Raw genomic sequence first — 144,179 nt, 5'->3', positions numbered from 1 at the left:
ATGAAAAATGGGGGCAAAAACAAAAGTGTTGCGTTTATAATTTTGTTCAGTGTAGTTTGCAAATTAGATGCATCATCTAAAGTCAGCGAATGTGAAAATATCAGGCAGACTGATGCCTCTCACAGTTCATTTGTTTGTCACAGATTAACTGCTGTTAATCACTGTCTCTACAAACACACACACATAAACACACATACACATTACACATACACTTGCACAAGCTGCACTACTCTAAACAAACATAGACTCAAACATGTCCACTCTCATTGTCCGGTTCGAGAGAAGATCCAGCAGGGCCTTAATTCAATCACAAGCTGACATGCTGAGTTCCCACTACCTGAAAGGCCAAAGTAACCAGCCCAAGCATTAGTTAAACAGCGAGCATCTTTTGACGGGCTGAGGAGGAGGAATAGAGAAGGAAATGGCAAGGTTATCAAATAAAATTTGGAAAAAGAGAAGCAGGAGAAGGAATGCCAGCCAAACACAGTCGCATTAACCGTGGCACGAGTCCCAGTAACCTGCTCTGTGGAGGCCAATCAAATATTCTATTACATTACACCCCAATTTTTGCCCGGCGCACCATCTTGTGCCAATTTGGAGGGGCTCAGCGGACCGAAAGGGTTGTGTATACGTTGCCTCGTGGAGGAAGTATTTACCCTCTCGCCATCTGTCCGCGTAGTCAGACATATTGGAAATCAAAGTGGACAGAAGGGGACCGGGCCCCAGGGTGCTAAGGGCTTTGGCTCAGACTGGCGCCGTTAAGAAGCTCATGGGTCTACTAGACATGCAGTCAGTGGATGCAGAGTGTGTGTCTAACAGGTAAAAAGATGACAGAGGCCTCCACCTGTGTCTGATGTAGAGACATACGGTGTTACGTGTTGATGTGGACCTACACCCAAAGACTGAAGGCCAACAGAAAAGTACAGCAGGTTCTTATCAGCAAGACATTTGGGAGTGATCCCAGACATATATGGGTTGATGAAGGAATCATATTTACAAAAAAACTAGAAGACAATCCGGAATTAATATTTAATTGATATTAGATCTGAAAAACATTGTTTTTCACACTATTTTTATTCTTGTTTATCATTATTGGAAGGTTTAGAAGCCGTGGAGCTAAATGGAAAAGTTTCATCAAGTCATCAGAATTTTCACCAACATTTTCAACTTGAAGTCAACAACACAAAACTTCCCATTTTTAGTTTTGACATAGTCAGTAAGACAGACAGATGAACAATCGGTAGATGAATGAACTAATGATAAATAGTAGGGCTGTCACTAATAATTATTTTGGGTCTTAATCTAGTACTGGGATAAATTATAATAATTAATCAATTTAAGGGAACAGTAGCCTCTAAAATTATTTAAAATACAGATAATAACAATGAGGCAGTAATAGTTCAAATAAAGTATCAAAAGCAACGAATTGATGGCCTGACAATTTCACATTACTACGGAAGTTCTAAGCGGCCATGCATTATTATAATTTTTCTGTCTTGTTTTCTCGTGATCACGACTTAATTTTCTCGTGATCACGACATAACGAGTTGTTTTATCGTTATCACGACTTAATTTTCTCGTGATCTCGACATAACGAAAGTTGTTTTGTCGTTATCACGACTTAATTTTCTCGTGATCTTGACATAACGAAAGTTGTTTTGTCGTTATCACGACTTAATTTTCTCGTGATCTCGACATAACGAAATTTGTTTTGTGGTTATCTGGACATAACGAAAGTTGTTGATCTCAACCTAAAAACCGTTTTCTCACGACGTAATTGTAGCTATCGTGAGAAAATCAGGGTCGCTATATTGTCTTCGACGATAAAGTTGCAGACCCGACAGCCTCCTTCTCAAGTGTCGAACACTTATGTGTAAGTCGTCAATCACTGACAGACACAGAGCTAAAATGTCCGAGTATGAATATGCATGCATGACAAGTATTCTATCATGGATCAATGTAGTCGGTCACACACACAACACCTTCAATATTTGGGATGGTACTTATACCATATTTTTTTTTTATTATTTCAGTTTGAGTGAGTCCCTGATCAAAGTAAAAGCGAATACGATCATCCATGATGCTGCGATGATGCTGCTTCTATAGCATTTTCTCATGCCGAATACACAGAGAAAATTAAGTCGTGATAACGACCAAAACAACTTTCGTTATGTCAAGATCACGAGAAAATTAAGTTGTGATCACGAGAAAACAAGACAGAAAAATTATAATAATGCATGGCCGCTTAGAACTTCCGTACATTACAGCGTAATCCTTGTTTAAAATGGACTAAACAACATACAAATCCACTACCTCTTTAATATTTTGCATTTCTTTACAAGATAATGCTACAGCCACTGTAATTTCTTGAATATGGTTTTATCAAAAGATGTAAAGTCAAGGGTTCAAACGTTTATTTTGAAATCGCGATTAACAGTTTGCATATTGAGATATTGATGATATTGATGTATTCTCCTGTGTTTGCGTAGGTTTATAAATGATTAAAGTGCATGTATTTATTTAATTGCATCATAGCGTTTGTGAATTCACAATAGCATTATGTGTTATTATTATTTTCTAAATGGGCTAATATGCAAACTTGGAAAACAGTCTTGCATTTCATGGATTCTCCTCCACGGAATGCGCCACTTCCGGTATCGACACAAGAAAAATACAATCAAGGATTGTTTTTTTTTTTGTTTTTTTTGATCAAATACTCTAATTGAATCGAGGAATCCTGACAGGCCTAATAAATAGATAGAGAGAATAGAATAGAATAGAATTATAGAACAGTAGACAAATAGAATGACAGACAGACGATGAAATGAACGAACAAACAATAAAAAGTACAATGATAAGAGAACAATAATGAAACATGGCAGCTGCTCCATCTTCTTTGGAAATACTTACTGTTTTTGTAAAGATTTGAAGGTGCTGACAATGAGATAACAGAACAATAGATAGAATGTTAGAACAACAGACAGACAAAAATAAATAGAACAATAGATATAATAGAACTATAGATATAATGACAGAATGATAGACAGAATCATAGAACGACAGAATGACAAACAAACAAACCAACGATAAATAGAATGATAAAGGTAATAGAATGATGGAGAAAGGAATGATAGTGTGATAGAACGGTGTGTATGTCAAGACTGCAGTGAGAACTTACACAAGCATGCACTTCAAATGATCATGAAACATTTGGTGAATAATAATTTTCGAAACAATCTACTTTGTCTGGGTGATAGCATGTGAGATCAGCATGTCTCTCTCACTAACATTCACATTAGTGACAGTGTGTAACCCTCAAAAATTCAGAAATGTCTTCCACGTAAAAAATGATGAAAAATATCAAACTATATGAAATGAGCTATATGAAACTATTTCCTCTTTGCTTTTCATCACCTGCTCCCTCCTCCTGGCACAGCCAGGTGTCCAAGCAAACATCCATCAGGGCTTCAGACTGATTCAGGTACAGGCGACATGCTAAGCCCGGATCCCCAGCGGATGGTACTAATTGCCCAGTGCTGGTCTGAATCCACTAGGCAGGCTGCCAGGGGAGGTTGGGAGCAGTATGGAGAGGGAGAAAGAGGGAAACAAGACACATCCTGATAGGAAAGATAAAGAGTATGTGAAAAAGAAGGAAGAGACATGAGGATAGCCCTGGAAACCAATACTGAGGAATGAAACTTGATGAATCTTCTAATTTCTTAATTAAGACCCATTTCCCTTTCCTACTCTAACAGTTGGGGCGACTAATTAGGCACGGCCCATGCTCGATGTGGAGGGCTCATACTGTTATATTGACTGGCATATGCTGCAGTGACTGTGGGCAGATTGTGCATGGATGGGTCTATTAGAGAAGTCAAGCTACAGGAGCGACTGCAGAGCCCACTGAAGCTGGAACGGTGCGATGAGATGGAGAGGAGATAATTGGGAAGTAAAGTCACAGATCCAGCCATCCCATGAAGACCCTTTAGGCAGCAGCAAATGAGCAATGAGCTTCCAAACTGGCCACTCTGTGGTGCCATTCTGCCACAGGCCTATAAGAAAATACTGTTGGAAAACTAGTAAATTACAGTGAATCTCTAAACTGACAGTCAACTCAGAACTTTTGCTTTGTAGGGAAAATTACTGGTTTGTTTGTTCCTTGATACATGTTAATTTGAATATTAATATAGTACTTTATTTTATTATTATTTTTAAATAAAAATATTTGTTAGTGTGATTATTTTGATGTTAGTTTGATAATAAATATAGTATCTTATCAATTCTATTTATTTTATTCTATGATTTTTAAATATTCTATTCCAATTAAAATATATTGGTTAATATTTTTTTTATTGTTAGTTTGATTATAAATATAGGGTTTTTTATTTGATTTATTTTATTCTAATTAATAAATTGGTTAGTTTGTTCATTGTTTATATGTTAGTTTCATTATAAATTAATAATTTAATACTATTAATTTTAATTTATGTTATTATTTTACTCTAATAAAAATACTGGTTAGTTTGTTCATTGTTTATGTTTGAATACAAATAAAGTTTTATAAAATTTATTATTTTATTCTAATAAAGCAATATGAGTTAGTGTTAGTATGTTTTGTTTTGTTTTGTTTTATTTTATTATTCTATTTTAAGACTTTCCCAATAGACATCAAAATTAAGATATCCAAATAAATAAATAAATAAAATAATGTTGACTGTTTTTTATTTTTAAAATGACAAATAGCTAAAATGCCACTCTCTCGTGGATGCACATACAACAGTGAGAGATTAAAGTTTATAAAGTTTTAAATATGGATATTTTTCTTACACAAACGCTTCGCTTCAGAAGGCCTTTAGTAACACCCTGGAGCCATGTGGTGTACTTTTATGATGGATAGATGCACTTTTTTTGGGCTTCAAAATCTTGACCCCATTCACTGCCATTATAAGGCTTGGAAGAGCCAGGACATTGTTTCATATAGCTCTGATGATATTCGTCTAAATGAAGAATGTCATTTACAACTAGGCTGTAATGACTTGAGGGTGAGTAAATAATGGGGCAATTTTCATTTTTGGATGAACTATCCCTTTAATATGTGTGTAAATTTAACTTTACAGCACTTTTGTTCTTCTGAGCTGAATATTTTTCAGCTGAAGGCCCAGCCTACCCATCAGTCAGTCATCTGCTCAGGACCACCACACATGAGGTTCGGACCCAATCCTGTCCCACTGTGCCTGACATGTTAGTGTAAATGCGAGTGACAGAACAAGAGCTTCTGCATCTGACAGCAAGAAAAATGAGCCTGTCTTGTTTACAGACAGGTACAGCTCAGCTCCACGACATGAACAGCAATAAGAAACATTTCATTTAAACAGCCTAATACTAAACCAGTATCATATAACCAGTATTCCTCATGTTGCAATAAAACACTTTACATTTAATAAAACCCCCACTTGCTTTTCATGTCACAGTGAACAGCTCTCTTCCAAAACATCTTAGCATTTTAAGGTATCACATGTGCGCTTCCAACATGAAGGCTGGTTCAAATGGTAGGTATTATGTTTGTGCTGCATACTAAAAAAAAACTGACATTGGCATGTTTCTTTCTTAATCTAAAATGGTGAATAAAGCCATAAATATACACTATAATTTGAAAGTTGGAGGTCGGTAAGATTTGCTTTTGAAGTCTCTTCTCAACGATGCTGCATATATTTGATAAAAAATACAGTAAAAATTATATATCATATAGTATATATTTGTGATAGCAAAGTTGAATTTTACTCCAGTAAATATATAATGCTTAGTATTGTAAAACAATATATATGTTACATGTTGACCTAGTTTTCCTTAGTTACCTTAATTACCTGATATGACCAAGATGGCGGCACGTGAACAACGCGAGGCTCAGCATCTCGCCAGTTTCATCTAATCTAATCTAATCTAATCTAATCTAATCTAATCTAATCTAATCTAATCTAATCTAATTAATTTGTTTCCACCTGTGTCTGACTGATTATCTCGTTTGTCTCCAGTAGTGTGTTCTCCCTTAGTCTTCGTCTATTCTCATCTATGTTATGTTGATATTATTGCCTGTCTCTTGGATTTACTTATTAAAATACCTTTTTATTGATCTCCATCATCTTCCTGAGTTTCTGCCTCATCAAGCCCTGACAGAAGAACGGACCAAAGCAGTTTTTTTTGTGGCGTTTTTTTTGTTTATTTTTTTTCCCCACTCCCTGTCACCATAGACAATCCCAATGTTGCCCTGCTATGCCTGCAACAGAGCGACCGCTCCCTAGAGTCTCCAGGGATTTTTTGGAATTGGCGTGCCTAACGCACTATCCAGACCGCTCGCTTTGTGTGTTCTACATCTCTAGCCTCAGCGAGTGGTCTAAGGCACGCCTCCCCGGGAGCCGTCCTTGGGACAATTTCGCCGCATGTGTGGAGTGGGTGCTGGAGAATAATGGACTTTACTTCTCCATCTGCCCCGCTGATGAGGACATCTCCAGCCCCACTCCCAAACTAGAGACCAGTCAGCTGTCATCCCACTGCACGGAGCTACTGCCTGAGCCCACTGCAGATGGAGAGCCTGAGCCTGAGCCAGCTGCGACTGAGCCGACCATCGCCACGGAGCCTGAGCCTCTCTCATCGTCTGACCAAGTGCGTGAGCCGGCAACATCGTCCGTCCCTGAGGGAGTTTTGGTGTCAATCGAGGGCTTGGAGGGAAGCCCTGTCCACACTCCCGCGACTGAGGGTGAGCTGCAACTGGTTTCTGGGAGCTATACTGAGGAACTAATGGACATCTGTGATATGGACATGATAGACTGGTTTGGAGAAGTATTACCCTGTATCTCTGAATCTCCTGTGTCCCCGCTGGTTCCGTCCAGCCCTGAATCTCCTGCGTATCCGCTGGTTCCGCCCAGTGTTCCTCCTGTGTTCCCTCCCAACCGCCCTCTCCCGCCTCCTCTCAAACCAGAAAGTCCCTCACCTCCATCTCCGCTGATGCCTGTCATTCCCTCAGCTCACCCTCAGTCAGCGCTTGTCATGTGCTCTGATCCGCCTCCTTGGGACTTCCAGTCTACAGTCCAGTCATGCGGATCCCCTGTCTCCACCTCCAACCTCTGAGCCTTGGACTACATTTCGGTCCTCCGACCCATCGGCTACGCTTTGGCTCCTAGCGCCCTCATCTCCACCGTGGCCGTCATCCCACTAACTCCACCGGGCTCCCTCGACCCTCCGGCTCTGCCTTGGTCAGTCGTCGACCATCTGCCAACTCGGGACTCCACTCCTCTGGCTTCGCCTCGTCATTCTGTCCCTCTGGCTCTGGCAGGCTCCACCTTCATCCTCAGTCGCACCGGCTCCAACGCGGTCTTCCAGATCCTCGCCTCAGTCGCATGAGCCTTCAGCTCCGCCTAGGCCCTCCAGATCCTCAGTTTCGCCCCGGCACTCCGTCTGCTCGATTCCACCTCCAGCAGCATAGTCTCCGTCATTTGGCTCTCTGGTGTTGTCGGTTCCTTCTCCACCATGGCTCCTCCCATCGTCAACTCCACCGTGGACTGGCATCCTGGCTGGCCTCTGGATTGCCACCTGGTTCCTCCTGCTCCGGGCTCCTCCCTGGCTCCTCCCACACTCAACTCCCCCATGGACTTATTTTTTGGACTGTTTTGTTTTCTGCCCCTTTCCCATGGCCTGCCTCCCTCTTCTGTTGGACCTTTGTCGACGCGAGGACTCGCCGTTCCAGGAGGGGGCGAAATGTTACGTGTTGACCTAGTTTTCCTTAGTTACCTTAATTAGTTAATTCGTTTGCACCTGTGTCTGATATTATTGCCTGTCTCTTGGATTTACTTATTAAAATTTAATAAGTAAATCCTTTTTATTGATCTCCATCGTCTTCCTGAGTTTGTGCCTCATCAACCCCTGACAATATAATATATGTAATAATAGAAGTGAGTAATGCTCTCTGATTACGAGGTCATATGTGAAGGAACATTTAAGTGACGTGAAACATTTTCATGTGTGGCATTTTTTTTTCAGAAAATGTAATGTCTTTCATTACTGTACGAAAAATTAACATATGTGGGCCGTGAGCGAGGCAATCGAGAGAAAAGTAAGTCAGCAGACTGAAGATGATTTATGCTGTCATGCTTAAAATGTGAAATACAGTAGAAATGTCCGCAGGGACAGAGAGAGATCTGCTCTTCGCTTCAGGGGTTTAGATACCTTACTTTCCCCCATGAGAATGTTCACTATGCCCTCTTCCTCTTCCTCTTCCTCTCTCTGTCTCTCACGAGAGTCACTCTTTTCCTTCTCAGAAACATTGGTGGCCCACCAGAGACGAGCCCTAACTAATATTTATTAAGTTATTAATTTTATCTTTCTCCATTTGTCTCTGTATTTCTTTCACTCTCAGAGAAAGTGAGAGCTGATGCCTGTAATGAGCTTAAAATACAGCCGCGACCGACAGGCTCCTCAATAACCTCAAAGCTGCTTCAACCTACCATGTCGACTCTAATTTAGCACAGCATCAACCACCAGATATTTTAAAACCATAAGACTTGATGAGCATGACAGTGTATGAAATACAACACTGCACAGAGCCACACAAACACACACAAACTTGTTATCGGTGAGATGGGAAATTAACACTGTAACACATTCAAAGATCAAGTAAATACTGCAGAAAACAACCTTTTTTTTCTTTTGTTGTATGTTTTTAAATATTTCTTCAACGGCAAAGCTGAATTTGTTATCAGTGTTAAAAACATGCCTAATGCTTAATATTTTTGTGTAAACTGAAACATTTTTTTCAAGATTCTGATAGAAAGTTAAAAAGAACAGCATTTATTTGATATAGTAATCTTCTGTAATATTATCCTTTGCAATGATAATCCATCATTCTGTAGGATATCACAGACCGAATCAGACAAAGTTAAGATTCGATCAGAACATCGAAACATGAGAAGCTGATATTCCACAGAGAGGCCCAAGAAAACAGGACAACGTCGTAAATCAGATTCCTAGCTCCAACTAGTCTGAAGCAAGCAAACTAACCAGCAAGCCTCTTTCACAGAACAGCTTACAACCTTGAGACAAAAGAACACTTATTGATAATTCCAATTCAGGAAGGAGACTGTCAAATTTGGGGCAAATAATCAAGACTGATGGTCAAAGAGATGGCCATCACATGTTTCACGATGCAAGTCACGCGCTTGCTTAGACTGACTTCTCCCCCACATAGAAGACATACTAAACCAAAATTCCTTTGTCTAAAGAACATGCCTTCGTTCTCCATAGAACTACACAAAGACTTTCTTTTCCATATGCACATAAAATCATCCTAAAAGGACATTTCTGTGCAGAACCCCATATTATGTTTGTAACCCACATATTAGATTATCATGTTTTAATCAAATATTATGTATGTTTTTTTTTAAATCACTATTGAATAACTGAAGGATTCAGAATGCGTGTTTGGTATGTATGAGTTTAAAAATTCATGCTTTAAATGTTTCTTCCAATCAATTCTTTGTCAAATGTATCATATTCTGGTTATAGAAATCACATCCAAAAGTATACTTTGCAAGAGTATGTAAAATTCGGACCATGTGACTGATAACATGCTGATTTATGATGGAAGGAACACACCTAGCTAAGATAATAGCCTATCTAATTGGTCAAGACACCAGAGGGGATGTGTCCAGAAGCCGAGTTTAAAAACTCAGGACACCATCAAACTCTTACTCACCCTTCTCCTCTTCTTCTTAAAAATGCTCTCTTGGTCACCCTTCTCCTTTTCTTCTCTTTTGCCACCACGTTTTGACGCTGCTCTTTGAGCGTGCTCTGGCCCACGTGCCAGCTGCTACCACAATGAGAAGAAAACCAACCTATAGTCTCTTTAAATCCTTTTATTCTTTTACTTTAATTTATTTTCTTTTCCGTTGTGAGTTTCGTGTACTCAGTTAAGTTTTGCCGCCACGCCTTGTCTCCGAGTTCAACTGGAGTCTGTGACCGCCTCAAAACTTCTACCAGCCACAACTCCATTGGCTTCCCAAGACGTCACTTCACAACTACTGAACTCTCAACTATTCAGACACTTCAGGGAAACCCCGTCTGCATGTGGGGTGTGGGAACTACGACAACAAAAGGGATTCCCTTAGCAAAGCAAGCAAGTAACACCTCCAGGTTCTAACTGAATCAGGTGCAGTTAATATAAATTTTAGCCTCATTGAGAAACTCAAAGCGAGGGTTAAATAAGTGATTGATGGTTTTTAAGGTCTATACAATTGAACATATTGCTATAAACTTATATTGCTATAAACTCACATTTCCATTCTCTTAAACTCATCCTTTCCTTATCAGTTCAGGCACAACATTTACAATCTTAACGTAAATAATTAAACTAAACTAAAAAAGCCATCTACACTCCATTCTTGAGCTCTATTTTTCTTTTCTTTTCTTTTTTTTATACAGTGCAATGTAAGACAAAAGATCAATAGTTGTGTGTGTGAAGCATCCCAAGAGGACCAGGTAGAGAGCCACTCCTGGAAGGCCAAGGTCCCCCATCATTTTTTTCTGTCCCTGCTCTCTCTCTCTAACTTCCAATCCGTTTACTCCTGAATGAAGGTTAAATTCACAGCAAAGGCACAGAAGAAAAACCCTGTTCTTCAGGCTGTGGGTTTTGACACGGAGCAGATAAAATCTTTAGTGTGGATCGTGTCATGTTCAAGCTGCTAGTGTATAGTTGAACTCATGCTATGAATACTAAATGACAGAGCCTGGGCCAAAAACATTACACATTTCAGACTACACCTGACAGGTGAGTGAAATTGCAGCTTCATGCCAGTGTGGTAACAAGCAAATGCACTTAAAATTGAGCATACTCTACTGTGAGATAGAAGAACTGTGTATTTGGTTGTTAAAGAATTACAAAGCTTTTTGTATGTGTGCATTAAAGGTCTTAAGAGTCAGTAAAAGTAAGGAAAAGTGTGAGGAGGCTCATGTACCTTTGTATCTTTTCAGGTTTTCTTGGAACAAGTTTGTGCATTGTTGTGATTCATCAGGCTATGGAGAAAACTAGCAGGAAATATTAATTACTGTGGCTTTGCAGTGTGAGTTTAGCTATTTGAGAAAGACCCTAAGCTCTAGAAACACTGTTTTATCACCTGTACTCTGCCTTGTCTGCAAATTAGTTGCTAACCTGGCATCATTTCTGCTCTCTTTGCTTTGGTGAACCCGGCTTGATGGCTTGTCATCCCGACCACTGTTTACTGAATGTTAATTAGCTTGGAATCATTTGAATAATTTATGCTTCTCAATTATTGCGACATCCACCTTGATTTAGCTGACAGAATATTTCCTGTCACACCAACACCAATCGTCTCATTACATTCAACGGGAATGCTTCACTAATCTTGCATTTCCTTAAGCTGCCGAAAACGCTGCAACTTGACGAAAACCAGCTTGGCGTAACGACAACGGAGACTTAACAAACTTAAGACAAATTGCTGTTTGGCTCACCAGATGCATACTTTACAGTTGAATGCTCACATTTTTCCTACTTTAATTAAACTGACCAAGTTCAGTTAAAGTAGGTATCATGAACATATGCAAAATGCTGCCCAATGCGACTCAATCCAGTTGGCTGCTAATATGCTGGGTTATTAGCGCGCACTACAGGTGTGCTAGCTAGCTGAGGGGAAGTGTGCAGCGCTTGGCTTCATTCTTCTCCAGGTCTACCCACTTATTACACTGTGCTAGTCAGGGCTGTTCATTCACTCCAGCAACATCCATCTGCTCCGGCATTAGTGGCTAAATTAGCCGCTTAATGTTGCGTATTTGTTTAAGTAATTAGCTAGTAATTAATAACCTGAAATGCTGCGGGCTTCACAGTTTGAGAAGTTTTAGCTGCCTCTTCTGAGACGATGGCATTTAGACGTGATCTCATTAGTATTTGTAAGCAATTGAAAGCAAAATGTAGTGCTAGCACACACATGTTAACGCTTACAGCATTTACAATACTGATCAAAGGTTTGGGATAATTGAGATTTTTCAACTTAGAATGATTTCTGAAGGATCATGTGATGCCAAAAACTGGAGTAATGGCTGCTGAGAATTCAGCTTTTTTTTTTGTTACAGGAATTAATTACATTTGAAACTATATTAAAACAGAAATCAGGTGTTTTAAAAGGTAATAGTATTTCACAATAAATGTATTTCACAAAATATGTATCTTTCAAAAACATTAATTATTCCAAAATTGTATTAATGTAAAATTAATTTAAGAAACATTTAGGTGTTTACAATAATTAATGTCAATGCACATGAACACACATATACTTTCAGTATGAATACAAATGAGATCACCCTAAGTACAGAGATTCTTTAAGGTAACTAACTTTTTCGCTTGTCAGTTCAAGCTGTGAAGGGTTTAACATTTTACAGACTTAAAAAATTGGATCATCACATCAAACAGACTTGGCAGAAGGAAAGAGAGGGGTAGAAATCCAAACGTTTTTGTGCAAGGTAGGGTGTGTGGCATGTAATTTGTTTGCTCTGCCCTTAGCAGTCAGGGTTTGGAAAGTAGATCTCGCTGGCATACTTCCTTCTGCTACTTTGGAAAGATCTGCAAGTGAGGAGGGAATTGCTGAATTAGCGCCATATTAAATCTTGACACTAATGACTGTATTCAGAGGTTGTTTTTTATGAATATTTGATGTATCGTCATCTATGGAATAGTGGGGTATGAAAAAGTGAGGGAATGAGCCAGAGATGTTGGGGGAGAGGGAGTGAGAGAACAAGATGATAGGGATAAGTATTAAAACAGCATCGCACCAGAGTTAGCACTGCAGCTGCTGTTATGAGTATTTCTGGAGTCATAATTAGGGAAAATTCAGAGTATTCATATTTGTTTGTTTTTGATAGTTTCTTATGCCTATAAAGGCTGCGTTTAATTTGATCAGAAATGTAATATAGTGAAATACGGTTACAATTTAAAACAAATTTTTATTCTAATATATTTAAAAAAAATAATTTATTCTTATGGTGGCAAGGCTGAATTTTCAACAGCCATTACTCCAGTCTTTAGTGAAACATGATTCTTCATAAATCAGTCTAATATGCTCATTTGATGGCAGTTGTTCTGTTTAAAGGTTTTGTCAAGTCAAGTCAAGTCAAATCAAGTCACTATTATTTGTATTGCACTTTTAACAATGCAAATTGTGTCAAAGCAGCTTTACATCAGCTTGATATAAAGCTGGGTGGCTTTTTATTAGCTTTACAGTAATTATACAGGGAAATAGTGTGTTGAAATAGTGTCATTCTCCACTGGCCAGAGAAAATCAGCAGTTTAAATCTAGGCTTAAATCTAGTCAGATTGTGAAAAGGAATCATCTGGTTCCTGTGGTCTTGTCCCGTTGGCCGTCTAGGAGACAGGGTCTTCACTGGGGATCAGTCTCTGGGGCTCATCTAGTCTCTGCTGACATTCAGGGCTGTAGAGGTCCACCATCTGATCTGGTTTTGTGGAAACCGGGACATTTTTGATTCTTTGAAAGCAACTCAAAAGAACAGTAGCCTACTTACTTAAACTAAAAAAAACTAAAAAAACTAATGTCTTTACTGTCATTTTTGATCAATTTAATGCATCCTTGATGAATAAAAGTATTAATTTCTTTCACGAAATCTTACTGGCCCCACATTTTTTGAATGGAGTACATAGTAGTAATAATAATAGTAGTATACATGTATTCACCCAGAAATGACAGCACCACCATGTATCCAGAAAGTTGTCAAAAGCTTTTCTGAAGGTTGCCTGCTGGTACAGCACAAGTCAACCCAAAAAATATTTAAGAGAAAAGAGTGGTAGAGCCTTCGGCATCTTTAATAGCCCAGGGGTGCAGCACATATGCAGAGCTACTTTCTTTAAAACATGCAGAGGGATACCTGGTTTTTACACTGTGACTCACAGTACATCCCTCAGTATTTCCTTTGACTCCACTAACTGGGCTAAACACAACTTTTTCATTTGAGAAATAGAATAAGGTGAGACGACAGAAGTTTGGTCTTCAAAAGTGACACTTTTCAAATTTGCCATTGAAAGATAAACAGACAATAGATTGTACAACAGAATCGCCATTAACGAAAAACAATAGCCAGGTCACCTTTTCCAGCTCTTTGAACACGTCAATTTGACTGGTAATAACCCAAGTTGCAATGTTACTGTTATCTCATTTTAAATCTGACAAAAATACAATAAGCACACATGCAGAGCGTAATGAATACCGCTCTCGAAAAAATAATCCTGGCAGGTTTTACCCTTGTAAATTACCGAGGGAGACATCCGATTCTGTGCGAAATTCGAATCCATATTGATCCAGTCAAGTCACCGATAAGAACGGAGATAAATATTCTTAGTTATTAAAAGAAAAGCCCCAGGCAAATACTAGCATGATGTCTTCAGTTATTAATTGGAGTTGAGTTATCAATGGTCGGAAGCGAGAGGGGAAATAATCAGTTCATATAACCTTGCAAGCATGACAGTGACCTGTGAATATTGTTATAATAAAGACCAAACTGTGCATTTCACAAACTGCACCTCTGTGGCACGGATCCAGCGCAGCAGACTCATTAAAAGTGAGAAACTCACAGAATGCAGCTTTAAATAGAAAAACAGACACGACCCTCGGAGATCAAGTCTAACTTGAAAGGACTTTTCCTCACCCGTTTTAAAAGAGAAGAAAGCGACTTTTCATGATGGGTAGTTTGAACTGTATTAGCTTGCATAATTTAAGGTTAATGAGACAACAACCCAGCATGAATATAGAATCTCATCTCGTCTCTCATCTCTGCTATACTCCACGACTGTGGGCGTTCATTAAAAAGGGATCGGGTGGAATGTTTTAATGATTTGTGAAACCATTAGAATTTCAGAGAGCTATTACGTCACATTCGCATACATTCCCCAGTGTTTGCCTCTCAAAGAGAAGCTGCAGACTCATTTAACATCCTCTCAAACGTTGGAGGAGATAATTTGCTCTAACTGGGCAAGTAACCTCCCTGAAAACTAAATCATCACTGACTCAGGATCAGCTCCTTGCATTCGTAAAACGAACCTCACAGAATAGCGAGAGAAGTCTGGACTTAAGAGACTATGCTATTCCAAGATGTCGGCTTGTCTGGTTCCAAATGTCAGTGCGTAAGTGGATGTGAGGAAATACCCTTAATGATTAAACAGGGGATTCAAAAAGCATTACTGCAATTGCAATTTGCAGCTTTGACCAGGAAAGGGCTGGGATGACCAAAACTTAGAAACCCAAGTTAGCATTTTAGCACTTCCGGTTCTGTCATCCTGAAGTCAACAGGTTTTTCTGAGATTAACACTTTTTTTTTTTTTTTATCAGGGTGATGCTAACTTCCGTCTTGGCCTACAAAAAGAAGTCATTATTGCAGCACACCATGGAATGAACATTCACAATCAAGCAGTATCTGTTCAACCGCTTCTTTATTAAAGCAATGTTTAAGAAAATAAAATACTGCATAAAAAGTGTATCTTTTCTAAAAATGTATAATGATATGACGAAACGTTTGCTAAACGTGTGTGTAAGTGACCCTCTGCAGGTATATATGTTTATTCAGCAAAACAGTGAAATTGGCAGGGCAGGATAAAATTTGTGGTATGCGCAAACAGATTCCTGAATTTTTCATATGTAAGAGTACATCATCAGCATAATGTGATATGGATCTGCTTGCTGAGGACTGTCAGACGGGAAAATAACTGTGCCTTCTCTAAACAGCAACTAAGACTGTTAATTAATTAATAATGCATTTAAAAGCATTTAAAATTTCAAATAACTAAGAATTTGTGTCACCATGTTTGATCTTAATTCAAATTAGTATGTTTTGTAAATATTCACACTTTTCTTTTTCGTTCAATAGAAGTGGACGGTGACCACAAATACTGTAAAAGAAGCCAAATAAAAACTTGATAGCTGTGGTCACCATTTACTTTCACTGAAAAGAGCAGCTTGGACACTGCTAAACATCTCCTTTTGTGTTTCATAAAAGTAAATAACGTCATGCAGTCGTGATGACAAAAAGTACAATTTTGTTATGAACTAGCCTTTCAAAATTTGCTAAATTACTGTAATTATATTTGTACACTAAGCTTAATGTTGTAAGTAAGTATATCCCTTAAGCTTTTGTCGTGGAATTATAATGAATGTGTCTCCAGTGTCTAGTGTGTGGATGTGTTTCCTGCTTTACTCTTCATTAAATCTTGAGTGAAAGAGGATGGCACAGGCACAGACAGGACGGAAGACACAGAGACGACAATCATGTAATTCCTCCACTCGCATTAGAGCCTGTATTCTTCTTAATGACATGGGCGTGCAGACGGGACGTCATCCAATGCTACAGGCAGCCGTAATTGGACAGGGGGGGACAAAGTGTCCTAACCCCTCTACTGTTCCACCAGCCCGACACGACAACTAATCACCTCGCAATTTGCATGGAGAGCTTCGCAAATCAGCCTAAATAACACCACACCGGTCTGAGAGATGAGTTTTTAATCTCTGCGAGATGAGATACTGACCCGAGTATTTTCTTCCCCCTTCATTTTTCTTCTTTCAGGTTTTCATTTGCGCTCTCTTCTCATTTTTGCAATGGACTGCTGAATGAATGTGCAGAGGCAGGAGTCTCATCCCCCTCAGACAGCGACCCCCCCAAAAAAAACAGGCCTCTTAAAAAAAAAAAATTGAAAAAGAAGAAGCTGCCCTTGTCCCTGTGAATAAGTCTCTTCTAAATCACAATCAAAGCGATGACAGATATTTTATCAGGAGGGAAATATTCTAGTAGAGCCTTTTCAGATGATCAGACAGTTTCTCATCTCTCATTGCCCCTGCTTGACCTGTGTAATGGAGAATTTTACAACTGGAAGTGTCTGAAATATCTAGTGGATGTAAGTAATGAGAACATTTAGGGGAAATGGCTGCTGTGAGATCTGTCTGAGGGCCATGGATCAGGCCTAAAAGGCAGGGTTATGAGAAGCACCTGTTTGACACGGGTGTTGGATTACAGTGGGAAAGTTTTCAATGTAAAGATTTCTCGAGGCACTTCATATACTTTATTATAAGGACAGCATTTCATTTGCAAGCTCAAGTCCAGATTGAATGGCAGTGTAATCTCAAAGTCCGCTTTTTTAATTTTTGAGAGCATTTTTGAACCTGCTTGTTTCTTTTATTACAAATTTGCATTACTGAGTGAAAAAATAGAAAATAAACACATTTTCTTAGTTTTAAACCTATGTCTGATGTTTTGAATGTTTGCATGCATTTGTTTGTTTATGTTCTAGTATCTGCATGCATATTTACTGATTCTGTTTTATTGGTTTATTTTTTTTAATTATGCATAATTTATTATTATTAAGTAAATCAATAAATAAATAATAAATAAATACCTGGTTACCTGTAACTTGGGTTGTAAAAGCTGGTATATTATAAAAATGGGTGTCATGTTACAATATGATTTAATTTGTTAACATGAATTAAAAATGAACAATAATTCATCAGAATTTATTATTCTTAGATAATATCTACTAATACATTTTTAAATTGAAAAGTTGTATCTGTGACTGTCAAACAAATAATTAAAATTTTTATTTTTATTAACAAAGATCAATAAATGCTGTTAAAAATGTATTGCTCATAGTTCATGTTAGCCTGCATCAGCTAATTCTAACAAACGTGACCTTATTAAATGGTGCTGTCAATAAATGTTTATTAATTTTATTGCAGAAAGTTACCTGCCTTAAAATATCGCAGCAATGAATTTTGGCAAAGCAAAGTTCTTTACATTTGTCTGTAGTTGTTGTCCTTCAAACAGCATGCCTCATCATTGGATAAAGCTGCAGTGCTGTGACTAGGCAGAATTGCCCAATGCTGCACTGTTTCATTGTGTGCACCAGGTGCTAGCAAGAGTGTGAGTAGCTTAAAACAACATTCATTCTGTTAGTGCAAACCCTCTAGATTAAACAAAACAAACAAATTCACAAATGCGTTCCTTCTCTTCACAGTGCATACACATACATCAAAGTGCAAAGCAGCAGGGAGTTCTCATCATGGGTGAGGATGCCAGCCCTCATCACCTTCAGAATTTGTGGAGTGGTGCCACGCTGTATATGTAGCCTTCATCAGCTCATTACAAACCTGCTTTTTCAGACAGCCTAAACTACTGCTGACAGCCCACTCTTCCTCCGTTCGCACCCAACACACTCGCTACACCGTGCCACACGCTCAGAGTTATTTTATCTCAACTACATTTGACATGCACAAGCTTTATATATTCACCTTGAGCAGAAGGGCAGGGAGGAGGAGATTAAAGAAACTGTGGGGAAATAGAGAAAGTCACCTCTGTCCTTTGATTCCACCTGACTGTGTATGTTTGTGACATCTGGGTTTATGCACCACATCTATGATTATAGAATTCAATTTGTATAGAATTAAAAAAAAGATAGATTATACAGTATATATAAAAAAATGGATTACAATATATAGAAAATGTATTTAAATTTAAGAAAACCCTTGTGTAAATTATACATAATAGACAATACAAATATTAAAAATTATAAAATATTATGAGGTGCAGAAATTGATATATACAGTGGTGTGAAAAAGTGTTGGCCCCCTTCCTGATTTTTTTATTTTTTTTTGCGTGTTTGTCACACTTTAATGTTTCAGATCATCAAACAAATTTAAATATTAATCAAAGATATCACAAGTAAACACAACATGCAGTTTTTAAATGAAGGGTTTTTTTTTATGAAGGAAAAACAAAATACAAACCTACATGGCTGAGATATGGCTGTATATTGGCACACTCATATGCTGTGGTTAACCACATAAACATACTTTAATCTTAAAAATAAATAAATAAACAAAATAAAAATCTGCAATAAAAACATAAAAACCAGCCTTTAAGGCAGTGGTTCTCAACTGGTTTGGCCATGGGACCCATCAAGTCACAAAGACCGTTCTGAGTGGGTCACGGAGTGTACTGTCAAAGAAACAACATCAGCACAAAAAAAAAAAAAAAACTAAATTTAAATGTTTTTCTGATGTTCTTCTATTTTAAAAGACCTGCGTTAAAACTGTTAACATTTAAGATGCAGTTAATTAAAGAGTGCCTGAGAAAAACGCGTTGTCCCAATTCAGTATCTGCGGTCAGATGAGATGTTGTCTATTATTCTATCGTTATTTTCGTAACTTATAAAATAAAAGTCTCTCACCTCAGAAAAACAAACTATCCTGTCCTGTCAGACGTAAGTGAACCGAAGACCACCCCTCTCGGGCACCGTACTATAGAGGCACCTGAGCCAGCAGCAAATTCCAGAAGATCTGGCCAAAGTGAGGCACTCTCAGCCAGTTCATGAGCGCTGAACGGACGCTGATGCCCTGGAGCTCATATCTCTGAAAACGAAGCTAATTTTCAAATAGATGTCATCTTTATTAAACAAACCACATATTTGAAGTCTACATAACTACATTCTAAAAACAGTATTATTTCTTTTAAATTTTAGTGGATTTGGGCATCCGCCATATGACATCGTGAGAATTACTGCAAGTGGAGTGATACAAACAGCGAAACAGTTGGAGTTATGCTGGAGTTATGGTATCGGAATTATGGTAAATACGAGTTTCCTAATCGGAAATTGGACGTCAACGGCCTCTCAAGTCGTATTTACTACTGGGAAATTCGGAAATTATTTTTATACCAGAGTTTCCGAGTTGGGCAGGTCAAACTTTAAACATGGTGGAGGGGACAACCATTGCTGCTGTCAATGATGTTCTCACAACAACTACATCAATTTGTCTTGTTGCTAAAGTAGTGTATTTATAGGCTAGATGTGAAAGATCATTCGAAGCATATCGTATGTTTTAGAAGCAGTGAAATAAACATGCATTTGACTGAAATTCCAGAATTGTTAGCAAACTGCATGTATAGTGCAGTGAATGTTTATATGATTGATACCAATGGGATACGACAAGCTCGTAATCATGACTTCATAAGTGGGAAATAGGACATTTCCGATAACACGTGAATTCTGACTTTTTCTTCCCATGTGGCACAGACCGAATATGACAACATATAAACAGGAATAAAGCACATTGATTCCAATATTGTCAGATTATTCATTTTGGGTAAACAAACGCCTGTATTATGTTATTTCTTTTGGGCCTAAGCTTTTCCAGCTGGTCATCTAAAACACTGGATTTAGTCAAAAAATCTGAATTGAAATGATCCTCAATGCTAATGGATAGCGTTCGTAAAGTATTAGATCAACCTCATTTTAACTATTTCTATTTTAACCCCAAACATTTCAATTGAACAAATATTGAGCCGATTAATATAACAGACTTTAACAGTTTGATTAAATTGGTTAAACCACTGAATTTTGTTCTGAATGCATCAGCAGCGTGTCGGCTGTTTTTCCAGTGTGTTTTTGTGTTGCGTGTGTGTTCATGTCATCCTCGCACCTGCTCCAAACTCCACCAGGACGCTACATCTCATTATCAGGCTGTTTTAAACCAAACGCTCCTGCTTTCACTTCTGCTTTAATTAGAGAGGCTTTTTCAGAGGTCACATGAAATGAGATTTTAATTAGTGTCAGCCATCATTTGATTTCCTCTTTATTGAAGCCGTCTCTCTGGATACCTCTTTGTAGTTAATTGGATCAGAGAAGCACTCACAAATACACATACAAATCACTGTCAAAAGTTTGCAGCGGAAGAAAGTTTGTCAAACAAAAAGAAACTAACAAATATTTGAAAAGACGGCACGCTTGACTGCCAGCAGTGTATTCAGTCAGCACCTTTGTTGCATCCTCGTTTAATTAATAAAGGGCCATTAAGCGCTCGTTAACAAAGGGGGATAATATACAGCCCCAGCTGGCGAGGGGGGAGCGAATAAAATGAGAGAATGAGAAAGGAGAGACGACCGATTGGTAGTTTTACAATATAAATGAGGATACATAAAAAGCACAATCATGAAACTGTAAGAGCAGGAGTAGCTGAAAAGACTGACTCTAACTCAGTAAGACACGGAAAGATGTTAGTCAAGCCTGAAGGTACTTCTCTGGAAGTTTTGCCATGGGTAACCTGACAAAATCATCCATAATAAGTTGAATATAGCATCACAGTGACCCTTATTTTTTTATTTACAGTTTGAATATGGCACCAGAATGTATTTTTGTTGTGGCTTATAAATGGTCACACTAGGCTTGGGAGCATAGATGGGAAATTACTTTAAATCTGGGCAATCTTTTATAATCTGGGCAATGCCACACACTAGAGCTTCTATTTTTAATAAATAATAAATTATAAATCACCATAATTATATTATACAATGATTTTTATTTGATGTCTATTCAATTAATTTGATCAAAGCTCATCAAACTTGAAATATTTCACTTCATGCTCAGTGAGTAATAGCTTTTCATCATTTATTATCTGTCTGTCTGTCCGTCCGTCCATCTATCTATCTTTGCGTGTGTGTGTATATAGGAGATGGAAAGCTATGTACTCACTGAGCATGAACTATACATAAAGGTTTTCTTATAGGTTTTTCTTATAAGTTCTCTCCACAATATTCTACATAAAATAATTTACATATTGTAAAAGTTTTGAAAGGAAGACAGCATGACCAAGTCACACAGATGATGAGCAAATAAAAGAAATAACTGCAGTAATGGCAACAATAAAAAGGCAGGATAAATTCAAGACTGTCAGGTCTATTAGTCCAGGTAGAAAAAGTTGATAAAACTACAACAACTGAAAATGAAAACAAAATATTAATACAAGGAATCAAGCGTCTAGGTTTTGTAACTTTATCCTTTTTCATCCTCCACCTTAAAACTCAACTCCTTGTTAAGGAGACAAAGAAAGTAATTTAAATCGATCTTAAAGTGCTGCAATTACAGAATCCCAGGCTGCAATTCTATAAGAGGGAAATGGATTTCTCTGCCCATCTGTGCTATATAGCCAAACCATGAGACTTGAATATAAAGCACAGACTAGATAACAAAATCAACCACCTGAGAGTGCTTTCGGCCAACATTTTCCCTTAAGCTTTGTTGTAAAATATATCCATCGTTGTCTTTTATGGCTCATCGCAATAATGCAGCGCAGACTCCACGAGACGAGCCTCTTTGTGAAGTTCTACAGTGACAGAAGGCAATCCTTTAGACGACAATACCTCCTAAAGCTCAAGGACAGCGAGAGGTCAGGAAACTGGCAGACTTATTTCTCAGGCAAGTTTTCAGGGAACTTCCACCTGACCTTGAGAAGTACTGAACGGTATTAAACTCAAACACAGAAGTCCATTTTAGACTCCCACCATAACGTACTGAACTGGCAGCACATAATGAGTGAATAGCCCATGCTTTCTGACAACCCAAATACAACAGTGACACGCCATCCACAAGCACATTGCTGGTTTACGAACTAATAAATTTGTGGCTGTTACCGCTAAACGACACAATAAATAACCAATATTCCTGAACGGATGACTTGACCTCACTGTCCAGGGAGAAAATTGCGCTTTTCACGAAGAGGCTGGCGATCAGTTTCACGCTAAACTCAAAAGACAGATTCCCAAAGTGGCAATTACCGTTTTGACATCCGTTCTGAGAGAAAAAAAGTGACTGGAATCCTTTCAAAACTCCAAGTGAACAATTACAAAGGTGTATAAAATAAGATAGCTTTTTAAAATGCAGTTTAGGCTACATAATGAGACCAGGATACAGAATAGCTTTCGAATCACTATATGACAGCTAGCTGACTTTACAGTCAGCATCATCTTAAGGGTTTTAAGCTCATCTATATTTATACAAGAAAGCGGCGCTAATTTTGGTCATTACATTTACTCTCTCCGACACTCGCCTTCGGTGACCTCTGAATTATACAATGATGACACAAGAGCATATTCTAAAACGACTCCAACTCCACAGTCTAATCCATCAACACACTTGTATTTGACACGGTGAAGGAAGAGCTTGAAATAGGCAATTATTGAACCATCGCCTCGATTTACACCCATTTGCACTTCACCTTCACATGTAACTTGGTGGATAGGCTACGTGCGGCACGACATGGCATCGCTTGGTCAAAATTCAGCAGGCTGCACAGGATGATTTCGGGATTCTAGTGGTTGTCGATTCATTTGACCACTAGGATGATGAGTGAGAAGTGAGGTACGTAAGTCAGAATGAGAAAGTGCAAGAAGACAAGGAGCAAGTGAGACAGAGGTCTGTCGCTCAAGGCACTTGATCCGATCCGGGTGTCCTCTCGGATCGCCTGACAGATAATCCATTAAATGTTCCAACCCGCTGACAGCGATGGATTTCAGAAAACGCCCGTGAACACACACTCACACACGCTCTAATGCTGTAATTATTACTAGTGGTTTAAAAACACATTTTTCTTATAGTACTGTATTGTGACGTTCAATCAAAAATAAAAATAAAGCAAAAGACAGAAGTAAAGAGAAAAGTTTTATTTTCAACATTGTTGGCTCATTTTTAAATATACATTAACTTTGAAAATATATTCAAGATTACAAAACGCTAATTACACTTATGGACTTTTCAAACATCTTCATGACAGGCACAGTATAAAACTATACCACTTTATGACTATTTAAAAAGAATAAACTATATGCAAGTGAATATACATTATGATGCATATCTTTTTTTTTTTTTACATGTAATAGGGAAACTTTTTTTTCAACAGTCTAATAACACATTTTCAGAAATAGACAAACAATAGTTAATCTCTAGTTTTAAATTTTATATCCATAAAAAAATCTCATCAAAATAAACCTTAATTTGGACTGGGATGGTGATATCATATGGAGATTAAGAAATCAATATCAGATTTGGGATGTATTTCATAGTTCAATCTTAACAAAATGAGGCTATTCCACCATATGACACTTAATATTTCATGGTTTACTTAAGGCGATAATGATTTACTATTGGGATTATGGAAGGCAATTAACTATATAAATTTAATTTGAAAATACAGTATTAATCCATACATATGATCAATAAAAGGAAACTTTCCATAAAAAGGCTTAGAGTAAGGCAATGAATATAACAGAGTTATTGATTGAGCTCTAGAAATGGCTGCTTTCAGACAACAAAAAGGTTAACTCTCCCAAGACTGCCTCACATTTAAGACCCTTTGAGAAGTTGGAGCCTGTGAAGAGGGTCTCAAATACAGTGTCGTCCCTGGAAAAACTGGACAAGATGCCCAGCGACTCTAGCAGGCTGGTACTGTGTGTTGCTGTGGTTCAGCAGGCAGATGAGAAAGGCATGTGTGTGTGAATGAAGTGTGTAAGGCTCTGTTTGTTTATGTCACGGTGATTCTGGCCACAGCTCTATTGGTTTGTGTATACTGTAATAATGGTGTATATGCATATATGCATTTATTTCTTGGCAATGGCGGCAACAGCTTTCCTGGCGGCGTCATCGAGGTCAATGGCAGAGGTGATGGGCAGCCCGCTCTCAGACAGGATACGCTTTGCCTCCTGAACATTGGTTCCTGAATATCAAAACATAAAACAATAGCAAAGATACTTTGGTTAATGGGAGTTTTTAAGCCTTCACTTTCATTCTGACACACACACACACACAACAGGGATGCATGATATACTCTACTGGCTATTTTTTATTTTTTACTGGCATGTTTTAATATTATAATATCCATTGTTGGATAATAAACTGTGGACTCACTTTCCATAATAGTTAAAGCTTGATTTTCACCATTGTGTCCACAATTATATTTATTTTAGCTTAACATCTGAAGTGTTAAAATTATTTTATGTTCATCGGAGGTTCACAAATAATAGTATTTATGCCTAATAATTTTTATCCGATCCAAAGACAAGCTTAAATAATTTTTATAATACCAAACTTAAAATCAGCTGCTTATATCTAGGCACACACTATATGAAATAATATTAACAAATAAAAACTTTGTGTGTGTGTGTGTGTGTGAGAGAGAGAGATACTGTTTTTAGAAAAACTGTGTTTAGCTCTAAAAATCACCTACAACATAAATTCTAAATATTTTAAAATAATACTAGCGAATAAAAAACATCGATTTTTTTGTATATATAAATAATTATTATAATAAACATCAGTTGGTCATATTTAAGCCTGCTTATGAAGAGTTTATTTGCAAAAACAGATTTTTTTGGTTTTTGCAAATTTTTTGGTTTTTTTTTTAAATGTTCAAAAATCAAGTTTTTTTATTATGCTATCATGTTTTTATTCTTTTTTTGTGTAGCTGTATTTCTTTATTATTTTTTAACCTAATCAAAATAACCCAACTGCAGCTTGATTGAGATTGCACAATGAAAAAACATGATTTTTGAAAATTGTTAACATTGGAGTTATCTGTTATTGCAAATGAACTTTTCAGATTTTAAATTAATATTTGCAGATAAAAATAGGTCTATTTAGGTCTTATAATGTATATAAAATACAAATAAATAATAAAACAAGTTAAATCTATAATAAAAACAAGTTTAGATCTATATCATCACACAAAAGTATAACTAATATTATATAAAACCAAATATATTGTATTATATAAAAAATAAAGGGTTATGTATTCGACGTAATGAGCGTTGTTTACATTCAGCAAGTGCGTGCTTTCTACTGAACGTAAACAACGCTGATTATGTTGATTACATTCTGGGGTACTCTCCAAAATGGAGGAAGACATGTTATTATTGTTTTCTTTGCGCACAAAACGTATTCTCGTAGCTTTTACAGCAATTACGGTTGAACCCCTGATGTCACATGGACTATTTACTGATGTCCTTGCTACATTTCTGTGCATTAATCGTGGTAATATCATTGCTGTCAGATTACATCAAAAATATCTTAATTTGTGTTCCGAAGGTGAACGAAGGTCTTACGGGTTTGGAACGACATGAGGGTGAGTAATTCATGACAGAATTTTAATTTTTGGGTGAACTACCCCTTTAAGCATAATTTAATAATCCATCCTTACGATAAGGCCTAAGAAGGAAATCTGGTTAGAGTTAAAAATCAGAAAAAGCCCTTGCTTTCTCAAAATGCTGTGAGTGGCAGGGCAGAGTTTGGGGAGTGTGTCTCTGGTGGTTTGTAGGAGCAGTAGTGTTGAAAATGCTTTGGGATCGCTCCATTGGCTGAAAAGGACAGGAAATGTTCCATTGGCTGAATGGCAATGGGGTTGTTCGTTCCATTGGCTGGAAACGCGAGTGCTGTGTTCACTGGCCGGGGGGACGTGTTGGTGCCAGCTGCAGGCGTCCCGACTGAGCACGCACTGTATTATTTTGCTTGGGCCGCCCTTGTGGTAACACAGTGACTCTGAATGTCACTGAACTCTGGCCCCCTGACACAGGGCCAGGGCCCGGGGCCAACACATTAAAACAAATCGGAAAACTACTCCACATGGGTCAAAAGGACAAAGAAAAATGTTTAACAATGATATGCAAACTACAACAGTGCACGGGATGTTTTCATTTGTTGTTAAATTTTTGAAATTTACTTTAAAACTAAAACATTGAAATTAAACATTTTACTTTATATTTTGAAGTTTACTTTTAAAATAAAAGGGGAATTTTTTTGTTTGTTTTTCCATTAAATTCATTGTATTAAATTTGACAACTTTCATATTTTAATTATTCATGTTTTCTAAACTATTATTTGATTTTGTTTTATTTAATAATCTATAATGCCATATATATATATAATATTTTAAAACTTATATTTATTTTCTAAACTAATATATTTTGTTTTAATTACTTAAACATTTATATTTATTTAACAATTATATATTTTTATCTAATAATGTATAATTTTATTTTCATAAACAAACTTATAGGACAACATTATATTACTCTTGCATTATTATCATAAACCTATTTTATTTAGTTTTTAGTAAGTTATTCAGACTTATTTAAACATTAACTAATAGACATTTTTTCATTATTTATTTTTAACTGTATAGATTATTTATACATTTAAATTTACATTATGCAGTCTAAATTTTAGAGTGTCTAGGAAATAAAATCTTTTATTTCCTAGACAAGAGATCAGAACATGATGCGAGTCAGGCTTGAACTTGCATCGCCCGCATGATGGATCTACATGCAAGCTTCTACGCCACGACTCCAAATCCTCACATTTTAATGATGACCCATGCGGCAGAAAATAAAAGTGTTTACCTAAATGCATCATCCTATTGGCCTGCATATAAATCTGAACGTTATCAGATTGGATCTGCAATTCAACAAGTGCAAAAATATGTCTTTTAATATGTCTGTACAGTATATCTGACTTACAGTATATACATTTAGGCAACATACATATAACTCTAAAATATCTCTATGCCCACGTACAAGTATCTGTATACATGTGTGTGTGTGTTGTTGTCCAGCAGTGTAATTATGATAATACTTGCTCTCTCAGGAGAGAGGATGTTCTAATCAATAGCAGTGTCATGAGGAATTCAATTACCAGCACCACTTAACTACTGATATTTCAGCGCTTTTGTCCGCTCGCATAATAACTCATTTCTAACACATCTCCCACATTTGGCAGCACAAAACAATCAATTGTATAATTTCATTAGCAGAGGACGAGGGCGAGCAGGCCGTGTGATGGGAGTATAGAATATCCGGGGTCCGCCGCTGCTTGACAATGCCAAGTCGTCTGAGGGCAACGAGAGCAAACTTCAACCAATGCCATGAAAAAGGCTACACATAGATAAAGGGATTTTTTTTTTCTTCGACTGCTTTGATTGGGGGCTCTTAGATTGCCTTGTGAGAGTCAAATCTCTGCATGTGTTATGTATGTGGTAATATCTCACACATTTATTGATCTCAGCAACTAAGAGCTGAGAGTCACACAGGTCTGTACTCACTCACTGCCACTAGGTGCTGCTAGAGACCAACTTAACACCAAAACCAAGCAGAATGATTCAGTATGAATGCCTTTGAACAAAGCTTACTTTAGAGTATCTAATGTTTAAACATGCATACTCATTATGGAACTGACAGAATATGATTATGAATAAGCATGCACAGATAATAATAATGAGTTTCGAAAGAAGTTCTATCAGAAAACTATTGACACGCGAGTTCTCATTTTAACATACACAGCATTATCTTGACACAACCATTCAAACTTTTGAGGTCAGGCAGTTCAAGCGGTGCAAATGCTTTCCACATTGATAAGAAGAAGAAATGTTGCATATCAGCATCTTAGATCAGCATATTAGAATGATTTCTGAAGGATCACGTGACACTGCAGACTGGAGTGATGATGCTGAAAATTCAGCTTTGATATTACAGGAATAAATTACATTTTTAAATATATTCAAATAAGAGTTCAATTGTAATAATATTTTACAGTATTACTGTTTTATGGTGTTTTAATCAAATAAATGCAGCTTTCAAAATAAAATAATTAAAATATAAAAAATTAAAAAACGCAATTAAAAAAAAAAAATACCAAAAACTTTTGAACAGCAATCTACATAAATATTTACTAAAATTCACAATATTGTGAAGAATAAATGCATCCAAACTCCTTTATATCTGCTATGCCATGGTAGGGATGAGGCCCTCTAATTTTTTTTTCTTCCTCTTTCTAGTCATATACACTTCACAAATCAGTGTACAGAATACTATTGCTGGTAACCAAAAGAGTGTTTTAGGTGTTCTAGTACTCGCAACTCCATTTAACACATTTTTACCAGATTTCAATTCTTACTGAAGTGTTTCACAGGCTTCGCCACTAAATTTGCACAGAAATCTGCAAAATATCAGGAGATTCTGATAATAGGACGCTAAAATAGAGAATATAAACTCTTTAAAAAAACATTATTCCAAAGATATGATTTGTCTTTGATTATTTTATAACTTATTTTATAACTTAGGATAGTGTCATACATAAATCATAATTTTACATATACTTTTCCCTTGCAACAGTAATTTTATGATATTTTTGGTGCAATCAAGCAAATTTACACTATTGAAAAAGAATATTTTTTTTATATCATATGTCTGATTACAATTTTAATATATCTTTATGCAGCTATAGGACATGTATAGCCTGCATATTTAAAAAGACGACAAAAAGAACACCAATATTAATTAAAATACTTGGATTTTTAAGATTTAAACTGACCCAGTGTTTTTGAGTGAACAACTTGGTTGTACTTTTGGTCTGAACTGAGTCCCACTGATCCAGTATGTTGAAGAACAAAATCTACAGTATACCCAAACAGGATGTTCTTTATGTGTTTTTGACAGTCTTAGGTATCTTTATGAGGGAGCTGATTGTGAAAAAGCTGGAAGAAGAGAGTATAGGTCCATACACACGCACACACTCATATGCATCTGAAGTCTTTCTTGGAAATGTGGGACTTATGGAGAGCCTGTGGTAAGAAATGGGCCTGAATCAATAGGCAGCTAATACAACTAAACTCTAAGCTGGGAACCATCTTATAGCGATCTGTCAGACATGATCAGCCACAGACAGAGAGACAGAATAGACGCTCAATCTGTAAGCAGCATGCTGCCTCTTACACCCATTACTGAGGGCTTTCAGGCCACTGTGTCTAATTCACTTTTCCAGAGAGGGCAGGCAAATCTGAGCCACTACTTACTTTTGCACTATGTATGATATAAAGGCTTTTAGCCATTTAATTTGCAGGGCTAGTTAAAAATAAAAATGACTGAATTATTTTTAATATGTAAATTTAAATGCATAAAAAAAAAATTAAGTTAATGAACATTAGGGATAGTTCACCCAAAAATGAAAATTCTGTTGTTAATTACTCATCCTCATGTCGTTCCAAACCTTTAAGACCTTCATTCATCTTAGGAACACAAATTAAGATATTTTTGATGAACTGCATAGACAGCAATGCAACTACCACATTCAAGGCCCAGAAAGGTAGTAAGGACATCATTAAAATAGTCCATGTGACATCAGTGGTTCAACTCTAATTTTAGGAAGCTACGAGAATACTTTTTGTGTGCAAAGAAAACGAAAATAATAAATTCATTCAACAATTCTTCTCTTCCGTGCCAGACTTTGACGCACATTCATGAGAGTACCATGATGCATATGTGTGGTGCTGCTGATGACGCATGAGCCAGCGTTCTGATGTAGTTGAACCTGTGGATTGTATGCTCTGTGGATTGTTTGCAAGCTTTGCAGCTTCATAAAATTAAAGTTGAACCACTGATGTCACAATGCCTAACGATGTCCTTACTACCTTTTCTGGGCCTTGAATGTGGTAGTTGCATTGCTGTCTATGCAGGGTCAGAAAGCTCTTGGATTTCATCAAAAATATCTTAATTTGTGTTCCAAAGATGAATGAAGGTCTTAAAGGTTTGAACGACATGAGGATGAGGGTAAATTTTGAAAGAATGATAATTTTGGGGTGAAATATCCCTTAATCATCTTGTTCTATATTAAGGCTGCCCTCAGAAGAACAGGGTATGGCATGGACAAACGAGGGGCAGAAACTAATGGAGTGGAGTATATGTCTCTTTTCAGGCAAAACGACTCAGCTGTTTTCTGCCAATTATCCTAATGGCCAGATGGGAGCAGGCTGAGGCTCAGTGTCACACGAGCGCGTAGCGTTAGCATACATAGGTGAGAGGTCGTGCAATCAAAGCCTGGTCCCTCTGCTCCTCTCACTGCCACCAACAAATGTTGCGGCGTGACACGCTTGCTAACCAACACCAACAATCTCTACACTTGACAGGCACAGGGTTGCTTACAGGTAAAAGTTTTACAGAACACATTTTAAAAATTAGAAGTTAAACTGGAACATTTTTTTTTTTTTTTTATGCCATTTTTGCCTTTATTATGATAGGACAGTTCAGCAAAGTGGGAGAGGGAGAGAGGGAAAGGTCCTGAAGTCGGGATTCGAACTCGGGACGCCCATAGCGCAACGGCACTGTATGTCGTGCGCTGCTCACAAGGTTATTGGTGCCAACATTAAACTGGAACATCTGATTCAGAAATTGCACATTTTGATTTAATTGACATTATTTGGTCACACCCACCTTCGAGCCTAACCACCAGGGGAACCTTGAGCTCCAGTTCTCTGCAGGCCTTGGTGATGCCGTTAGCAATGATGGCACAGTTAACAATCCCCCCAAAGATGTTTACCAAGATGGCCTCTACCTGAATGCAGAAAAAGAAGAGAAACTGGGTGAAAAAAGCTTTATTTAGATAAAAACATGACACTGCATTAGCAAATGCAATCTTTAAGAAGGTAGAAAGGCAAGAAAGCAAAACCTTCAGGGTTCTCACACATTTTAACCAGCAATTTTTTTAGTTTTTTTTAACTATTAAGGTGGTAACACTTTAGTATAGGGAACGATTCTCACTATGAACTAGTTGTTTATTAGCATGCCTATTATTGACATATTGGCTGTTAATTAGTACTTATAAAGCACATGTTCTGCATGACCATATTTTACATCCCTAATCCTACCCAATATACCTAAACTTAACAACTATCTTACTACTATTATTAGTTTACTGAGACAAAAGTCATAGTTAATGGTTTATTAATAGTGAGAATTGAACCTTAAAATAAAGTGTGACCATTAAAATCAGTCAATTTCAAAGCAATTAAACATTTTAGAGTTGAGGATAACTAGAACAGTTCATATTCTCGATGGACGATCAAGAAAATGTCTATTATTTAAAATGTTGTATAACAGTAATATTTTCAGGCTTTCCATGACCGGAGAAAACCCTGAACCTCGCGGGAAAAAAGACCAGCTGCCAAATAGGCTATTAGCATTAGCATGCTAAAAACCTTCATGGGGCTGGAAGAGATTCGAGGTTCTTAAATCCTGAAATGAGCAGCCCACCTGAGGAGAAACTAGATATTTGAGCCTAGCACGGTATTAGCTAAACAATGCTATATAATGACCATAATTCCTCAAAAGAAAAAAAAGCAGATTTTACTTTACACAATCCAATGATCATTTACATAAATGTATAGCAGCAATCAAAGGGACATTAATGTGTGCAAACAGGCATTGTTAACAGCTCATGAATGTGTTACTCTTACAAGGTAAGAATTTAAATTACTCAATGTCAATTCATTTCTGTCACATTAGCAAGTCAACAGATCAGATTAATTTGGCATGTTTACTCAATCTATGCTAATCTGTGGCAGTGACTGCTGGCTGCATTCGGTGGTAATGATGTTTACATGGTTAGAGAGGAAATCTGAGGATCAGAGAGATATTGGCAGTTTCACCCACAAATGCTGTTACTCGCTTTACCAGCTAGAAACTAGAGCTCCCTACTGTGTGAATATGTATAGCGTGAACATGAATTCAGACACTAGCAAGGTTTTCTAAACACTGGGATTTTGAGATCTCAATTATTATCTCAGTTTCATGAATAAGAGGTCACACATTACGTTGTATTTTGTAATTGCATCTTCGTTGTAGCCATTTAAAAAGCACATTATTGTTTGTTTATAACAACAATAATATTTTACTGACATTTTTGTTTAATGCAGAATATATGTACAGTTTAAAATGGCATAATTGCTTTTTATTTATCTATTTTATATATTATTATAACGAATTATTTAATATTATTTAATATTTATTCAACATTTCACGACTCTTTCACGTTAATAATAATGATTTGTTTTGTCTAAAAAACTGTTCATAATGGCATAAGTGCTTTTTTCATAATTTACATTTCTGTTTCTTATTAATTTTAGAAGCAACAACAATAAATGTAATAATAATAATTATAATTAATTTAATAAAACAACAACAACAACAATAATAATAATAATAATTATTATTATTACTACTACTATTGATTTTGTCGTAATGGTTGTTATTGGTGATGATAATATTATAAATATACAAAATACATCCAAATACAAAAATGCAATTATGAACGGTTTATCCTGCAAATTATCATCAAATTAAAACATCAAATAAATAATAATATAACAAATAATAATAATGCAAAAAACCCTAATTTGACAATGATACAGAAATAAAAAACAATTAGGTTCTGATGCCTTCACAAATAACATTTTCAATAAATAAATATAGTGACTAGCTGATGCTCACTAGTTTTTATAGTGTATTCTTGACATTTTTAGGCAGTTTCAGTGCAATGCATCCATCTTGACAGCCCTCACAATGGCTGACTCCCTAGACAGTGCACTTACTACTGACTGAGACACACCCAGGCACACAAGACAGAAAAAGAAAATCCATATAAGATTATTTACATAAAAAGGACACCAGAATCAAAGATAAATCCACAGGCTGACAGACAGTAGAGGTAAAAAGACTGAGATAGAAATAGATACAGGCTGAGACCCTTGCACAGACAGGCAAGACAATGCCTCCACCAACAGGTACATCCCCACCTGGCTGAGCTGCCAGATGGCAAATCCACATCTTTACATCCTGAGATATCGCGGACAGCTAGTGTTTCATTGTCAACTTTTGATATAAATAAATCCACACCAAAACAAATGAAGCAAAACACTTCTGGCTGTGGTGTTGCTGACAGAGTAAAGGGCGCCCAATGGCAGCATTTCCAGCATGTGACCCTGAAACAGCACACGGCAGATGAGTGTGGGGTCTGTTAGTGGATCTGACAGACTGGATGGAGACAGAAAAGGGAAAGTGTCTGTAATGTCCAGCTGCTGATGCTGGAACTGGCAGGCATCTACCATAACTGCAGAATGTCTACATCTGCTGCGTCTTCCCTATCAATTGTAACGTCTGAGTTACTGCAGTTTACACAATGCACAACTCCAGCAAGACACAGACAAGAAAAAGCATGATAAGTAGAGACAGTCACAGCTCATCCAAAACAAGTAAAACTTGACTCAGACCTTTCAATTCAGAGCTCTACTCAAACCGAGAAGCCTATCGTCGCAAATAAAACCACACTAAAGCATGTCACACTGCCCGTTTGTGACAAACTAAAACTAGCTCAGAATTCAAATCAAAAGGTTTAAAATGCCTAATATGTATTCAATATTTTTGAAAGGAAAGCCATGGCCTAATGGTTAGAGAGTCGGACTCATAATCCAAAGGTTGCGGGTTCGAGTCTCGGGCCGGCAGGGATTGTAGGTGGGGGGAGTGAATGTCCAGCACTCTCTCCACCCTCAATACCACGACTGAGGTGCCCTTGAGCAAGGCACCGAACCCCCAACTGCTCCCCGGGCGCCGCAGCATAAATGGCTGCCCACTGCTTAAAATTAACTATTTATTAGATTAGATTTTTAATCCCAGAATTTCAAAGTGGCCTTAGACCAATTCAAATCAGGTGATTATAATGTTAATATATATATATAAAAATGATAAAATATTTCATTCAAATGCAAGCAAATACAATTAAACCTCATTTGTGATGTAATTTCCTGTCACATAAGCTCTTTGCAGTTCCCAGCAGCTTTAGGCTTGCTCTGCTCCTTAGGTTTTCCCTACACTCCTTCCACTGACACTAGAGAGCAGCATAGATCCAGGAGCCTCATGCTCCACACAGCACTGTCTTCAGCTGCAGCACATTTTTCAAATCGGCCTTTATTGCGCAGTCATATTTCTTCCAGTCATGCGTTTCATATTGACATCTATGTATATTAATGATACAGTAGGCATGATTTATGCTTTCTCGTACATGAGTAAATGCTGCTTCGTAAAAATATAGTGCGCTTCGCTCAAACTGCCAGTGGGATTTAGAATGAAAAAGAACAAATGCGATAGAAACTGTCAGCGGAGCAGGATCTTGTTTTTCTATTTTTCGCAAACAAACTCGTTTTGCTGTTGGAATGTCGGACTGCACCTCCAGGCTTGAACATTCTGAAGCAAATTTCTACCATATTGCATTAATGGTGAAGTATAGAGCGTATGCAACGCTGAAAGCGGAGCCGGCTTTGCTTATGACAGTGACATGAAAAAGAGGACTGAACGCACTACAGGTAATGACACTACCACAAGACCACAAATTGATCTAGAAAATAACTTTTTGTGTACAGTACATGTTAAACATGAAGCTGTCTTACATTTTGTTTTATTAATGTCAGCTGTACACTTTTCATAGCTGCAGTAATCCAATTCTTCTACTCTTTGTTAAATGCAAGCTCAGTTTAGATTAATTTATAACTGCTTAAGATAGTTAATGCCGCTCTGAATCAATCAAATAATCAATCAATTAAAAATAAGCAGCACAAAGGATGCTTCACAGTCAGGGGCGGATCTAGAAAATAATTTTTAGGGTGGCAAAGGGGTGGCATGGGGTCTATGAGGGGTAGCAACACCAAAGCAAGCCCCCATGCATATTTTTGGGGTATTTATTGTCTGACATGCACAGTTGTATTCACAAATATTGCATTACCATTAAGTAATCATCTATACTGTTTAAAATGAAATATAAATAACAGCATTTCAATATTCATCATGGCACCAAGTCAATACACAATATAAAAAACTTCAACAAGGTTGTAAATGTTTCTGAGCTTGAATCAATAAAGACATGCGGTTCTATTAATATTACATAGGCTACTTAGATGGTATAAATCACGTTTTAGTGCAAGTTTAAGAGTAACACTTTTGGATTTCCTAAAATTACAAAGAAATACATTAATATCAAAGCATTGAAACTGGATCAGTTTTGAAAACAATGTTTGATTTTCTGTTATTACCAGCGGTGGGAATGTCTGTATCACCCAGAACACACTATCAATAGTCTAGCAACTCCCCAGCAACTGCATAGCAAGAGCCTAGCAACCACCCAGAATATCCTAGCAACCAACTAGCAACACTATAGCAACCCAGACAGCAACATAGTTTTGGCCCAAATCCGGCCCACATCTGGCCCGTGTGAAATCCATGCGGGCCAGATGTGGGCCGGATCTGGGCCGACTCTGCTTACTGTCTGGGAAACATATAGAACAGGGGTCACCAAGTTCGGTCCTGGAGGGCCGGTGTCCTGCAGAGTTTAGCTCCAACCCTAATCAAACACACCTGAAGCAGCTAATCAAGCTCTTACTAGGTATACTTGAAACTTCCAGGCAGGTGTGTTGAGGAGCTAAACTCTGCAGGACACCGGCCCTCCAGGATCAAGTTTGATGACCCCTGATCTAGAACATCTAACTGACCAAACTATTTATCTTTCTTAAACAAGACAAGCCATCATAAATGTGTCTTTCAAACTTTTCAATCTAGTTATTACAGGTATTCTTAAATGCTTACACACAATTCAAATACACAGATGATTTTCCTGCCCAGTGAACACTCATGAGATCAATAACACTTAACAAAAAACTCTTATTAGGATTCAGGAATTATTTTTGCAGCTCAATGTCTATTACAGTATACAACTTAAAGATAATAATAATAATTCAGCAATGAACTTTTGGGAACAGATAATTCATTTTACTACTGTAAAGTAGTAAAACACTAGAAATGCACCACAATACAGTACAGTAAAATAAAATAAATAAATTAAATTCAGCATCCTCTGCACATTTGGTCACATTTCATTACAGTATGCAGTACTATAGCAGTTTCCTGGTCTCCTGACACAAGACTAGCTATATCTCTAGGCAGTCATTTCTCAGTTCTGCAAACATGCAGTACACATGAAAAATGGTTACAAATAAAATTTGACAGTCAGATGTTTGAAGGTACACAACATGTACTACTGTTAACTGTACATAAAGAATAGTGAAATTTCCTAATCTAATGTAGGCTACTGGTACTGTAATTATACTGAATGTGTAAGTATAAAACCCATGTATATTATTCATTCAGCTCTCTCCTCTCTCCGTTGTTAGGATGCAGAGATTCTGATTTGTGTTATCAGTTCTGCTACCTAATGTTTAACTTCCTCATTGTTAAACGTTTTGATAAATGTGTCATTGTTTTGAGAACTGAATTAATGGTTTGTGAAAATGGGCCAACTAAAATCAATTACAATCGAGAAAACTGCAATACAAGATTCTTACTTATCTCTGCTATTAGTCTTCGTGATCGGCATCATCTTATTGATTTGATGTTATTGTTTAATCCGTTAGTGCAGAAAGGCCTTTATCCATGATGAAAGTGGAGCAAGTGGTCAGAGAATCGGATCACCAAACAATTACGGGATGAATCTCAGACATATCCGGACGGAGTTAGATTTCTCAGAGGACTTCTGAATAAACCGAGAAGCAGTATCTGATTCATGAACAAATGTAAAAACAATTCCTTAGTGAATGGGCTGCGCTTCGTGTTTTTGACTCAAAAAGAACCGGTTCAAAAGAGTTTTTGTTCATTTGTAAATAAATAGTAAATTTGTTAATGAAGCCGACTACACTGGGCGTGTGCGTGTAACCATCCATCGTACACAGTTTAGTGAAAGATGTGTTTTTTTGCCATCCTTTTCCGTTACGCTATGTCTGAATTGTGAGATAAAAAGTCACAGTTTCCCCTTTTTTTTCTTTTATCCAATGGCAGAAATAGGCTTTCTTAAGAAACACACCAAAAACCCTGCGCTACACATATTTTTGTCCACTCAAATACTCCCTAAGAATAACAAAGATACCAATAAGAATGTTCTTTCTCCAAAACAATCTGCAACATAATTAGGCTACAGGCCATTTTTATAAACATTTTTTAAAGTCATTCGATATGTTCCAGCCAAGCATCCTGTAGAGGAAGTATGTAAATACAGGAAAGAAAACAACGCAAGGGATCTTAAATGCCATTTTGAGGCATTCTCTGTATCTGCAAATAGTATCAAAGCCCTCTTAAGCAAAGTCTACCATCTCTCAAAGTTGCTGTTTGTCTGCATTAGTCGCCAGTGGGTCTAGTATCACATGCCTGTTCTAGTATCATGACTTCTAAGAAAGCTGTGAGTAACGGCATCAATATGTTGTCCCTGTTGGTTTTCACTTTTAAGTAAGCAGCCTACTTTTGACCAGGCCTTTTCATCTTTATTTGCTTTGGAGTATCTTTTGTTTCAGAGAACGTTCTCTGCGACATGATACTGCTCTGGCGTTGGTAGCGGCTCCGTGCCAATAGCTTTTACACTGCACCCACTGGTCAATCATTAGTTTCCTTTGTCCTCTGTGATGTGTTTTAAAACCTTGGAACAATAATCCCCAAAACAAGATGAAACAAAAGCTGTTTGATTTAAAAAAAAAAAATCTCCATTAACGGGCTGCTCATTAGAAATACAGTTGTGCTGCTATCAGCACCAGAACGCCTGTGGTGTGGTCGGGGAGCGCTGGCATTATCATCCAACCACACATTGGCAGCTGTGCTCCCAGAGAAAGGGGGGTCTACTCTGTTGACCAGTGCTAATCAATCTGCGGAAGTGCATCTGTCTTTTGTTAACGCCTAAAAGAGTGAAAACCTTCGTCTCGCCGTACCCTATTAGCACCATTGTTCTGGTTTATCTGTGCAACGCAGGCTTCGTACACTAGCTTCTGAATGCTGTCGCATCTTAGTTTCTTAGTTGATGTGGAATACGTCAATAAGCTGGAAGTCAAAGGTTAAAACCCAACATTTTCAAATGAAGAGGGGCGGCAGACAGCAGTCATCCATCTGAAAGGAGGAGCGACAGGGGAATTGTTTGTTTTGCACTTTAGAAAGGCGAAATAATGGCATTTCTGTAGGTGTGTAGATGGATATCAGGCGAATTGCATCCTTAGTTTTAAATATTAACAGTCAGAGCATGAAAACACGAGACGCTTTTGAGGAAATAAGGCACGCTATCAGAGCTGGGAAACACTTCTGATGGACAAAATGCTCTAACATGTGCCATTTGAACAGACTGGGCTTCACATCTCCTCGTATCAGTCACCCAAACTTGGCATAGTCATAGAGATATGAAAATAATATTCAAATATTTTGGCAAAGTGTAAGCTTAGTGACAGCAAAGCTAGCGCTGTCGATAAGAAAGTTAATATGCTTTTTCCTTTTTGATATCTCCGTCTTTTGGCTCTCTTCATTTGGCACAATCTTATCAAATCTAGAGGCTATTTTTCCCCTTCTGCTAATCCATTGCCAGTGGTTCTGCCGTTCCTCTGGAGCAAAGAGAAAGAAAAAAAGGGACGGGGAGAGAGAAAGACATGGTTTGGTCCCAGGCTGTTATTGAGGGCTCAGATTGGGCCTGGCACAGGGGATAAGAGAGAAATAATTATCCAGCCTGCTGAAGCATGACAGCTTCGCTCTTCACCCAGAGTGAAGGAGATGAAGCATTATGTCAAAAAATCAGCACGCAAAACACAGCGACATCTTGACACCGCCAATCCGAGTATCACTTCGTGTTAGGAGACACTTGAGAACTGCCGGTCGACTTTTCTTGATTGACAGTTTTGACGGGATCTTTCTTCCAGCTTGTGGCTGGAGTTGAATGTATCGAACACATCTTGGTCAACGTGAGCTTCAGGCAACCTGATCTCATGACGAAAACGAACCTGTGAGAACTTTTTTGCAAGACACGAAATACGTACTGGCATGTACGTTTCGTGCCATATTCGATGTGAATTGTCCACTGAGTTTCACTAAAAGTTTGTTTGTTGTTTTTTTCCCCCTGGAACAGATGACATTTTTTATTTCATAGGGTCCAACTGTATCCTGAAGGTCCCTCAATCTACCTTGTTCCAAGCATCTCTCTTCTCTGTAGAGATGTCAATGACTTGCTCTTGAAACGAAATTCATTATTTTTCCCTCTCAAAACCCATACCATTTTCTCCGTAAGATCCAGGTAAATCTAATTTCATATTGTGCTAATGTCTTTCATCCCTCCGTACTACGTGAAGTTTTGGTCAGACGTGCGTGCCTGCTCTCTCTATCTCCAGGAAAGAGAAGAAAGCAATCAAAGCAGAAATGGATTTGCAGCCAGACTACAGGCATTGACGGAAGGGTGTGCGGTGTGTCCTAGTGAATTGAAACCTGGCATCGGCCGAATGCGCTTCAAGGTCTGTCTCTCTTGTGCCTTAGTGGTAGGGTTGTGAACTGTGACAGTTTTCAGGTTGAAACAGGTATCAGAGATGAGCTAGAGCATCCTTTCAGACGGCACGTCATTCAATTCTCTCTCAACACACAGGACTCAATACTGTCAATAGAGAAAAGGACAGACTGAGCTTCATGAAAGCACCCACAAAAAACTTACAAACACACATGCATAAACACTTGAGACAATGTCAGCAGCAAGTTTCAACTCTTGGTAAAGAGATGAATAATGGAGATTTGAATCAATTTACTGGAAAATCAATATACTGCCCATCAGTATTGCAGGTTTTCCTCAAGCCTGTAATATTCCAGCTAAAGTTGCCCTCACCTGTTGATATAATTTTCTGGTGCATATGCATTTTTTTGGGTTATATGTAACCAATAGTTCACCCAAAAGAAAGACTTTTAATTAAAGAGATAGCTCACCAAAAAATGAAAATGCTGTCATCCTTTATCATGTTGTTGTCGCCCTAATGTCATTGCGAACATGTATGACTTTATGTGAAACACAAAACATGAAATTTTAAAGAATGTTTCAGTTGTTTTTGTGAAAAAGCGAAATTGAAAACAATTCAAGTCAGGTTTAGAACAATACGAGTAAATAAAAAAAAAAAGATTTGGGCGAAGTATCCTAAAATAACTTGGCATTTTAGAATTTTAACAGCATAGATATTTGCACTGGGTAGCTCTGTCCATTTTGAAATCTTATTGTTTTTTGCTCCAAGTAACTATATTAAACACCAAGTATGTTCTGCTGCTTTTCGCTTTCAGTGTGGACAGAAAGAAGACTAGAGAACCTGTCATGTCACACCTGGTTAGGACATCATGGCTTGTGCTGTCTGGCATAAAGGGGCTATAAAAGCACACTGCAATCTGTACGTGTGTGGGTGCATGCAAGTTTCTCTGTGCTTTGAAGTCTCTTTATGTTTCTTCCTGCATTTTCTAATCAGACCATCCAAAAAAAAAAAAAAAAAAGATGCAGGAAGCCATGTAAATGCCCAACACAGCTTTAAAATCTGAACTTGGATGCAGGCTCATTTATGAGAGAAATCTGGAGGTCTCAAAGGTCTTGGAAGACAATGTGCTGCAGACATGAAAGTGGAAATGGAAAAAATGGAAAACTGATTCAAAAATTATACACTACTGCTCTGTTCCAAAATCCAGTGAGCTGCCTAGTGAGAAGGCATCTTGACATATCAAGGGCATGACGCAGAAAAGGCTCTTAAGACTAGAGGTCTAGTCTTTTTTTCAAATATCGGCATCGGCCGATAAGTTTTTCTTTTTGGCCGATGCATTCGTGGTGGGGATTTTATTTTGACGGCGCTGAGAACGGTTTGAATGATTAATGAACATTTCACAAACCTTGTAGACTAGTCGAATCCAGCTGTGAGATCTTATAAAGTGTGCATTTGTATCCTGCATGATCGCGTGTTATCTGCGTGACAGTCGGTCCGTGTGAATTGAATGCAGACAGGAGGAGAGTTCAGCTTCACTGGAGACGTGTGATCGACAAACTTTAAACTCGTGATTTCAAATTAGGCTGCGCTTTATGCTTTTGCCCATTGTCATATTCATGTCATTTTCACTGTGTGCTGCATGTGAAATGAGTGTTACCTTGCCTTTATTTGAAAAAAATGTGATTCCCAACGCACACAAACATCCCAGAATACCGAGTGCCCTGTTGGTTACAGTGTTTACTTCCTATTTAATTATATATTTACTAAATATTTATTTATTTGTGTAATACTTTGTCATCTAAAGTATAATTATGTTTATTTTACACATTTATTTTTTAAAGTCATTTTCAAAAGATTTAATAGTTCTTTAATTAAAATGCATAAAATTACATCGGCTTTATATCGGCCCCCCTGCTTGCCGAGATATCGGCATCGGCTGTCAAAAAAATAACAATATCGGTCGCCCACTACTTAAGACACCTGATTTTGGTTCAATTTTAATACAAACAAGTATCCTTTGTGTTGAAGACAATCAAGCTCTTTGAAAAAAAAATATTTCATGAATTCAGTGAATTAGCTGGTGGACGTGCTAAAAACAAAAACTACTGAATATGAATCATAATTTATATATTTAAAAACACTTAAATGATCCTTTGTCACTTATAGGGTTCCATGAAAAGGCAGCTGCCTATGTAGTCACTAGGCCGCTCAACTTAGGACAGAACATCTTTCATACAAAAGCTCATATTCAATCAATGAAAAAATGAGACACTCAAAAACATACAGTGACACTTTAAAATATGCAGAAATGATAAAATGACGGGATAAAAAATGAGAGCGAGCAAGCAAGCATGGCAAGAATGCTGACACATGTCAGTCAAGACGGCAGATTTCATTTCCTCTCATGAAGCCTTTCGCTCATGCGTGCACACACACACACACACACACACAGAGCTGCTGTGTTGAGCGGCTGACATCAGCAGACAGCGGCGGGAACATTATTCATCCTGAAGAGAGATGTGTCGTCAGTGACAGACAGACATAAATATCCCATAACACCCTCAGAAGGGTTAATGTGTGTCGATCAGAGAGCACTGAGACAGGGGAACAGAGATGTTCAACAGACAGCAAATGTATCACACATGAACAAGAGCACAGGAATACATGCAACACACACAGCCGTCACTACACGCTGAATACAAGAGAGCGGAGAAGCACTGCGGAGCGGAAATCCTGCTAAATATAGGAAGACGCTCGACAGAATCAACTGACACATTCACAAATGTATGAAGTCCTACTTGCCTTGGGATTTTGCTAAATTTGAAATGACTTGAATTTGAATTCATATCAGAACAGCTATGGTATCTGACTCGCTGTCATTTCGTTAACATAAGAACTTGTTGATGGCATTATACAAATGCTGCTTTAGTGTTTTGGTGGATGAACACTAGAGTTTCACGGCACAACTACACAAAATGGATGGGTATTTCACCACATAGAGATATTTCAAGTGAACACTGAAATAAAGAATCAGCCAAATGACTTTCTTGATACGTATGACACAACTTTGCTTTTCGCCTGACATCACCTAGCCCAGTTATGACCAGAGATGGGAAATGTAAAGAATTTAACAGTTTTGAGTCCTTAATTGTTCCATTTACAATTATTTTAGTATTTTTACAGCTGATAATCTGAATGATAAATAAATGTTAAAAAAGCAGTTTAATGGCTTTTTAATGACATTTCACAGTCTTTTTTAAAGGAGGTATAAATGCAATCCAATAAGTGGCCTTAATTAATATATTAATTAATCGGCCTGATTACTGCCACACCTGTTCGCAATCAAGAAATCACAGAAATAGGACCTGCCTGACAAAGTGAAGTAGACCAAAAGATCCTCAAAAGCTACACATCATGTTGAGATCCAAAGAAATTCAGGAACAAATGAGAAAGAAAGTAATTGAGATCTATCAGTCTGGAAAAGGTTATAAAGCCATTTCTAAAGCTTTGGGACTCCAGCGAACCACAGTGAGAGCCATTATCCACAAATGGCGAAAACATGGAACAGTAGTGAAACTTCCCAGGAGTGGCCGGCTGACCAAAATTACCCCAAGAGCGCAGCGACGACTCATCCAAGAGGTCACAAAAGACCCCACAACAACATCTAAAGAACTGCAGGCCTCACTTGCCTCAGTTAAGGTCAGTGTTCATGACTCCACCATAAGAAAGAGACTGGGCAAAAATGGCCTGCATGGCAGAGTTCCAAGACGAAAACCGCTGCTGAGCAAAAAGAACATAAAGCCTCGTCTCAGTTTTGCCAGAAAACATCTTGATGATCCCCAAGACTTTTGGGAAAATACTCTGTGGACTGACGAGACAAAAGTTGAACATTTTGGAAGGTGTGTGTCCCATTACATCTGGCGTAAAAGTAACACAGCATTTCAGAAAAAGAACATCATACCAGCTGTAAAATATGGTGGTGGTAGTGTGATGGTCTGGGGCTGTTTTGCTGCTTCAGGACCTGGAAGACTTGCTGTGATAAATAGAACCATGAATTCAGCTGTCTACCAAAAAATCCTGAAGGACAATGTCCGGCCATCTGTTCGTGACCTCAAGCTGAAGCGAACTTGGGTTCTGCAGCAGGACAATGATCCAAAACACACCAGGAAATCCACCTCTGAATGGCTGAAGAAAAACAAAATGAAGACTTTGGAGTGGCCTAATCAAAGCCCTGACCTGAATCCTATTGAGATGCTGTGGCACGACCTTAAAAAGGCGGTTCATGCTCGAAAACCCTCCAATGTGGCTGAATTACAACAATTCTGCCAAGATGAGTGGGCCAAAATTCCTCCACAGCGCTATAACAGACTCATTGCAAGTTATCGCAAACGCTTGATTGCAGTTGTTGCTGCTAAGGGTGGCCCAACCAGTTATTAGGTTTAGGGGGCAAGTACTTTTTCACACAGGGCCATGTGGGTTTGGATTTTGTTTTCCCTTCATAATAAAAAACTTCATTCAAAAACTGCATGTTGTGTTTACTTGTGTTATCTTTGATTCATATTTAAATTTGTTTGACGATCTGAAACATTAAAGTGTGACAAACATGCAAAAAAATAAAAAAATCAGGAAGGGGGCCAACACTTTTTCACACCACTGCACTTGAAATAAACCTCTTACGCCCCATTCACACGGGGCGTCGGCGTCAACACTTGACGGAGGGCGTGTCTGAAGCTTGGTGCTGACGCGACCGTCACAGTGACAACAGCCAATCACATACGTTTCTGGTCTTGCATGAATGGGATAGGCTAGCGTCTGCACTAGGGTATTTGCATAAGGCGATCTGATTGGCTGACATCTGCGTTGGCGCTTGAAATGTTGAAAAGTTTTCAACTTCTGCCGTGAGCAACGCCAGTGAAGTGATGAGACGGACCCACAATTCAGTTCGGCAACGCTTGACGTCATTCCATTCAAAGTAAATGAGAGGCGTTTTACCCAAACCCCCCGTGTGAATGGGGCGTTAGGCTCACCAAGGCAGCATTCATTTGATCAAAAAATACAGTAAAAACAGTAATAATGTGAAATATTATTGCAATTTAAAATAACTATTTTAATATATTTTAAAATGCAATTTACTCCTGTGATTTCTAAGATAAATTTTTTTGAACAGTGGTTAGTGTCACATGATCCTTTAGAAATCATTCTATTAAGCTGATTTGCTGTTCAAGATACATTTCTTATAATTTATTACATTTATTAATGTTCAAGACAGTTGTCCTGATTAATGTTTTTGTGGAAACTATGATAATTCTTTTTCAGGATTCTTTGATGAATGGAAAAAAACAATTAAATAGAAATATTTGTAACATGTCTTCACTGTCACATTTGGATATTAAAGTAAAAATGAATAAAAGTAAACCTTACTGACCCCAAACCCATAAAAATAAATAAAAACCCATGAAAAGTTCAGTAAACCCAACTGAACTGGTGCCATTGGTCATAGCTAAAGTATTAAATTTAAAAACAAATAAATGTAGCTACTACTCACTAATCAATGACCTGCAACTGACTGCAAGCTCTATTATAGAACGCCTGCTGCATTCATTCCTGGTCGATAAAATGAAGTCACATTATGAAAGTAAAGTGATTCGCAAATGCTGTTGACATGGACATAAATGCACCTAAGTGAAATTTATCATCAACTACACCACGTGAAATCTTCACCAGCTCGTGATAAGGCAGAAGTATCAAACAACCAAATTCAATGCAGACAAACTTAACCGAGGCCATACAACCCTCGCACACAACGCACACTGCCGGCCTTGAGATCTGTTAGCTGTACTGGAGCTTACCTCCGGTAAGACTGTGCACGTATACAGTTTTTCCCTTGACAGGCCTGGGTAGAAAAATTTATAGCAGTGCATTTGTGCACAAGACGTTCCCAACATCTACTTCAATCATGGAGTTCTGCCACAAGTAGACTGTAGCGCTGTGCTTTGCTGCGAGCCAGAATTACTTTATTAAATTGAGGAAATGCATAATACACACAGAATGGCATACATAATCACCTCTGAGACTCGTTGCAACAAACCAACACTGCATATAAAAGACTGACCCTCCTACTTTGTTCGTTATGCTCCGTGGCCAATCAAAATTTATTTATTCTAATGTATTCATGTAGAAGGTCAATTATCCAAATGATTCAGATTCTGATTGCTCCGGACCTTAGAAGGCAATGAGGCATCTAAAGGGCAGCTGTGCACTTTTTTTTGCAAGGCAAATCATCCTCTTTTAGTTACAGTTTAGAGACATGTCTCAGCCTTTGTAAAAATGACACTTGCTAATGGCCGCAGAACCCGTCTTTAACAACAGCTGTAAAAGTAAGACTATTAAACATCAGCTGGCAGTGGTAACGATTGCCAGACAAAGACGGTGAGCGACGATACATTAAAAATGTATGAAAATACTTTAGATCATTTGTATTTATTAATTCTACATAGTTTTAATTATATTAATTCTACATAGTTCTTCTTATCTATAGTTATATATGGACCATATATTTTACAAGGTGCACAAAATAAAATTTTTCTCAGAAAAAAAAAAAAAGCAATTAATTATCATTATTTTTTTTACATTTGAATGGGACTTCAGGGGTGTTGACATATAGGCAACCACAGTACCACCCGAATGATACTTGATATATTATAATACATTTCCAGTTATTGGACATTTTGTTATAATAATATATGTAATTAATAATTAAATAATTAATAAATGAATAATTATTAAAAAACTTTGCATTATAACTGAAAACTTCTGCATTCAAAAAACGCAGCAAAGCAAAAAACGCAGCATAAATAAAAAAATTAGTGAATAAATTAATGCCATCAAATGATTAATTGTGATTAAATCGCATGCAAAATACAAGTTTTTGTTTACATAATGTGTGTGGACTGTGTATATTTATTATGTATATACAAATGCACACACATACAGTATATATTTAGAAAATATTTACATGTATATATTTACATTCATAAAATTATATTATATATAAATATATTTAATATATAAACAAGATATTTTTTCTTAAATATATACGTGCATGTGTGTGTATTTATATACATAATAAATATACACAGTACACACATATGCAAACAAAAACTTATTTTGGATGCGATTAATCACGATTAATCGTTTGACAGCACTAGAATAAATTAATAACTATAAACATTTGCCATCATAAAAAAAATGTTTGCATAAAAAGGTAAAACTAACTGTATAGGTTAAAATGAATGAATATTTATTAACATATTTGGCATCGTAACTGAAAACATTTGCATTTAAAAATACACTTTCCAAAATACATTACTGTAAATACATTTTTATTTACTTTTACAGTATCAAAGTTACTGAGTGTAAATGTAAATCATTCATTCCTATATTGCTTATATAAATGAAACTGAGAGCAAGTCAAAGGGCATTAACACACTTTTTTATATGTGTTTTTCATATATATACTGTATAAATTCATGTGTTTGTATTTGCCATATGCGTTTACAGCCACGATGATAAAGCAAAGAAAGTGTGCACAAGGACCGGCTAATTCGCTTTTCTGTCACTGTTTAGCGTGCAAGGCAATTTAGCCAGGATGAAATAACCCCAGAGCGTTTTAATCCAGATAGATGGAATACTATTTTGATATGGCGCTTTGGCCTTCAGAAGAGCCCACTCTAAAAATAGGGCCTTTTAAGACCGCTAATTTGTTATTCATCTGTGTGAATCACTGTATCACTGCACTTATTGAAATGCAATGACTGGTTTCTGCTGCCTCTCCACACAAACTAAATGAGTAATTTAAAAACTGATAGAATTTTCTCTCTTTCGCTCTCCATTCCCCCTCTCTTTTCCTTCCTACCCCTTTCCTCATCTCTCCCTTATTCTCAGGCTCCTCAAGGCCGTCTACAGGATCCATCAACATCAAACCTGTAAAATAATGGACACACTGATTGCATGTGAACACTTTCGGTGCATTAAACAAAATCGTGTTAACACACATTCTGTCATTTTTCCACAAAGCCAAATTCTGTGAAACCTTACTGATCCTCTGACCTTGATTTGAAGCCTTCGGTTGACTTGTCTTTGATGAAAAATATATTTGAAATGCATACCTCTTTTGTTTATAAATGCATATGGCAATCAAAAATTATTGTGTACATTCCAATTGATGACAAACTTGCGTGATTCATACAGAAAAAAAAAGTGTGCTTGGATGTTTTGGTGGTCTACCAATGAACACCACTAAGCAAAATATACCATGTGAGACTAGGCTGATCTTGTACACACTTGTCACTCTTTCCATTTGTTCATTAAAAATGAATGTGTAAAGAGCACCATATTGAGAGACAGCCATGTTAAAATGGGTAAGAGTCTCTCCATGGCAGGATCAAATGCCCCTTGACAGACACTTATAACCTGCAGACTGAAGCCTCAATCTGCATAGCTCACAAGCCCATCAATTAGCCATTGCAGCTTTGCTCAGGTATTAAAGGGATCAAATCGGCTAGCTCAGGCTCAGATGAGCTGTGGCCCTCAATCCATGAGTCACTGAATTTTCACACTGAGCCCAATCCCCTGTGCAACAGGCATTATAGTCCAGCATGGAGGACACACTCTCCACTGGTGGGGTCCACTGTTCATGTAACTAAGGCTGGTTAATGAGACTGCTAGAATAAAAAAAAGAAAAAGAAAAGAGAAGGACACAAAAGACCGTAAAAGACAAAACTCCTGTAAGGAGAAAAGCCAACCACAATTTGCCTTCTGCACAGTAGTATTGGTGTCTTTCATGGATGTTGGCTTTGATAAGTTCTCTATAGTCGTTTTTTTTTTTGCAGAAACAGGTGAATACTGACCATCTCAAACCCTATAATAATCAGTCCCTGCAGGATTTCATAATTTCATCAAAATGACTGATTTTGTGGTGGTAATGTCCATAAATGTGTGACAAATTTGTTTTAGTTTTTTTCTTTTAAATTATAAAATCACATTTACAAAATTAACTCAAGTGAAGTCACCTTTATTTATATAGTGCTTTTAACAATACAGATGGTGTCAAAGCAGCTATATCAAATAGGAAAATAGTGTGTCGGTAATGCAGGAGGACAATAGTAAACATTCGATTTTCAGTTAAAGGTATTTCATTATTGAATTCAGTGATGTCATCATCCAGCTCAGTTCAGTTCTAATAGTATTTGTGCAATCAAGTCGACGATATCGCTGGAAATGAAGTGTAAATGATTAATCGCATGCGATTTTGAACCAGTTGGAGTTTATTAAACATGCAGATTATGTATTACGTTAGATGCACAATATTCACAAATAACAAACAAAATGCATAAAGCTGGTTTATTTTGGTCTCTTAGTCAATTTGGAAATATTTTAACTTTTAAAACAACCTTAGGACCCTTTTTCCACCTTACCAATGTGAACATTAACAAAATAAATATCGTAGCTGTACATAATGCTTGTAAATCCAATTCACACATTTGGTATTTTGGTCTCTTAATTCTGATATATATATATATATATATATATATATATATATATATATATATATATATATATATATATATATATATATATATATATATATATATATATATATATATATATATATATATATATATAAATAAAAATAGAAGGGGGAAAAATCAATAATGCTGACAGCGTCGTCAGCGTTGGTATTGTATCAGACTTTACTGATCAGTGTGCACTTACCGTTATATGAAATTGAAGTTCAAATGGAGTTAACAAGGTTTTTGACCAGCGAATGACGGAGATGGAGTGTCATTAGAACGGCTGTAACTGTTATCTGAGGCAGCAATGCATCGCATTATATGCTTTCATCAACTTTTACAGGTTACATAACGTTCATTGTAGCTATATGGGCGCTTCGTTTTTCTTGTTGTTTTTAATACACTTGGTCAAAATCTCAAATTAAGCGCTTATGCACGGGATATTTAAAACGTACAAAAGTATATTGGCTAGACGGCAAATAACTTCTCTCTTCAAGCACACAAAAACATTAGCCTTTAAAGACATAGTGTTTGAGTAAAGAAAATGCTGTACTATCAAACATCAATTATTTATTTACCCTTTATTGTGAAAAAGCGGAGATCGGTCTCCTCCAGGCTGTGCGCGGCGCGTCAGTCTGAATGGAGGCGTGGTGAAGTTATGAATTTATGAGTTTTCGCTGAGAGATCCAATGGCGTTACGAAGTTTTACTGACAAGCTCTTTTTAATGCTTATCATTGGTTAAACATTTTTAAAACCCTCTGATTTTCATAGAGATATGAAGTTTGGATAATTTTCCACGGCACACCTGACTGGGCTGGCAACTGCCATACTCTGCCATACGGAAATGCCGCCCCTGCTCGTGCAGAATATCGGGATATTGCTTAGCCTGGTCCTTGGCACTTTCACGAGTTCACACTTACATATAATAATAACGGAGCAAGTTTATGCGTATTTGGCGTGCTGTCCAGGGGGAGGGCTCCGAGCTCGGTAATCATTCCCGAGCCCGGGGTACTCCCCTCGACCGGGGAGAGGGTACGAGCTCGGCATTTAGCCCGGACCCAAAGTGCTCCCCCCCTGAGTGCTCCTCCCCGTGCTGGGGTAGGAACCGGCTGTGGTGAGGAGTCGGGGTGGTGGAGGGATGTCGGAAGACGAGAGATAATGACGGTAAGACTGCTTGGTTATTTATAGGGATACTCTCTCGTGCTGATTGGATAGGTGGTGTGATTGCTGATGCTGAATTGGCCGTGTTAATTATCTGCGCGTGCTCCTCCCGAAATTTGTTAATAAAACATCACTTCACGAGTTCACACTTACATATAATAATAACGGAGCAAGTTTATGCGTATTTGGCGTGCTGTCCAGGGGGAGGGCTCCGAGCTCGGTAATCATTCCCGAGCCCGGGGTACTCCCCTCGACCGGGGAGAGGGTACGAGCTCGGCATTTAGCCCGGACCCAAAGTGCTCCCCCAAAATGCTATTATTGCAGGACAGCAGCCGAAGAGGGGCTTGATAACCCCCCAAAACTTGCATGGCTTAGGCTGAAGGGATGCTGGATACTGCTGTGGTAGTGGTATTTCTGTGGAATCTGGAAATAGAGATGAGAGGGAGGTAGAGATGCAGGCTCCTGCGGGAGCAGTCACTGCAGCGGCAGTGGAGAAATACAGATAGGGCTCCTGCGGGAGCAGTCACTGCTGCGGCAGTGGAGAATTATAGAAAAGGCTCCTGCGGGAGCAGTCACTGCTGCGGCAGTGGAGAAATATAGAAAAGGCTCCTGCGGGAGCAGACACTGCTGCGGCAGTGGAGAAATACAGATAGGGCTCCTGCGGGAGCAGTCACTGCTGCGGCAGTGGAGAATATAGAAAAGGCTCCTGCGGGAGCAGACACTGCTGCGGCAGTGGAGAATTATAGAAAAGGCTCCTGCGGGAGCAGTCACTGCTGCGGCAGTGGAGAAATACAGATAGGGCTCCTGCGGGAGCAGTCACTGCTGCGGCAGTGGAGAATATAGAAAAGGCTCCTGCGGGAGCAGACACTGCTGCGGCAGTGGAGAATTATAGAAAAGGCTCCTGCGGGAGCAGTCACTGCTGCGGCAGTGGAGAAATACAGATAGGGCTCCTGCGGGAGCAGTCACTGCTGCGGCAGTGGAGAAATACAGATAGGGCTCCTGCGGGAGCAGTCACTGCGGCGGCAGTGGAGGAATATAGAAAAGGCTCCTGCGGGAGCAGTCACTGCAGCGGCAGTGGAGAAATATAGAAAAGGCTCCTGCGGGAGCAGACACTGCTGCGGCAGTGGGGAAATACAGATAGGGCTCCTGCGGGAGCGGTCACTGCTGCGGCAGTGGAGAATATAGAAAAGGCTCCTGCGGGAGCAGTCACTGCTGCGGCAGTGGAGAAATACAGATAGGGCTCCTGCGGGAGCAGTCACTGCTGCGGCAGTGGAGAAATATAGAAAAGGCTCCTGCGGGAGCAGTCACTGCTGCGGCAGTGGAGAAATATAGAAAAAGGCTCCTGCGGGAGCAGTCACTGCAGCGGCAGTGGAGAAATATAGAAAAGGCTCCTGCGGGAGCAGTCACTGCAGCGGCAGTGGGGAAATACAGATAGGGCTCCTGCGGGAGCAGTCACTGCTGCGGCAGTGGAGAAATATAGAAAAGGCTCCTGCGGGAGCAGTCACTGCAGCGGCAGTGGAGAAATTACAGATAGGGCTCCTGCGGGAGCAGTTACTGCTGCGGCAGTGGAGAAATATAGAAAAGGCTCCTGCGGGAGCAGTCACTGCAGCGGCAGTGGGGAAATACAGATAGGGCTCCTGCGGGAGCAGTCACTGCTGCGGCAGTGGAGAAATATAGAAAAGGCTCCTGCGGGAGCAGTCACTGCAGCGGCAGTGGGGGAATATAGGAAAAGGCTCCTGCGGGAGCAGACACTGCAGCGGCAGTGGGGAAATATAGAAAGGCTCCTGCGGGAGCAGACACTGCAGCGGCAGTGGAGGAATATAGAAAAAGGCTCCTGCGGGAGCAGACACTGCAGCGGCAGTGGAGGAGTACAGACAAGGCTGAATGTAGTGCTGTTGGAATGAATGGAGTGGGGATGGGCCGTTGAAGGTGGATATAGGTGATGTTAAGAGGGGTTGGCTATGGAGGGTCTGAAGTTCGGGTTCCCAGGGACGTATATCATTAAAGGGGTTGGCCGATTAGTGTTTGGTGAGCTTCCTTGATCGAATATAGCTTTTGAAAGCTTCTGACGACCAGCGACCAGTGCTTGAATCTGCTGCTGGAAAAGGCCTTTATGGGCCGCTGTGGTTGCTGCGCCTATTCGGAACGAATGGCTGGAAAAGTTTTCGGCTGGGGTACCAGACAGGAGCAGGACTGACTTAAGGTGCTTTTGGAACCAGAAGCGAGTGACGGGGCGGTTGGAGTCGTCTGTAAACAGGGGGTCGGATGGGAGTTTGGCCTGTGATTTCCTGAGGTGGAGGAAAGCTAGGAGGGCTTGGTATGGGCGATAGGAGGTTGAAGATGTAAACAAAGTGGCCTTCTTTGACTGGTCTGTTTTACTTGCTTAATGAAGTAAGAGATAGTTTCATCGTCCAGCACCGCTAGATCAGAAATGGTGGGGTGACTTTTTTACTAGACAATCAAGCGGGCGTGAGCTGGTGGATTTGGACGGAGATGATTCTGGGCAGGGGGGGAATGGATGGGTTGGTGAAGGGGCATGAAGTGGTGGAGTGGGAATTGGATCGGCGGACCGCACATGTAATGTTACGGTGGCCTAAAAATATTCTGTTATGGAGTTCGGTGTCCAGGGCTCCCCAGTAAGGGGCTTGATTCCGCTGGGCTACTCGAATGGCGCATTTAGCTGCAAATAGTTTATGGTACGTATAGAAGTGGGAGCCTCCGTGTGATAATGCGAGTTCGGCAACTATCGCGAGATAGTTGCCGAGCTCGCGTCTTCTGTGGGGAAATTCGGTGCAAATAACTTCCGTTTAGCAGTTGGAAGTGATCGTGAATTCGGTGAATGATAAGATACGTGACGGGTTGTTAGCTGTGTTCTTTAAAGTGACGGAAGATTCATCAATTCGGCGATGAAATTGGTGACAAAAAGGAAAAAAGGTCTATATCCGCACCTGACAAGATCTGTGTCCTGATGGAGTTGGCTACGGGGCTGGTTCCAGTGCGAGCACATTGGCGGGATGGGTAGGGGTGTGGCTGAAGAAAGTGAGAATGGACCTCGGGAGGAAGGAAGGGAAAGTTAGCCGCCAAGCAGCTAGCGGAGGCATGCTTGTGCTTGGGAAACTTCGAGGATTGGAGGAAAGGGAGGGGAAGGGGGAAAGGTGGGCGCTGGGGCTTGCGCTGTTAGCGACTGCGTGCTTGCGCTTGGGTAAGCTCGGTGAGTGGAGGAAAGGGAGGGGAAGAGAGGGGGAATGGCGGGCGCCGGGGCTTGCACCGTGGTTAGCGGAGGCATGCTCGCGCTTGGGTAAGCTCGGTGAGAAGAGGGAGGCGAGGAGAGGGGGAATGGCGGGCGCCGGGGCTTGCACCGTGGTTAGCGGAGGCGTGCTTGCGCTTGGGTAAGCGCGGTGAGCGGAGGAAAGGGAGGGGAAGAGAGGGGGAATGGCGGGCGCCGGGGCTTGCACCGTGGTTAGCGGAGGCATGCTCGCGCTTGGGTAAGCTTGGTGGGCAGAGGAAAGGGAGGGGAAGAGAGGGGGAATGGCGGGCGCCGGGGCTTGCGCCGATTGCGGAGGCATGCTCGCAGTATACGTGTGTGGTGGGGCTGCTCAGTGTTGCCAACTTCTTTCGATGGAAAGTAGCTAAGCCAGTTTGAAAGTCGCTAAATGTCGCCAGATGACGTCATGCGCTAATTAGCATATTCGTGACGTCATCACGTCATATTGCCTTTACATTTGTTTGTCTCTCTGTGCTCATACTGTATTTTAATGCAGCCAAATTCTGAATAAACTGTTTTTCTTTATATATATATTTTACTGTTTATGTTGTCAGTCAACGGGATAAATATGAAATAGTGACTGAAACGCAGCCCTTTAAGGATACATAACCATATGTATGGTTATGTAGCTCTCCCTCCTAAGAAGTTAGTCTGCACAAAAATCCTGATTTATAATTGGGCCGTCGTCTGATGAAATCAAATAATACACACAAGATAAGACGAGACAATGCCTGTGCAGTTATTTCGGCTATATTTGTATGTAAAATTAGAGAAGCAACATAATATCTATTTGAACTGAACGCGCTACTTACTGAACAGAGCAGATACAGAGAAAGCGGTGCGTGCGCGCTGACCTCGCGCTGTTGCGGCAGTACCAGCGATCGCGGAGACTCGCTAAGTTAGTCAAAGTTGCTAAATTGGCAACACTGGGGCTGCTGGCCATGGGTAGGGGAGGGGATTTGGAGTGGGGCGGGGCGGGGGCTTTGGGTGGTTCCTCGCCGCTGGCGGAGGTGTGCTCGCTCTGACGCGGCGGCTTGTGCTAGCTCGGTGGCTCGAGGTGGAGGGTGGGGGCTGGTGGTAGCGGCATCCGAGGTGCGGCCTAAACTTGCTGAAGGCCTTCTGGTGCGGCCTAGTGGCCGGAGGCCCGTCCCAGAGGGAGTGGTTCTGGTCGTGAATAGGGAACGCCGCGGCCCTGGCTTGTTTTAGTCACTGCTTGGACAGAGGTGAAGAGTTTGGAGGCTCCCCGGACTGAAGAGAAGCGTAGAGGGCGAGGAGATCCGCTTTGTAGAACGACTTGAAATGATGATGCTGGCGCTGGTGAGTACCTGGCGAAGTCCTGCCACGGTCCAATTTCCGCGGCTGGGGCGTAAGAAATGGCTGACGTGAAGGAGGATGCTGGAGAAGGTGGATGACGCCTTGAAGATGCAGGTGATGGCGTGCCTCGACGCCTGGATGTATGAGCGGGTGCTGCGCGGGAAAGCCGGCGGCCCAGTGTTGCAGCCGTGGGCTCGAATGTGATGTCCTGCGAAGCGCTGGTGCAGAGGACGGCTGCTGGTGGTGCAGGAGGATCCGTGGTTTCCAAGGAATTTTGTTTGCGAAAAGTTCTGTCTCTGACATGATTTCTTCGAATGGGTGTGCCAATGTCGGAAGACGAGAGATAATGACGGTAAGACTGCTTGGTTATTTATAGGGATACTCTCTCGTGCTGATTGGATAGGTGGTGTGATTGCTGATGCTGAATTGGCCGTGTTAATTATCTGCGCGTGCTCCTCCCGAAATTTGTTAATAAAACATCACGATGTGAGGAGGAGGCAGGTGAGACAAATTTGCCGCCATTGTTTCTTGATGGACTGCTCACATACACAGACCTCATCACGTGAACAACATCTGAATCCACGTAACGTAAAATAATTCAGTTAGATGATTATAATTTTATGTTATGTGAGTTCTTTTATTTATTTATTTTTTTTGCGATTATTTTGCGGTTAAATTGCGAATTATGCAGAATCACAAAAAAAATGCAACATTGTGTTTATTTTGCATTGTAGTCAGCTTTCGCGGAATCGCGAAAAACAGGAGGGACTGAATAATGGGTGTTCATTTTTTTTATATACAACCCATGTATAAACATTGACCATAATACATGTTTCACACACACTCTTTTTGCAGTGCGCATGCAGTCTGTGTGCAGTTTGTAAATAGTGCAGAAGCAGCACAGGCTCATTGTGCTTTTACATAGGATACATTTGCAGTCTGCTACTGTTCCTCGGCTGTTTACTACAAACAAAATATTTAACTGTTATTTGAATTTCAAGTCCAAACCTACTGAAAACAGTATACGTCTTCTACGTTCTTTATGCTTTGATTTGAACGAAAATAGCGTATCCATGAGGTGCGGCTAAAACACAGAACAGTATACGCTATTTGCATCCAGCGGATATTCTCCAAAATGGTGCTACGCTGACGCAGAGGAGAGGAATTGTTGAATAAAGTCGTTATTTTTATTTTCTTTGCGTACAAAAAGTATCCTCGTCGCTTCATAACAGTCAGATTGAACCACTGATGGCAGATGGACTATGTTGACGATGCTTTTCATACTTTAACAGTGTCTTGGCTACTTGGCAGTCAATGGGACAGTCACAGGCCTCCCAGTTTTCATCCAAAATATCTTAAATTGTGTTGCGAAGACGAACAAAGCTTTTATGGGTTTGGAACGACATGGGGGTAAGTGATTAATGACAAAATTTAAATTTTGGGGTGGAGTAACCCTTTAAATTGACAGTGCCAATAATTTGTAATGAAAGTAAATGGAATACGTCACAAAAAACTGAACCATTTCAACTTTTGGATCTCAATGAATGCGACTGAAACACAGGCTGAGCCTGACTTGCTTTAAAATGTACCAGAATTCACATTCACTCCCATCCAATCTCAAAAAAAAATTTTTTCTTCTCAGTATTACCCACACAACTACACACAAACAACAGGTAACCTTCCCATCAGCCTCTGATGCAGGCCTTTGAAAGCCTTCCAAAAAGATGAGCTTCAGTGATTACGGGAGCGGACAGTTTTCTAATTATTCTGTCAAACATCAATGTGGCCGGCTGATGCAGACATTCTAGCTGCTGATGGACATTGTAATCACTTGTGTACTTCCAAACACAGGAGCACAGACATCATCTGACAGAAGTGGTGAAAAACAGGAAATGTGAAAGCTTCTATCAACTGATTCAGTCTCCAAAAAAGAGAGAAAATCACATAAAATGTTGCTGAATTCAGACGGAAGATAAGAAAGTAATTTCCATTCACAAAAAGTTAAGGATGTAAGAATTGTGATTCATTTATAATAGCGAATACATGGATGTTACGACCCTCTTAAGAATCCCAGAGTGCTGATGTTGAGGGGTCTGCACTGTTGTTAACATCAGTGGTTGTGTGAGGTGCTGCTTGTTTTTAGAAATGTAGGGCCTCCTTAAACAGTGTCAGTAACAGATGTTATGAGGCACATTCAGTTTCTATTTTTCTTCATCAGACTGTAAAACTCCTACACCTCCGCACATAACAACTGCAGAACATTGCCACTTGCCTCTCTGAGGATTGTAAATCCCTGCTGTCAACAAAGTATTTGCAATTCTAGAGACAGAGGATATTTTCAGATTGAACTTTTTGCTGGGTGGTTACAGTGCAATAGTGTCAAACAAAGCCTTGAACATTCTATTACTTAACCGCAAACCAGCCTTGAGCTTTGTGAGAAGATCAGGAAGCAGGCACACTATTGGGCACTGGGCTGGCCAAATCATCTCTACAAAATGTAAATACAGAACAAGATCAACAACTACAACTAGAAGGTATAATATCATAACTGTGAATCCTCATAGCAGCTTGAATGTGCTCCCATTTAGATTTTCAATTAAAAAGACTCCATGCACTTTCTGGTCTTATTGTGGAAAATACATCAGAGCACATTATTTATTTAAAAAAAATCCTAATCTTTCATCGAAATGTAATAACTTACCACTAAAATGACTGTGATATGAGAATAGGGAAGTCCACAAGACAACTATAAAGCTAACAACACAGCAATATTGCTAGAATCACTCTCAGAGCATTTTTTTCTCCAGTTTATGAACAATAAAAGCAATGACAGCCAATCAGAATCCATCAGACTTTGAAGAGCTCGAGCATTTAAGTGGCAGACAGCATAAATGGCAGCATGCGCTTTCAATAAACAGAACGTTAACGTACATTGGTGTGGACGCTAATATAGTTATCGTTCTTGGTATGAATGGGCCTTTAGTCTACGTCTACGGTACTGCATGTTTCTCAAACATCTCGCCAATAGATAATGCAGTAATCTAATGCTGTAAATGTTATATGTTATAAAAGTTTTGGCAGTAATAGCAAATAATGATAGATGTGAGAAAGCAGCATTATAATTATAACATGTGAAATTGTTCTAGAAGGTGAACTTGAAATTCAGCTCACATATCCTTCCCGGAAAGCTTCACAAGTCTAAGTTAGCCTTGTTTTAGGTGTTGTCCTCCATATTCAGGTCTGGTTGTGGAAAGCCCAATTTTCACAATCCAATCAATTTCCAAATGACAAAATCAATTATCACCGAATATGCTATTTCAGTCAGGAAATGACACATTATGGTAATAACCCATCGTGGAATGTTCACTTTTCACAACCCAATCAATCCCCAATTGACAAAATCAAGCCACACTCTGTATTAATTAAAATACTCAGTTTTAGTCAAAAAATTTAAGTAACATGGGTTTGCAATGCCTTTTCATGTTGATTTTTTAACAGAGGAGCTGCTGAACTACAACAATTTGGGGTTAATATCCGGCACATGGTTTTGTTTTAATTCAAAACCATCTCTGTTGAGATCAAAACTGGCCGCTGTGGCAGGCCAGACAGACAGAGAGTGAGGGCTTGACCTGAGCTATGAGCAGCCACGTAATGAAAGAAACATTTCATGCAATTCTCATCATCTCTCCATTACAAGGCAAAAGAGGTGCGCTGATCAGACACAAGCTTGATATCAAACCAAGCCCCTGCAAGCCAAATTACGCTGACAGTAATCTCAGCGAACACCTCTCGGCATGCTTCATCATATCAGAGAGAGAGAGAGAGAGAGAGAGCGGGAAAGCTAAAAGTACTCAAATGCACATGAAACTACACCAAATCCAATTAATATGGTTGCAAAACCCAGTACAGAGATTTACAGTGATGCAAAGATTGAGGAGCCTTGGGTGAGGGTGACGGGTCTGTCCGGTTGCATCAGTTTTTATCATACATCATTAGCTTAATTATGGCACAGGCCCAGGCCATCAGAGGAGTCACTTCAGGACCAGGGTCTCCACACGGCCCCTTACTAATAATAAGTGCAGAAACTGTAGCAAAAGTATCAGCCTACAGGCAAATCAAGCTCTAGACTGAGATGATGATTCGAAGAGAAAGAGACTTGGAAGATTATAGTTTATTGATGTAAACAACTAAAAAAAAACAAAAAATGCTGGCACGTCTAAGCAGATACTGGCAGGGAAATAAAGTGCCTCAACTGAACAGAAAGATGATTGTGTGCAAGCTAGAGGCGAAAAGACACACAAAATACAACTAGTTTAACAAATGCCACCTTTTTGAATATCTGAATACAGGAATGGGCTGGAAATAAGGAACACCGAGACTTTTCCCAGTAATTATCAACTTTAGGTTGTTGAATTCAATAAAAAAAAAGAAAAAAAAAATCTATTCAATTCATCAAATAGTATACAAAAAGACGTAGTAAAAGAAATCCATGTGAATTTAAAAAAACAAAGAGTGCAGCGGAAACAAGTTGAAATTTTTTATCGCGATGCATCGTTTCTAACATAGCCTATTTGCAGGAGTAAAAAAATTATTTATATATCCATACATGACCGATATTTTACAAGTACAATAATTTCTCCTCTCTAAACTGTTTCTCAAGCATGTTCTCCCATCACCACTGCTGCTACGTGAATGTGATGTATCACAACACTACAGAGAACGAGGCATTAAAAGTCTGAACCAAATAATACATATTGATCGATGTCTATCGCATCGGCCTCAGTTATGGAGATGAACATCCCTAATGCACATGCATAGAGCACATCAAATATGGTAAACAGAAGTTCAGCTGAGTTTTCTTGCCACATGAGAACCAGAGAGGATTTATGATTTTAGAACACAATGAAGAACATGTTTGGTTAAACTAACCATTTAAGTTGTCAAACCAGTGAATCACGAATCAAAACAATTTGAAGTCAACCTTAAGATTGCCATCCCTACAGATTTCTACATGAACAGGTTCTATGACATGCCCTCATCGGCAAAACATTGAAGAACAAAATTTGTTATGACCAGTGTAAAGCTTGAGTCATGAAGTAAAACCTGTTGAAAACCACTGCAGTAAGCGATAGTTTTTTTTAATTACTATTATGTGATACTATATGATGTGTTGAGAGTTGTGATAGGATGGCTTTAATCTGAATAGATTAGAACTCCTATGCTTTCCAATCTCAAATCTTCTCTGCTTCTTTGGACTCACAAATAAACAACTAGCTGACTATTAAATTACTGAGGCGAAATTTACATTCCACTGCAGTGCATGACTCACATCTAACTTAAAGGCATATTGCACACTTTAGGGAGCTAAACTGGCAATGGAAAAGCTTTTCTGGCGGACATTCAGATATCAGGCTTACTTGGGTTCATTTTAAATACACAATAGTTGCTTGGGGACGCACACACTGCCTGTGACACGAGCTAACCCTTGTGGCTAGTGCAGAGTGGCGGGTCATTAGCTTAAATCTGAAGTTGTATCAGTAGATAATGGAAGACTGAAGAACATCAGTCAACTTTCTGCTTCATAAAGCACAACTGAAAGCACCATAATGCCTTTGGCTGTAGAGCTGTCAGCAATGAGAGGTCTTCTGAACTTATTCATCAATGTAACCCTCACGTTGAGGGCTTCGAGGTCACTGGCAACAAGGAACGCAAACATCTGGTTCATTGCTTTTGAACAAGCAATAAACCGCAAGTGTTCATGCCCTAAGATGGTAGGAGTGGATGAACGGTTGGAGACAGATTCAAGGATGGATTGGACATGCTAATGATGCAACTGGAGGGTGGTGGATGACATTGCCTTTTCTTAATTGATCTAAGACCATAATCAGTGAAAATGACTAAACAGAACAGATTCTGCTGAACACAGCAAACTGAATTCAGCATGAATATAGGGGAAATGCTCTATAAACCTGGTTGTATGCACAAGATTTTGCAAAATAAGCTTTTAGGAAATACTACAGTATTATGATAATAATGGATTATAACAGTATTATGGTGTCAAATTACCCTTAAACCTATAAACACACACACACACACACACACACACACACATGTACATACATACAAACATATACATACATACATACATTCATATATACACATACACAAAATGCACATTTCTTAGCAATATCAGTCTTTACATGCAAATTATTTAAAATGTACTGAAAGATCCACTTTAGCACAATCAAATACTTCCACACAATTAAAGTGCATTAATTACCAAATTAGTTGTTCCAGTTTAGCAGACTTTAAATATACCAGTTTAGTATACTAAATGTACAATTGCAGGGTATTTTTATTAAGTACATAGGCTAAATAAGTAAAGGTATTTGTAGTATACTTAGCATGAAACAAATGCATTTCATTTTAGTATATTGTTTTTTTCACTAGGGTAGTTACTGTTTCCAGTTAAAAACAGTCATAGTGACAAACTCATTATGATTAGTGCAATGATACATAAAGAAAAAGACCAGAGGAGCCTCCCACTGTCTACCTCCATACGTTGCGCTGCAATGTTAGCTGTGCACTGAACTCAATCAACAGGGAGCTAAACAGACAGCGGTGAATTTACCAGGAAACTCTTTGATATGATGAGCTACTTCAGGAGGACTGCACATCATAACCTTGCTAATGTTCCATTTAACAACTGAGGTAATATTCGCCAACTAAATAGTCAGGGGTATCATGCTCGAAATTGTCAACCGTAGGTGTTCATATAATGACGGCGGTGCAATGCTAGCTGGTGGAATGAAAATTGGACAAATTGGATCTCATCTTTACGCACCCCAGGATCCAAATTCTGTCCATTGTTATTGTTATGTTGGTAGGGAAGGATTGGACACGATCCACGCTTATGAGCAGAATGAAAAACCAATCAATGCACTTCACAGTCTGTGGATGTATAATTCACTTATTAGTAGGAATCAGAAGCTACGTTCACATGCAGCCTAATAATCCAACTGACAGCTTACTCAGAATGAAAACACCAATCAGAAAATCATTAGACTGAATGCAATCAAATGTATTTCTATCCAATTAAAAGAGATGGTGCAGATGTTAAATAATCCATTAAACAGGACAATAATTTCCAAGTGAACTACCTTCATAACTGGCTTAAAAAATATGTGTACACATGAAAAATGACTCTCTTCCACCAATCTCTGCTCCAGACTCTAACTCAAAGATTGCTGGTTTATTAAATAAAGTTGGCGACATAATAAGAAAGCTTGCTTAGCATATTTTTAGATATGTTAGCAAGGCAAACATGCCAATTATGCACTGCGGTGCCATGCTGAGTTGTCTAACGTCTTTAGTCAGCAGACTGGGTGTTTGTTTTTTTCTGACAGGACTCACAATCTTCTTGCTGTTATGGTAACATTGACAATACATGCTGCTTTTCCAATGCATGCAGACAATCTATACAGAGTTCATGGAACAGCAAAACCTGTTGATTTAGAATCTGCAAGCAGATTGAATTGTGAAATTTAAATAAATTATGCAAGGTTGTTTTCAAAATTCACTTGGCTCAAAAGAATTGAGGCGATCTAAATGGCCATGACACTTCTGACAACAGAAGGACATTGAATGTAATGCTAAATTTATATAAATGCATTGTTACCTAATCGCTGAAAGGTGCAAATATTTATGGCGATAATGTAATGCAGGCATCGCTGAAGGTCAGGTGACCCTCAGTAAGCGGCAAGCTCATAAAGCTGAAGCTTCTTTATGAGGCATGAGACAGACCAGAGATACTCGAGAGACATTTGAAGGCGGAGAAAATGTCTCATAATTGAATTATGACACAGTGAATTGGGTTTTATCACAGTAAAATCCAATAAAAGGCAGCAGAGGATTAGAGAAGTGACCAAATAAATCTTTAAAAGTAAAATAATTAAAAACAAAACAATACATTTGTCGCTTCCGGTCAACAAATGATTTAGAAAATGATTTGTTTACGCTGTCCTGTAGAATTATGTTGCTTGAGAAAGCAAAATCAGAAGTTTAATAACCAAATAAAGCGAGATATTAAATAATAAATATTCATAATTAGTATAGAAAATGACAAGTTATACACAATCATACACAGAGCTGTTACTAGAAATTCCCTTGTAAACTGAGGTGTAACAAAGCTTACATAATAAAATGTTGGGAATATGCATGTAACTGTCCGTAAATTATTTAATTGCCAAACGATGGAAATGTTCTGCAAATCCATGTCTGTTTTGGGTGAGCGGGTCTATAGCAGCTTTGGTGCTAACGCCTCATTGCTATGAATCGTCATTATCGATGCGCCTTCTCAATGGTCTGTTGGCATGTGGGTGATTTCATATGCAAGAAGAGAAGTCTAAAGAAGTCTACTCTCACCACTGATATGCATAGCATATATGAGAAAGACATGAGTAAATGACGACAATTTTCATTTTCGCTAAACTATCTAATGTAAATATGGTTGTTACAATATCAGATTGATTGTTAATGCAAGACAATAAAACAGAGAAGCTGGAGAAGAAAAGTGTTTTCCTTCTCTATATTTGAGTCCAAATATGATCATCCCTTCTGGAACATCTAGAGAGGAACTAGGAAACTTTGTCCAGAAAATATTAAACTTTCAGCTCACCACACATGCTTGGTTTTCAATTTTTAATGGTACCATGTTTCTGAAAAAAATAAAAAAAATTGGTCTGCAGTTTTGCTGGTGGGAGTGAGAACTGCTGGGCCTCGACACTCACTTCATTATGGACTTAACTCCCCTTGGTCCCTGTGAGGGAGAGCGGAAGATGAGAAAGGCTCAGAGAGAGAGAGAGATGAGAGGATAAAAAGGGAGAGAGGATGAAAAAAAAAAGAGAGTACCGCTGTATCTGGGACAACCGTTGACATGACAAAACGGTTCTCTACGCAATAACAGTAAAAGAACGACTCAATTAGTGTGGCTCCTATCTCAGCTCCTTTATCGATCTTCTCCAGATGAAGAACAGCAGACGAGAGAGTTTTCAATCAACCGCTACTTTCTGAAGAAGGACAGCGGTGAGGTTCACGGCGGGTGAAAATCCATGGCTGGAAATATAAATAAATATGCAAAGCGTATATTCCAATGATTGGTAGGCAGGGTGTAGGTTTGTCTGACCCGATTTGGCGCGATTGAAATGCCACTTCTTTCATGATTATGTCGAATACAATTGCCAGGCCCAAGTCGGACTCGAACGGAGAGCGTCCCTGCGGATAGATCAATCGGACAACTCATCAGAGGCAGGGGGCACTCAGGACAATTCAATCCCTTTCAAAATTAACCTTCAAGATAAGAAGGAAAAAAGCTGCGACACCCCCAACGGGAATGTTTTTTGCGGATGGCACGCTGAGCTTAAATGCTACAGCAATCTTTTTAAACGAAGTGGAAAACAGCATGTAATGAACGTAACTGAATTTGTGCCCGTTCTCACGACGTAATTTCAACGTCATTTAAGAAACCAGAGGACAGATGGTTTCTTGGTCTCTGCGGTAATACGGACATTTTCATGCATTTTTCAATTTGTGGACTATGTGCGCTTCCTGTAATTCACGTCGCCCTCTTGGTTAAGGAAGTAATGGAGGAGCAAATTTTCAAGAGATGTGCAGATGAGAATTTATGTTTCTATTGTTACAGATGTGTGTATGTGAATATGTATTGTTGCGCTATCGCCATCTGTCCCCGGCACTGTGTGAGTGATTGGGTGTGTGTGTTTCTGGAAGAGCTCCAGGCGAGGACTCATCTGCTTCATCATTCCTTTGACACCGAAAAAGAACAGCGACAAGCGCCCGAAAGCCCAACAAGGCCCCCTACAGCTGAGCACCTCGTCAACATCGCCTTGTGTGTGACGGACATGAGATAAAGGAGCACGTCTAACATCATTTAGATGAACATCCTGTACCTCTCTTCGGTATCTGTAATTATATTTCATTCCATCTTATACTTGATTTAGTTTATTAATACCAGAAAGACTCCGAACACTCTTGGTTCTCATTTCTGTTATGGAACATTCCTTACATACCATGCACTCATCTCAGGAATGTGATGAACTGTATTGCATTCCTGATGCATGCATGATAATGCACTCTGAAGAGATGAGAACCAGATGATTCTTTATTTAATATTCTACCACTGTATGAAACATTACCTGCAATCCCGTCATAAAATAATCACACCAATGCAATGTAATGCACACAAAAGAGCTTCAGATTCACGAAAGTTTACAATTGAATAATGTAAAAGAAAAGGAACTACAATCCCTGCCGGCCCGAGACTCGAACCCGCAACCTTTGGGTTACGAGTCCGACTCTCTAACCATTAGGCCACAACTTATGCAGGAGGAGATCTTATGATTATCAATGATTTAGATAAAATATCAAACTAAGCGTATAAATTTGTAGATGAGAGTAGGTAAACACTTTTAATTTCTAAAAACATGTTAAAACATGTATTTTTAATATATAATTATAGCCAGTTATTGAAGGTGGGGAGTTTTTCCCTGAAAAGCACTACAAGAGAAAATTAAATCATTGAAAAAACAGACTAGTTCAATTCCACAACAGTACATAATTTGGTGACAGGTTCCATAAACATTATAGTGAAATAAATCATATAACTGATGTAAAATTATCCGTTTAGGCATTTTTGCAAGTGTAATTCAGCTTTACTTCATCAATCCTGGTTCTCAAATCTGGTTCATCATGCCTTATGGTTAAACTTTAAATAATTTGCACACATAAACATGAATATGTGATCATGTGCAGTGATGATGTGGAAGTGACTAAACAATACTAGGATGTTTCATCATTCATAAAACCCATCTCTGCCATAAATCCTTTCTTACAATTTTTTTTTTATCCTCTTCGCTATGCTCTCTTGGGTTCTGGCACACCATTATCTGACAGCAATTGATAAATGAAGTAAAGATAAAGGAAAGAGGAGCTAATTAATATAGAGAAGAGCTCCAGGTTGCTCATCGATACAGTGCTTTAAAACACGACCTAACTTAGGAGAGAGAGAAAGAGAGAGAGACAGGGACTGAAAACGAAGAGCTCAGGCAATGCGGGCCTCCTTTGAGCCACGCGTGTAATGATCACAGGAGATAGCAGGGAAATGTCGGATCAACAATTCACTTCACGCTCTCCTGTGCGATGCATGTGCCCAGATCAGATTTAGCATTTGTATTGGACAGCAGTACACTTAGGAATACAACAACAGACCTTATCTGGCCGAGATGTGTGTCGAACAGGAAAATTAAAGAGGCCCAAAGGAAAAACTTTATACACCGCGATCATTACCGAAACCAAATTAGACAAGGATATAAAAAGCCAGAATAGCTCTTCATGAATAAAGTGTAAACTATGGTAAAGGACGGAGTGACAGTAAGTTTATCTAATGAAAATTTCACGGGGATGGTTAAGCAAGATAAAGCCAGTATCATTCATTTTTTTCTTACACTGATAACTTGAGTCTGGGACAGATCCCACAAGTGTCCTTATACATGAAAGTTAGTCTCGTGTAGACTAACGGCTGAAGGTCTGGAATCTATGGTAGCTTTCATTGGCCAAGGCCCGCACATGAGGCCGTTTGACCGACGTGTCAAACAACCAATCACAGTTTGTTTCGTTCAGCGTCCCATTTCGGAGCATGGAAATGTTGCCACAATAACAGACCGGTGTGTGAAACACTTGGATGTATTTTAAAGATTATATGCCGCAAACTTTAAATATTTCACATATTTTTGAAAATCCAGCATTTAGTTAATGATGATAAGCGCTCGTCGTCACAGTTGTAAACACAATGGCTTTCTTCTTTTGTGAGGGGGTTTGGCACCACGGCATTTTTTTTTCCAGGTGGACCGTTAAAGAATGCCATGCACACGTCTCCCGGAAATCCTGGATAATTCAACGACAACTTCAAAACTCCTGAAGTGTTTCCACTTTTGTGTGCCATATGCATCAGACGTTTAGCCAACGTTCCGTGGGCGTGATGTCTGAGACTACATGAAAGTACAGTTAAAACAATACCAAAAGTGTTGGTAATCTGTTCTAATTCCAGTAAAGTTTCAGAATTCTCCATAACAAAACTAATAGAAGAAATACACTGTTTATATACTGCATATACACTGGTACCATTGTACCTGTACTTTCTGACATTCAAACATATATACATTTAAACAGAAACTCATCCTTGTCTCTGAAAACAGCTCAGTGTTTGGTTCAATGGTCTTTTCTCATTGTATAAATGGGCAGTACATCTATCTGCCTCTCACAGCCCTGCCTGCCCGTCAAACACTGTATTTATGCTCAATGTTATGACAAGCTCTCATGTAGGCCCTATGGAGTGAGAGTGTGTGGACACTAGTAAAGTGGTGTGTGTGTGAGACTCCAGTGCAGATGATGCAAACTTGTGATCAACTCCTGATCCCTTGTTCACCCTATCATGTTGCATCTCTTCTGTTAAAATCAGGGAACAGGCCAAAATAGCCAACCACTTGTAAATTTCAATGAGCATCTTCCTGTACATGGACCTATGCACACTTTATTTAAATTAGACCAATGAGTCTGCTGTACCGTTGAACAGATCAAAGTAAAAGACTAGATTGAGGCACACAACAACCTTTCTGACTAACAAAAAAAATAGATGGCACACTGTAAGCAAATTATCAAAAGCATCTGTTGAGTGCCTCTTCCGCTGAGGTCTTGCATTAGTCAATGAAAAGGCTAACAAATGGAAGCTCTCATACTAATTGGATATATAGTCCTCTCTGAGGTTTCTCGAAAAAATATCAAAGGTCCAGTTTAAAAAAGTAATATCAAAAGCTAACATTTAGACACTGACTATACAACACAGATATCACTCTGCATGGGGGTTATTTATTCGTTCTTTGCTTAAATTCAGGGATATTTGGTGCAGCTTGATCTAATAGAGATCAAAGCTCACTGGATGATGTGTTTGTACATGGGCATTTCGGTGGGGTTTGATGGCGATTTTTATCTTCATATACTCATTAATGAGATTAAAGAAGATTGTAACCTTTGCTTGCTATACTTCCTTCCTTTTCTTTTCATCATGGTTCCACTTTCCTCTTCCTTTTGTCTCTGTCTTCTTGGTTGATAACATAATAGAATAGAATAGAATAGAATAGAATAGAATAGAATAGAATAGAATAGAATAGATACTAACATTCAAAAGTTTGGGATAAGCACACTTTTCTTTAAGATATTTATTACTTTTATTCAGTGAGAATGAATTAAAATAGACAAAAGTGGCAGCAAAGTTATTTATAATGGTTACAAAAGATAATACATGCCTTTGAAATGCTCTTTTGAACTTTCTATTCACCAAAGAATCCTGAAAAAAATTGTAATGATGCTGAATATTCAGTTTTGCCATAACAAATAAAATACATTTTAAAATAGAAAAATACACTGACATACAATTGTTCCCTATGCTGTACGCAATGCCCTTCAAAACTGACCATATAGACTTATGGTAAAATATCCTGTGATGTGCACTTCACAGGGCACTACTGGGCAATCGGAACATTTATAGTTCCCATTAAAAACCATCTACAGACTAACAGTCTTTTTAAATGAGCTCCAACAAACTTTAAAGTGAACAGTATACATTCTGCGCCACTAAAACCACCTAATGGAAGTGCAAAATGACCCGACTTGGCTCAACCAGTGACAGTTTGGACTGGGACTACCTTTTTTTTTTTTTTTTTTTAAGTGACATACTGCCAAGTATGGTGATCCATACTCTGAATTCGTGCTCTGCATTTAACCCATCCAACGTGCACACACACACCGTGAACACGCACCCGGAGCAGTGGGCAGCATTTATGCTGCGGCGCCAGGGGAGCAGTTGGGGGTTCGGTGCCTTGCTCAAGGGCACCTCAGTCGTGGTATTGAGGGTGGAGAGAGCGCTGGACATTCACTCCCCCCACCTACAATCCCTGCCGGCCCGAGACTCGAACCTGCAACCTTTGGATTACGAGTCCGACTCTCTAACCATTAGGCCACGACTTCCCCTCCTTCCCCTACCTGGGGAGGGGGGAGGGGGGGGGGGGGGGTTTGAAACCAGTCATTAGTTCTGTTAGTGGCACAGAAATTATACACGTTAGGTTTACATTTAACATTACAAAGTGCTATTTATTATGTCAGCAAGGTCATAATCACATTTCTGGTTGTAATTGGCCAATAGTATTTTCATCTCATCACTGGTTCAATATAGCAGAAGGTGGACACAACAGGAAGGTAGTGATCTCACCACATTTCTTCACAATAACTCACTTTAATCTTCAGCCCTAAGACTTGGACCACTGCAGTTCAAAACACCCCATTCGGCCCCAGAGCTAAAACGACTAATTAAGAGTCACGAGTCATTTCGCAGTTTGCATCCCCTCAAAATCTGCAAAAACTTCTGCTGTGAAGATTAAATAATGACCTGGACTAAAAAAAGAAAAACTGTGTCTACCTCCAAGAGATCTTACTGAAAATCCAATAGACGTTGCCTCATTCGGAATAAAGAAATGCAGGATTTGCATTTCTGAGCACATTTTCTATCCCAAATTTGCATAAGCTCTCAAACCCTTTTTTGAGAAACGCCTCACGTGAAGTACATTTTCAAAACAAAACAAGCATACTCCAGAGACCTCATGCATGCAAGGTAATACTGAAAGCAGCTTCTTTGCTGCTCACTTGCTAGCACATCAGAAAGAACAGCGCTTAGTTTTATTGGCTTTGGTAAAGCATCATCCATCATACTCATGGGTGGGAAAGAAAGTTTTGAAACAAGTGTTGACAATGTTGAAAAAATCCCCCCAAACTCCCGACCGCTTAGGAGCTAACTTGTTTTGCGAGACTACCTAACCAGGTGGAATGATTACTAGCGAGTAATTACATAACCGAAAACATAATCTACATGTTCCCGGTCAGGGATCAAAATGATGCAGGACTGTGGGCACCATGCGAATTCAGCCCATGTGGAAAGATTAGTTATTGTTTGCTTATGCATTCTTCACTGTTCCTTGAGCTTCACAAAATAAATGTGTCTCCTGCCAGCGAGACATTGTTCTATCAGTCAGCATTAATGGTCTGAGTGCAGGGGCCGAGTATCTGGCGATGCGGGGCTTCGTTGAACGCGGTCCGGGGCCAGACAGCCAGACGCAGGGGAAATGAGCTCCATTACTGAGGTGGCCATGTTGGGGCTGGGAGATTGGGCTGGCTCTTATTGCCTGTGTTTGGAACAAATGGGAAATGTGATTCCCTCAGGCTTGAGACAGCCGAGAAGTGACGACTGATCATTATACACTAACATCACCAGCACAATGGAGATGACAGGGTCATGGAGGCCCCAAAGGATACAAATGATGGAGTATGTGCGAGGTGGGAGCGAGAGTATATTTGTGTGTTAGTACTCGTATATAAAGGCCAGAGTCGTGCTTAATGTTGAGCAGACAGTGGCACAGACAGTAATGAGGAGAGCAGAAAGAGGGCTTCTCATCCTCCAGCGTTAACCTCTCTCTCACTTTTTCATAAACCGCATCTTTCCATCCTGCTTTATTCACTAGCATGCTCTCCCCATGCTCCTGCGAGAGACTCTGGCCATGAAGCAGGAAACAACGAGCCAACAGGATTTTGCAGCTCATCCGCTGAATATGAGCTCATCCGCATAAGAATGATTGTGGAAACGGAACACATACTGAAATGACAGATTTTCAGATAAAATGAGCTTTCATGCATTTACACTGAAATATAAATACAATATATTCTAAATGATAAAAAGAAAGATTAAATATTAAAATGACTAAATTTTTTAAAAATAAACCCTAATGTTTAAGACTTCTGGATCAATAAGATTACTTTTTTTAACAGCAAGTGTGCATTAAATTTATCAAAAGTAAAATACATTTATATTTCTAACAAATGATGTTTTGTAAACATTCTATTCATAAAAGTATCTTGAGAAAAAAACAGATCATTAGAATGATTTCTGAAGTATCATGTGACACTAAAGACTGGCGTAATGCCATCACAAAATAAATTACGTTTTGATATATATTGAAATATTTCACAATATTACTATTTTACTCTGATCAAATAAATGCAGCCTTACTGAACATAAGAGACTTGGGCACAATTTACTAATCAGGGCAAATTAGCGTCAGAGCGCAATTCCAAAACAGCGCAGATGGGCATGGAAATCTCCGCGGGTGATTTACTGACAATGTGCAAATTAAAGAACACAGAACACAGATCTCATTTACATATCGACCAACTCAATATACCAAGTGCAGCGCAACTTAGCGTAGTCGAAAATAAGCAGAACCGATGCTCATCAGGAGCAGGTGATCTACTTACGACACAGGCACAAAATAGTTTAAGACATGCTTTTTTTGGGTGTTAAATAATGGCGCAAATACCAGTAATTTGACAAGCGCAAACGCTTAGTAAATCGCGTTGCATGATTCATTTTAATACTCTCCTCCCATAAATTTTGCATCTGAAAGGGAAACTCCTACAAATGCATATTCAATAAGATCAGGCGCGAAAATAACGATGTCCACGCCTTTTCAGCGCTAATTCTTCACTGCGTGTCATTAGTAAATCCTGAAAGTACCGTTTTAATGCCAAAAGAGGGTTTACACTTGCGCAAGATATTAGTAAATCTGGCCTTTTTTCAAAAACATTACAAAAATCTTATAGAATGCAAACTTTTGAATGGTAGTATATAAAATGTTAATTACATGCTAATTTTAATTAGATTTGTATTTATTTATAAATATCATATAAATATACAATAGCTATCAATTGTATTTGCAATACTGTATATAATATGCACGTTCTTAAATCTCATAACTCCAAAGGTATTTCCAATGTTGGTCTAAAATAAAATGTTTGATTTACAAATATTCTAATTGTCAAATTGAAAAAAAATACAAATAAAAATCATACATCTTATTTGTTGTAACTTTTGATGTGGTAGCATACAGAAGCTAAATTCAACTATTTTGGATGTTAAAAAACGTTTCCAATACTTTCAATCTTTAAAAAAATATATATATTTATTTTTAAAGTTTTGTACTTGCAACATTCAACATCTTGCACCGAAGGATGATGTATGTTACAAGTTTAATACTTTAAAAAAAAAAAAAAAAATTGTGGACACTTCATGCAATCAGTTACATCATTGTCTAGCTTTCAACATGGGCCAGTTCTGAGAGAGGCTGGCAGATTCCCAGGTTGAGCACCAGCACCATTTCAGTGTAAGAGAGGGATATTCAATCCTACGATGCCCTGAGCATGTCATCTCCAGGACAGAATGATTGAGTTGTATCTCCAAGATAACACATTAATGTGCTGTACGGGAGCTCAAACATTCATGTTCACAGCAGTTCGACCAACAGAACTGACACACAACAACATTTGTTTCAGATTTACCTTGCAGCGGCCAGCAAATAGTATCAAGCTCCAGTGCCAGCTCCTAGTTAACCTCAAATACACATCACACAACCCAGTGCTGCAGCCTTCTCTACCCAGGGCAGGTGAAATCCCCACCGGTCACAATTACCCAGCCAAGCACCTTCATCAAACACCCAGTGCCTGGGAGCACGTCTGACGTGCCACAGCCCTAATTCACTCCCACTCCAAACTACACTGCATAGGGACCAAATAGCCACGAGCAAAAACATCTATCCATCCACGTCTCCCACATCTAACTTTGGAGGGAGGGGGTGGGATAATGGCGTTGTTTAGCCGTTGCCATTTGGATTCGACTTGCAGGTGCTTTCGGCTTTTTCTAAAACCGTGGCAAATGTGTAATGTTTTATTCATATTCCGTGATAAAACATTGCAATGCGCCATGTGTGGTGTGTGTTGACTAAGTTCAAAAGTAAAGAGTTCTCCATCGCTCATTTTCCACATTTCTGTCGTAAATAAAGAACTCGAACAATGCCTATTGATGGAGACTGACTTATGTAATCCAGGTGTTACAAAATGTGTCCATTCTCCACGTACTTCTATAGTAATGTCTTCATCTATCAACCTAACCATTATAAATATAAAAAGAGAGGCTTTTATAATAGGGTTGGAAAGGGAGGAAAAAAGGCTTGGGGTGCAAATGCCCCATGTCCGAGGAAAAAAGGAGAGAAACTAAGAAAGTGAGAGTGGGAGAGAGTTCAAGAGTGCCTCTCCTTTGAGCTGCCAGTGAAGGTAACTTTGGTGAGTAAGAATAAAATAAATCTTGTATATCAAAGGAGTGCATATATACAATGCATTTGCCTCCCTGCAGACTCTAAAGGAAGGGTTACACAGTCTGGCAGTACATCAGCTTAAACTCTCCATGCTTCAGTTTCAAAGTCAACTATAAAATACTGCAATTCTAGCTGTACTTTAAAAATGTTCAGAGTTCAAAAAAAGCTACGCTTGACAGAATTATTTCACAATGTCGATTACTCAGACATAATTTCACCCAACCCTTGGTTCAAAACTGAACATTGTCGGAACTGGGTTTAAAGGAAAAACAAGCTCACATTAATTTCTTTCTTACAAAATGTGCATTTTTTGAGCTGTAAAATTAGTGAAATTATCATTACAGTAGGCCCGCACTGGAGGTGGACGAACTATTCATCACCAATGTAATATCTTCAAGTTACCTCAAGTAAACAAGTTACAAAACCTCCCTTCTTGGCATCCTTGCACAAACATCTTGGAAAAGGTTTTAGTTTAAAGTTAGCTACAACTTTACACAGATTAGTAGGTAATTCTGTTCGTCTCATGTTAACACTATAACATTTAATTCTAGTGGCTATAAACAGTGTATTTTAATGTGTATTGCCTCACTTGGTTGCTTTCATTGAAAATGTATTTTTGCTTGGTAATTTTGAGGTAATCAACATTATGCAACAACTGCTGTCAGTTAAGCTTAATTTGCATTGAACCTCAGAACATTCCTTAAATACATTCCTATACTAGAAGAGTGGTGTACCTCAGGTGTCAGTTTTAGGACCATTTGAATTATTAGTTTTCCAGTTCATTTTTGCAGCTTTTTCTGACAGGTGTGGGTGGGTTGATTCTGACCACTAATCAGTTGGTAAATTAATGAGAATGATTTGAAGGAGACAAGGGAAAAGATTCCTAAAACAAACAAATCAAACATTTCCGATGGAAGATAGAAGGCAACTGCATATTTCATCCCGCCAGGGAAACGCTTCTGTGAAATGCAAATCACTGTACACAGAGGCTCCAGAATGGGAACTGTGTGACTGCAGGGGAGGGCCGCCACTCCACCCCAATAGAGCTTAGAAAATTTCAGGTACCCCATTGATGACAGGAGGGCTGGAGAGACAGGAGGAGACTGGAACTATACACTTCAACTTATAGACTTTGAAAATATTCAACACAATCTTTCCGCCTCCTTTATCTAATCAAGTATGATTCAGTGGGCAAAATAATGTAGCATAAATGCATATTTTTGTGTTGTTTGGCAACAATAAATGTTGCCCATTGCGTTTCATAGTTTTCTGTTCTGTTTTCTTTTGCAAACAAATTAATAGAAAAACAAGTGTATATCTTTCATCTGACAACAATATGAATCTAAAGATTGAAGCGATTCAATCTTTAGATGAAATCACTTTATGAATGTGCGTAGTGTTGCTGCTTCAAGCTAGAATACTTGAAGAGCAAGGTGTGCTATTAAATCCCTGTTTTCTGACACACAATGAACATGATACTAGATTAATTTTGGTTCACATTATTATAAAGAGAGTTCTGTTATGAAGATGTCAGTGTGCATCCTGAATACAAACAAACTGAGCTGAAACCAAATCAGGTGCATATTATCAGCAAATTGTTAAGAATTCCGGTGTGCTTCGAAAAAGGAACGTTATCTGAGAAACAACTTCTCTGCTCGTAAAAACTGCAAGAAAAAGGATCTTACACTCCAGAGCGAGTAATCAACAGGAGGAGGACAGCAAGTGTGTGTCTGGGGGAGAAAAGCATTGGTGAAAAGATTAGTTATGAGGTGTGTGTGTATGTATGTGTGTGTCTGTCTGTCTTGGTGTGTTGCTGAAAAGTGTGACTGTAGCGAAGATATTGATCAGAGCACAGGCTCATAATGAGGGTAAAAAGAACTGGCTTCGGCCGCAAGCCCAGTCTTTTGTAGTGCCTAAGGAGTCAACAAAATCTCACACGGAGGAAACTTCAAAGAGCGGAAAAGTAATACTAAATTGAGAACTGTAATGAAGTTAAAGGAGAGCAACTTTAACTTTTTATTTCTTATCACACTCTCAAAACACCTTTATATTAATCTTTTATGGTTGAAGTAAAATAACTTTGGGTATTTACATTTTTGGTTCAGATGAACAGAATCATTCCTACCTTGGGATCGGCAGTGAGAAGCTTGAAGGCTACGTACACCTGGTTCTCCTTTACACCTCCACCCAGGTCCAAGAAGTTAGCAGGCTTTCCACCATGCAAGTCGATAATATCACATGTTGCCATAGCAAGGCCAGCACCGTTAACTGTGGATACAGACCATGTTTTGGACATTAAAATATTATCTCAGTTAAAAATGATCATTGTATCCAGTCATCCAAAATGTTAATGTCTTTCTTTCTTCAGTCACAAAAAAAATTAAGGTTTTTGAGGAAAACATTCCAGGATTTTTTTTTTCTTCAATGGGACCCAACGGGTTGAAGGTCCAAAGTGTAGTTTCAAAGCGCTCTACACGATCACAACCAAGGAATACGTTTTCCTCAAAAAACTATTTCTTTGCGACTGAAGAAATAAAGACATGAACATTTTGGATGACATGGGGGTTATTTATATAATTAATCAAGATTTTTTTTTTTTTTCTGGAAGTGAACTAATCCTTTAATAATGTGCCAGCTGCTTATTTGTATGAAATTAAAATTTATAGGGACAGGAACCTCCAGGCTTAAAAAATGTCCATGATAAGCACAAGTCCATGATAAAAACATAATAAAAGTATAAATTATATAATAAAAAAACACAATTATATACAAATATATCTATACAACTATATGCCATGCCTTCTGAAGCTATATGATAAAGTTGCCTGTTGAATAGAGGAAATTAAAGTGATTATACACTTTAGCAACTTAGTTACGAAGTTGAAATCATTAATCAGAGTGAGATTTGTATAAGAATCATTGGGTCAAAATTGATCAATGGATTTATTAAAAGAATCTAACTCAAAAGATTTGTTTATAATAATTTGGACATTGCTAACTTACTCTGTCACAGCTTAAATTTCAATCTGTTCTTCATTCAAAAATACTGTATGGACTTTTATGACACTTTTAACATTTCACAACCCCAGTCCTAAATGACCTTCATTACCGTATATTGAAAAGAACATTCGCTATAATGATACACAATATAACGGCCAGAATTTCTGTAATTTCACATCCCAACCCCAATGAAAACATAGCTCAGCTTTAAATCTGCTGCCCACTGCTTTTCAAGGTAAGCGAATTGTGTTTGACTTAAAGTATACAGGGTGTCAAGAATGGTTGTAGTATCTGTGTTAGCCGGCCTGGTGAGTCCCATCTCGTCGTGATTCAGTTCATTTCCTGATTCAGCCATTTCCTGCTCATCCCAGCTCTCCTGGCTTCACACATCTCCCCTCATTCTGTTCTTTAGCGCTGAGCTAACGTGTTGGCACAGGCTCTGACACTCGACTCAATAAAGTGAAATTCAGCTGAACAGCTGTGGCTTTGCCGATTTACAAAGCTTTTAAGGTGTAAACTAACAAAACTCACTTCTACGCGCAGCTTGTCTATATGCTACTTTCTTGGAGCTTTGCTGTGAGAGCCGGGATTTATAATGAGGGACCACTTAAATGTGTAGACTAACAATCATCTTGGTCGAGTCGTTTTTCCGGAAGATTCCTGCTAATTAGAGCCCATCGGTTCAGGCAGGTCCCTTATGGAGCTGTTAGAGAGCTGCTGGAGATGATGACTGGCTCGGCGCCCGTTTGGTAACACTTTCACAAAATCCTGTTCTCAAGACTAAAATAAACATGTTGGAAACTACTAAGAAGAGCATTTCTAAAGCTGGATTTGAAATATCCCTTGAGACGTGAGCTTGAAATGTAGAAGTTCATCTGGTATTTTAGTATATGAATGATTAAAACAAACCAAAACAGGCTATGTTTCCATCCAGTCCGATGTACTTGAGATCATATTTGGCTGCTTCGGTCTCCAAGGGGTCGCTCTCTGCGGTATTGTCCATGGCGAACACAGCTTTCTGTCTGAACTCTGCATTGTCGTCAAAGTTGATTTTCGCATCAAAGCAAACCACTGTGGACAGACAGCAAAAAAGTGTTGGAACATACTGTCATATACTGCATTTCAATGCACTTTTGTGTCAAACTCATACAAAAGTACACAGGGAAGTATAAACAAAGATTATAAAAAAAAAGCAAAGTTAAATTTCAAAGTGTACAGGTCATTTTGTACTATTCCAAAAACTGCAGTTCACACAAACAAATTGAACAAACCTTTTCTCTAATCTCATTAATTCTGTAATAATTCAAGAATCAGGAGAGAAGAAATTATGTTTGTATACACACATAGTACTATTTGCTATTATAAATTTTCGGGGCAGTAAGTTGCGTTTATTTATTTTGTTCATTATTTAAAATTTATTTTAATTTATTTATGGATTGATTTTTTGAGGACTGGAGTGATGACTTCATTTTAAAATACATTACAATAGAAATATTTTGACCAAAAATTAAATACAGCTTTATTTTAAATGCAGTTCACTTTAAAATATTCAATATCTCAAATTTGATAATATTGGCTAATTTGTTGATTATGATTATTAATGTATTTTTATGACTTCATAAAACAGAAATCCATATGACACTGATTTAGGAGGGCGTTCCAATGGTCAATGTTTCTATTTTACAGTTGGTCATGATTCAGACATGTTCAATTTGTTCAATGAGTTTTTCAAAGCACCTGTTATTATTCAAATATAGATCTAGTGCATGTGGCAAATTGGTGACGGCAGTTCCAAATCGAATAATTTATGAAAGGGAAAAGGGAGCTGCATATAAGTAAACACAGTCATACAGCGCTGATGACAAAAGTCCATAGTTACAACATGATCTTTACTGACACCATGTACATCTATAGACCTCATTTTGTGCAGAAGGAGCATCTTATACAACAGACAGCCAAACCAATACAGAAGCTGTATCAGAAAATTAGCCTGGGAATAGAGTCTTCTGTGACTGTCTTGGTCGTATGTGACCAGACCCAGCAAGTCTCTCATTTGTAGTGTTTTGCAGCTTCTCGAGCCTGCAAGGACTTGGCGCTCGCTAACAAAGCAAATCTGTGTAGGGAAGTACACTGGGTTCACTGAGCTATTATCAAACTCAACTTTACACTGTTACCAGGAGAGTTTCACTTACTTTTGCAGGGAACTATGGGTAAAGAACAGATAAGGAAAGAAGATGAATGCAAAGCAGAGACAGTAACAAAGAAACTAGATCAGATGCACCACCGCAATCTGACAAAACAGTGGGGGTTTTTATGTTTAATGGAGACATGCAGTTTGTTAATACTTTTGAAAGTGCTTTAAGTAGGAGACCAAGACAGCTATTGTCACTTTTGACAAATAAATCAAAGCAAACAATGCATCTAAAGACAGCCAAAGCCATTTGTTGACTTCTGTTTTGATGCTGCTGTCAAGAAAATATCACGATTAATGCGTGTTTCCTGAAATGCTCTATTATGATTTTCATAGAAAAAACAAACTAAGCGAAAGAATAAATGAAAGCCTGAAATAAAGACACATGTACAGAGAAATATAAAGAGTTAAGAACAATAAAGAAAGGTAAAAATATAAATATTAAAAATGTAACGTTAAAAAATAAAAAAGAACAGAAAAAATACAACAAAAAGTAAAAAGAAAACTATTATATATTAATTATATAGTATTATATTATATTGCTGTTATATATTAATCATTAAAAATGTAAATAAAAGAACAGGAAAAATAACGAATAAATTAATAAAACTATTAATTAAAATTAAACAAACACACACACACACACACACACACGTACATATATATATATACACATACATTATATATATGTATATATATGTATATGTATATGCATGTATGTATATATATATATACACATGTATGTATATATATATATATATATATATGTGTGTGTGTGTGTGTGTGTGTGTGTGTGTGTGTGTGTGTGTATGTATATATATGTATATATATATATATATATATATATATATATATATATATATATATATATATATATATATATGTATATATATAATTAAATAAAAAAATTTAAAATTTAAATAAAATAAAATGAGAAAAGACAACAAAATAAAAAGGAAATTAAAAGAACAAAAATACAGAAAGGAAAAAAGTAGAGAAAATGTGGTGGAACTTTTGTGACGGCCCCTATGAGGACTAAATCATTTTGCCATTATGGTGCAGGGCCGAGATGATTTCTCTCCCCTTCTTTAATTTGACAGGCTAATACTGCAGGCATTACCCTCTCTGGACCTACTGTATATAATTTCATACCAATAAACGTTACAACATCCTACATCATTTTCTAACAGGTACCTATAAAAAAAAAAAACAAGTGGAAATGGTATTGGGAGTAGCGTTTGGTCATATTACGAACATATTTGTGCCAGGGTTACGTGGGAGAAGCCCTGTAAAGTTGCTGAGGCAGCACTCTCCATATCCACGAGTTTGATATAAACATTAATGTGAAATGACATTTATCCTTGGAAGCTGCAAGGTCCTATTTGGATCTTTACAGAAGCTCTTATGCAATCTGTGAGCAAGCGTTTTTGTCTGTCATTCACGCACGAACACAGACACACACAGACACGTCTTACCTTGTCCCTCAGGTGTTTCTCCAAGCGGATTGACTTCGACTTGAGTGGCGTCGACTTTGAGGAACAGATCATAGAGTCGCTTAATCTGATCTGCAGCCTGTGACAGAAGCACAGAGAGCACTAATTACCCAGCTGCACAGCTCTGAGAACTTATATAAGCCATTCAAACTACCTTGACATCTCTCAAGCACATCTGAAGACAAATATTTATACATTCTGGGCTATATACTGTACACTGTGCAATAAAGAAGATGCATCTTTGACCGGACAATTGGTCAGAATGGTCAAAGTTGACGTGGAAAACTTCAAAACGTGACATAAATTGATTTAGAGTCGGTAGGGCCATTAACTCAGCAGGGAGTCACGGTAGCAGTTAATGCGTCCCTGCTGAGAGACATTGCAATGTTGAGCAGCTCTCTCCGATTCCCAGTGGCAATGAAAATCAGGCTTACGACTGGAAAACTGCTGGAAATTGTTAGTGAGATTTGCTAGTTATATGAGATTTTGTAATACACTGATTTGTTGATGATTTTCTATTTTGTGCTTTTTAGAACAATTTCATAATACTGTTATACATATTTTTTTAATCCATAGGTTCTGTAACTTTTCATACTTTCATGGAAGATTTCATATTTTTGCGATAATGAAAAAGATGCATTAGGATCAGCATTCATAGACATTCTGAACTCTATTGGGGTTAGACAACACGTTTCAGGATCTACTCATTGTCGAAATCATACTCTAGATTTAATACTGTCACATGGAATTGATGTTAGTGATGTTGAAATTCTGCAGCAAAGCGATGATATCTCAGATCATTATCTAGTCTTGTGTAAACTCCATATAGCTAAAACTGTAAATTCTACTCCTTGTTACAAGTATGGTAGAACCATCACTTCTATCACAAAAGACTGCTTGGTAAGTAATCTTCCTGATTTATCTCAATTCCTCAGCATATCCAACAGCGCAGAAAAACTTGATGTAACAGAAACTATGGACTCTTTTCTAGCACTTTAGATACAGTTACTCCTTTATGCTTAAAATGCATATTGCAGGTTAAAAAAAAAATTCAAATGAATATATAATATTTTATGAAAATACCATATGAACCGTTAATGCAGGATTTGAAAATGTTTTACAAGACGCGTGGGCACAAATTTAGATGAAAAAGTGAAGCTTTCCTTGACAGTTCTCAAAAACCGTTTTTTTTTTCAACATCGCGTCATATTACGTCACATAAGGGAGTCGTGTGCCGCACTCTGCTTTGAGCGCGCGCGAGTCAGTGTGTTTTCGGTAGTTATTTTTATTTCAATTTATCACTGTCATGGTAAATTATTGTGTTTGTGGAGGTTGCACAAACTCCAGCCTGTCAGGACATCGAGTCCACAGGTTTCCTAACAAGAAATAAGATGGTATCTTCCGGGCCTCGGTGCATTTGTGCAGCTGAAGAGACGGGACTTCACTAATGCATCTGCGTCAAACACCGCGGTGGTGTGTAACTTAACGATCACTTATATTAACGAGTGTGACACGCCTGATCAACACTTATTAGTTTCTATTACTGGTAAGTATCAATACTCAGATGACCAATACTAGCATTGCTATTGCCTGATTACATTAGCTAACGTGTGTATATCTGTAAGCTAACACTGATCTCTCACCAAACACCTGCCCTGTTCTCCTCACATCAACTCAATTTGTGTTCTCTGACCGTTGTTCTGTCTAATCCTGGCCTGTCCTGCTCTCTTGGCTGCATAGCAGGCTCATAATTTTATCCGTGGTCCGTCATACGAGTGTAAATACACATTTAACACATTTTCCCCTATGGGGCTTGGTCCCTAATAAAGAAAACATACAAATTATTGGGGCTTGGCCCCTAATAAAACAAAATAACTAAAAATATAATAAAATACCTAACTACATAATACTATTATTGTTAGAAATTGCAACAATATAAAAATATAATACATTTAAAATTTTAATTAAAACAATAAGTAAACAATAATATCCTGGCCAGAGGAGAACTGGCCCCCCGACTGAGCCTGGTTTCTCCCAAGGTTTTCTCTCCATTCTGTCACAGAGGGAGTTTTGGTTCCTTGCCGCTGTCGCCTCTGGCTTGCTCAGTTGGGGACAGTTCATTTCTAGCGATTATCGTCAATTTGATTTCACAGATACTATTTAAACTGAACTGAGCTAGACAATGACATCTCTGAATTCAATAATGAAATGCCTTTAATTGAAAATTGAGTGTTTAATATTATTATACATTACTGACACTCTATCCTCCAGTTTGATACTGTTAAGTGCTTTGACACAATCTGTATTGTTAAAAGAGTTATATAAATAAAGGTGACTTGACTTTATATGGCAGTTTCACATTTCATAAAACTTTCGTGAATAATTTAATAGTTTTGTATTTTGCCTTTTAGAAACAAATTTGTTGATTTCCTAATATTATTTTTGCATTTCCTGTTTGTAATACTTATGTGGATTATAATACTATTTTACTATAGTAAATTATCAAACAAAATTTTGCAATGCCATCATATTTCATGTTTGTAATACTTTTGTAGAGTTTAAATATTTAATAATTTTGCAACACTTATGGAAGATTACATAATGATTTATACAGTACTTTGTAACATCTTAACTTTCTGTAACAATTCTGAATTTTAATAAAATCTTATTTTTCAAAATAAAGTTTTGCAATATTTTCAGGTCTATTGCTTTGTAAGGTTATTTACTGTTGTTTAAATCACTTTTTATTTATTTATTTATTTTTTAAATCTGTGGTTACTTATGACGGACAAGGCTTTTATGCAAAAAAATCCATCCATACACACATATATAAATGTGTATATGTATGTATATGTATATATATCTATGTATGTGTGTGTGTATGTATATGTGTATGTATATATATATATATATGTGTATACATTCAAATATACATACATACACACATATATGCCTACTGTGCCCTACAGCCTTCTGTGCAAAAACGAGGGTTATGGATCTTTTTTGACAAATTAAAATTCATGCTCATAATCACAGTAATCTCCTAATCACCTCAAAAATATAAAAAGTAAAAGGTAAATGTTATTATTTTAAATAAATCTATTTATTTTTGTTCATTCTTTCATTCATTTCATTACTAAAGGCATTATCTGAATCAGTTTTCTACAGCTAAGGTTTGACGAGAGGTTAAGACAGGAAAGATAACCGACTGCTTATTGCTCTACACTTTGCTTTTTCATGTGCTTTCTGAAGGCATGTCATCCTAACAAATTCTACTTTCAAAGCGCTTAAGAGAAATGACATCTCTCTTTCCCATAGCCAACAGAAGCGCTTTTGATAATGAGCGCATGCTGACAGAAAACATTGTAGCACTGCTCTCATCAGCACGCACAGGCGAGCGCCGTCTCTTTGTCATATCGCTGCACTTCAAAGTGGTGAAGCTGAGTTAATGGTATACTGCATCCCAAACATTCTAATTAGCATTGACTCAAATAGATGCTCGCAAAAGATGCACTGTAAAAGCATGACTTTAGAAGAGCCAAACTGACAAGCCAGACATTAGCAGTAATTTTCATAATGCCAAGCTTCTCCATGTCTGTACAGACAAAATCATACACTTGTATACGCAGATAAACAATGTTGACAGTTTCTATAAGTTAACATGATTTAGCCTAATTATGACATCAACTACTTCAGATTCCTTTAAGTTGTTTTAAATATAAGGTCGGAAAACACTGATTCTTTACAAACTCCTTGCCATTAGTTTTAATAGGAATATTTCCTCTATATGTCCTGATGGGAGACGAGGTTAATATTAAAAATATGCCTTTTTGAAGAGTTTTCACAGATGCCCCCCTACTTTTTGTCAACAGTGTTTATTTATTTATATATATATATATATATATATATATATATATATATATATATATATATATATATATAATATATATATATAATATATATATATATATATATATATATATATATATATATATATATATATATATATATATATATATATATATATATGGTAAATCATATTGTAAGCTCAATTCACATCTGTAAAAATATTTCAGACTTTCATAACCCTTATGAATCCTTTCATTCTGTGCTGTCAAACAATTAAATCGCATCCAAAATAAAAGTTTTTATTCATATAATATATGGGTATGTACTGTGTATATTTGTTATGTATATATAAATACACACACACACAAATGCATGTATATATTTAAGAATGTTATGTTTATGTATTAAATAAATTTATATATAAATCATATGAATATAAATATATACATGTAAATATTTTCTAACTATATACTGTATGTGTTTGTATTATATATAAACATAATAAATATATAAAATACACACATATATTATTAATCGTTTTAACAGCAATATTTTTAACATGCAATCATTTTAAGTTTCTGTAAAAAATGTATAATACTTCTTGTCTTCTTGTAATACTCATAGAATGTTCGATACTTTAGCATTTCATAGTTTTGGAATATAGGAATATAGGAAATCTACAAAATTGAACAAAATCTACAAAATTAAACAATTTAGTAGATTGTGTAATGCTTTCACATTTCATACATTGGCAATGCTTAAATTTTGCAATTCATACTTTTGTAACACTTATGGAAGATTAGATAATGATTTATACAGTACTTTGTAATATATCATTTTCATATTTTGACCTTCAAAAATAATTCCATGGATTTTCATTCTCTTAAATTCCCTCCTAAATTCCCCAAAATATAAAGAGCAATAGGTAAATGTTAAGTGTCTATAAATATTTGTAGTTATCTGAACGCAATATTTATCAATACTTATACAATACTTATAAAATACATTGTCTAACATACCATTTTTCCATTTGACTCACATTTCGTGACAGGCAAGGAAAAACGCACATTTTGTGAAAATGAGGAAACAGGAGTCACTCAGAGACCCAGTACAAGACCTTGGTATAAATGTCATTAAATCTTACAGATTTAAACTTGTGCTTATCGTTTACGGCGAAGGCAGTCACAGCAAATCTGTGACCGGTTTATAGGTGGCAGTTTATGTGAACGATGTACAAGCACGAACTGTTGATGGTCGGTGATGTCTGCTGAGGCCTAAACACGTTCAAGAAATGTTTAATGACTGTATTGGCAGAGTCATCATGTCCATTACTCTTGCTTTTTCCATGAGCGAAAATGGAGACATAGCGGACGACTGGGGGGGTGTAAGGTAAGGGCCGCTGTGCTTAACGGCACACACTCTAATGGCACAATCTCTTTGGCAGTGATTCAGTCCAAACCCATTACCTGTCTCTCCAATGGTCCTTTGAATCCCAAATTAGCTGCCATACGTAGTGCCTGGTCGTCTCGGACCCCCTCGAAAATATCTATGACTTCCTGAGGCAAGAGATGGGAGAGAGAAAGCAAGAGAAAACCAACCATCAGCTAAAATTTGACACAAAGCGGATGTTCGTATTAAAATCAAGAGAGCTGCAATTAAGTGCTGGCTGGCATGCAGCTAAACTGAAACGAGAAAAAGACGAGCACAACGGCTTACAATGACTTTGCAATTATAAGGCCATCTCTTAAAGATCACTTGTATACAGAGATGGACACAGACAAGAGAGATAATGCATTAAACCAGATATCACAAAGAGCTACAAGAATGAGAAACAGCTGTTATATGCCTTAATATGAGTTTATCTGTGGAAGAAGTCCATTAAAAGATTCATAACATACATCTTTAAAAAAAAAAAAAAAAAAAGTGGTTCACTTACAATGGTGGACTGGGCTATTATACAAAAAAAGTTTTCTGTGCAAAAACTGGTATAAAAAATAATTTTCATAGAGATTTCAAGGCATTTAAACTCTGTATGTGTCTGTAAAATTCTCCAAAAAACAAAAACAAACCAACAAAAAAAAACCCTGTGATTTAAATGCAGCTTAGTGAAGGATCTGGCTTTATGTATTTCAATTAATTTTGCTTCAAAACTGGGTAAGTTTGACATTGTGATTATCTGTGTTTGAACAGTTTAGTTCTTTTTTGAAAATGTATTGTAATGTGTTGGATAATATTATGTATTTAATGAAATGTCTGCATTTGTTTGGTGGTGCAACAGGTCTCTAATCCAAGAAAATTTCTCCCGGAGGAGACAATACATAAATCTTAACCTACATCAGAGACATTTATTATTGACATTACCACAACTTTTAATATATGGCATTTCCTTACATTTTCCAGCTCAATTCAACCATTCTCAAATGCTCACTTTTTAAACTGGTCTAAAAATAAATAAATAAAGACTTCTGCTTCTATATTTTGTTTGTAGCAACTTAGATATCTGTATTTTTTTAGTTTTTTACAAGCAAGTTTATCAAATAAATCACAAAGTAACTCATTCCTACACCTTTTCAATCAGATAGAATAGATACCTTGAAGATGAGCTCTGGCGTGGTGGCAGCCACTTCCTCTATGTCTACACCCCCCTGGGGGCTGCCCACCATCACGGGTCCATTACAAGAACGGTCCATCAAAATGGCGAAATATGTTTCCCTGGAGATATCCAGAGCTTCTGCGACCATCACCTGCTCAGCACAAACAACAAACAAACACCAGGTGAGACGGGATTCATCAATGAGTGTCATCTATTCATTATGGTGTATTAACAGACTTATTTCTGAAGCAGGACACAGCAACTACTTCTTGTACTGGATAATCAGCCATCATGAAGCTCGATGAGATATGGCAAGTGGATAAAGACAGAACCACCAATAACGGGGCTGAAATAACAACTAATAAAAAGGTGATAGAAGAGAAGTGACACAAAAAAAGGATGAGGGAAGGAACCAGGAAGAAAAGCAAGGGGAGACAAAGGTTTGGTGCCAGCGTGTGTACTTGACATGTTCCATAACACTCAATAGAGCCATAACAATCAAATGGATTATGTAGGTTTGAATTTCGCCTGCAGCGCACCCCGATACTATTTCTCACCATTGGGTGTTACTGTCCCATTTTCACTGACAAATAAATGGTGCAAAGGCTAAAAAATAAAACAAGACAAAACAAATCACACAAATAAAACAAAAGAAAATACACTCAGACAAGAAAAAATTAAATTAAAAGTAGGGGAGACAAGGTGTATTTGTAACATTTTTACATTCAATAACAGACTGTCCCCTCTTCACTGTTAAACAACACACGCAGATATAGATGTACTGGATGGATGGATAAAGTTTTCAGTTAGTAAGAGTTTAGCTCCAACCCGAATCAAACACACCTGAAGCAGCTAATCAAGCTCTTACTAGGTATACTTGAAACTTCCAGGCAGGTGTGTTGAGGAGCTAAACTCTGCAGGACACCGGCCCTCTAGGATCAAGTTTGATGACCCCTGGTCTACATGAATCTGAGGTGTCATTCATCTCTCTCATTCATGTTAACATTTAACCAACAAACTAGAAAATAAAATTATCATCAAAACTTACATTTTGGCCATTTTATATAAAAAAAATATTTTAGTTGAACATTTAACACCAAAAAGGGGGAAATCACACTCAGGAAGGAAAAGAACGCTACTGAGCATGTGTTAAATACATGTTATCACTCTTACTTGTATAAGACTGAAGAAATTTAGAGTGTTACAACTGTCCCAGTCCCCCCTACACTCCAATCTCCAGCTCCCGAGTCCATTTTTATTCCTTTCAGCTTGTGAAGGAGCCAACAAGAAAGCCAAATGTTTGCACCCCTGTTCATTCTATTTCCTGAATTGTCCTTCCATCTATTTTATCCTTTACTCTGTTTCCTCACTTCACAGTCTATTACGGCAGAAAAGAAAGAGAGAAGGCCAACAAGACAGACTGCGCTAACAAAGTTGGGTGAAAAACGGCACATTAACGAAGAGTCCTGGTGAGACACTGACAGCTCACAAGCAGCCTTCCTCTCTGAGACTGACAACACAATTACATCCTTTTAACACCACTCATATTCAAACCCTCATTCATATTCAATCTCCTCTAGGGCTGAGAGCTATAAAGAGTACAAAATGAATTCAATACATATTTATGTATTTATTTCAACCAAACATCAGCCATTGACCTACATATATGCAGCAACAACAAAACAATTATTTATACACAGACTACCATTCAAAAGTTAGGAGTTAGTAAGATTTTATAATGTTTTTGAAGGATGTCTCTTATGTTCACTAAGCTGAATTTTCAGAATCATTCTACATAATACATCTTTCCACATGACCAATTTTTTTCTCATATATTATATGAGTCAAATATCCAGGTCCCAATCACTGCTGTGAAGTAAGACAACATCTTCTGAAGGCTTAAAGGAGGACACAATTTTACAAAAGATACTTTTTCCTCTCAATAAACCGATATTGTGTTCTGAATTCATGAGGAAAACCTCATTATACAATAACGCATCCATGTGAGAAGGAAACCAGAGGGTTCTTGAATAGCAAATGTGACACTCTTTCAAATGCAGCGAGAGAAATATGTGGGGGGTGGGGGGGTGCATGCCACACGCTCGAGCTGGCATTTCTAAAGCATTTATTTATTTTTCGCTTATATCCCACCCTCTGTTCCTCCTCACCACCTCCCTTTATGAATCCATCCTACTCTTCCAGCCGTGCACTTCCACCCCCCGTGGCTGTTTCTCGAGCAGGAAAAAGACAAAAATGGGATGCCGTCATTGTGCAAAAAGTTTCGGGGCGGTCGCGTGAGGGGAAGCTGGCGGGAATAAAAGCGGATGATAATGGGGAGCTCTAGGCCGCGTTTAAAGATGAGAGGACAAACATGTGCTAAGTACAGGAAGCCATCATTACCTCCTGAGGGGGAGAGAGATAAACAGTGATAAACATACGGGGTGGTTGTAGGAGAACGCTGGTCTGTGTGGGAGTCAGACATAGAGAGAAGCAGAGAAAGAGGGAGGAAAATGATATTTATGCTTGTTAGTGACACATGGAAATGTTTACCAACATTCCCTGCACACCGAGGTCTGACTCGCACGGTTTATTCATCTCAATGACCTAAGACTCAGCTATCAGCAAAAGAATATTTATTTCTTAAAAAAAACAAAAAACAAATGACAGAAAGGAAAAAATGTGTATTATAATAGTTTTATACAGTTTTCTCCTGCAGCCAGGAAGACAAGGATAACGGAGAGAGAGAGAGAGAGAGAGAGAGAGAGAGGATTTCATTTCCAAGTGCAAAAGCATTAAAAAGAGATAATATGCCAGAGATAAACAAAGTGCTTTATTTAATACCGTTTTCACTTTCACTCCTTCCTTAGGGGTCTGTTTGGTGGTCAGACTGAAGCCGAGCATCTTACCGGCCAACTCTCCAACAACAGCAGGACTGCAATAGAGACACATATTTATACTTTTCATTTACTGTGACTTTCAAATAACCAATTGCTTTACTAATACATAAATGCATGTTTCTCAAACTTAGATTCGCTTCCAGTTGATCCAGATGGATCATGATTTTTGTATTTTTTTTTTTTAGAATAACATTATTAATTATAGAATACTATTAATTTATACATCAAAACTCTGTTGTAAATATGTACGCCTTTAATTACAGTATCTGTAGTTGTCATATGAACAACTAATCTGTAACAAACTATTGTAAGTCTCACAAACCTAAAATATACATCACAGTAAACAATCTCAATTCATTTTCATTTCATCAGCACTGACAAACAGGAGAAACACTGCGCAACGATGAAGTCAGAAGATTTTCAATCCACAAAGCACCATCATTTACTATGCATTTACTATGATATTATGGCAAAAATCTGGAATTTTCATATTGAATTTTATTATATACAATATATATATATATATATATATATATATATATATATATATATATATATATATATATATATATATATATATATATATATATATATATATATATATATATATATATTAAAGGAGTAATGGAATATAGATATTTTTGTGTATTTATACTAAGTGTATTTAGATTACTGTTTTCATACAAATCCCTAGAAACCATACAGTTGCATTTTCAATCATAACTATTGCGCAAAGTTTGCACGTTGCTTGTGTGATATCAATCGGCTCGCCTTTATGGTTTAAAACAGAAATATTTCCAGTATTGCGACGTAACCGCAAGCCCCCATGTATATGTATCTTAAACACAAGGATACATGAAAGAGGAAACAAATTGGTATGCCACGCTGTCTGAAACATGTCTCTATTCTTGTGAGCGCTGGTCCGTATATCACGGATCAACTGCGATCCGTTTAAGCCCCAATAGCCTATATGACAGATCAGAGCAATCTTTTATTCACTAATTTAACATGAAATCGTCAAATTGCATCTCCATATCAATAGCATACATTTACGCACAATAAATAACAGAGTGTCATATCTATACACATTTTCCCCCGAACGTTCTCGCGACCCGGTAGGAATTCTTCCACGGCCCGGTAGTGGGTCGCAACCCGGTGGTTGGGGACCTCCGCTCTAGAGGATCTCTCAGGGCCACAAAAAGCGCTGTGCTCATTTGCTAGATAAAACAGATCAGGCTGCGTTTCAGAGTGTTTCCTCTGGATGATTCTCTTCATCCCGAATGCCAAAGTACACTACGTGACAGTGATACACGACACAGGCATTCAGTCATAAATCAGCCCCTACTTGAGGAAAACTCCTGGCTTTCTGGTAAAGTTTTCAGAGATTGCTATATTTCAAACGTCTTCGTCATTCTCAAGGGTTTTTTCACAACATTTTTTATAGTTTCTATAACACTTATAATTTGTTCAGCTGAGGAATCCATCATTCCACATTACAACTAAGGTTTAAGGACATCACAATTGCTGAGGGTAGAGTGATATTCTGCTCTATTTTCTTGGTGAGAAATACAGGGTGTCAAAGAATGACAAGGGTTTTAAGAGGAATGACAGACAGGAAAGCAGGATCTATTCTTTCTCAGAAAATGGGTCTTGGCAAGTACTTACTCTTTTGTTAAATGCACCCCTCCTTTCAGGCCACTGTCGAACACTCCTTTGCCTCTTCCTCCCGCTAAAATCTGAGCTTTCAGGACAATCTCCTTCGCTTCTAAAGTGACAAAAGTGATAATAAAAAAGGTTAGAGCCTCAAGATACCAAAAAAACTGGTCCAGATACAATGTAGCGCTTAGCAATTTTGTCATTATTTCTAACTAAAAATTAATTCAAAGATGTACTGTGATGTCCTGCAGGCATCTGGGGGAAAAAAACAGGGAAAAAAAGAGAAAAGAAGAAAAATCAGAAGAGCTAGTGACTGACAGGTGCTCTAAACCAATTGAAGCATCTGGAAGACAAAAGTGGAGCTCTGTCAAAATATAAATATTAATTATAAATATGCTTTTAATTAATTTAGTGCTGAGAAGTATTGATAACAATAGTACAGAATAAGGGTGGGCAATATGACCAAAATCTTATACCACAATATGAGTAATTGTATTTCACAATAACTATACACACAGACACATACATACACACACACACACACACACACACACACATATATATAATCCTAACACAATATAGTCATTAAATAAGGTCTTTATGATATCAAAATTATAGAAATAGAAATTTCATACTTTCATAATATCAGAAAAAATGAATGCTAGCCTAAAAAAACTCAAGCTCACTGAACACAAGCAAACAGTCAGCGATTAAATAAGAATAAGAAACTAATTACAAACAATTGGACAAAAAAGTACAGTAGAATAAATAAATAAGAAATGCTACTGTATAAAAACATTGCATATTCACTGTATAAATTAAATCTATATTTCTTCTTATTAAAGTTACAAAAGTGATTTAGTCAAGAGCGGTGAGAGATTTTCTCTCAGTCTTTTGTTGTTTGATTATCATGAATGACAGACAGCAGGGATATTAGACTGCTGTCACTTTAAGAGCTGCCTGGCTCAATATACTGTGTTCTCTTTCTCAGCTGTTTGCTTTCACTTAAGGGCTAAATCACTGTATTTACGAGGATACTTGCAAAGAGGGGCATTTTGACACATACAAGCGTATTTAACCAATTCAATACTCTAGCGCTCTCATAAACTCTCAGATAGTGCATGCATATACTGTAGCAAAATGAGTTATCTTTTGCTGCTAATTGCATTTAGATTAAAATGCAATCTTGTGTTTAAACCGCAATGCTTAATAACTCGTGCAAATGATAGCACAGCGATGTCATTTTGAGTGATACCGGCTGACAAATTTCTACCACCTCTACAGAACTATAGTGTATATATGTTATTTTTAATCATTTCAACAGGGCAGGAAATGATGATGAGAACAGTGAAGAATGGGATTCAGATTTGAACCCACAATGCACAACATCTTAACATTATGGAGCATGAAGTCCACGGCTCCCACATAATTCATTCTTAAAGAGCCACGCCGCTCTTTATGGGCCACGGGGGGGACGTTAAGAGTTCTCACACTTTAGGTGCTGATTAAGACTCACTATCACCGCTGTGTCTCAACCAAACCACAACTCAGCCATTGACTGGAGCGCATGCATAATTTATCACTGCCACACAGAGCTGATAGCATTGATCATGCGTGCGACCGTAAGGGATAAGAATGCAGAAGTGGCAAAAACAGAGATACGGAAGCCGCTGGATCACTTAATCTAAACTACGAGAGATATAACAACCGAGGAGAGGCAGGCGAGAGTGAAGAATAACAGATCTGATAGTGTTAGACAGGAAACTCCTGCACATGGGAATGTGATGAGCACTACAGAGAGCCAGAGATGAGAGTGATAGGGAATGAGTGAAAGAGAGAGACATTGAGATGGAAAAATTTACAGACAGATTATACCTGGAGTGTTCAGCAAACCAGAGAGAATAAATGACAGAATTTTAATTTTTGAGTAAACTATTCCTTTTATGACCAGAAAGGAGAGGAGAACAACTTTACATTCAGGCATGTACAGTACAAGGAAAATGCAAAATGTCTGTTGACAAAAAAGACAAAAATTGAGCAAGAAGGAAATAACATTTTTCATTAGTTCATGACAATTAGTTTATTGTATTTTAGACGCGTGTGACCTCATGAATACATTGTAAGCAGGAAAATACAGAAATCATAAACACCCCTGTGGATTTTGTGAATTTAGCTGTTAACCAGAGAAGCTCTTTTGGAGGTGGAACAGGATTTTCAGCAATATTCATAAACGCACACACAAACTGTTGTTTGTGTGAACAACAGCTGTGCTTTTACAGAATTTTATATCATTTAATGGGTTTTTGTGAGAAGACTTGAGATTAATAAACTAGCTCATTAAAATTGTCCCAGTTAAAGTTTCTAACACATTTTGTGAGAACAGTACAGTCAAAGTACTGTAAAATACTACACACATTTTTTATTATAACTTAATAATAAAAAATTATTTAATTAAAGTTGCACTACCGTTAAAAGGTTTGGGCTTTTTAAAGCTTATGAAAGAAGACTCCTCACTAAAACAGTATTTATTTGATCAAAAATACAGTAAAAGTAGTAATATTTTGAAATATTATTACAATGTAAATAGACTTTTCTATTTTAGTATATTTTAAAATGTAATTTATTCCTGTAATGGAAATCTGAATTTTTAGCATTACTCCAGTCTTCAGTGCCAAAAATCACTGAATATGCTGATTATGATTTTGTTAAAAACAGTTGTGGTGCTGCTTAATATGGTTTTGTGGAAACCGTTTTTTTTTTTTTTCTAGTAAAAGTATTCATTTCTTTAAAATTAAATAAATAAAATGTATACTGAGCTCAATCTTTTGAACAGTAGTATCTATATTACATTTGCGGATTGTAAGTATTATACAGTACTTTATGCCTGCATGCATATCAATTTGTAGAAATATATACATGTATATCATCATTATCAAATAAAGTACTGGATGGTATCCAGAATCTCAGTACATTACTAGCAATCCATCACTTCATGTCAATTATCTCTATTTAGTGAGTGCAGGAGTAATGCCCGTGCCAAATGGTGCACTTTAATTCACAGCATCCACTTATTTCTCATAGATTAATGATGTGAGCAGCAAATTAAAAAGTGGAGGAAGTACATAGCCCGTGGCTTTATGGTTCTAAAATGAGTTTATATATCTTTTTTTTTTTTTACACTTTGTAACACCGTACAGTTCGACACTCATGTTGACAATTTAATTCACCCATCACAAAGTGACACTTCAAATGCATTCAAGAAAGAAAGCTGCCTTTTTGATTGTTTAACCTGAAGCTACACATCAAGTTACATCTCAAGATGATATATAAAGTTAATGCAGACATTTTTCTCTCTAGGAACAGCCTGGAGCTTCAGGTGCAAGACCTACATTGTCTTCTCAAGATCAGCAGACCACAAAAGCCTCACAGGCAGGTTATTTTTTTTCAACACAAAAGTATTTACATGCATGTTGTGTATGCCTGCATTTGCTACTTTTGTGTACAATACAATATATATCAAATGCTCTGTGAACGTTCTGTGGGCTGCGTGTCTGAGGCAGAGACGGGTCGAGTGATAACTAAGAGAAAACACATTTTGTCCCCTTACACTAAAACTGTTTTTTTTAGGAAGTGTGGGTTGGTATATACTCACACTTTGTTGCAAAAAATAAGACATAGTTGGCAAAGTGTTCTGTATTGCAATGGCATTCTAGGAGCTGTAAAATGTATTTATAACTTTATTTTTTTAATTGATTTATTTTTGAACACACAATGTTAGCTGCATGTTTAACAGAATCAAGACTGTACTTAACTATAAGAACACTGGAATCTCTCATTTAGATATACAACATACACATTTTTAATACTAAAGTTAAGCTGTTTTAAATAAAAATAAAAATAAAAAGAGATTAATGCTTTATTAAGACTCACAGATGCCTTGTAACAATAATAGATCCATATATATCTATATCCTTACTAGTCAATATTTTATTAAAACATATTTAATCAAATATTTCATCAAGTCATCTTGTATAATTACTAACTTGTCATTGCGTCATACATCTAATGACATAAAAATCCATTTTCTTGAAAGCTAGGATCATCTTTAAGTTTGCCAAATTATCAAAGGTCGACTTCACAAACAAAACATCCAACATTGTGTTTGTTCAGTACACTGTTTGATTATCTCATTAATTAACTTAACTGAATGCTAAATGAACATACACTGTTCATTCAGGGTATAATTTGCATTACTGTCATTTCATAATTTTAAATGTGGGCAAAAATAAAAGTATAAAAAATTGCCCAGGAGCAAGAGTTTAAAATAAACAAATAAACTACTGCCTACTGAAGTGAAACGCTAATATTTTCTTGCCCTAACATACTATTTAGAAAAAAAATTACATGAAGCAAATAGATCTGTACAGTTCGCATGGCATCAGAAGTAATTGCAGTAATACAGATGCCCCAGTTCCTCATTAACGAGTTCAAATGAACTTGAAGCTCATGTACCAATGACAGCAGTCAGTAGTTCAGCGCTGGGTTGCTGCTTCTGCTTCACTGTTACTTATTTTCTGAGTCCCTAATGTCTCTCTGGCTGCGGACATGACTGCAGGGTATGAGACACAGAGGTGTCCTGTTGTTTGATATTCAGTGAGAACAATGGGGCTGTGGTAATGGGGTGTGGAGCGGGGTTCAGGGGAAACAGTGCCGTTTCAGACAGCTGAGAGAAAACACGGGGCAGTCAAGATCCCTCATGTGTGTTTAAGGCCATACAATGGGTTGAGACAAAGAAAAACATACTAAACAGGAGGACTGTGGGGGTGTACTGCTGACTGAAAATAATGTTTTGCTATAGGGCAAATATTAGTAAATGAAACATCCCAAGATAATAGGGTAACAGGGTCTACCTTCTGAGTGCATCGCAGTCACTGCGATTACAGCCAATTATTGTATTATTTTTTACTCATGCAATGGAAAACATCATTTGCTCAGAAGACAGACAGACAGATAGGTTCTACAGAAGCTACAACCATTATTGAGCACCAAATCTGCATTTTGCAATCTGCAATTAAAATAGGATACATTTTAAATTGTGAAAATACTACTACTAATAATAATCATAAACACAATATTACATTTGACTGTTGTTCAAATGTAATAATACAGTTGTAACAATATATAAATGGAATGAAATCCTTGAGAGTCAGAATCGATACTCTGGCCTAACAGGCAAGCAACTAAAAAAAAAAAAAACTTAAAGCAATATATATTTATACCATAATGCATAAATACTGCTTTTCTCTGTCCTAATTTGTTGTTGGATGATAAACAGAGCGCAGCTCTGACTCGAATGCTTGACCTGTGTGAGTCGCCGTGCTGCAGTGTTTTCCATCTCTAGACATCAGCGTCTGCTCCTGCCTGCAAAGGAACAAGTCCGAGCGGAACAATGATCTGGCTCTAACTCCTAATGATGCCTGTCTGCTTGGAAACAGGGCAGAGGTTGATAAGAGAGGGCCATTTCTTCTGTCTCAAGTTGCATGCGTGTTATTTCAACTTCAGCTGTCACCACAGCACTGACAGCTGAGTTCTTGTTAAATTCATCCACCTGCTCCTCATCACAATCCTTCATAATGATCTCCCACCTCCATTAGAGTGATGCAGCAAAGTAAAGAACCTGCCACAAAACCTTGAGAACCACCTGAACAGGCTGGAGAAGGCGGCAAATAGGTTACTTCGATTCTCTTGAATGTATTCAAGATTTCACAAGATCACATTACAGAAAATCACACAGTGCACTAGAAAATGAACACAGCATGCTAATTTGTTTTATTTCATTATCGTCTCATATACAGTAAATGGATCCCTAATTTGCAGTTTACTAAGGTACACTGAATGCAAAATTAAGAAGCCAAAATAAGAAAAACTAAATTGTTGTGCTGCAGCTAAAACATCAAGTTTGTAAGAATTCGAATGCTTTTAAAATACAGCATATTAAAGATTAGTTTCCTGAAGTAAATACTAGGGCTTAGAAGGCTGCTAAGAAATACATATTAAGATTTAGGTAATCTTACATTTTTAGGCTTTAAATACTTAGCATGCGTCAGACGTCTGTACAAGAATTAACAACACAGCACCACCTTTGCAGGGTAAAGGCTTAAATAAATGAGAAATATAAAAACATTTAGTATACTAACATTCTGTCAATAAGACAAAGAGGGTTTAATTGGTTAAGTTAAATTTAAATAAGCATAAGTAATTTTAAATTTAAATCTACAAAATCTAAAGTTAAAGAAAAAAGGCTGATAGAAGTTTAAATAAAAAGTTGTAAATACTTTTATTTTTATTATTTTATTTTTTTAAACGGGCTATAGGCTTTAGTTACGTCACAGCCATCAACTATGACATTCTACTTTACTAGTCATTGCAGTTATTATCGGGGCAGGGACTTTTTCATTCTAGACTGCATTTGATTGGATTAAAATCTGCAGTGCAGGATGAGTCATCAGTTATTTTGGTCTGTTTTTTCAAAAGAAAACATGTCACAGTGATAAGCACCATCGCATATAGCACATGTACAAAGCTCACACAAACAAAAATTCAGATTTTATAACCAAGAATTTGGAGAAAAATCAATACAGTGTTGCTTTGCAAGCACTATAGTAAATAGTTCAAAATAATTAAATTGAAAAGAACTTAAAGGTTAAAGTTTCAGAAGAAACAGGAGCTCTGACCTATTAAAAAATCTATATTTAGCATTCCAGACTCCATCTGTAAGCCTTTGTCATACATTTTCATCATCTTCTCTCTTCTTATAGAAATCTCGCCTCCATTCTCCGCCTGTCCGCAGCAACATCTGGCAGCGAAGCCATTCTGCTGCTGCAGGAAACTGAAAATCTGTTCACTGTGCCCTTGAGCGTGGTACATTAACCTTACCTCAAATCTCACCCACCTACATCAGACACAGTGAATGGAAACACGGCGGGTGTGCAGCGTGCAAATAGTATTAAAGCTTTACAGCGTGCTTTTCTATGAGAAAAAGAGGTGAAATTAAATGAAAATTACATGTGACTTGATTTTGCATGGGGAAAATAATGAACTAGCACGAGAATGGTAGTTTTTCTCAGGGTTCCAGCTAGGTAATGATGGTAAGAACATTCCACGCATCATCCATCTTTCCTGTATGACAGCATTGTGTGCTGAATTCCTGTCAGTCCTGATGCATTCTGGGAACTTATGCAGTGGTACAGGTTCATAGAATGATACCGCTGACTAGTCAAAATGTCAGCGACTTTGCTGAAGCTCATATGCACTCATATAACTTTAGCTGACTGACATGTTATTTCCAAAGTAGTTACCTCCAAAGTTTAGGTGATTTTTCATGTCTAGACGATCAAACGGAAGCCTAATTAGTTGTTAGTACATTACATAAACACCAACCGAACTCATTTAAGCACTGAAACTTTGTTTACAAAATCTTTGATGCGCTTTGCCTCAAATTTAACGTTTTGAGTTAATTCTACAGATGATCAATTGTCCGTTTCACAAGAGCTAACAAGATACAGATTGGTTATACTCTGTTTGCTTGCATGGTAAACATGAATTTTGTGAGGGATTAATACAAGAGAGATTGCACTGGCTCCAAAAAAAGCATTTTTCAAGCTCACTAGAGGAGGCTGAAGTAATTAAGTGAGGAAAGTTTCCTCAGGGAAGCTGAGAGGCTTTCATTACCCTTTCTGATTCATTGTCCCAGCACAATATCAAACAGAGGAGAAGAAGAGAGAGTAAGAGAACACTGCCTCGCTTCTGAGGCAGGCCGTCTGTGATTGAGCCAGAGTGAGTGTATAAATCCAGGTGCGGTATCTGACCTCTGGCTGGCTCGCCGCTTTATTCCACTCTCTGGAACACTCCACAAGCTGTCAACATCCATGTCCATGTCAATCAACATCGCAGTCTTGTCCCCAATCTCTCTTCAGCTCCTTGTGAAGAGCAGAGCTACTGCTCAGATTTTACAGGCTCACTTAGGAGACGTTGGCAAGAAACTGGGTGGATGACGGACACCCGGATTAAACAAAATCAGATAATTCAGTGTCCAGAAGTGCTATGGTATTAAGGGTTATTTGGAAGGCTAGGGAGTAGAGATGGGTCACAATGGCTGACTAGTCATCCGACAACTGATTAGATGTAGATTTTTTTCTTTTAGTTTTGATATTTTAGGCGGCAGCGCTAATTAGCATACTAATTAAAACATTTAATCAATGTGCAAACTAACAGCTAAAGCACATGATGCTAATTAAAAACATGCTAAAAACAAAAAGAAAAGGGGGAAAAACAGTCAACTTGACTAATAAGATAGTTAGTTGCTGATTGACAATGCAGATTGTTTTTTTTTTTTTACTTTTTACTTCTATATGCTTAAATCATTATAGAGCTGGGCAATGAATCGATAATTAATGAGATATAATTTTTCTCAATAAAATGATAACAAGAGTTTGATAAATGTTCGATATAATATTTAGGCAGCAAAAGCAGAACGAAAGAGCGCTGCTCATTTTAACAACACCACACGGACCATTTAGTCACTCGTGAAAATGTGAAACGTGAAATGTTTGTCATGTTTTGACCATAAAGAGTAGTTTAAAACCAGAATTAACTGTCTGTTTTCTACAACTTTCATTTTGAAGCAAAAATCTGCCTTTAAACTTTAAAGAAATACAAATTTGACATTTATTGTGATGATTATCGATATCGACCGATATTGTAATAATTTTTTTGGCCATATCGCCCAGCTGTAAATCAGTGGCTTTTACATAAAAATCCAAAACAAATTATTTGAATATATTTTTATATTTAAAACAAAAATTCTCCATCTCAAAAATTCCATGGAAGTCTGGTCCTACTCAGTTCAAAAAAGTCCTAGACTAGGTGACTATCAAATCATATAGCTTTCAAAAATTTGGACAATAACAGTGTTTCACAGAGAAAAAATCATAAAGTTTCATCATACGAGTTCATTCCGGTGCGTTATGTCAGGAAAAAAAGCTGTTATTACACCTTTTAATCTCTGTTTTCACAGCAGTAACACGTGCTATCTACTAGGGGTGTAACGATACACACATTCGTATTGAACCATTCAGTATGAGGCTTTTGGTTCGGTACGCATTACAAACCGAACGATTTGTTGGACTAAACCTATTACAGCATATATCCTATTAGATTAGTGTGCATGCTCACAGAGAGTGATGCACTTTCACTGCATGATTCAGTCTATTAAAATGCATTTAGAATGATTGCAAAATTCAAGATATGGGGGCAGAAAATACAAGTCAAGTCAAGTTGAGCTTTATAGTCATTCCGCTACATGTGGGGACATACAGTGGAACGAAATGTCGTGCCTCGCAGGACCACAGTGCTACATAAATACAGACATACAACAATGAAGTAAAAAAACACTATAAAACCATACACAACTAACTATATAAAATGTATATATTTACATAATTTTATATAGTTCATCAATATCACAGAAGAGTGCCGTTTTTCTCTACAAAAAGCAGCATGATTACAAATGATTTTTACAACAGTTCAATAAGCAAGAATTTAATTAATAGACTTTTGATTTAGAAAGTAAAAAAAAATTTTAATAAATAAAATGTAAATAAAAGGAAATTTCTCTGACATTTCTTTCTTTTTGCTGCATCGTATCGAACTGAACCGTGAATTTTGTGAACCCTTACACCCCTAAGCAGCAATAACAATTTCCTAAATACCTCAGCATCCAGACAACTGAAAAAAGACACCTACAGTATAAAGTCAGTAAAGAAAGGGAACAAAAAGAAAAGCTGCATTTCTTCTTCTAAATTTGGTGCACAATGGACCATGGAATACCTCTAATAAAACATGCCATTTAGAGTCCACATCACCAAAATAATGGTGTTGCACCTTCTGCTTGTAGAACACTGGCAGCACTGTGAGGTCTGGAGGCGTGAGGTATGATAATGTGCCATGTGTAATATCAAAGCAGCCGAGCCGTCAACAAACCAAAATTACATTTTGATTTGTGAGCTCTCTCAAACGCAGCTTGTATTCCCTTTGTGTGTATTTGCACAATCATTTGAAAGGCATTTCTAAAAGCCACTGCACAAATCATTTCTCCAATTACTATTCTTTATGATCCATAAATTTGTAGCTTTCTGTATTATGGAAAGACTTTTTTTCCTTTGAGATCCAAAGTTCCATTAGTCATTCAGTGGTAAAGGACGCCATTAGCACTGAATTTTTTTTTTTTTTAATGGGGGGGGGGGGGGGGAGCAACAACAACCAAAAAAAAAAAAAAAAAAAAAAAACTTCCAAATCTCTTTTATCGCAGATCAGAGAAAGTAACAAGACCAGCCGGCCAACAGCTCTGTGCCAGAGACAGCCTATCAAAGTGAATGACAGAATAATAAAAAATGAAATAAATAATCATATGAGAAAAAGAAAACAATCAACATGCAACATTTTAACGATTTAACTATTATTAAAGGGGTCATAAACTGAGAATCTAAAATTCCCTTGATCTTTTGACATAAGAGGTCATTGTACAATAAAAACATCCAGAAAGTTTCAGAAGTCAAAACTTTGCCGTTAGTCTAAAAAGACTAACTTTCCCCTAACTTTGCCGTTAGGGGAAGTCGTGGCCTAATGGTTAGAGAGTCGGACTCGTAATCCAAAGGTTGCGGGTTCGAGTCTCCGGCCGGCAGGAATTGTAGGTGGGGGGAGGGAACGTCCAGCGCTCTCTCCACCCTCAATACCACGACTGAGGTGCCCTTGAGCAAGGCACCGAACCCCCAATTGCTCCCCGGGCGCCGCAGCATGGCTGCCCACTGCTCCGGGTGTGTGTTCACGGTGTGTGTGTGTGTGGATTTGTTCACTACTCACTGCTGTGTGTGTGTGCACTTGGATGGGTTAAAGGCAGAGCACCAATTTCGAGTATGGGTCACCATACTTGACAATACGTCACGACTTTTTTTTTTTTTTAAAAACAGTCTGCCAAAACAACAGCTTTTGGAATGTTCTACTCTATGATTTATAAATGCCACCTCCGCAGAAGATCAATGCCTTAACATCTCTGCCTGTTTAGCCCCACCCACCGATTCATGCATGTAGTGTTTACAGGAGATGTGAACGTGCTGGTCTATGCAGAAACCAAATGATAACGAATCTGGCTCTGACGACAATAAGACACTGTACAGTGCCAAGCTATGGAGAAAAAAAAGTCTTTGCATTGCCTTCCTTCTGATCCCAACGTTAGGAAAGAGTGGAGGAACTTTATTTTTAATGAAGATCCAGACCATGTCAGCAAGAACTCGGTCTTTGTTCACTTAATTTTACTGCAGATTCGTTTACAAACAAGGCTCAATTCGATGCAGGATTTTCAAAAAGACTGAAACGATGCTGCACTGACTATATTGGATCTAACAGTAATGTTGCAACACAAGTGCGAGTAGGCAGATCACCTGATATGTATTGAGTTATTTATGCGTTTCTGACCCAAGATGGAGCAGCGTCCATCTATGAGGAATGTACTAGCAAACACACACAATGCTAGCCAATCATAGCAGTTGGCATTTACATCCGAGTCTACAATGCACAACACCCATTCAAACGAAGTGTTCTGATGAGGATGTCAAAACCAGGAAATTAGAAATTAGAAAATAGCCTATTACTTCTAAATTATGGTGTTTTTTTGATGGAAAAATCTTGAAAACATTATAATTGGACCTCAGAGAACAGTACAAAATAATAAAAGAAAATAAGAGGCAATTCATGATCCCTTTAAGGTTCAGCACACATGGATATACAGTGCATTCAGAAAGTATTCAGACCCCCTTCACTTTTTTTACAATTTTCTTATGTTGCAGCCTTATACTACAATTGTTTAAAAAAAAAAAAAAAAATTCTCATTAATCTACACTCTCATAATGACAAAGTGAAAAACAAATAACTTTAGAAAAGTCTGTAAATTTATTAAAAAGAAAAACTGAAATGTCCCATTTACCCAAGTATTCAGACCCTTTACTCAGTACTTAGTTGAAGCACCTAGCCAGCAATTACACCCTCGAGTCTTTTTGGGTATGACACAACAAGCTTTGTACACCTGGATTAAGGGAATTTCTGCCATTCTTCTTTGCAAATCCTCTCAAGGTCAGGTTGGATGGGGACCGTTGGCGGACAGCCACTTTCAGGTCTCTCCAGAGATGTTCGATAGGGTTCAAGACAGAGCTCTGGCTGGGCCACTCTGGGACATTCAGAGTTGTCCCTAAGCCACTTCTGTGCTGCCTCGGGTGTGTGCTTAGGGCCATTGTCATGTTGGAAGGTGAACTTTCGGCCCAGTCTGAGGTTCTGAATGCTCTGGACTAGACTTTTCATTAAGGCTATCTCAATATTTTGGTGCATTGAGCTTTTCGTCTACTCTGATGAGTCCCTCAGTCCCTGCCGCTGAAAAACAGCCCCACAGAACGAGGCTACTACCAGCACACTTTACTTTTGAGATGGTACTCTGCAGGTGATGAGCAGAGCTGGTGTCCTTCTAACATGATGCTTAGAATTGAGAATCTTGTTTCTAAGAGTCTGAGGATCCTTTAGGTGCTTTTGTGTAAATTGACCAAGGAGAGGATTGAGTTTGGCCACACTGCCATAAAGCCCAGATCGGTGTGAGTGTTGCAGTGATGTTTGTTCTTCTGTAGGTTTCTCCCATCTGCATATATGATCATGGAACTCAACTAGGGTGACCATCAGGTTCTTGGTCACCAGTCTAGACAAGTCCCTTCTCCAGCAATTGCTCAGTTTGGCTGGGCGACCAGCTCTTGGAAGAGTCCTGGAAGACCCTTCTTCCATTTGAGAATTATGGAAGCCACTGTGCTCTTGGGAACCTTCAGTGCAGCAGAACTTTTTTGTTGCCTTCCTCAGATATGTGCCTTGATACAAACCTGTCTCTTGAGCTCTGCTGGCAGTTCCTTTCACCTCATGGCTCATTTCGCTCTGATATCCATTGTCAGCTGTGAGGCCTTTTATAGGCTGTGTCCAAATTCAGGGTCTGCATCCTTCGGAGTACTCATTTGAAGGATGTTACGTCACAGCGCCGCGACGAAGGCTGTCCAAATTCGTAGGATCCTTCAAATGCGGCCCACAAATACGTCCTCCTTTTCCCCGAATTGGAAGGATGGGTGTGGTGGATCCTTTCCCGTCCTACCTATCCCATAATTCTTTTCGGCAGAGCGTAATGGCGGACGAAGCGAGCGGTAGCGGAGTGGGAGAGGAGTTTCTCTGACAAAACAAGCTAAAGTTTGTGTTTCGGCTCAATGAATTTGTAGGAGAAATTAGTAGAATACTTAAAAACAAATAAAAATAGGCTATAATGGCTTACCTGGATGTGACTGTCTTGTAGTCTGATATAAAAAACTCTCCGACAACGAGCAAAGAAAGTATTTAATTTATTTAATTGCTTTATTTCTTCCAAAAGAATTAAAATGAGGAGAATAACTGTTTGTTTGTCCATTTTCCCGCTTCTTGCTTGGCGCTGTCACGGTTGCTAGGCGACAGGATATGAACAACGGGTAAGGGAGGGAACTGAAAGAAGGGTAGGCTGTCCAAATTCACAAACACCGACTTCCGGGTTTTGCGGACGTCGGAGGATCCCTCCTCCTTCAACCGGGTAGGAAGGATCCTAAGGAGGATGCAGACCCTGAATTTGGACACAGCCATAGAGAGGTGGGTGCCTTTCCAAATCATGTCCAATCAATATAATTTACCACAGGTGGACTCCAATCATGGTGTAGAAACATCTCAGCAATGAGAAATGGGAGGCACCTGAGGTAAATGTCAAATGTTGTTGCAAAGGGACTGAATACTTGTGTAAATGTGATATTTCAGGTTTTTCTTTTTAATAAATTTACAGACATTTCTAAAATTCTGTTTTCACTTAGGTACAGAGTGTAGATTAATGAAAAAAAAAAAAGTTTTAATTTTAAATTAATTCACACATTTAAAAAAGTTATTAATAAATAAATATTTATTAGAACCATTTATTTATTTATCTATTTCACAAAACCGTATAGAACAGATTTTATATAATTTATATAAAACAGTTTTTAATATGGCCTATTTTCAGCAAAATAAATATTGGATTTTGGTATCGACCAGAAATTAAATACTGGCGCATCCCTAAAATTTAAAATCTGCCAGAGAGAGTATGGAACTTTTGGGGAAAATTGAATATTTAAGCACAAAGAGAAATCTATTTAAAGGGATAGTTCACCCAAAAATGGACATTCTGTCATTAATTACTCACCCTCATGTCGTTCCAAATGAGTAAGACCTTCGTTCATTTTCGGAAGACAAATTAAGATATTTTTGATGCATTCTGAGAGCTCTCTGACCCTCTCATAGACAGCTAGGATCCTAACACGATCAAGTCTCAGAAAGGTAGCAAACATTTTAAAAATTATGTGACATCAGTGGTTCAACCGTAATTTTAAGTAAACAACGTGAGCAACGCATGTATGCGGATACGCTGTTTACGTTCAGATAAAAGCTTAAACAACGTAAACAGCATATCCACATACATACGTTGCTCACGTTGTTTACGCATGTCATACTCTCCAAAATGCCTATGGGAGGGTCAGAGAGCTCTCAGAATGCATCAAAAATATCTTAATTTGTGCTATGAAAATGAACGAAGGACGACATGAGGGTGAGTAATTTCCTTTTTGGGTGAACTATCCCTTTAAATGTTTTTTTTTTCCATTGTACCATAACACACACAGAGTCATACCTCAAATATGGAGTTACAGTATATCACATTATGGGATACTAGTCGGTTTCTGTGAGTGAGGAGGCTTTCAGAACGAGGGAGGACTCGGCAGATGGCGCGTATGTAGCAGAGTGGTGGGTCGGCGGAGAGACATATGGTGTGATGCCACTGATGAAGAGCCTGGAGAAGAGAAGTGTGAAAGCATGGATGCTCTGAGGCCCTCTGAGAGTCAAAGCTGCCGATCTCACCACAACTGGACACAACTGATGGCGATTAAAGAGTATTTTTTACATTCTAATATTTAATCATTTATAATTAATTTAATAATAAAAAAAGCAAATCCTATTTTTACCACTGTAAAATGATCCAATAAAAATGTTTATCCTTAATTAAGAGGAACATTTTATAACCTCATGTCTGCATGCAATGGTGTGCTGATAGAAAATGTGGCATAGGTGCAACAAGCATGAGCTTTCGTTTTATGATGTTAACAATTCCCCACTAAGATCAAAAGCAGTGGTCGTGATTGATAACGGCCTCAATCCAAATGATATAAAAAGCTGTTAAGAAAATATGATCAGCGGCAAGACCTCAGCAAAATGAATAGCTTGACAGTAACTTATGTCACCATCAAATTTTCCTGTAAGGCTACGATCAAAACCTTTTCTCTTGCCGAGTCAAACTATATATGTAAAACCACTCTACATTATGCCAAATACCTCTGTCTCTCTTCTAAGGGTTGTTGAATATCAGGATAATTCAGCATACCGCTGTAGGTTGACATATGAAAGTCACTGCCTCTCTAATAAGGACACATGAGATTTGACTGCCATGCATAAACCATTGTTGTTTACTTTGAATATTCATACCTCTGTGAAATGTATTAACACATCCCTCTCCTTTTAATTGTCAGTCTAATACTCTCTGTCATTTATAACAGCCCCTAATTTCTGAATTAATAAGCAAGAAAAGAATAGTGCAAGAAAAGAAAATGTTTGCCTGATTTTGTTGTACAAAAGTTTGTCTACGAATAAATATTTCTCCATCTGTGTTTCTTCTGCTTGGGTCTGAATAATTCCGACAGTGAGAAAACCATTCTGGAACATTCAAGCAGACAAATCCATCAACATTTACCTAGCAGATGCATCTGTCAACAGGACCTGCGGCAAAAACAAAACAGGCCAATATGATTCAGCATTCTCATTGGCTGAGAAATATCTGTTTGCGAGTACCAGGATGGGAAGGCAGCGAAAGTAATGATTAACATTTATTTTCCTTTCATGTCAGAAGATGGTGTTCTGGGAATAGGGGTTATACTGGAACCCGCGTCACCCTACATATTTATTTTTACCTATAAAAAGACCTCTCTCTGAGGTGGATTCACTTATGATTACAGGTGTTGAAATTCGCTTGTTTCCAGACAAAAATGAGGAACCTCTCCAATTCCCAAACACTTCAATCTTGGGCAGATCTCTCCCTCTTAAATAGGACAAGAGCAAGGTGGAGATAGTTTGAGAGTCTTTCTATGGTTGAGCTATGCAACCATTCTCACTTTGATTTATTGCGCCGTCTCAACACGGTGGCAAAAAGTTCCCACCTTATCGACCAATCAGAAGTCAACAGTAGCATATTTTAGCTATGCTGTGTGACCCCGCTCTCAGTCTCTCTATCTTCTCCTCCTATATCTTTCTCGCCCTCTTTCGCACTCACTTTATCTTTTGTCTACTCTCTTATTGTTCCTTTGTGTGTGTTAATGTGCACGCGTGTGTGTTTTGGCAGCAAGCAGAGCTGCATAATCGAGTGGCGGTTGGTGACTGATGAAGGCAGCATCAGACTTGCCTCTTTGACAGTCAGATTACTTAACGGCACAGGGGGTTGTTTAAAATGGGCAGCCCCCTGCCTCTGTGCCAAACACAGGCTCAACTTTATAGACAGGTGTGGGATCATTAGCACCATGGCCTACAGTCAGTCAACAAACAAAGCAAGAACGTCAACAAAGAAACTCACCACTCCCTTCTTAGTTTTAAGCCCAGTCACTTGTCACTTGGATGAAACAGTATTATTCCATCTTTGTTCCACAGAAGCTAGTATAATGAATTCTTCCTACTATCTTTCAGGGATAGGTTACTCAAAATTTGAAATTTTAATTATTATTTCCTCACTCTCGTGTCGTTTGGAACCAGTATGACTTCCTTTTCTATGTGGAAAACAAAATGAGATGTTTAGCAGAGTGTTCAAGCTGCTCTTTTCCATACAGTCAAGCTTAATCAATAACCAAAATTTTTGTTTGTTTCTCATAAAAAAATCAGAAATCTTTGGGATACAGTGAATGAGTCATGTGGACTACTTTAATGATACTTTGTTGTGCTTGACAGCTCTTGGTCCCCATTTTAGTTTAATTTTATGGAAGAAAGCAGGGTTAACATTCTGCTAAACATGTACTTTTGTGTTCAAAAGATGAAATAAATTCATACGGGTTGAGGAACAACACAAATGTGATTAGATGGGGAAAAAAAAGAAAATTAGAAATGCTGCCTTGGCAAATAACAAAATAAAGTTAAAATGTATGTACTAATATAAATAAACTAAAACCAAATGAAAGCTAAGTAAAAATCTGAAAAAAAATAATTAAAATAAAAACTCAATTACTAAACCAAACAAATTAAAATAAAAACATAAACATAAAAGATCATTCAAAATATTAATACACTGAACAAAATTATAAAGGCAACACTTGTTGTTTCCCCCATTTTTCATGAGCTGAACTCAAAGATCTAAGACTTTTTCTATGTACACAAGAGGCCTATTTCTCTCAAATATTGTTCACAAATCTGTCTAAATCTGTGTTAGTGAGCACTTCTCCTTTGCGAGATAATCCATCCACCTCACAGGTGTGGCATATCAAGATATTGATTAGACAGCATGATTATTGCACAGGTGTGCCTTAGGCTGGCCACAATAAAAGGCCACTCTGAAATGTGCTCTAAAATAACTTAATTTCTGAAATTATTTGTTTTGTTTTCTTCGCATGTATGGATTACCTGGGTTATTACCGACATCTGCTGAAAATTTCAAGTCAACAGCACCTTTAGAAATATATTTACTGAGAATAATGGTGACGTGTTCAATACTTATTTTACCCACTGTATAAATAATACCAAATTATCACTGCACATAATATATTGCAAACTTTAGATCTGTACATAAATAAAATGTATTTAATATACAAGTCGTGGCCTAATGGTTAGAGAGTCGGACTCGTAATCGAAAGGTTGCGAGTTCGAGCCCCCGGCCGGCAGGGATTGTAGGTGGGGGGAGTGCATGTACAGCGCTCTCTCCACCCTCAATACCACGACTGAGGTGCCCTTGAGCAAGGCACCGAACCCCCAATTGCTCCCCGGGCGCTGCAGCATGGCTGCCCACTGCTCCGGGTGTGTGTTCACGGTGTGTGTGTGTGTGTGTGTGCATTTGTTCACTACTCACTGCTGTGTGTGTGCACTTGGATGGGTTAAACGCAGAGCACCAATTTCAAGTATGGGTCACCATACTTGACAATACGTCACGACTTTACTTTTTACTTTTTTTTTTATATAATAAAATATTTTAAATATTATTTAAAATTTAAACAAATAAATTAATTCTGAGTTCTTACTGATAAAAAGACAAAAAGGGCAATAATAATAATAAAGTTGATGGTAAGCATGCCAAAACAGGAAGTGCAGCTGTATTTTTCAACACTTTAGCTTATTGCAAATAACTCTGATAAATAAATAAATAAATAACATTGCTTCTTTAAAAGCATTGTTTGCTGTGGTTGAGGAGCAGTAAACCGCAGAGCTCGAATTGAGCTGTCAGCTGAATTGCCGCATGGGTAAGTGGGCCCAACTGTGGGGTGGCATCTCTGCACTGGGGAGAACAGCTCACTGCACTATCGCAGTCACAGAAATCCTTCACGTCTCGCTTGGTTACCTCGTACATGTCGCCCAGGCCTGGGCCCTGCCCTATCCCACAGGAACCAGGCTGAAACACTCAATGCGCTGGACTGGAAATGCCATCTCGAAATATGTTCCAAATTGAGTCAGATAAAAACGATGTCTCAACCTCAACATTTGGCCTGAAACAGCACCTGGACTGCAGAATCAAACTCATATGAACAATAAACCCCATTTGAAAGTAAATATTTTGGTCACATAGAATAAGGGCGAAATGGAACGCTAAAGCCTGTTCTGTAGAGTAAGATAAGAAGAAGATTACAGCTGTGAGCCTCTGGAAAGCATCCATAGCCTCTCACACATAAAACCGAATGAGGTTTGAAAAGTGCAACTAACAGACATTAGTCCACCTCTTAGATTTAGCCCGTTAAATTTGGATTTCGGAAATGCCACATATAAAAGTTGCTTGTCTCGGAAACATAAGCTCACATGCTTGGAAATAAATAAAAAGGCATGAAAGAAAACAAGAATGAGCCTGCATGGATAAAACAGTGAGGGAGCAACAACCCATGTAAACATAAGGGAAGCAGAAGAAATAAGAGACTATCTTCAGTCCTGTTGACCCTTGAAGGCATGTCCACCAGAATAAAAGCAAGAACATCAATTCAATTTGTGTTCTTCGTTCTCATTGGCTAATTTTATCCCTCATGGCCCAGCTCACAGCGTGGGTGGCCAAATCTCAGCATACAAGCACCAATCGAGTTAACAAATAAACATCACCTCATTAGCTTGTTATCAATGTAATCACACTGTTGACTCTAAAAGCTATTAGAGAGACTTCAAAAAAGCGCCACAGCGTTTAGACCCTTAATAGCAAGCAGTTGAGAAGGACACTTACTGAGTCTCTTGGCAGCCTCCAGGGCTTCAGAGGCAGTGTCAGCCACAAAGAAGCGCTGGACGGTCACACCGCTGTCCTGCATCAGCTTCTTGCTCTGGTACTCCTGCAGGTTCAGCCATCTTCTGGGACTTGCCCTCGCTAACTAAAAACACAAAAGACATAATATGTTTTACTTAATAAAAATTGTGAATAAAATATTTGATATGCCTGTTCCAGTCCGAGAGCTCCAGAAAGAGAGCTCATTTTGCTATGTTCACGCTGTCTGAGAGCTGTTAAAAGAGGCCCGCGCACATGGAGACAGTTATTTTTGACACTTAATTTACACTGTAATCAAATGTATAAAAACATTTTTCACTATGCATGTAAAATGTCTAATTTGGTCTACTGTATTTTTTTGTCCTGTTGCTTGTAATTAGTTTCTTATTTAAACGCTGACCATTTACTTGTCTTCAGTGAGCTTGAGTTATTTTTTCCGTCGAACTTGTTTTTGGAATTTGATTACGTTGACAATGTCGCTAATGTGACTGAGCCTTTGCACCATACATTAAAATTGTTTTAGACTAAACATTATTATATGAACCTTTAGACTATTTAATAAAATACATAATATGAAGCTTTTCCATGCAAAATAGCAAAGTACACTGTTAGACATTTCTGTAATTTCCAGTTATTTACTGTATATCACCCAGTATAATACTGCAAATTCCCTTTACAGTATATAACTGTAATACTCTTTGCATCATGGGAATTTTCTAAGATGTCCAAGTAGATATCGCTGCAGCCTGGAGACCAGCAAGTGGGAGGAGCTTACGCCAAGAACATCAGGTGGGAGGGGCTTGAGAACAGCAAATGGGAGGGGCTTATGCCGCAAGTAGGCTGGATTTCATCATAGTTCAAAATTATATAACTATAACGCATTTTCATAGTAGTTTAAACTGCAATTCTTAGTTTTGTCATTATTGTGTGTATCCAATACCATTCACTGTCAACATTGAAATCATGTCTTTACACCTTTTGCCATGCTTTGTGATGGTGTCATTTTAAATCCTTTAACTGTAGTAATTTAAACATATTTCTGGATATTACATTTTACTTCTACAATTCTTCTACAGTAGCCTACCAAGGAACATTAAAGTGAGATGCAATTGCACTTAGGAGGTAAACGTGTGACACAAAGAAAATGTTGAGTACTGTTAAGAAAATGTAGTTACAATTTGCCTGTACCGCACTTTTTTTTTTATTTAAATCAAAGTACAGCAAATGACAGACTAATGTTCTTCGGAACATGTTACACAAATCAATGTATTAATTTGAAATCTCAGGGTGGGTAAATGTTTGATATTAACAAATATTTTATTTCTGATGAATCAAATTATGCACAATTATTCATTCAGCACAATAGACTTGCATGCAGTGGACACTGCAAAATCCAGGATGCATTGCTTCCAAGTAAAATCCACGGAGCTTGCCTCGCTTGCCCTTCCCAACATTACCTGGTGGGTACACAAGAAGCACAAGGAGCATTAGGGTTAACCCAAATTTAAAACATTCTCCCCATGCCATCCAAGATATGCATGAGTTATTCTCTTGTTGAACATGCACAAACATTTCAAGAATAATTTCTCATCTCTGTAGATCTATGCTATGCAAGTAAATGGTGTCCAGAAATTTTAAGGGACCAAGTAAATTAGACTTTATTACTATTTTTAAACAAAGTATTCCTTTTAAAAACCACTAGACAAAACGCTAGTTTATTCGCCATTAATTTACACAAAACTGATAATTATTATTAGTGTTAAATAATTTGTTTTTATTTAAACCATGTTTTAATTATGTTACATTGTGGATTAGGAGATTAGGAGATGTGTTCTAATACTTTTGAAAATGTACCTTATTCTTTAGAAAATTACACTGTAAAAAGTGAACAGTTGGATCAACTTAAAAAAAATACTTCAATTGGTAACACCTAAAAAAAAGTTTTTCTTCAACTTAATTTATTACCTTTATTTGTAATGAATTAAGTTGAAAACATTTTTTTTTTAGGTGTTACCAATTGAAGTATTTTTTTTAAGTTGATCCAACTGTTCATTTTTTACAGTGTATCTATCACAGACTGTATAAAATTGTGTTATTTATAACACGAACACTATATTAAATCTACTTTTACACTGATAATGGGACTATATATCTTGACATTATTTATGATCTACATAGTTTATGCATATTTATGATCTGCATGCTTACTACAGTACATCTTGTAAGTGGCTATGTGTGGAGTGTTATTTGAGTGTCCCCTGTGAGGCTAATATTAATTTGGATCTGAGCTAGTTAATAATTTCAACTGAAAATGCAATGTTTATATGTTAGGTTACATTTTATTTTGATGTCACCTTAGTCTATTGAATATAAGCAACTTTGCAACTACATGTCAACTAACTTGCATTAGAGTATTAGTAGGCTTAGATTAAGGTCAGGGTAGGTAGAATGTTGACGTACTCGCAAAGTTGCTTATAGTCAGTTTGTCTGTTGGGGAACCATCAAAATAATCAAACTGATATTAAAATAAAAATAGTTCAAAGCAATCTGATCTGATATCTGAACTTATGGTTGATTGAGAGAAAAAAAAAAATATTATTATTATTATTACTATACTTAAAGTAGAGTAAAGTAGCATAAGAAAGATGGCAAGATTTGAGACTTATAGTGTTATAAATCATCATACTCTTAAAAGCTATAACCCCTAATAAGTAAATATTATAATCCATTAAAACTGTTCTTATGGATATTCATAAGATGATATAACATATTATAAGGTTTTTTATAATGCATTATGCATTCATTATAATGCCTTAAAATACCCTTCTAATGTATTATAAATATGGGCTTCATAGAAAATGTTACCAAAATTACAATGGCATGCAATTACATTACCTGCTTATGGTCTTCAGTATCCATAACCTGGAGAGCAAAAAAGATATTGTCAGGCACAAGATTGTAAGCTGTGTGTGGTACTAAGAAAACGCTGTACAAAAGCCACCAAGAAAATGCACTTTTCACAGCTTGTAATACTTTACAAAACAAAACAAACAAAAATTGTACATCACGCTTACCTTTTCCACTCATCTACCGTGCCGCCGCTGAAAGTCGTCTTCTGTTTTTTTGACGGATTGCTAAACATTCGCCCACTACCGCCACCAGGAGCGTGAACCGATACTACAACCCACATGACATTAAACAAACCAATCAAAATCATCTGTAGGCTTGTACAGCCCACTTGCAGCTTAAGTCCCACCCACTTGCGTCTGGCTCCGACCTCCGTTTATACCCATCTCGTGACGTCAGACCCCACATTCAGAGACTTACTGTATTTTTTTAAATTGCTGAATACTACTGTATTTTCTTTGGTGCCATTCTATTGAGGTCGTTTTATTTTCCTAATTGCTTACATTTGGATTGACACAATTTGCCCTACACTGTGTCTACAGCGTCGCAACAGCTTGGGACTGACTACACTGGATGGGTTACATCACTTGTAATGATAGGAAAAGTTTGCCCTTCCTATCAGAAACAGTGCAATTTTGCAACAATATAAAAATAGAAATATAATACATTTATACATTTAAAATTTTAATTAAAACAATAATTAAACAATAATATCCTGGCCAGAGGAGAACTGGCCCCCCGACTGAGCCTGGTTTCTCCCAAGGTTTTCTCTCCATTCTGTCACAGAGGGAGTTTTGGTTCCTTGCCGCTGTCGCCTCTGGCTTGCTCAGTTGGGGACAGTTCATTACTAGCGATTATCGTCAATTTGATTTCACAGATACTATTTAAACTAAACTGAACTAGACAATGACATCTCTGAATTCAATAATGAAATGCCTTTAACTGAAAATTGAATGTTTAATCTTATTTTTATACATTACTGACACTCCATCCTCCAGTTTGATACTGTTAAGTGCTTTGACACAATCTGTATTGTTAAAAGAGTTATATAAATAAAGGTGACTTGACAGCGCGAGCACGGAGTACATCTGTACGTCAGAAATACACCGGGGCATCACTTTACTGTCCACATCCATTGTAGATAGTATATATAATGGGTTCTATATTGTTGTCGAATCTGCGGGTTTTGGCCAGGGATGAACCCGCGAGAGTGGAAGAGTTCCAGAGAATATCTGTGTTGTGTGTCGATGCACCTTACGAGAGAATAAGACCAGCAAGCAAGGCAAAAATATATGTCCATTTGTGTCAGATGTTTGCACACCAGTTAACCCATAGTAACATTTACTCATCAACATGGCGGTAACAGAACTTTACCCATGTAAACTGCGCTGTCATTTCAAATGACTTTTGTCAGCTTATTGAATTAAGTTACCGAATAATTTTCAACAAGCAACGCTCATCTTATATTAACATTAGGTTAACTAATGTGAAATTTAGTCATGGTGTTAGTAGTTGTTGGCAAGTAGCCCATTGAGAAAATAAAATTGTATGTTGGCTAGGTTAAACTAGTTTTATGGCTAGCTGCCTTTCTAGTTTTAGATTTAGTTTGTTATAGTTTTTAATGGAATTTAAGATTTACTGCATATTTTGTATTTGTGTTTTAAAGACAACTGCAATGATGCATCAAGACAGACAGAGAAATGTTTTTTTTTATATATATAACAATTGTGTAGATTGTATTTGATTCCATTTACATATATACACACACACACACACACACATACACACACACATACATATAGCATTATGTAAAAATTTAGTTTGATTTTGCTTGTTTGCTTTTGGAACTCTGCAAGTCACATTTAAGTCACAATATGTCATCATATTCATATATGTAACAGTTCAGATTCAGAAACTAGACCACATTTCATTTGCCACATTGACACATCTCTACTGTCACGTGGGATATGCCATCATACTGTTCTGTCCTGCCTACTATGAATACACAATGAGTTGGGTTAATTTTTTCAGGCAGCTCTTTGAAGGCATTTCACAACAGACATCAACTGAAATAAAGCAGTTTAAAGAGCATTCATGTCTTGCCTTGCATTCAGGCTACGATTTCAAATCGTTGCAGCTCGGCACTAGGATAATATTCACATACATTCATGATCACGTCCTTTGATGAGCATTGAATGTGATAGTTAACAACCCATAAGACACTCATAAGACACTCATTAAATAGACAATTTCCCATTATTCACCACTATGGAATGAAAGTGAAACAGGTTATCAGAGCAGCACAGTGCTAAATGAAGTTAAGCACCTTATTAATTCATGCTTTTGAAAACCTCTCTATGGCTTCTGCTAATTGAGTGTCTACATGTCTCCATGGAGAATAATGAGTGCGGCCACAAAAGTTGGCAGCCTGTGGAAGTGTATACTTAAGTGCACATATTATGAGATGCATTTGATGCGGAACTGAAGTGCGCAGTATGGTGACAATCTATGAAATGTGTGTATACATAAAAAAGGGAATTCCACAAAACTCTTTACTCAGAAATGCACTCGATTACAGGTTACAAGATGTATACACCGTATACACTCAAAATTCAATACTACCAAAGCATACATTTAGAAGTGTAGCCTATATTATGACAACGCACTCTAGGACTTATTTTAAATGCCTCATCTGAAGTGGAATTGAAGACCCAAAAAGTTCACAGTGTCAAAATATACACTCAACAGTGTACACTTTCAGCAGTGCATTCTACAAATGTCCACAGGAGGAACTTGAGAGCACAATTTTGAGTCTACAATGAAAGGAAATGGAAAGGAAATGGAAAGGAAAGGACGTGACGTGTGGCCAAGTATGGTGACCCATACTCAGAATTTCTGCTCTGCATTTAACCCATCCAAAGTGCACACACACAGCAGTGAACACACACCTGGAGCAGTGGGCAGCCATTTATGCTGTGGTGCCCGGGGAGCAGTTGTGGGTTCGGTGCCTTGCTCAAGGGTCTCACCTCAGTCTTGGTATTGAAGCTATACATCGAATGCTACACCACGGCCATTAGAAACTCTTTTAAAACACGGCCATTTAAAACTCTTTTAGAAGAGTCAGAGCGCTGGTTATTCACTCCCCCCCACCAACAATCCCTGCCAGACCTGAGACTCGAACCCACAACCTTTGGGTTACAAGTCTGACTCTCTATCCATCAGGCCACGACTGCCCCCTAAATGACAATTTGGACACTCCATTGTATCGTGGATTTCCCAAATGTGTGTGAGCAAAGAGCACAAGGCATCAAGTCCACATAAATTATGCCATTTGGAACAGAACCAGAGCCAGAAACAGACAGTGCAATAAAGAAAAGTATGTCTCCAATCCTCTCACAATTTAATAATTTGCTCTTTGATAAGAGTCAGATGATGCACTACTCTCATTCTCGGCAATGTTCTTCTCAACGTCTGCATTTCATCATTTCACTACTATACATCGCAGTGTGCTTTGACTGTGCTTGGCTACAGAGAACTAAAACTATGATTCATCATATCATTCAATTTGGTGCTCAAGACACATTTCTTTGGTAAATTTGGTCAAAACTTTAATATTACATTAACAATTTCCTGGCATTGTGTGCATTGTACAATAAATGTTCACTTTCTCACATTTAGCTCAGAATATGACATCTGTAACAGACTTCGGGTTATCAGGATAATGTGGAACCAATTTCCAACCAATCACTTCTGTCTAGAAATGTGTACACTCAGAATTGCCTAGCTTGGAAAAGTACAGCCCATGTAGCATTTGCTCACTCAAGTCTATGAAGTCCACAGGTAACACTTGAGAGCACACTTCTGAGTCTAAAATGACAATTTGGACACTCCATCGTCTTGTGGATTTAACAAATGTGTGTGAGAAAAGAGCACAAGAAGTCAAGTCCACATGAAGCGTGTCATTTGGAACAGAACCAGAGATCAGAAGCAGCATCACTTTTGTATGATGCTTTTTGTGTATATTGTTTATGTTGCTCTGCATGACCTTGTAAATTGCCCCTAGGCGACAAATAGAGTTTGAAATTTGAACATTGCCAGGATCAATGGTACAGAAACTTAGAGACCATATATCACCCCTCCTTCCTTTATATCTATTGAAAAAGTAAAGTACAAATAATTGATCTATCTACAAACACACACAAACACATACATAAATGCATAATATTTAAATTAGATATAATAAATAATGTATTAGCATGTTATGAAAATATAGTTATACATAATTATACATTTTGGCATACACATTTTTATTTACATTTTATATGAACTAATAAATAATAATTTAATTTAAATAGTTAATCACTGACTAACTATTGTTGATCTTGGTTGACATACTTTATTATAATCACACATATTACATATAATTTAAACATTACTATTAATAATGAAGCAATTATTGAATTGATTATATTAAACAATGGTCTAGTGTACTTCAGTATGCTTAGGTGCAGTATATAATTATATAATGTATCAACAATCACCATAGCACCTAAGAGTACACAATACCACTGTCAGCTATTGAACATGACTTTTTCCACAGAAAGGTATTATTTTCATGGTTAGCATCTGCTGAGTCCTCTGAGGGTCATTCCTAATGGCCGTGGTGTAGCATTCGATGTATATTTTTGCCTCTGTATGGGGGTGGATACTGTCATATTTAAAACTGAGAACAGATCCCTGTTGTACAAGCTAGGTAATGTTAACATTTATTTTCTGACCGTCTTGGGCACAATGGGCCTACGGTTCACAGCTTTTTATTAATTCATATGGGAAATAAGTGCCTTTTTCTCAACAGATGCTTCATTGCCTCAGCAATAAACAAAGTGTACTTTACATGAATAAAGTTCCCAAAACAAATATTAATAAAGAGATATGTGAGATGAAGTCCAAGACAATCCTAGAAGGGTGGATTGTTCTTTTAGGAGAAAAGGAAAACATGTGAAGGGAAACAAATAATTTGTGGTGAACAAAAGTAAAATTAACCCTCTGGTGCTTGGTCACTTTTGACCAAAAATATGGACATTTTTAAAAATCACAGCTTCATCGGAATGGTACAAAACTTGGTAACTTTTATGGCACTTGGAATGTGAACACACTAAAAATTTGAGGGCATGATTCGAGCAGGCTAAGTGGTCGCAAAAAAAAAAGAATTGTCACTTGTGGTCTTCGGTCAAAAGTGACTGACCATAGGAAATGAATGGGACATTGACAAAAACACAAACATTCTGAGAATATTGTTCAGATTTGACTGTAGTAATACTAATTTAAAAACTGACGCTTCAAATCAACATTTAAAACCAAAAAAAAAAAAAAAAAATCTAAACCTTTACAAAAAGTTGCCTTTGAGTATATCTAAGTATAAATCTAAACCCACAACTTAATAAAAATAAGTATTTATGTCTAAAAACAATTAGATAATGTATAGACTTTTTTATATAGAGCTATATAGGAATTAGTAAGCTAAATATATATATATATATATATTTTTTTTTTTTTTTTTTTCCCCCAATGGGAAGAATTTGATAATTATTGCATAAATATTAATTAGTATCATGAAATTCTCAAAATACAAAAGAAAAAAATATTATAGAACAAAAATGTGTCCGGTCATTTTTGACTGTGAAGATCACAAGTTTGACTCCCAAATAAGGAGCACCAGAGGGCTAAACTTGTTTTATGCTTTCAATTAAAAAGTGTGTCAGTTGATTCCGTAGCATGTAACATTTTAAGCTAATATACCAAGCGGATTCCCACCTCTTGTGTGCGTGCATGATCTGAGTTCGCGAATCAGTCTGAATGAACTGTATAATGGTGTTAGTGGGAAGATTAATTTAATAAAGTAAACAACTCACACTTAAATATAACTACTTTGTTACGTCAGACTTGAAATGTCCTGTTTTTAGTAATCAGCTTGGTGAAATTTAAGTAAATCTCCATATCTGTGACCATTATTTACCGAACTTTGATGACTGACTAACTTTTAAAAATGTTATTATTATTGTGTTTTCCACTCTTTTTCTGACAGTGTTAGTAATGTTTATTTAACCAAGAAAATGTGACTGGGACATGAATTTACATCTGATTTACTTCAGAACACCACCGCACACCATATGCTTGTTCATTGGAGTTAATTTATACATTTTATAGATTTTTCAGCAGATAAATGATAAAAAAAACATTGACAGCCAATCAAAATCCAACCGGATTTTGAAAAGCCCAAGCATTTAGAGCGGCAGCAAATTTCTAGAATGTCTCCTAAACCATCCTAAGATTCGCAGCCCTGTGTCATCCAAAGACCAGGAAAGCAAACTATCAGACAGCAGGTGTCAGGTGTATGAACATCTAAATCTGGAGTCTAATTATACGTTTAAAAATATCAACATGAAAGTCTAGATTTGAGGTGACAATATTTGCCTAACAGGTATATTTTTGTGTTTCTGTCTGTCAGGTGTAATTGGCGATCCTGGTTCCGGACCCGCTTGATTAACCGGACAGTGGACATGCTAAAAGAGCTGGCAACCTCTTTGTAAATGTTAGAGGTAATTGTTTTCTTTCCCCCCCTTCTCGCTAAATTTAGCGGGAGCCCACTTTGTAGCTGTACAGGTTATTAGTTCACCCATGGGCAAAGAGAGGTTGAGGTGCATCCGAACCGGGAGGTGGGCGTCAGGGGCGCGAGCAGGAGGTGGTAAGAGGGCGACGGCAGGTGTCTGATCTCCCCTGAGACTCTGGCTCAACAGTGATTATCTTCATCAGCACTCTGGAGACACCACCAGTTAAATACCAACACACACAAACGCACAGCTTTCTACACCCACAAGCACACATGCAGCTGAAAGCCCAAAAAACATGCATATACATACAAATAGAGTTAAATGAAATAGATGCACTGATGTACTCTCATAAAAACAAATAAACAAATAATAGTAAGTAAGTAAAGGAGTAAATAAATAATGTCTATGGATGCATAAAAAAACTCATGCTTTGGTAAATCATACTTATGACAAAATGTTGAAAATAAAATAATTCATAATTATGAAATAAAAATAAAAATTATGACAAATAAAATTTAGATAAAAAGTCATCATATAGACTTAAGTTATTATATACAAGGGTTAAAAATAAGGTGCTTGTTTTAACAATGTTTGTATTCTTGTTTTTTCTATATTATCTATGGAAAAAAGTAAAAATAATAATCACCATCCTCAAAAAGCACTGTAAAAGTAAATAAAAAAATACTAATATAACCATTTAATGTCTCTTCTGATCTTATTTTTTGGTCTTGATTTTAGGCTGCTTTCCAAACCGAAAAAATTAAATACATAAAAAGACTTGCTTTTGTTATGCACCATGTTCAGTGTGTACCTAGCACAAGCAGTCCTGCTACTGTTTATGTATGACGGCCTTAAGAATTGGGAAATTATATTGGGAAGGAGATTTTTCAGATCAACAACTAGGTCAACAAACAAGATAGATTACAGTCTCCTCGTAAAAGCTGGGAAGTGCATAGTCTTAAACCTTGACTGAATGATTCCGAGAGTCGAGACTCTGTTAACAGTCCATCAGATTTAGCCTACCAAGCAAAGATGCAGTCAATGATTTCAGAAGCGACCAGCGGGAAAGCAGACAGTGAGTTCAAGTGATTCAACACAGTTTGGCCTTCCAATTAAAAGCCTTAAAGGGATCATTCACCTATTCTGCCATCATTTTCTTCACCTGATGTCGTTTCAAGCCTGTGACACTATATTTCTTCTGTGGAATGCAAAAGAAGATATTTTGGTCCCACTTTACAATAGGTGGCCTAATATGTACTTACATTTAAATTAATAATTTGATACAATGCACTTATTGTATAATACAATATAAATAAAATATTGTATAATGCACTTACATATGTTTTTACATTGTACTTATAATTTTAGAAATAATTATATGTAATTACATCTGTAATTAATTTCTGTAATAACATTTATAATTACACTGTTAACCCATCCCTTACACCTAAACCCACCCTTAAACCTACCCATACCACCAAACCTGTCCCTAACCTTACCCGTATCCCACCTCAATGCAGCAAAAGTGTTTTGCAATACAATATGACCACAATAAGTACATTGTACTTATTTTTTGATGCAAGTACATAGTAGTTAAGGCCACCTAATATAAAGTGTGACCGATATTTTTTGTTGTCCATACAGTAGAAGTCATTGGGTCCAAAAGACAAAAACCGTACTTTAAAATATCTTCTTTTGTGTTAGACAGAAGAACTAAGTGATACAGGTTTGTAATCACACAACAGAATTTTCTTGTATGGATATAACAACACCTTAAGCTTTGTCCCGTAGGCTCCACCGCTCCACACTACTTGGAGAACATCTGAGCCGCATAAATGTGGACTAACTGACCTAAACAGAAACATTTGTTTTCTTTTCAAGTTTGTATCCTTTATTAGCATTGAAAGACACAGCTTCTCTAGATCCTCTGAGAGGCCAGATGTTTCTTAAGGACATGGTGGCCCACAGCAGATCTTGACTTATCGTTGTTCTCTCACAGAGGTAAAAGGACGAAGAAAAGCTGTGGCAGCAGTTGCATCAAATTCCACAAGATAGCAGATGCTCTTTAAGGCCCCCACATCAACTTTAAAAAGTCAGGCATAGAGTTATGGTTGTAGAGCCTTTTCTTCATCATTTATTTCATAAAAGTAATGAAGTGTATGATATGCAGTCATAGATTTGATGTTATTTTGCAGCTTTTTTAAAATTATATATGAAATTACATTTGTGCATTTGGCACACTTTGTCTTGTTGTGTTTTCCTTGTGCATGAGGATCACAGATCTACATATATTCAGATTTGCGGGTGCAGTACTCCAATGGAAAGAACAGGCCACTGCACTGCAGTGATGACGAGGTCTATGCTAATCCAGCTGGATATATGAAGGTAATACGCACACACTTCAAACACAGGGGGGAAAAAAACACTCTAAGGTGCTGGAGAGGGTCTGCTGCTCTCTTGAATGTAATAGACTCCTGGCTCAGTCATTGCTCTTATAACCCTATTCTGATACCTGCACTGCTTCTCATTAACTGTGACAGATAAGAAAAAAAATAGCATTTTGAATAGTGTTTGGGTGGTGTGTGTAAACGGTAAGTAAACCGTGGGTTTGAAATACCACCATATGACAACATTTGCAACATTTAACTTCAATAATGTAACATTTTCAAATTAAACAATATGTTTAGTGTGAAAAATAAATGTAGGACGAGCCTTTTATGCATCTGGATTTGGATCATGAAAAGTATGCTATGGCATTATGATATCATATGATTATGAAATTATGATACACTGTAAATCACCAAATTATTTAATATTTAGGGATGCATATGCCAAATAATAAAATTCTAGTTGAAACAGATGTGCCAGTACTTATTGCCCAAGAAACAAGAGACGGCAGATATTATAATTCTAAATTGTTTTGTCTAAATAAATTAAAAACAAAACATTAAAACTAAAATCAAATTTTAAAGAAAAAGTTTGGCCACAAAATGAAAATTTGCTGAAAATGAACTCACCCTCTTCTGCAGTGAATGGGTGCCGTCAGAATAAAAATCCAAACAGCTGATAAAAATATCACAATAATCCAAAACACGACTCCAGCAGTTAACGTCTTGTGAACTGAAAAGCTGTGTTTGTAATGAGCAAATTATTAGTTAAAACACTTTACAAACACAGTTTTTCACTTTCACAGATGTTAACTTTATGTTAATGTTGTCTGTTTGAACTCTCATTTTGACGGCACCCATTCACTGCAAAATCAATATTTTGCATCCCTATTAATATTTCATTTTCCCCACCTGCATGGACTTGATTACATCAAAAGTAGTAGTTTTTCTTTAGAATAACAATCATGAATCATAATCAACATAATAAGACTGAACATGGGTTATAGAAGTTAATATGATCCATTATGATTTAATTTCATCTTTAACTAACATTATTAGGTTGCCTGACCATATCCACCATTACCAGAGTGCAACAAACTGAAAGCAAGCAGCTGCTTAGAGATCCGATCTCATTGCTTCTGGCCAGGCAGATGACGTGAAGTGTTAGAGTAACTCAGGAGGACATGATTTAAGCATCTAGCTGATGGATGAGACACAATCACTATGCAAAACAAAACAAGATGGAAATAAATCAACATTCGTCCTTACCACAAGAGAGAATCAAATGTAATCACTCATCTGCTAAACATGACTTACTCAATGTGCCAAATACCCAGACAGTGCAGGCAAGTCAATGGAGACTACATTTAGTACACTATTAGTCTGCCCTCAACATTAGCATGACTTGTACATTAGGCTGCTCCATCAGCAAGACAGAGAGAATGGAAATCTTAAGTCGATGAAGAATTGATTCCTAAAAGAGTTTTTGCAGGAATACAAAAATAAAATAAAATTAAGCAACACAACTGCTGTCCTCACTGGGGAAAATAGGTTTTACATTTACATATTCATGAGGGGGTACTTACAAATCTGTATTGACCAACCCAATTCTTCCGAGAGAAGGAAGAGGAGCTTAAAAGCTCAAACAAGGAGATTTTCTGAGGACAGGCTTATGAGAGCTTTTCTTGAGGTCTTTCAGAAGGCAATGCTGGTTCATTGTGCATAATAAAAAAAACATTAAACCAGAGAGATAATTTTTCACGCACTTCCGTGCAAAAAATTAAAAATGCATATATCGTTTGTATAATCACCCCATATTTTACATTCAAAACCTACTGTATTCCCATCTTCCATTCCCATATATCAAACCCTCTTTTTCCCTGGGTAAAGGAATCTCCTGCATAACTATATAGAAACAAATAGACATCAGTGATCAGAAAATATCTGTGCTGTTGCTAACTAAAATGAAAACTATTAAAAATAATTGTTTCTGAAAAACAATAATAATAATTTCAAAAGCACATAAAAAAACTAATAAAATTAATAAAAGTACATAATAAAATAAATAATCCATAACAGAAAATATAAAAACAAAAGTAATTTGAAATAGCAATGCTAAAATAACTGATAAATATCACAAAAGACCAGGGAAATTATAGGTCAAAATATTGGATACATTACTATTTTATATTTTTGCAAGAAGTCACTTATAGCCATCAAGCCTGCATTTATTTAATCAAATCAAATTTTAATATGCTTTATTAATTTACTTAGCATTTTATGCAATGTTGAATTATTAACAATGTTGAAAACCTGTGATACTTTTTCTTCAGGATTATGATGAATAAAAAGTTAAATAAGAACAGCATTTATTTAAAATATAATTTTTGTAACAATATACAATACTGTTCAAAAGTTTGAGGTCAGTTTTTTTTTTGTTTTTTAAGAAATTAATTTTTATTCGGCAAGGATTTGTTAAATTGATAGAAACAGTGATAGTAAAGATTGATATTGTTAGAAAACATCTCTATTTGAAATAAATGCTGTTCTTTTAAACTTTTTATTTATCAATGAACCCCAAAAAAGTATCATAAGTTCTAATAAAAAAATAAAAAAAAAGAAAAATAAAAAAATAAGCAGCACAACTGTTTCCAACATTGATAATAAATCAGCATATTAGAATGATTTCTGAACGACCATGCATTGAAGAATGGAGTAATGATGCTGAAAATTCAGCTTTGAATCACAGAAATAAATTATATTGTATTAAAATTAGCATAAATGTATATTAAAATAGAAAAACATTCTTTTAAATTGTAATATTTCACAATATTAGGCTACAGTTTTTTCTGTATTTTTGATCAAATAAATGCAGGCTTGATGAGCATAAGACACTTTCATAATGCTACATAATTATAAAAATGGTAATATAATAAAGGCAGAGGCTATTTACACTAAGTGCAAAAAGCTATAGATTCTATTTACACTATATGTTAAAATAGCAAGATTTTCTGCTGTTTATACTACTTATTGCAAATAGTGGCAATTATCTGCACCTCAGTATTGTAGTACATTATAAAACAGTATGTGATGATAACGTACTGAGTGTAAATTATAGTATTAATAAATATGTAAATAGCCTTTGCCAACAAGGCGGGCTATTTGCACTTAGTGTAAAAGACACTCCGTATAATAAAGTCCTTTCACGTCACCATTTCGCCAGCCTACACTTCACATAATAGGGGTATATAGGTTATATATTTTGACTTTATTTTTATACTTAGTCGTTGTTATTCTCTGAACTTATTCCCGGTTGAGCCGTTGTTGTGGTTGTTGCTCTTTTCGGAGTACAGTGATTGAACGAGTGTACTCTTTTGGTTCACTCAAACTTTGTTCTTTTCTTTTCTATATAGTTCGTTGTTCATGTCATTGTCTTTAATATCCTTTAATGCCAGGGCCTCAGGGATAGTGTCAAACGAAAAGCTCTTTTTTTGTTTGCTAAAAAACACAAATCAGATTTCTGTTTTCTTCAGGAATGTCATTCGACTATTGATGATTACAAATGGTGGAAATCTCAGTGGGGTAACGATATTTGGAGTTCACATGGCACCGAACACTCAGCTGGTGTAAGCATTTTGAGAAACAAATTTGGTGGGGATATATTTGGGTCAGAATCAGATAGCTTAGGTCATTTTCATTTATTAGTAATTTCACTTAACCAACAAACTGTAGTTCTCGGAAATATATATGGGTACAATAATTCTTTGGATAATGATTTTTTTTTTTTTTTACAAATTAGATGAGAAGCTTACATGTTGGTCCAATAAGTTTTCTAATGCATTTTTCATTCTAGGAGGAGACTTTAATATGTCATTTAATAATTCTTTGGACAGATATCCTCCAAAAAGGACCACTTGTTCTAGTCCTGCACTATTAGACCTAATAGACAAGTTTGAATTGGTGGACATTTGGAGAGAGAGATTCCCTAACAATTTAGAGTTTACTTGGGCCAACAAAAGTGGTTCAACACAATCTCGTATTGATTATTGGCTCATATCAAACTGTATGTCAAATTTTGATTTGAATGTCGGCATTCAATGTACCCTGTTGACCGACCACAAAACTAACTTTATTAATACCCCTTTAATGGCAGCTTGTAACAGGCCAATGCAGAGCTTTGTGGAAACTTAACAGTTCACTGTTAGAATTACCAGATGTAAAGGATAAATTTAAAGAATTAATTGCTAGCTATTGGAAAACAGCCACAATTCAAAATTCTTTTGGTACCAATTGGGAGCTTTTTAAGTTTGAGACAGGTGTTTATTTAAGAAAAGTTGGAACACTTTTAGCCAAAAAAAGAAGGGTTCTTGAAGACAACCTAATCATGAAATTATCTCAGTCTAATACTTTTGATTGCATGTCTCTAGAAGAAAAATCTGAAATTGCAGATTTGCAAATTAAATTGGATGAATTGTACTTATCAAAGGCTAGGGGTGCTTATATAAGATCCAGGAAAAAATGGCTCGAAGAGGGAGAACTCAATTCCGCATTTTTTTTTTTTAAGCTAGAAAAGCATAATTTGACCCTCTCAACAATTGAACAACTTTGTGTTGAAGGCAAAATTGTTAAAGATCCAAAGGAAATAGCAAACTACAGTGCCAATTTTTATAAGAATCTTTATAGTTCAAGGTATTCAGAGCAGACAACGTCCTCGTTTCTAGACTCGGTTAATTATGTTAAGGTTATATCCGAAAGTTATAGATTTTTCTGTGATAGCATTGTTACTCCTGAGGAAGCACAAAGAGTAATTAAGAGTTTGAAAAACAATAAGTCCCCAGGGTGTGATGGACTTACAAATTATTTGCTGATGAACTTACTCCCCTTTTAACCTTAAAGGTTTTTAGAGAAAGTATTGAAAAAGAGGCTTTACCTCCTACATTGATGCGAGGTATCATAACTTTAATTTCTAAACCCAAGAAAGATCTTACCAATTTAGACAACTGGCGACCCATCACACTCATTAACAATGACTATAAAATGACTAATCAAGCACTAAAGTATATCCAGCAATTCTCCAAAGCATCAGACCTGTTCTTGAACCTCTCAAAGTGTGAACTGATGTCCATCAAAGAATGTAATTCTTGTAATTTTCAAATCAAAGATCAGGTATCTTATTTAGGTGTTATTATAACAAAACATGAAATCGAAGAAGCTCCTTAAATTTTAATCCATTGAGAGAACTCAGAAAAAAACTGAATATGTGTCTCCAACGTGTCATTGAAGGGAAGAATCTTACAAGCCAAAGCTGAAGGTTTGTCAAGACTAACATACGCTGCTCTCTCTTTGAATGATGACACTGCCATTCTTAAAAAAAAGAAGCCCTCATCTATATGGAATCTGATCCCTAATGTTGTTGTTTTTTTAAACTAGGTGGTTTAAATTTATTAATCTGCAACTATAACATCATGAAAATCCCTGTCAAATTATCTCTTTTTCATAGGCAAATGTTGTTGGCTTGGTCCCTCGTTTTTAAACACAATTTTACACCTCACTCGTATCTAATCTGGAATAACAAGAATCTACTGTATAAACACAAATCTCTTTTTTTTTTTGAAAATTGGTTTAAAAATAGTATTATTTTTGTGTCTCAATTTTTCAATCAAAATGGTTCAATCTGTAATTACTTTTTTGCTTTACTTATTGAGTTTTTAGCTAAGCATGGAATTGCTGTTAGTCCGAAAGAGTTTGCAATGTTGCTGATGCAGTGCCACATGGACTTCTCATGCTTTTTAGAGCTCTTTCTTTTCCAATCTCATGTCACTCAGTGGATCTTTGTGAAACATTTGTTGGAAAACAGTGCCTTTCGTCATCCAAGTCAGAAAACAATAAGAAAATGAGAGTTTTGTTTCAGATGGAGTCTATGTCTGTGCCTTATGTAATCTCTTATTGGAATGGTTTAGTAAGTGATATTCCCTGGAAGAAAGTTTGGTCATTACCTCACAAATATTTAATTACTTAATTAATCAACTTAATTAAGTTGATTCATAGAATTTACCTGGATAAGTGCTCTCTTAAAAGACTTAAGAATGATATTAATACCAACTGTTCTTTCTGTTTAGAAAACAATGAAACTTCTTTACATTTATTCTGGAATTGCTCTTGAATCATTTTGGTGTGACATTCTTGACTTTATCAAATGTACTTATAGCAATGTCATTTCTGGCTTTCATGAATGTGAAAAAAAGTGATACTTATTTCATAAACCTTACTTTCCTTTTAGCTAAATATCATATTCATAAATGTAAATTTTCTAAATGCACACCTCTTTTTGTAAGATTCAAACTTGAATTGAAGATGTATTTTAAATCTATTGAATTGAAAGCAATAAGAGCAGTGGCTTTGTTGAAGGACTTGGCACATCCTCTGGACTGAAAAACTGAATGACCCTGGACTGTTGTTGTGATTTGAAGATGACTACTGTTATTGTTTTTTTTACTTCATGCATTCAATAAAAAAAAATAATAAAAAAAAACATAATAGGCCTGTAGGTGGCACTTGGGCTTCATTAACTAAGATAGTTTCATAGTCCTAGTAAATGGTGTATATATCCTACATAAATATAAGTGAATTGAACAGCCTACTGATTACCATTTTGGCACTGCACGGTTTTGTGCAGTGCTTTTGTAGTCATTTAGCATACATTTTCCCAGCGATGTAATTTGATTTATAAAATGAGACAAACCGCAGATCGCTCCACAAATAAGCTCGTCGGTTCCATGTAATTTTCAACCGATTTATGAATAAGAACGGAAAATAACCGCTACACTTCCCATATTGTCCAATGAAATTTGAACTTCTTGTGCCAGATCATGATTGGTTGGTGTACCTACATGACTAATGGGCATTGGTGAATTATGTAATATTCAAAAATATGTAACATATGGATTTTTAATTAAATCGACACACTAGCTTTGATTATTGATGAAATAATTTTTCCTTCCGTCGACCCATATGCACTCACTGAAAGAGCCATATATGGCTCGAAAACCTATGGTTTCCGAAAACGCACGCAGCCCATAGCAATGCCTCAGATTGACAGATATGTAAAAATAACCACGAATTTTCCGACTTTTGAGCGAGTAGTTACTGTTTTGTACAAATTTTCATGTTAATTAGAATTCAAATGCATTTTGTTTAATTGACCACAATATCATTGCTATTTGTCTGAGAGGGGCAGTTTTGAACAATTTTGAAAAAGGGCAGGGGCTCGAGCCCCCAAAGCCCCCCCTTCTGGACGTGCCTGCAAAAGACATCATTCATGTTTCCTGAAAATTCCACCCAATTCTACTTTATGATAATTTAGTGACTTTAAAAACAGAATAGAACTTTGTATTTTAGGTTTAAAAATTATTCATAACATGAATGAGAAACCTGTACAAATAAAAGTGCAAATATACATTATAATGCTTCAAAGGACCTCTACCTGTCTCTTACGCATTTCTAGTCACACAGCAAACCATATGGACCTCCTGCATTATATGTTAATTCTTTCCTTAATTATCAGCATCTAATATTTTGAATCTTCAGAATCTTTGAATATAGAAAGGAAGTTTGTATTTCGGGTTTTAGGGTTTTTCATAACATGGAAATGTATAAATATACAATAAAAAGCTTTAAATGTTACAAAAGGAATAAAAAAAAAACTATAACAAGTTGGTATCATTAATATAATGAGGTTCCTATCTGTTACACATTTCAAGTCCCCTACATTGTTATATGTTAATTCTTTCCCTAATTATCAGCATCTGATGCTTCGACAAACAGTGTTTAAGGAGCGGCCAAGTCGACTTCATAGCACAGTCACAGGCCAGCAGTCTCCAGGGGTTAAATCCTCATTACTAGTCATAGCTCTGCCCTAAACCCTTTGAAATGACTCTTCCTAATTAGCACCTCCAAACGGCCTCACATTTAATTAACTTGTGGAATCCTTGAGGGGCGTTTTGATTTAAGAAATTAACACATTTTCCCATTCCTGATTGTAACTAATTGGTTTACTTTATTCAGAAATGATAGCTGCCATTTATCATGAATAATACAATACCAATGTTAAAACAATGGAGCTAATAAAGAGCTGTTGATAATTCATTACTGGAAGATTATCTGAGATACTTTAATAAGTTGTATTTATACAGCTTTAGCATTTGCACAAGCTAATTAGAGATCAAATGGTGAAACTTTTTGGAACATCAATATTCCTTCGAAGTCACAATGTTGGATAACGAAGCAATGAGTTAATTAGCTCGTGCTGGGGAAAAAACAAATAAAGTCATTTGTGACCTCTGAATGCTCTCAGCTCTTTTTCATAGTCTGATTTTAACATATGACTTCTGTTCAGCAAGGTCAGGTGGGCACTAGATGAGCAGCAGCCTTTGACAAGTTGACAAGAGAACTCCGCTAGGCCGTGACGTGTGTGTGTGTTAGCGTAGTTGGAGGATTTAGATCGCAGAGATTTGCATCATGAGATACGCTTTTGCCTTAATCTCCTAAAGACAGACACGGGCTGAAGGTGAAGGCAACTCTCTGCAGATATGAATTTAGCAATTAGCAGAGTTAATAAGGAACATCATTCAGAGGAGAGAGGTATGGAGGAGTGAGGTCAAGTCTGAACAAATGGACGTGGGAAAAGACACTGAATAGTTCATTAAAATGAGATTTCACTCATATACCAGCATTCCACCACCATTCACTTTGGTTCCAATCACGCTTTTCCATCTCTGGAACATCAAGCTTCATAAAGGATGCAGAAGTTCTATAAAAGTGGTTCATATGACTCAAGCGCTACAAGCACACTACTGATCAAAAGTTATTAATAAATTAGATTTTCTTTCTAAAAAAAGTCTCAATAACACAGCAAATTTTATATATATATATATATATACACACACACACACACACAGGTCCTTCTCAAAAAATTACCATATTGTGATAAAGTTCATTATTTTCTGTAATGTACTGATAAACATTAGACTTTCATATTTTAGATTCATTACAACACAACTGAAGTAGTTCAAGCCTTTTATTGTTTTAATATTGATGATTTTGGCATACAGCTCATGAAAACCCAAAATTCCTATCTCAAAAAATTAGCATATTTCATCCGACCAATAAAAGAAAAGTGTTTTTAATACAAAAAAAGTCAACCTTCAAATAATTATGTTCAGTTATGCACTCAATACTTGGTCGGGAATCCTTTTGCAGAAATGACTGCTTCAATGCGGCGTGGCATGGAGGCAATCAGCCTGTGGCACTGCTGAGGTGTTATGGAGGCCCAGGATGCTTCGATAGCGGCCTTAAGCTCATCCAGAGTGTTGGGTCTTGCGTCTCTCAACTTTCTCTTCACAATATCCCACAGATTCTGAGGTAGGAATTTTGGGTTTTCATGAGCTGTATGCCAAAATCATCAATATTAAAACAATAAAAGGCTTGAACTACTTCAGTTGTGTTGTAATGAATCTAAAATATATGAAAGTCTAATGTTTATCAGTACATTACAGAAAATAATGAACTTTATCACAATATGCTAATTTTTTGAGAAGGACCTGTATATATACACACACTGTTATAGTATGCATCACAAAATACAGTATTATTACAATTTAAAATAACTGTTTTCCATTTTAATATATTTGAAGTTTAAAATTGTCAGCATAATTACTCCAGTAAGACTTTTTTGTTATTATTATTATTATCAATATTGAAAACTGCTTTGCTGCTTTGAATGGGAAAGTAAGATTTAAAAAAAAATGGAAAGGGAAAACAAAAGAAAGAAAGAAATACTTTTATTTAGCAAGAATTAAATTGTTCAAAAGTGACATTTAAAATATTACAAAATATTTCAAAATAGATATTCATTGAACTTTACATGGTTTATCTTCAGCAGCAAAAAGGCTTTTAACACTGATAATAATAATAACAACCATTATTGATATCTGAGCACCAAATCAGCATATTAAAATGATTTCTGAAGGATCTTTTTTTTTTTTTTTACTTTTCAGTGGATTTCTGCTGATTTGGCAACTGAAAATGGTTTAAATTGTCCATGAATCTGACTAACCTTGTTTGCAAGATCAACTCAGTCAATGATCCAATTGCAGTAGTTCCTTGAATAACAGCATAACTTTCGATCTGTTTTTTACACAAATAAACTTTTATGATACCTTTATGGTGGTTGCTTGACCTTTTAGAAGCTTGAATGTTCCCATTGTTACCATTCATTGTAATTGCATGAATAAGAGCGACCCGCAGTTCAAGAATTTCTCCTTTTGTGTTCAATGGAAGAAGAAAGTGTTACAAGTTTGGAACAACACAAGAGTTATAGTAATAATGACAGAACTGTAATATTTAGTGAACTGTTCCTTTAATAAGCAGTTTAAAATGCTCTTCAGCTTTCAACAATGAGCCTTTGGACATCCACGGGAACACAAACCAATCGAATAAATATCTAGATAGACTTTCAAAGTTTTTCACAACTGTCATTGGCACAGCAGTTACGGTATAACAACTTTTAATTTGCTCTAACACTAAATACCACCTCATCACAATCATCATTACAGAAAAATTATCCCAAATGGACCGGAATAAAAGTCCCACAGGAGCATTCAAAAGAGGCACCTCTCCTTCAAGACTGCCGACAGAACTCTAAATGATTACCGCCTTCCTAAATTATTGAAAAAGCCTAAACAGCCCTCATGAGCAACAGAAATGGCTATTAACCTTGGCGAAACGATATTCAAATCCGGTTACAGCTAACTTGCTCTACTGTATCCCTGGCGGCCAGGAAATGTAAATGTGTTCTTGCTGTGGACAGATGGGAGAGAGACGCCTGCTGTTTGAAGTTCTTGCACCAGAGGAGTCGCACCCTCCCACCCCTCGTTTAAAATATTCAGCACGCAGCCTCATCCAGCAGACTCCCCTGGTCCTGTTTCGACACTCCAGTCAAGCTTTTCAAGCTGCTGCAGCCTTGTGAGGCGAATTAGCTTTGACGTCGACAATCTTTGCGTAAAGATTTTTCACCGCCGTAAAGAACGAATGCAGCGGCAAATGTTCCTTTAAGTTTGGAGACGCGGCCATGGGTTGTGCTGGGGAAAACAGCTCTGGGATTATCTCTAGGTCCAGACAGGAATTTCTGAGGCGGTGTTGGCGTTATCTAAAATCCATCTCTCTTTTTGGGGCATTGTCATTGACAAGCCATCTCTAATTTTCGAGCTGTCATAAAAGATGGGAGTGAATTGCCGTGATACATACCTGCCAGACACGGCTCCTGAGCTCCACTAAAGCGGACTGGCAGCTGGCTAATCACTGCCTCTTATCTCAGTGGTAAAAGTCCAAAATAACAGATTTTGTAAAACCTCAGGCACTCAGTTGGGTGGGCAGTTTTGTGCATTATGAATAAGGGCTGGGTATTGATACACATTTCCCAATTCAATCTGATTCTGATTGATTAGTTGACCAAATTCTGAATAATGTGTGTATATTTCATGTCTACTTTGATTACCAATGAAAAGTATGTAAAAGTAATTGGGTCATTCCGTGTCAAATCAACCAAATTTCAAAAACATATTTTGATTGTCAATATTTTTTCTGAAGAAATATAAATGTGTATAGTGATGAAGGCCAAAATATTAAATGTTATCAATTTGCTTAGTAATCCACTGTTTTGAGATTCAGAGGGGGTAAAAATTACTTAACAGCAGACTTAAGATAACAACATCATGTTATTTTTACACAGAGATTGGTAAGTCTGTTAGTAAAATCATTATGTGCCAATGGTGACCGTTCAAAAATGGGTAAAAGGCACTTTAAGTTTTTTTTTTTCTCCAAAGATTGCATGGCTGTAACTCAAGAGGTACTAAATAGATCTCAATGCCTTAACAAGCCTTAACAAACTTTCCTTTTGGCAACTTCATTTGTAAGGCCTTATATGGTCAGTTCCAGAGATATTGCAATTTCAGTATGGCTCCAGTAGTGAATTGTTAAATTGTACACATTTTCAGTGGTCAAAAACCAAATGCGAGTCATTTTGCATACATATGGTACTTCTTTTCTTTTAAAGAAGAATGTCTAAAGAACAAATAATGCTGAAACTAGAAATATATATTCTTTTCCTCTATCAATTGCATAGGAAATACCTTTTTGAGTTCCATAAATTTTCTTTTTCTAGAGTTTGCATGCCTGCAACTCAAGAAATTTTAAAGTTATCTTATTATGATTTTAGATTCTGGTTTCTATTAAACTTTTCTTTCGGAATCTTCATTTGTAAGGCCCTAAATGGTTTAATTCCAGACAGGCATGCAAACTTTGGCACTGAATCTCAGGTGAAAATTGGCATTTTGACCACCCTCTTCAAAACAGTGGATTACTCGGTAAATATACAATCGATGACATTTGATATTTTTGGCTTTATTCTTCATTTAAGTATTTCTTTCAACAACAACAAAATATTAGCAAAATCAGAAATTCGAGGCAGGGTCGTCTGGTTGAGTTGACACGGAATGTCCAAATTGCATGCATTGTATAAAAGTATTATTTGATTATCATATATTAATACCATACAGTATAATATTACTATATACCAATCTAGTAGTGTATTCAGATTCATGAACAAACGACTCTTATTAACCGGTTCTTTCGAATAAAGCACAAAGCTAAACCAGTCTGATTCAAAAATGAAATACTCTTTTTGGTCAGTGAAACCCTTCAGTGAAAAAGTACAAAAAAGCTTTAAATGGGTCACAAAAAAAATTTAAAAATGAATTTGTGTTCATGAACTAGTGTATAGTTATGCTGATTGTCATTGTGTGCTGTCTGAGAGGAAACCTCAAAAGAGACATATTTTCTTGTAATTATTTTGCAGCACATTCATTTTCCTAATAACATGCAATTCTTATTGAAAATTGTACTGTATATTTGCTGCCACTGAAAAGCGGTAACACTGGCTTGGAGTAAAAGATAGAACCTGGGATTTCAGCAATCAGTTTTGTGATCGTTAAAGCGAAGATCACAATTAATCAGAAAATTGATATTTTTACCCAGAACTAGTGCAAAGTGCAAACGACAACGTATGCAGTTACTGATTAATAAAAACAGCTCATTGATCGTTGTCAGGAACTGGCTGACAGCCAGACTCCTAAGGAGATGGTGAAACATGGATTTGATCCAACCATGAGAAGCCCAAACTGAGAGAAAAATGGAAAAGGCTGCTCTAATCTGCATTTTATTAGTGTCTGTATCATATGTTGATATAAACCAATGCATTTCTATTACCATAAAAATTTCACTTCTCCCTGATACTAAACAAGACTTAAATAAGTCATTTCATTAAAAATAATATAACTGCACTTGGCACTATGTATTTTCTCATTAGAGCAGGACCTCTCTCAGATGGATGAGGCTTGTGCCCTGTTGCATCTCATTATACGACAGAAATGAAAATATATGCTTGCTAAGCACTCTGCATGCACTACTAAACCACATCTTATGGACTGCATAGAGTAATGAAGTGATGCCTTATACACCAAATTGCTGTTGATCCAATGTCATTTTCTAGCACAGAACCTCTCGATATAATTTTCAAACTCCAGCTCAGGGACAAAATAATAATATTAAGGTCAAAAAAGTACTAGATATTAGAAAATGGGTCTATTTAAGGATTTAGTCATTTAATTAAAAACAAATTTAAACTGAAAAGCAGACTTTCACAATGACATCAATGCTGCATTCTGGGAGCTGAATCAATAAATTGACTGAATCAAGTTGCAAAATCAGGTCAGTCTGTGTCAGTCAGTACTAAAGTTGCTGGAAAGATGCTTAGGCAGAACGTCCAACGTTTAAAGCCCTTGTTCTGTGTACAAACCGGCGTAAAGATTTATGAGATGCCGTGCTTGTTGTGTGAAGCAATTTCAGAATAAAATTGTTTTAAGATGATATTGATGTCTGAAGGAAGCAGACGCGACATCTGTGGTGTTCAAAGGGGTTTATTGTGAAGCCAATAATGCGTAAACAGAATTTTGCTATTAAATTACGGCTGCTGTTATTATCAGATGCCTCTAAATTGGTGAACACATTACAACACAGAACCATTACAATTTAGGTTCGGATAAACTAAATCATTTCTAAGGCCCTATAAAACAGTCCTTTACAGGTAAAAAAATAATAAAAATAAAAATAAATTGCATGCCTTATTTCACTGATTCCAATGTAGTTTTAAGACAAAAACATCCATTCTTTAAGTTCACCCAAAAATGAAAATGTGCTAAAAACATTCCCTCAATCCATTGTTGTAGAAGAGTTCCAAGTTGTAGAAGAGTTTGTTTCTTTATCAAAGAACATGTGCAAAAATTTAGCATTACATCACTTGCTCACCAACAGATCCTCTGCAGTGAATGGGTGCCATCAGAATGAGATTTTAAAAAGCTTATAAAAATGTCACAACATACAGATGTGATGTTTTCAAAATGTCTTTGATGGAAAACAAACTCATATACATCTTGGATGGACTGAGGACATTTAAAATAATAATAATAATAATAATAATCTCTTTGGAATAAGCGTTGGAAAGTTTTAAGCAAATTTCATTTTTGGGTGAACTGTTCCTTTAAAGACGGCAAGCCTCTGTCCTCTGACTACCAACACATTTGTTTTATGTGCCAACAGCCACTGAACTATTTTAGGGATATCAGTCAGGATTAAAACAGAATGGAAGGCGCAGCTCAGATCTATTCAATGACCTACTTGAAACTTTTCCTCCGAGTTGTGTTCTATAATGTCAAAATATAGCCTCTGACTTTCCATAAGTCTGAATTTCCATTGAAACCGCACTGTTGATCTACTTTGTCCTGTTGTCCTGGTTTATGCACAAGAACCTTTCAGTACGCATGTCAAATGACACCCAAAATATGGAAACATTAAACATTTCTTCATGTTGCAAGACCAAAAGAGGAACATAAGACAATTGGCCAAAAATACGTATATTGCTGAAAATACACAAATTATGACAGGAGGGAAATCTGCGTATACCTAAGATAAATAAAAAAAATGACCTTTAAACCTGTAGACTGACAGCAAATTGTTATTGGCCAGCTCAGCAGAAAAAGTTTCATCACTGACGGGTCAAAGGCTGATATAGATGGACGTGATTCTGGCCTATTGCAAACCTGAAGGTGAAACGATCATTTCTAGCCTTATGAAAAAAAAAAAAAGCCTTCAAAACACTCAAATATTATTAAAAAGCATCACCTATAGGAATTAGTATTCTGGGAAACACATATAGCAGAACACACAAGCTAATGTTTAAACTATCATTACCTTATGAGAAAAAGGTATTTAAGAATAGAATATCTAGAACGAAATGATGATCTTTAGAACTAGAACAGAAACTTTTGAACATAACCTCTGTCTAAATGAATTGCAGATTATGCAATGTATTTATATGCAGTTATCAAACACAGTTTGAACAGTAAACGAATAATTCTGCAAAGCAGCACAGAGACCGTCTATGTGTCATTCTATTAAAGCATATATTCAAATCGCTGGTTAATGAACAAGCAACGCCAGCTTAAATGGTTATTGTGCAGAATAAATCATCATCAGGCAGCAGCTGCATCACGCAATACTACGTTCTTCTGCTGGTCCCAACACCCACTAAAGGATAAACATACAGATCTGCGATCTGTTACCTGGTTTCTGCTCACAAGCAGTTGTTTAGTATTCGCTGCTCGGAGTCCTCTCACAGCCGCCTGACATGCCATGGATGCCGCCATGTTGAACCGGAAGTAAGTCCTGTAGCGAGGACACGTGTGTGAGGAGTGAGAGTGAGCGTTGGCTGACTTTTGCAGTCTTCAGAAACCTGTGAGTGAACCAAAGAACAGGATTGGGCTGTTTGCACTGCAACATTATCTCATTTAGCCTACCTCCCTAGCCGGTAGGACGAAAATTTATTTGCACACACATATCTGGTTGTATACAAATTTATATGAATGTACATACTATATGCTGTATGAAGGTATTCTTAAAGTATTATTGTATACAGTATACATATATAAAGTGCAGATAATTACGTAGCCTAAATGTAGATAATTACATAAATATGATCATTTACATAAATGTTATGGAAGTATATTTAAATAAATGTATGTATATGTAAAAATAATTGTATGCCCTAATATAATAAAATGTATTGTAATAGTAAAATACATCCCCTCCCATAAAAGGACAGCCTATAAAAAAAATCAGTCATTAAAGCTAAAATGAATAAAGTTATATTTTTCTGTTTATCCTAGTTTGTCTCAATATATATATATATATATATATATATATATATATATATATTTACTAATTATCGCAAAGATACTTTCTCTTTTCCGTTATTGCCAAAAGGCAGCAAATTGCAAGTCTACAATAATTAGCATTTTTGTTATGGATGAAATATAATAATCTTTTTTCTTAATATAATAAATTGTATTAAAATATATTTTTTTTCTTGGTATATTACTGCCAAAAGTGTGCTCTTTTGTTTTTTAAAATTAATTTATTATAAACATAAAAATTAAATGTATTGTAGATATATGCTTTTTATTTATGTAATCTTGTAATCTTGTGTGTTTAGGTTATTTACATGCTATTTAATGGTGAATGGTTTCATCATGTCAGCACTAATCAAATGATCTTTCAAACAATACAGAAGATAAAGAAGATCAACACAAAAACAGGATCATTTTGTGGATGACATGATGTTTGATGGGTTGGATCGGCTGCACATCAAAGGGAGGAGGTTTGATTCTCTCGCACACATCCACAGAACCTATCTATCTTTTCACTCTCTTCTCAACTCCCTAAAAGCACTCATTACTCTCTGACATTGTGAAAGGGCAGAAAGGGCAAAATGATCATAAAAAGCTGTGATTATGACAGAGACATTTGCTTCAAACTGATGTGTGTCAGCAGAAACCCATTCAGAGAGGATGATGAACCACTCCTGGAGAACATGCGAGCGTCTCTCTCCTTCCCTCATTTATTTTTTTCACAATACACTCACATAAACAAGCTTCTGCCCCTTCAATACATTCAAACCACAACATGCAGATCAGCACATATTGACATTTTGCAATGGCAGAAGAGCCACTATTGCCTTTTTTTATTCTGTTATATATTTATTTCAACCCAACCTTATTGGAAAAACGTGCCTGCGGCGACATTTATGCAAACACATTAGGTTGCTTCTTGCACGTTTCGCAACACTTTTAAAATGTCCACTGAATGATGCTAAAAGTGTGTTTTTATCTTAAGTTTTATCCGAAACAGATTAAAGTGAATCTTGCGGTGTTTTATTACACTGGTTGTTGTAAATATCATGGCAGTTAAATGTCCGGTGAATACCGCAAAAAAAGGTGAATTCTGCATCGCATTTAAAAATAACGTACCACCTACACTAAACCTTACCCTAAACATAACCGATAGCGTTAGCATGAGACAAAGAAATGTGAGATTTTAGCGCAATTGTACAAGTTTTTGGTCTTTTTTTTTACTAGACTCGAGTGCAGTACCACCGCTCCCCATACGCAGAATACGCAGTTTGCATAGGGCACCAACTCCCAGGGGAGCACCATCCCAGTTGCTCAAAAAAAAAAAAAAACCTGACGCGCCATTCCCGCATCCGCGACCACTCGCACCTCATGTTTGCAGCTGAATGCAAATGATCATAATTGATGGATAACTATGCCTGTGAAAAGACATCCACAAACAGGTGCCAAGAAAAAAAAAGGAAAAAAAAGATGAAAATGAAGCCTGTGCGTCACTTTCAGGTAAAGTTAGGCTACATTCATAATCCTGTTAAACTTTTTTGGGTGTTGAGGTTAATAACGTGTGTTAATGTCAGTAATAATTTCACCACCACCGACGCATCTAATATTCTCTCGAGATGTTCACTTACGAAAGTTAGCCCTTGTTTTAACACTAATAAAACAAACAAAAAAATAATAATAAATCATGGCTCTTGTAGGCATGGTAATCGTAAATTAACCATGGTTTTGTTACTTCAAATAATAATATACAAAGAAGTATTAAGATGATATTTTTTTGTGGTTAAACAAACCTAAGCCAACAACAGCCTTTGAAATGACTTAAAATGCATTATATAAAAACAATGAGGCAATCCTCCTGAAAAAAAAAACAGTAGAACCATCACAGAAAATCCTATACCATCACAAATGAATCACAAATACAAACCATCGACTTTTAACCATTAAAACCATTTAAAAAATGTAGTATGTAGTATGTTTTCGGACATATTCCATTAGAATTTATTGGTTTTAACGAGCCACCAATAGAAGGTGACCAATTACCAGTAGAGACCAACAAGGTCCATTACAATTTCAAGTCCCATTATAACCAGTAAAACCATTACAAATTTTGTGATGGTGTCTATTGTTTTTTTCAACATTACATGTTATAAATGCCTGCAAAGGGAGCCAAAGGCCTGGTCATTGCTGCTATTACACTTACATGAGGATCATATCCTTGTTTAATAGGCTATTGACCAAACATTTAATTCAAATATACACTTAATCTTCATTTTTGGCCACCTTTTTGCTATAGATGACACAGCCTCTATAATTTCTTCAACAAAAAAACATGTGGATATCACAACCCTTACAAAAATAAACCACAGTTTTCGTAGTTGTCATATGTCTATATGTTGAATTTCTGTTTTTACCTAGTTTTTGCCTGTGTAGTTTAGTTGATCGTCATCGCCTTTTGTTTATTAATTCTCCCATTAGCCCGTGTTCTTAAGTCCTGAGTTCTTTGCCAGTTATTGTTTGATGTTACGTGTATTGACTACCCTGAGTTATTCCCTTCTATTCGTGTGGATTATAATATTAAAAGACTTTATTTTTGGATTCCCTTCTCTCCGTGAAGTTTGTTCTGCCTGAGACCGTAACAGTAGTAAAACTGCTTAATTTTCTTTTGCGTGATTTCTGAATGCTTGAGACCATAAAATCAATCAGACTGTATTACTGCCATAGGTAACTGTCTAGAGCTACAATTGTAATTTGTAAATAATACAATTTAATTACTATTTATTTATTTACTTTTATATTTTATTAAAGTTTTATTTTGACCCCTATAGTAGGTGTTTTTTTTTTTACTTCAATAATATTTGAGGGAGGGGGCACAACAATACAATCCTGCTCAGGGCACCCATTTGGCCAGCAGCGGCCCTGCTCGAGTGGTTCGCATTGCAAATGCCATACTATACCAGGTGGGCTACCGAGCAAATTTACTACACCAGAAAAGCAGTACATATGCAGCTGATTATGTGATGCATAAATCAAAATGTATTAGTTTATAAATGTTAAAACAGCTTTAGCATCACAAAACGGAATTGAGCAAGAAAACCATGCAAGAATATGCCTATATTTTTTGCATAATTTTTGTGAAAAGGTATGAAAGTTGTTGGTGTTTCAGCTGGAAAATGCAGGGAATTATATGTTTAAGTGGGTATGTTTTTGCATTTTCTCAAAGATTCAGGTATAGGCAAGTTTTTCCAGTGAGTTTGGGTTGATTTATTTCACAAATTACCTGTAATTATTGTATTTATTTATTTTTATATTTTGTGCTGGCCTATTCTTTCCAGCTAGTTTTTAATGGAAGAAATCCATATTTTCATTGTGAGGTGTATTCTTTACTTCTCACCTTTTTTAAATCCAGCCGTCGTACACAAACAAAACTTGCACACTATGCACAATATTCCCAATCTGTCGACCAAGCTGTCTTTTTGAGGAAGGATGTTTGTTTCATGGTATAAGAGCTCTGTATTATGGTAATGAAGCTGACCTGAACTTAGATGTTTAATAAATGACGAGGATTCTCCTCAGCCCACCGAACAAAGCGTTTTGCTTCTCATACCACATTGATATGCAGCACTTATTCAAACATTTATGCTGCAGTCACATTTTCCACAGAAGCATTTTGTATTTAAATTTGAAAGTGTTTCAACTGCAAACCTTTCCAGTGCAGCGGTCGGACCTCATGAATGCCATTTATTGTTTCAGGCCATCGTTCCCGATCCCGTGCCGTTGTTAGACTGCGGTATTGCACCACAGTTCATGTTTCAAATATTTCTCCAATCTTTTTCATGTTTCAAAAGCCATCCAAGAATCTTCCAGCTTCTTTCTTTCTGTAGAGAATGTGTTTCATGCCCAACTTCCCTCGAGATGTGAAAACCCCAGATGTTGCGCTGCAGTGATAACACCTCCTTTGCTTTCAATGGTGTGAGCAGGGTGCAAGAGCTTGTGAATTCGTTCATAAGTAGATTCTGCTTTCATTTCTTCTCACTTCCTCCTCGGCTGGGCCAAAGAGCGTCAAATACCCAAAGCCAATGCCTGCCTGGGGACGGTGGGGCCCGTTCCATCCTTTCTTAAACAAGCAGCTCAGTTGGAGGCCGTGAAGCTTTCCTGCATGAGCTTTAGATCTCAATGCCTCTCTGTATGATCAATGTGTTTAACCCCTGTACGCAGGTAGCTTTATGGAACCGCACTGCGAAAGCGAAAACATCTGGGCCCCTCATTGGACATCGGTGTGACTCTAGTACAGCCAGGATCTATTGGCCTCATTAGCTAAAGGAGAAAGAGGGACAGAGCGAGGGACGCCTAATTTCCCTTTCTTTCACAGTCTGGTTCTCCAAACACCGAAGCCATGAAGCACGGTAAGCCTCTTACCTCTCTCCGTCTCTCTCTTTTTCTTCCTCAAACCGGTTCTGAAGTCTTTTCTGCTCCCCTTCACCCTAACCCACTTTAAAAGCTATTCTCATCCAGCTCAATGCAAATAAGGCCATTTCATTTTACTATGCTGGCAGTACGTCTCCCACTAAAAGGAATGGGAAGCGATGGCACACTCCATCTGTGCGCGGGATGTGGTACCTTTTAATGCCGTGGCGATTTTACCACACTGAGCACTGAGGGCTGTGAATATTTCTGAGGTACTACTAGTACATAAAATGTAGTTATAATCTGCAATGCAATGGCCTTGAGTTCACATTCAATTTCATCACCAGTTTGTGTGGCTTTAGACGGTCGTAAGAAAGTCTTGTTTTTTTACCAGTTTTTTTAACAGTGATTAGGGTTAGAGCTAAACTCTGCAGGAAAGTTGATCTCGCGAGCCAGATTTGCGTATCCCTGCCTTAACCCATTACCTAAACTTAATAACTACCTTA

At 37.3% G+C, this 144,179-nt stretch overlaps 1 protein-coding gene across 1 annotated transcript; it reads right to left on the bottom strand.

The window, feature by feature from the left end:
* Nucleotides 1-23,527: 23,527 nt before the first annotated feature.
* Nucleotides 23,528-138,762, bottom strand: LOC306856652 (succinate--CoA ligase [GDP-forming] subunit beta, mitochondrial-like). The gene is made up of 11 exons (XM_079396015.1): nt 138,646-138,762; nt 110,971-111,112; nt 91,356-91,455; nt 89,635-89,725; nt 86,792-86,944; nt 85,667-85,756; nt 80,334-80,430; nt 77,577-77,738; nt 75,793-75,935; nt 31,129-31,249; nt 23,528-24,590 (listed from the first exon to the last, which is right to left on the bottom strand). Exons 1-11 carry the CDS (start codon nt 138,727-138,729, stop codon nt 24,475-24,477), a joined length of 1,299 nt encoding a protein of 432 aa, XP_079252141.1. The 5' UTR covers nt 138,730-138,762; the 3' UTR covers nt 23,528-24,474.
* Between the last annotated feature and the right edge of the window lie 5,417 nt (nt 138,763-144,179).

Source organism: Barbus barbus (genome assembly GCF_936440315.1).
Source record: "Barbus barbus genome assembly, chromosome: 37".
Taxonomy (NCBI): domain Eukaryota; kingdom Metazoa; phylum Chordata; class Actinopteri; order Cypriniformes; family Cyprinidae; genus Barbus; species Barbus barbus.
This window is presented reverse-complemented; position numbering and strand designations above follow the sequence as displayed.

What these genes read in the sequence shown, in the direction of transcription:
- LOC306856652 (XM_079396015.1), bottom strand. Translation starts at nt 138,729, where the DNA reads ATGGCGGCATCCATGGCATGTCAGGCGGCTGTGAGAGGACTCCGAGCA. An exon ending in AAGGACCATTGGAGAGACAG is followed by an intron (nt 80,431 to 85,666) that starts GTAATGGGTTTG and finishes CTTCTGTCACAG; the next exon opens with GCTGCAGATCAGATTAAGCG. An exon ending in CCTGGTGGTTAGGCTCGAAG is followed by an intron (nt 24,591 to 31,128) that starts GTGGGTGTGACC and finishes TTTGATATTCAG; the next exon opens with GAACCAATGTTCAGGAGGCA.